Genomic DNA, 121,896 nt, shown 5'->3' with positions numbered 1-121,896 from the left:
AGCAGATCAATGGGCCAAATGGTCTACTTCTGCTCCTATGTCTTATTCGTACACCCAATGCATTTATTTAGGTACAACTTCCCAGAAACTATACAGCTAGTCCTAAATTTGAATGGTTTTGCATTGTCCTCTGCACTGCAATTCTCCTACTGGCACAATGGGTTTTCAGCAGTCACACTAGCTCTGCACTCAGCATTGGACCAACAATATATGTCAGTTATAGCTTGTTGTTCAACACCATCCCCTCAATTCTAACCATAAACCTTCAACACCTGGGTCTCTTCCTCTGCAATAAAAATATACCTTTTCAGATCTTAACTGGTGCCTCACCAGTGACCAGCAAAGATTCAGAAATCTTTCACAGGGCTCCAACAACCTCCTCCAATACCTCCCATTGCAGCAGGGAAACATTTCATGAACCCTTCTGTGTATCTATTAAGAAAAATATTTTAAAAGGCAACCTCCTTCTCATGTGGGAATATACTGTGGGTGAGAAGTATTTATTTAAGAACTCACCAATGTCTTCTGTAACTTTTGGTACCCAATTATGCACAAGTTTGCACTGGCTCCTTACATAATATTTTCCACCACCATGTAGAAAGCTTTAGGATCGTGGTACTATTGTGCGTTTTGATCATCTTGTTCTTTCTGGGATATTCATCTTTGTTTTTTTTTGTATGGATTTGGAGAAATCAGAGGTAGGACATCTGGCCCCTTCGACCTGCTCTGACATTCAACACTGTGACCAAGGTGACTTTGGTATCAATTTGACTTTCCCTATGGTCCTTTTAAAACTCAATTCCCCTGCAGTTCTAAAATTATCCCCTTCAATAGCATTTTTTTATTTAAAAGGTTAGAGGATTGAAAGGCTGCACAATCCTGAGGAAAGATATTCCAACTCTCCATTTTAAAAGGATGATCCCACATTCTAAAATAAACTGCCCAGGCAAGAAGTACTGAAACATTATCTCAGCATCAAACCTGCAAAATCCCTTCAATCTTGTTTCAGTAGGAACATCCCCCCCCCCACCAAGCTTTAAAGAATACTGGTCTAACCTACTCAATTTTAAAGTGCTGTAATAGTCTTAAAGTTCTAGGCAATACGACTACATTATTTTAATTTCATTCAAGACTCTCAACTGATGAAGGACTGCCACTTTTCAAGGGCACCACCATAGTGTAGCAGAGAGTTCGGAGTTCAGTCCCAGTGCCCTCAGTAAGGAGTCTGTACATCCTCCTCATGATCTGTGTGGGTTTCCTCCAGGTGCTCCAATTTCCTCCAGCAGTCAAAAGGCATACTGGGTAGTTTAATTGGTCATTGTAAATTGTCCATTGATTAGGTTAGGATTAAACCATGGTTTGCTGGGGTAGTGCTGCTTGAAGGGGGCAGAAGAGCTTACTCTGCACTGTATCACTAAATATTGAATTGCAACCTTATAAAGAAAACTGGGAAAGACACAATCAAAAAATAAACTTATAGAGACACAAAGAAAGTCACTTTCACTTTAATGGCAAATGATTTTTTTTGCAAGGTTAAAAAAAGTACAAAGGCTGGGGTGAAATAACAAGTAGTTTACATTTTTTGATAAATCCTGCTAAAGGGAAGCTTCTGAACCAAATCCCAGTTGTTTATAAAAACCTGCTGGGAATCTCAGTCTGTTGTACGGTATCTATGTAGGGGGGAGGGATGGGTGATGTGGGGAGGGGAGAGTTTACATTTCAGGTCAAGACCCTGCATCAGGACGGAGAATGAAGAGCGAAGGTATCCAGTTTAAAGAGAGGGAGTTGGGGGGGGGGGGGGGGGGCAGAGAGAGTAGGTGAAAGATGCTGAGGAGTGTTGAGACTAAATGGGCCAATGGAACCAAGTAGGGGAGAGGTGGAGCTGAGAAACAAAGGCTAGGGTGATGAGTGGAAAGAAACAAGGAAAATAAAAAGGCAGATGAAGCCAGGACAGCAGAGGGAAACAGATGTTGTAGAGTGATAAGCAGGACACCAAAGAAGTGCTGGAAACATAAGCAGGTTGCCTTTGTGTTTTTATTGCCCCCCCTTCCCTTTCTTCCCCCTCCCCTCGTCTACTTTCACCCAGCATATCCAGCTTGTCTCCCAATTCTACCTTTCCTCTTTATGGCTTAATCTGCTCATTATCCCTCGTTCCTTCTCTGTTCAACCCCTCAGGACTTACAATCTTCCATCCACTCTCAGCCCTGATGTTTGTTCTGAACACAAAGCAGTGACAATTTGCCCCTCAGCACTTCCTTTTCATCCACTCCCTGCTCAACCCGCTGAGTTCCCGTTTAGTTTTATGATCTGCAGTCATGTTCCCAATTAATTAAATCCAGAATACATGACCAGAATTCTGGATTCTAATCAAACAATGTCAAACCTATAATTACTGAACTGCATAAATCAACTAGGCATTGCTGGCATTTTAAAGATGAATTAATACTACATTTCCGACAGTTTTTGCAGTAGGAATTATTTTAAATTAGATGAATTTAGTTTGGATCCCTATTCAAGATTAACGTTTACAGATTCTAATAAACTCAACTTTCGTATGTTACATCTATACATAAAGCTATACAAAAAGATCTATACAATACTTTACATGAAACACCATCTGCTGGTAAACAGAATTTCCTACTTCACAAACAAGAACAGTTAACTGGATTAGATATATGGTCAAAGATAAGTGCAATTAACCTTATGCTAGAACAAGATCTGCTGTATCGCTTATTCTAATGGTTGTCCAACTGCAGATATCAAAAGTGCGTCATGGTCAACAGATTTTTTTTCCTCCGAGTTGCACTTGTGCCATTGGTCCCTATTAAAACATTATTAGTTGTTCCACTCCATTATCTGAGAAAGGATCCAGGGTGACAGAAGATGGTTCTGATTTGGCAAGACATGTCCTTTGAGATGGTTCATCTGAAAATTAGACAAGGAATTAAAATACATACAGGAACAAAAACCATGTTTCTTTTCAGAAAGCTAAGCTTAAAAAGCAGCATTACTAGGGGCAAAAAAATGCAACCAGACACAATTACATTGTGAGTTTAATTTAATGAACAGTGTTGCAACTTAATAACATCACTAATCCTTGCACAACCTGTATGAACATATTAAAGTGATTCATCTGTAGATGATCTGTAACACAAGGTTTAAGTTTCCTTATTAGTCTTGCTGTGACATGGATCAATACTAAAGGGACGCACTCCACTGTGCATCAGAATGGCCTCTTCAGTGGAAAGACAATAGTTATTCTACTTATTTAAAAGGTTAATACCTTAGAAATACCCGTTTCATTTCTGCATTTGCTACAGAGAAAATAAAATGTATTCAAGTGCTGTTTGTAATTTATATCTGCACAGCGGAATTGGGTATATACTGCATAATTCCTTTGAAAGGTAATCGTTTCAAAATACTCTTTGTATGCTTACTCCACGTAAGACAAAAATCGACAATGAAAAGCACCTAAAGTACATAGCTTGACACACACAGTTCAGTTGAAGATAAACAACGTACAGAAATTGCAGGCATGATTCATACAGCCTTTCAAATTAAAAATACCCTAAGACTACATACAGAAAGGAGCTTGCTACAATATTACAGAGAGGATGATGAATTAGAATATATCAAATGCGAGAAAGATGTTAGAAATCCAAAGCAACACATACAAAATGCTGAAAGAACTCAGCAGGCCAAGCAGCATTTGTGGAAAAGAGCAAACAATTGACACTTCGGGCTGAGACCCTTCATCAGGATGGGTCTGAGATTAGACTGTGCCAACATGCCTGGTTTCAGCACGCTGACAGCTTCTCCTGCACTAGAAAATGATACAAGTACATCAGCAATATAGAGATGCCTTATTATATACTGCCATACTTCAGCCTCGAATTCCTTCTCTCCCTCAATAGCCGTCCTCTTAAAGCCATAGATTGCTACAGCTGGTAAGGGACAGTTACCAAATGCAAGAATCTCAAGCAATACTCCAAAATCTCGTTGTCCAGTTTGTGGTCTTGAAATCACAAGAACAATGATCTTCTCTCACTACAAAGCTGTGGAACATTTGTTCGATGTCTGCGATCACTGTAATAGACTCAATCTGAAATGCACGAGGACCCCAAGCACACTCTTATTGAGTTATACCCCCACAAAAGCACATTGTGCAGTGGTATACCTTTGAATTGGACACTTGAATCAGAGACAATTTTGATTTCCTTTTTAACATGAGACTGAGGGACACGAGTCGACCAAGGGCCTGTCAGCTGTTGTTCGGTAGGAGTTTATGTTACAAGTGGAAAGGAAGGGGAACTATCCAACTGTCTGACTCACCTGTGCTAAACTCTGTTTATGATTCGAAGGAAGACCTCATCTTGGATGGATGCTGCCAGCTTATGATCATCCTATGAGCTACAGAAGAAAAGCTTGCCTAAATCTGGTTGAGCAGAGGCAAGTATGTCAGGGTGCTTGGCTTGCTTACCTACAATCTTGTCTTTCATACAGATTCTACTCTCACAGGGTCTAAAATGAATTGGACACCTGTTCTCCAGGACATTAGTCTTGAATGTGCTGACAGTGGGCTGATAAGCACCAACAAGGTGGTCTTCACCCACTGTGAACCACCCCAGATCTAGTCGTTGGGTATAAGGTGCTTTGTCACATACCTTATATTAATGGATGGTGCTTTTGCCAAGCAATAGGAGAACTTGTTTATTTAGCAACACAATACAGAACAGGCCCTCCCTGGCCCTTCGAGCCGCACTGCCCCTGCAACCCCAGTTTAACCCTAACCCGAACAAGAGACAACTTATAATAACCTATTAACCTAACCAGCACGCATGCTGAGCTCACTGACTTCATTAACTTTGCCTCCAACTTTCACCCTGCCCTCAAATTTACCTGGTCCATTTCTGACACCTCCCTCCCCTTTCTTGATCTTTCTGTCTCCATCTCTGGAGACGGCTTATCTACTGATATTTACTATAAGCCTACAGACTCTCACAGCTACCTGGACTATTCCTCTTCCCACCCCGTCTCTTGCAAAGATGCCATCCCCTTCTCGCAATCCTCCATCTCCGCCGTATCTGCTCTCAGGATGAGACTTTTCATTCCAGGACGAAGGAGATGTCTTTCTTTTTTAAACAAAAGGGGCTTCCCTTCCTCCACCATCAACTCTGCTCTCAAACGCATCTCCCCCATTTCCCGCACATCTGCTCTCACCCCATCCGCCCGCCACCCCACTTGGGATAGGGTTCCCCTTGTCCTCACCTACCACCCCACCAGCCTCCGGGTCCAACATATAATTCTCCGAAACTTTTGCCACCTCGAACGGGTTCCCACTACCAAGCACATCTTTCCCTCCCCCACTGTTCTGCTTTCCGCAGGGATCGCTCTTTACACGACTCCCCTTCCATTCGTCCCCCCCATCCCTTCCCACCGATCTCCCTCCTGGTACTTATCCTGGTAAGTGGAACAAGTGCTACACCTGCCCTTACACTTCCTCCCTCACCACCATTCAGTCCTTCCAGGTGAGGCGACACTTCACCTGTGAGTCGGCTGGTGTGGTATGCTGCGCCCAGTGCTCCCGGTGCGGCCTTTTATATATTGGTGAAACCAGATGCAGATTGGGAGACCATTTCGCTGAACACCTACGCTCGGTCCGCCAGAGAAAGCAGGATCTCCCAGTGGCCACACATTTTAATTCCACGTCCCATTCCCATTCTGATATGTCTATCCATGGCCTCCTCTGCTGTCAAAATAAAGCCACACTCAGGTTGGCGGAACAACAGCTTATATTCCTGACGAAGGGTCTCGGCCTGAAACGTTGACAGCGCTTCTCCTTAAAGATGCTGCCTAGCCTGCTGTGTTCTACCAGCATTTTGTGTGTGTTGTTGTTTGAATTTCCAGCATCTGTAGATTTCCTCGTGTAGCTTATATTCCATCTGGGTAGCCTCCAATCTGATGGCACGAACATTGATTTCTCTAAATTTTGTTAATGCCCCTCCTCCCCTTCTTACCCCAATCCCTTATTTATTTATCCCCCCCCTTTTTGTTCTCCATCTCCCTCTGGTGCTCCCCTCCCCCTTTCTTTCTCCCTAGGCCTCCCGTCCCATGATCCTTTCTCTTCTCCAGCTCTGTATCCCTTTTGCCAATCACCTTTCCAGCTCTTAGGTTCACCCCACCCACTCCTGTCTTCTCCTATCATTTCGGATTTCCCCCTCCCCTTCCTACTTTCAAATCTCTTACTATCTTTTCTTTTAGTTAGTCCTGACGAAGGGTCTCAGCCCAAAATGTCGATTGAGATTCTTCCTATAGATGCTGCTTGGCCTGCTGCGTTCCACCAGCATTTTGTGTGTGTAACCTAACCAGCAAGTCTTTGGACTGTGGGAGGAAACTGCAGCACTCAGGGGAAAACCATACGTTCCACAGGGAGGATGCACAGGCTCCTTACAGGTGATTCCACTATTGCATTCCAACATCCTGAGCTGTAATAGTGTTGTGTTACACTATCACAGCACCCAGAATCTCAGCAGAAGAGTCAATTAGGGGATCTTGTCAGGTATGCAGATTTAGGAGTTGGGCTTTTGCCCCTGTTGGTGAGAATCTGGTCATACTTAATGAGGGTTGGAAAAGTGAGCAGACCTCGCCTTCTAATGACACCACAACAAACCCACTGGCTCTTCTTCTGGAAACTTCTGATGCTCCCCATTGTGTTTTTAGAGAGTACAGGGAAACATAACTTTGAATACAGAATATGCAAAAGAATGTTGATTTTGACAATGGCATGTTGCTCTAATCATCTAATATATATGTTTTTTTTTGTTCAGGATGTCTTTTTGGGGAGATGTTGACTAGATACATTTTAAAGCAGGATTTGCCTTTCCGCCATACTTCTGTGTACCTGGAAATGGATACAACCGATGGGTGCCCCGCTGGCTCCCTGCTGGAACCAGTAGTAGCCCAAGGTACTGGTTCAGAGTGAAGTGTTAAAGTGTGCTGGCCACTGTAGTCCTGCTGCTGTAGACCTTGACTGTCAATAACTGGACTATGCGAAAGACATGCTGGCTGTGCGGTGTGGACAGCTTCTCCTTGTAGAGCTAGAGCACTCTTTGTTATAGCCGAAAAGAATTTGGATATATCCTTCCATAAGATGCATTGGCTGTTGTGAGGGCAAAACAGGAATGATTCTGGTCATAGACCCACCCCTGTCCAAGTCACCTGCTGCTTCATACGCCTATGCTTCTGTTGCGGCAACCTCACAATCACGCTCCTCCTTGAGTGCACTTAAAGTAGCCTCTATACATGCTCTCCTCATGTCAATATGAGCTTCTCTATTTGCATTTCAACTTGGGGTTTAGCGCATTCTGCTCTCATTCTTGCTGCCTCAGCTCCTCATGCTGTAGCTATGTTAATTATGGCTTCACTCAAGTGTTACAAAGATGTAATCAATGAGCCGTACTTCTGACCTGACTTCCAGGTCTTGGCAATCGATGTACCTCTGGTTGGAAGCTGGCATTATCATCTATGGTGTTCAGATGCATTTCCAGTCCATAGGCAATGCACCTGGAGACGAGTTACCTTCTCACTCTATTGCCCTTGCAGTGCATCTCTACATAGTTAAACAACTTCCCAAATATCATCCAAGACAGAAGTTTTGCTCAGGGTTTTTAAAAAAGAGATTTCTAACTTGTGAAAATATATTGTTGTTTCAAAGACAAATAAAGAGATAATGAAGATGAATGGCTTTCTACTGTATGCTTCAAATAGAATCTGAATTAACCTGTACAGGAAGTAATGACCACGTAAAATTAACTACACCTCTAGAGGCCATAACAATATCTCCAGCAGATACTTAGTTGCTTATTCAATTTCAAACTTTGGAAGCTGGGGAAACCTTACCTACCAGCAGCATTTTAAGACACAAGAAGAATAGAAATTCTGAAATCTCGGATAAGACAACCTGGAGGAGCAGTGTTTGTCAGTGGGGGAGGTGGAAAGTGGGGAATCCTGATGTGTTGCCATTCAAAACTTCAACAAATTCCTCCCCTCCCCACCAACACACACACACTGCTTGACCCACTGAATTTGTCCAACTAATTACTTGTTGCACTAGCATCATGTCTTCCAATTCTCATTAATGCATAAGCCAAGTTACTCAAATAACCTAGAGTAAAATAAGCAGCAATCACCATGAGTTTTGGATATTGAAGACTGGCAAAAGATCAATCTATTTCTTTTACTTCCATTCCCACCCCCCACTTCAGTACCATTGTTAAATTAACCCCCATAGATTGCCAGCTTCAATATCATCACACATCATATCCCAAGAAAGACGCAATTTTAGGAATTGTCTTAAGTCATGTCTTGTAGATGGCGAAAAATCTGGTCAAAATATGTAATAGGTGATTATATATAGTATGAAACCAAGAACTTTAAATATGGAAATTAAAATTTAAATCTCCAATAGAAACCACCATTGGTGACAGTTATTATTAATGTTACAGGAGTAAATCACCAAGAGCAGGGCACCTAAATATATCCAAAATACAGTACACTTTTTAGTGCAAAATATTTAGCATTTGATCAGAGTGGAAATTTGATGTACAAGGATGATGTTACTTTTTTGAATTAAAAATTCAAAAAAGTAACATCAGGAATGATAGGGTTACTGTATGAGGAATCTCTGGCAGCTCTTGGGCTCTATTCCCTGGAGTTCAGGAGAATGGGGGAGGGGGGAGAATCTCATAGAAACATTCCGAATGTTAAAAATCCTCAACAGATTAGATATGGCAAAGTATTTCCCATGGTAGGGGATTCTAGGACAAGAGGACACGACTTAAGGATTGAAGGACGTCCCTTTAGAACTGAGGTGCAGAGAAATTACTTTAGTCAGAGGGTGGTAAATCTGTGGAATTTATTGCCATGAGCGGCTGTAGAGGCCAAGTCATTGGGTGTATTTAAAGGCAGAGATAGATTTAGGATCTTGATTAGCCAGGGCATCAAAGCAGGGGAGTAGGGATGACTGAAAGAATTAAATCATCCCATGACTGAATGGCAGAGCAGACTCGATGTGCTGAATGACTACTTCTGCTCCTATATCTTATGGTTTAAAAATACCTTTCACATTTAGTGTTGCTTGCGTAAGCTTGTATTGTTTCAAATAGTCTCGTGTTTCAGCTCAAAGAAAACCCTGCAAGGGGACACTGGCAGGGATGGCAGCAGAACAGCAATGGGGGCAATTCAGAAAATGTCGGGTAGATATATCTCAAGGATGAAGAATTATTCTAAAGGGAGAATGAGACCACTGTGAGTGACAAAGGAAATCAAAAACAGCACAAAAGCAAATGAGAGGGCATATAATCTGGCAAAAATTTGTGGGAAGTTAGAGGATTGGGAAGTTCTTAAAAACAAACAGAAGGCAACTAAAAACAAGAAAGGAAAAAAATGAAATATAAAGGTAAACTAGCCAAAAATATCAGAGGAAACCAATTTCCCCCCCAGGGATACCGTTAAAAGAGAAGCAAGGATATTAGACCTCTAGAGAGATCACTTGGTGCTGGTATAAATCCGTTATTTCAGATACCTCAAACTGTGGCTTCTGTACTTCTACTTCATTTGGTCTGCTTCAGCCATTTTCATTATGGATTAACAACCAGGGTCAATAGCCTACCGTAAAGAGTAAAAGAAAGACCAGAGTGGATATTGGACTGCTTGAAAGTGACACTAGAGAGGTAGTAATGAGGGCAAAGGAATGGCAGACAAATTTAATAGGTATATTGCGCCAGTCCTCACCTTGGAAAACGCCAACAGGATGCCAGAAATTAAAGAGGGGATCAAGTTGCAATTATTAAGATGCTTGAGAAGCTAAAAGATTTGAAGATAGATAATTTACCTGGACCAGAATGACTATGTCCCAGGGTTTTGAAAGAGGTAGTTCAAGAGACTGTGGTGGCATTTGTTATGATTATTCACGATTCACCAGCTTCTGGAATAGCTGCAGAGGACTGGAAAATTGTAAATGTCACTCCACTCTTCAAGAAGGAAGAGACAAACAGAAGAAAAGAAATTATATGGCAGTTAGCTTGACTTCAGTGGTTGGGAAGAAGTCCATTAAGGGTGAGGTTTTGGAGTACTTGGAGGTGCATGATAAAGTAAGCCAAAGATTCATGGTTTCCTTAAGGGGAAATCTTGCCCGACAGATCTGTTGGAATTCTGAGGAAATAACAGGCAGGATAGAAAAAGGAGTTGTTTACTTGAATTTTCAGGCGGCCTTTGAAAAGGTGCCGCACATGAGGCTGTTTAACAAGATAATAGCCAATGATATCACAGGAAAGATACTAGCATGGATGGAAGAATGACTGATTGGCAGGGGGGGGGGCAAACAAAGAGGGCTTAGTCTGATTGGCTGCCAGTGACAAGGGGTGATCTGCAGGGGTTCATATTGGGACTGCCTCTTTTCACGGTAAGTCAACAATTCGGATGACATAAATGATGGCTTTGTGGCCAAGTTTGCAGACGATACACGGAGGGTCAGGTAGGCTTGAGGAAACGGAGTCTGCAGAAGCACTTGGAGAGACTGGGAGAATGGGCAAAGAAGTGGCAGATGGAATATGGTGTAGGGAAATGCATTGTCATGTCATTTGGTGGAAGGAATAAAGATGTAAACTACTTTCTAAACAGGGAAAAATCCTCGTGCAGGATTCCCTAAAGGTTAACTTGCATGTTGAATCAGTGGTAAGGAAGGTAAATGCAATGCTAGCATTCATTTTGACAGAACGTGAATACAAGAGCAAGGATGTGATGCTAAAGTTTAATAAAGCATTGGTCAATCTGCACTTGGAGTATCGTGAGCAGTTGTGGGCCTCTTATCTAAAAAAAAGAATGTGCTAGCACTGGAGAGGGTCCAGAGGAGGTTCACAAGAATGCTTCTGAGAATGAAAGGGTTAATAATGAGGAGCACTTGATGGCCCTGGTTACTGAGCTGGTTTAGTAGAACGAGAGGGCACGTGAAAGGTTATTTTTAAATTCAAAAAAGTGTACTGTATTTTGGATATACTTTAGGTGCCCTGCTGTTGGTGATTTACTCCTGTAACATTAACAATGGCTGTTATCAATGGTGGTTTCTATTAGTGACTTTAATTTTATTTTCCATTTTTAAAGTTCTTGGTTTCATTCTATATATAATCACCCATTGCATATTCTGACCAGATTCTTCTCCATCTACAAGACAGAACTTGACAATTCTTGAAATTGCTTCTATCTTGCAATGTGATGTTATTGCCATGGACAGCTGTGGAAGCCAAGTGATTGAATATATTTAAAGCAGAGGTTGACAGGTCCTTGGTTAGTCAGGGCATCAAAAGGTATGGGGAGAAGGAAGGAGAATGTGGTTGAGAGGGATAATAAATTAGCCATGATAGAATGAATGGTGGAACAGACTCAATGGACCAAGTAGCCCAATTCTGCTCCTATGTGTTATGGTCTTAATATAAATTATAGGGATGTTGTTACGAGCAGGTTACATTCAGAATACAGGTTATCACCAACAAATGTTTCTACCACCAATCTTTCCAGCTCAGTCATTAGGTAGGACATTGGAATGAAAGATAAAATCGAGGTGCAAGATCAGAACGCTAATATTATGACTGACACTACATGCAAATAGAGAGTGGAAACAATGCTCAAAATTGATACTATTCACAATTGCAAAGTAGTTACTGACATTATGAAGGACAAGATTTTCAGGAATCTTATCAAAACATTTTTGCCAAAAGTGTTGGAGAGCATAGATAAATCATAGGGGATTCAAAAACAAAGGGACAGCCAACATCTTTAGTATGGGCAAAGTTCCTATCACTGTTCACAACAGGCAAGTATAGTACAAGGAGAATTAGATAATGACCTCTACAGTTGCAATTTTGTTATCATTCCCTCAGTTACACACAAATTTGTGTAGGAATAGCAGTTGAAGGTATTGAGGAGGGAGTAGGAGCAGAAATAGGTGGCAGAGAAGTTCTGTCAATTTTATTCTTTTGGAGATAATTAAATGTTCAACTCAACTCATTCAGGGGAATAATTCTCTTCTGTCAAGGTGTTGACAGTTGTTTCTTAATATTATTTTTGGAGACAATTATAAGCCATGTTAAGGGATTAGAAACAAAAGCAAAATAAATTATCAAGCCTTTTTAAAAATTAAAATTGACATTTGACAATTATCAATACCAGTAAGATCAGAACTACTTATCTGCGGCCATTAAAAACTTATATTACACATACTTACCCTGAAAAGGATTAAGTGGAGAAGGATCAATAAGGTCATCTTGAAGCTCCAAGATATTAAATGAAGAGCTGCCCAAAGAAAAACCAGGTTTTTGAGATCCAAAAGAAACTGGTGAAAGAGCTTTCAAAGATGTTGATTCCCGAGTAAGCAGTTTGCCAGCATTGTCAGCTTCCTCACTTACATAGTCTACTTCACAAGGAAGTTCAGACTTGCACTGATCTTTACTATCAGTGTAATTCTGGAAATTAAAAGCTCCCATATTTTCAGCTAAGTTTATCTTTTCACTTGCATCAGATGCAATAACAGCCAAAGTCCTCTGATGAAGCTGCTCCCATCTATTCTGCAATTTTTTCATATCCAAATGAGGCTCATCCAGCCGATCAACATTGGGACTCATAGTGCTGTTCAGACTGTCATTATTACCAAGGACATCAGGAATCGTCTCCTGCAGAATTCCAAATGTTAGAGAATTCAATGAATCGCGTGGAGTAGTGTTTACATTCTGTGATTGATTCCAAGGTAATGTACTATCCAATTCACATTCAGTATCTAGAGAATTATAGGATTTGGAAGTCTCCGAAGTTTCATTGGTTTTGTACATTTCCATAATGAAACTTTTCGATAATTTCTCCTTTTTAATTGGTGATTTGGAATTTAATTTATCAAGAGACAAAAATCGTTGAGAATGACCAAGATTAATCTCGTCATTGTTTATGAGATTTCCAGAATGTTTATTGGCACCTTCACTAGAACAGAAATCCTGGGAAGCAGAAAATGGAGACAGAAGTTTACCAATCAGCACACCATCTTTATCATTACTTGCAGTTTCACTATTGGAGTTATGCCGCTCATTTTCAGATCCCATATTTGAATAGTCCATTCCTGGGTCTCTGTAATCAAACTGTGCCATACCCAGAGCCCACTTTTCATTTCTGGTGGAAAGATGGTTTGAATTAGCTGTCACTACATCAGGATTGCATGGAATCCTACCCCAGCTTCCTGTTTTATCAATGTCAGTACAGTGAAGTTCAGTCACAGCTGAGGGAGTAGTCTCCTGAAAAGATCCAACCTTTCTATACGCTGCAGATGATGATTCATCAAGTTCCAGCTGAACTGGGTCATTTGCATAGTTAGTCCATTTTGTATGCGTAGACACAGACTCCTGGTGTTTCATTCGCTCAAGTTCAGATTCTTGAACTGCACATCGCCAGCTGTTTCTAATATCTGAAACTATAAAAATAGATTCTTTTTTAAAGAGCTGGAACAGGCAAAAGAAAACAATCAAGCTTGAAAAATTTAAAGATTCTTGCAATGGCAAAGATGGGATTGCAACAGATTAATAACATCAATGCAAAATATTCTTTCTAAGTAATAGTGCTTTGTTATACCAAAAAGCCGCAACTTTCCCCTTAATTCTGTGTAATTCTATTATTTTCAAGTATTTACTTGGCTGCAAAGTTCCAATTTCATTTGACAAACTGTATACGTCACTTAATAGAATTCTAGTTCTGCATACAAATGTAACAAATTAATTGTAGGAAGAGGCAAACAACAAAGTCCATCATTAACAAGTTGGTCTGAATCACCTACTGTATATCTGTTTGTTGCATGTAAATCACACTACACTACAGTGAGAAGTAGCAAAGGACAAAGAATAATCCAATATAATGAGCAGACATTTGTCTCATTTTCTCCATGAATAGATGAAGAAACCTATCCCATCTTTTGATAACAAAGCTTCCTCATCAGGTTTCAAAGTAACTGAAAATGTGACATCTGAAGTACTATTGCATTTCCGCAACTGCATTGCAGTAATAAAATATTTGAAGAATAATTATAGAAAAGAAATGCTGTCAACATTGTTGTAGGCATGTTTGATAAATCAGACTTAAAGTGAACTTACAGAGAACAAAGATGTTGCCTTGTCTAGAATGTTTCCAAAATGAGGATATTAGTAATTTGCTCATGAATGAGGGGTAAGTGAAATAAATTTCTATAATTTTAATGAATGACACAATGGGCTCAAAAGAGCTGCATGATCAACTCTTACTCCAATGTCTTGAATTCTTCCCCTCAACACCACATGGAACGATGAGGAAATGTTGCATTTACAGAGGACACGGAAATTTACACAGTCATAGCTATGTGTGCAAATTTGAATTTCACAGGTACTTTGATAATTTTAATGATTACTGCAATCTTATACTGTAGCTGTAAGTCTACTGACATATAAAAACTTATTACAATTTTTATAACTCAGCAGTAAATGGGAGAGTTACATTTTAAAATGAAACTATTAAGACATACAGAAAACTTACTCAAATTTTCAGGTGTTCTTGGTAGCTCGCTTTGTGTAATGAAGGGACTATTAGACAATGAGAAAATAATACTTTCTTGGACTAGATCTTCCTTTTGAAATACTCCAGATGAATCTTTTGTTACAGTATCTACTACCTGAAGAACAAAACAAAAAACAATCATAATTAAAGTTTAAAGTAAATTTTGTTATCCAAGTACATATAATCACCATATATAACCCTGAAATTCAATTTCTTGTGGGCATAGTCAATAAATCTATAGAATAACCATAACAATCAATGAAAGACCAGACAACTAAACTGGAGTGCAGAAGACAACAAACTGTGCAAATACAAAGAGAATTAATAACAATACAGTAAATAAGCAATAAATATCAAGAGCACGAGATCAAGAGTCCTGAAAGGGAGTCCATTAGTTGTGGGAACATTTCAATGAAGGGGTAAGTGAAGTTATCCTCTTTGGTTCAAGAGCCTGATGGTTGAGGGGCAGTAACTGTTCCTGAATCTGACAGTGTAAAACCTGAGGCTCTTGTATCTTTTTCCTGATGGCAGGAGCATATCCTCCATAGTGGGGGTTCCTATGATGGATGTGACATTTCTTGTAGATGTGCTCAATGGTCGGGAGGGCTTTATCCATGATTCACAGGGCTATATCCACTACTTTTTGTAGGATTTTCCATTCAAGGGCCTTGGTGTTTCCACAGCAGGCTGTGATGCAGCCAGTCAATATATTCTCCAGTACACAGCAAAAGAAGTTTGTCAAAGTTTTAGATGTGCCAAACTTCTAAGGAAGTTGAAGCCCTACCATGTTTCCTTATGTGCTGGGCCCAAGACAGGTCCTCTGAAATAATAACACCTAGGAATTTAAAGTTGCTAACGTTCTCCACCTCTGATCCTCTAAGGACTGGCTCACGGACCTCTGGATTCCTAATTAATATGCAATTCATGTTCATTATTAGGACAAAGCATTAGCAGCCTCTTACATGTAGAAAAACTAATTAAGGGGGTATAGATGAGCATAACTGAGAGAAAGAAAAACAATCACTTTAAGTATTCCAATGGTAACTAGTGAAATAGATATTTTTGATTATGTTCTAAAAAAATTGAACCGTGCATGGAGCTAGAGGACGATGATGAGGTCTTAAATGAGTATTTCCAAAGATTAGTTATTTAGACCTTTGCTTTATTGATATTTTGATGACTATTTAGTAATGAACATGAATTTACTTTGTACTTTTGAACTTTCAGAATCTGCTAGTGCCACAAAATTTTGATTTATATTAAACAGTAAGAAATATGCATAAACTTAATGAAGTTTTATTTGCAACTTTGCAGGGTTTTAACAAGTCTATACACATGTATAGCTTTCGTTTACCTACTGTAAAAGATATACAACAGATTCACTGGATAGATTCTTGGGATGAAGGAATTAGTCCAAATAATGTGAGTAGTGAGCTGGGTCTAAACTCTAGAATAAATTTACAAAAATGAAATGTGATCCTACTCTAAGATTTTGAAAGGTACAAACAGGCTACTTTGTCAAGAATTCAGAAGTGTCTACAACTAGGAAGCATGTTCTCAGGGGTAAGGGATTAACTAATAAAACTGATGCCATTAGAACAATTTAATGTACAAGGCTGTGAATCTCTGCACTGTAGATACTTAATTGTTGGGTATAATCAAAATCAAGATCAACTGGTTTTAAGGCACCAACTGGGGTATCAAAAGATGGGGTAAAAATAAGCACATGAGGATAAAGAAGGAGATCAGCATGTTGAATGTGAAGAAAACATAAGGTACTACATGCCTTATTCTTGCTTGTTAGGCAGATAGCAAATGTTCAGAACTAGCAGAATAAACAAAGTAAATACAAAATAAAGCATTGTGGAAAGAACTAGGAGAAAAAAATACATTAAATAGAACAGAAATGTAGAATTACACATAAACCTTTGAAGATGGTGGCACAAATTCATAATATAAAAGTCTATCAAAATGAAACGTGTATTATCATTAGATTTATCAAAAGTGACAGAATCCAGAAGGAGGTTATGGAAATTTGTATTAAAAACTACTGGTTGAACTGTAGCCATATTCAATTCCAGTTAGCATGATTTAGGATCAATGCCCAGAAGATGTGTTATTACTCCAGGCACAAAGAGATTCATCGATAGAAAGGCAAAATTACTGACTACTCCATCAGTATAAGTTAAGGCTCTGTGTAATAAGACATTTCTTTAGTGATCTTAAATAGAAATTATTTCAATTAACAGTAAAAATTACAAATAAAAGGCATTAATTTAAGCAAAAAGAAACAATGTACCCATGATTATGCTTTTAATGTAAAGAAGGGTCAAATAACCCAGTTTTAATAGCAATAATCTAAAAGAAGATGGTCACATTCCTGAAAAAGGAAAAAAAATGTACAGATATAGTACAGGACTGCAGATACTGGAATGTAAAGATCTGTTTTTAAAAAAGAAAAAATGTCTAATGGATAAGAACAAGGGTATACTTTTAATTATAGTTCTTGAATGAACCAACACAAGTACAAAAATCAAAATAAAAATTTGTTCTGCTGTGCAGCTTGCATAAGAAAGCATTACATACCTCTTCAGCCAACTGGTCAACATTCTTTTGATATGGTTCATTTCCTTTAAAAATACTCCCTTTAGGCTTATTCAAAAGTGGTGGACTTTGATCTTTGTCCTTATGCCATGTTTCCATTTTATCAACGTATGAACTCTCCAATCTACTTTCAAGAGGCTGCCCCATTGCCAATGGTACTTCAATTGATTCCTGAGGAAAAAGCACTTTTTTAATTGAGTTAAATAGTAGCAGTAAAAAAAAAGACAATTTGTATGGCTTGCAAAATAGCATTTTATAAAAGAATTTGTCATATCTCATTTGCAAATATAACAAAGGTATCTTACCTCTGTAAAACATGAAGAACTAACTTGCTCATTTAGTTTTCTGATAGAAGGGGTGAAGCTGCAAAATCAAAAGCTTGAATTAAAAGAATGAATTAACAATTTCAATTAAATTATAAGATTAAAATGTGCACAGATGCATAATGTTCAAGCTAAGACACTTTGATTAACAACATTTCCATGAATGGTACCAAATTTTCAATCCACCTCCAGTCCACCTCACTCAATTCCAGCTCAGATGTCTTTGCTTGCTTTATAAATGCTAATTAACACTGATTGGTAGCCTTGCAACATGGAGGTCACAATTAGTGCAGCTTTGTGCAAAGCATTAAATTCTCTTCCATACCAGTGATTCAATTAATTATGCAGCTATCCTAATCCTCAGTTTCATATTTTCCATTCCAATGTTTAGTTAGCAAAACAAAACAAGTAACACTCACAACTCTGATCAAAATCAACCTTCCACTACTTCATTCCATTACTAAGTTAGCAACCATACTTCTCACAGCTGGATTTTCACTATTCATCCGAACTGAATAAATGACCTTCATTTGACCCTTATCTACATAAACTGGATTGTATCAATTCTGAGCCCAAAACAAAGCACATTATTCTTGTCATTTTTTCCCCTTCCATCAACATCTCCTGGTGCACCAGTACAATTTTTGAACTGAATTGACTATATCCTTCACATACACAAGTAATAATCCTATGTTAAGTCTCTATCTAAATTTGCCATCATAGTTATTTATAATAAATAGAACAGTCAATGTAACATACAAAAACACTCAAATCAGTGAGAGTTAATCAGTCTGATGGCCTGGTGGAAGAAGTTGTCCCGGACCCTGTTGCTCCTGGCTTTTATGCTGTGGTACCGTTTCCCAGATGGTAGCAGATGGAAGAGACTGTGGTTGGGATGACTCAGGTCCAAAATGATCCTTCAGGCCCTTTTATCACAATTGTCTTTGTAAATGTTCTGAATTATGGGAAGTTCACAACTACAGATGTCCTGGGCTATCTGTAAAACTCCCTGCAGAATCCTGCGATTCAGGGAGGTACTGTTCCCATACCAGGCTTGATGCAGCCAGTCAGGATGCTCTCAACTGTGCCCCTGTAGAAAGTTCTTATGATTTGGGGGCCCTTACTAAACTTCCTCAACTGTCTGAGGTGAAAGAGGAGCTGTTGTGCCTTTTTCACCACACAGCCGGTGTGTACAGACCACGTGAGGTCCTCGGTGATGTGGATACCAAGGAACTTAAGCTGTTTACCCTCTCAACCCCAGATCCATTGACGTCAATAGGAGTTAGCCTGTCTCCATTCCTGTTACTACCAACCACTTAACCTGCACTTCCTCCCCCACTACTCCCGGCTTGCTGCTTTTACTCAATACTTCATTAAAATCAGCAACTAAGATGAAAAATACTATCCCTCTCTGCCACCACATGCTAAGTAAAACCTTCCTTTGTGAATAATCTAAATAGCGATGGGCAACAGAACACACTTGTAACAGAAGTTTGACATCAATTTTTTGTTTGCCCCGTATCTGTCCACTCCGATTTCTCTCAAGTCGACTTGGTCATCAAAAGGCTCATTTTATTCTAGGGAGATATTAGTGACAACTAGAGTAAATTTGGCTCTAGCCGTGTATCAGTCTCCCAAGCATTAAAAACAATAAATGGTAGAAAATCATTCAGCTCAAGTCAGTTGCCCATGTTACACTATCAAAAAACATAGTGAGATGCACTTTGCAACTTGTAGTGAAATTTCCTTTGTGTCAAAAAAATATCAAATTACTTTCTAATGTGTCACAGTTAACGTGCAACAAAAATCAAGCCATATTTTCTGCCTCCCACCGCAATCTGGTTTAAAAGTAGTTACATTCAGTTGCTAAGATAGTTTCAATTTAGTTAGAGAAAGACAATAACTTACATTCTATAGCTAAGTAATCCCATGGTTAATTTGGTTGGAATCTGCGATGCTGTCAATATCTGGTTCCAAGGTTTAAACTTTCCAAACCCATTTCTATATAATACAATACTCCCCTGTGTGCTCTTTTGTCCTTCATTCAATACAAACTAACGGTAGCTTGTTTTCCCTTCTTTCCCCAAAATAGTATTTAGACTGAATTGTTTCTGTTTCCACAAAGGCTCCAGTCCCTCTGTGCTGCAACTCCACCCTCTTGAACTCCTGTGATTTTCATCAGACCACCATTACCTACACACCCATACTTGGAGCAACTCATCACATCACAGATAGAAGAGCCCCTCTTCAACTTCTGGACTACATTAAACAGTACTGACTCAGCAGCTAGACATGCCATCAATTAAAAGGATGGTCAATACAAATATGGTATCTTTGACAAAACAACTGTGTGACTCCACCACATAAAGAAAAAGGGGAACTAACCATACATCAGTCCAAAAAAAAAGACAAATGCCTTCTTTGCCAAGATACTTTTTGAAATGTACCTCAATAATAGATTGAATACTTTGAGAAAATGACAGACAAAATTGGCAAGATAAAAATAGATTCAAATTGTTTGAGCTAGTTTTTAAAATCCAAATAATTATTTTCAATTGAGTAAAAAAAGTCAAAAACCTAACTCAAGGAGCAATAATGTAATCTACTAACATTAACACATAGCCAATGCAGAAATTTGTTCAAAATGCTTAACCAGTATAAACAAAATTCTTATTGCTCAAAAAATGTAAGTTCTAGCACTGTACAATAAAAATGTTCCAAGATGAAAGCTACAACTAGAACAATCAAGATCTCCACACTTCAATAGATTCAAATAAAAATCTCAAATTTAAATGCAATTGAGTATACCTACCATTCTGAACACTGAAGTTTTGACGTGCTTAGATCATTGGCGTCATTTGAAATGCTCAAGATACCAGCATCATCTCTTTCAGAAGATTTTGTACAGGATTCTTCAAGCCCTGCCCAAAATACAGAAGTATTAGGCTGTTCTTTTTGATTTTTATAAGTGACTTAGTTAATGAAGTAGAAGAGTGGGTTAGCAAACTTGCAGATGACGAAGGTTAAAGGAGCTATGGATAGTATAGAAGAAAAAATTAATAAAGAGCTTTGCTTTAAAATCAATTTTAAGGAGCAAGACATTTCTTTTTAGCATTGTCTGAACTCACCTGAAAGTGTTGCAGAGTGTGAATAAAATATACTGCTTTTATAAGCTTCTTCTGAAGCAGGCTCAAATGATAAAGTTGGCATGGTCGGTAGAAGATCAAGGACCTTTTAAAAAAAACATTAATTATGAAGCTGATGGAATGCTACTTCTACACCTCAAACTAAATCAAGGCACACAAAGGATATTTGAAGGCAATATGATCAGAACGATTTTTTAAATTCATTTGACATTACTGACAATTTTACTATTTAACACCAGCTGCATCAAAATTTGAGGCTGCTAAATGTCAACCATATTAGTCACATGTGACTCCTGAGACTCCTGTACCTTCTACCTGATGGCAGTGGCAAGGGAAGAACGTGACCTGGTGGCAGAGATCCCTGATGATGGATGATGGTTTCTGAGACAATGCTCCATGCAGATGTGCTTAACGGTGGTGAGTGTTTGACTCATGATGGACTGGGCCATATCCACTACTATTTATACGATTTTTCAATTCAAGGGCACTGGTGTATTCATACCAAGCCATGATGCATCCAGCCAATATGTTCTCCACCACACAGCTACAAAAGTTTGTCAAAGCTTTAGATTCAGCATGGCATCTTCACAAACTCCTAAGGAAGTAGACGTGATGCCGTGCTTTATTCATAATTACACTTGCATGCTGGGCCCAAGAATGGTCCTCCAAAATGTTATAATGTTATCACTGAGGAAATTAAATTTGATGACCTTCTCCACCTTAGATCCCTGATGAAGACTGGCTCACTGAGCTCTTGTCTTCTTCCTCCTCCTGAAGTCAATAATCAGCCCTTGGTCTTGCTGACATTTGAGTAAAAGGTTGTTGTTTTAGTACCACTCAGTCAAGATTTTCAGTTTCCCTTCTGCATGCTGATTCATCACCACATTTGATTCGTCATTATAGTGGTGTCATCAGCAAACTTAAATATGGCACTGGAGCTGTGATTAGCCACACTATAAGTGTAAAGTGAGTAGAGCAGGGGGCTAAGTATACAGCCTTGTGGCGCACATGTGCTGATGGAGATTGTGGAAGAAATGTTGTTGCCAATCTGAACTAACTGGGGTCTGCAAGTAAGGAAATCAGGGATCCAATGCATGAGGTGGTATTGGCCTCATAGTGTTAAATGCCAAGCAGTAGTCAATAAAGAACATTTTGATGTATGCATCTTTGCCGTCCAGAAGTTCCAGGGCTAAGTGAAGAGCCAATGAAATGGCATGTTCTGTGGACCAGCTGTGCTGGAGTGGATCCAAATCCTCTCAGGAAGGAGTTGATATGTTTCATCACCAGCATCTCAAAACACTTCAATACTGTGGATGCAAGACATACTGGACGACTGCCATTGAAGCGGGTTACCACATTCTTCTGAGGCATCGGTATTATTGAAACCTGCTTGAAGTGGGTACCTCAGACTGCTGAAGCGAGAAGTTAAAGATCCCAGCGAATACTCCAGCTAGTTGATCAGTGCAGGTCTTTAACTCCAAAGTTTTCCCATACAAAGTGATTTTCTCTCGTAAATAACTTTCCTGTACAGGATCAGGTTTGATTTTTTTCTACTCCTGTGAGACCCACACAATTACGTCTACCGATTAGGGTTCATCAGTGAAATTTATTATTGTGTTAATTAATCAAAACTGAAGTCTTAACTTTCCCAGAATGGCAAATATTTAGCGAAAGAGTCTACTCACAGGATATTTTTTCCTCATTGGGGAAAATCCTGTTCTATGCAAATACTGCTCCCATTTCTTGTCCCATGTGCTTTCCATTTTGGCTATTGATTGTTTCACAGAGGGAACTACTTCTTGTGTTATCTTCTGGCTGTGAAAAGAATTATACAAAACTAAGGAAAATCTAGCAGTTAAGTAAAATAGAGAAATAATATTTTCTATCGCATGCTGAAGTCTTTCAAGAATTCTTATATACATGAAATCAATGATTCTAATGCTTGGATTTGCAAATGTGAACCAGCTGTAAAAAAAAAGTAGAAAGAAAAACCTTAATGACCACCTCTAAATAATAAAATATTAAAATATCCCAAACCAGGAATTTTTCCATTTACTATGCAACAAAAATCACTCAAATTACATTAAGAAACTGTTACAGAAGTAGTACAATTTGAAGGCAATGTAATATAGTAATGATTTTAGTAAATACCAGAATGACAATTTCAATGTTAACAACATGAAGATGGACAGACATGCTTAACAGATCTGGGGGAAAACAAACTGCCGGGGGGGGGGGGGGGGGGGGAAGAAGAGGAGTAATTGTTTGTTTTATTGTTGCAATTCAAGAAACATTTACTTTCAGTAATAATTTTCTAACTAAACTCAGGGAAGTTGTACAAGAGGTGATTGAAATGCTCGTGGCCCAAGGCATAAGAAGTCAATTTTAGAAAAACTACTGCGTCCGGTGCGGCCTTTTATATATTGGAGAGACCTGACGCAGACTGGGAGACCGTTTCGCTGAACACCTACGCTCAGTCCGCCAGAAAAAGCAGGATCTCCCAGTGGCCACACATTTTAATTCCACGTCCCATTCCCATTCTGATATGTCTATCCATGGCCTCCTCTATTGTCAAAATGAATCCAAACTCAGGTTGGAGGAACACCACCTTATATACCGGCTGGGTAGCCTCCAACCTGATGGCATGAACATTGACTTCTCTAACTTCCGTTAATGCCCCTCCTCCCCTTCTTACGCCATCCCTGACATTTTTAGTTGTTTGCCTGTTCTCCATCTCCCTCTGGTGTTACCCCCCTCCTTTCTTTCTCCCGAGGCCTCCCGTCCCATGATCCTTTCCCTTCTCCAGCTCTGTATCACTTTCACCAATCACCTTTCCAGCTCTTAGCTTCATCCCACCCCCTCCGGTCTTCTCCTATCATTTCGCATTTCACCCTCTCCCCACTACTTTCAAATCTCTTACTATCTTTCCTTTCGGTTAGTCCTGACGAAGGGTTTCAGCCCGAAACGTCGACAGCGCTTCTCCCTATAGATGCTGCCTGGCCTGCTGTGTTCCACCAGCATTTTGTGTGTGTTGTTGTTTGAATTTCCAGCATCTGCAGATTTCCTCTTGTTTAGAAAGCCTAGCACGTTTATTTTTCAACATAGTCCCTTCCTGGGGGGCGTCACGTGATGACGTAGGGTCGAGACTTTGGGAATCCAGCTCCCTCGTAAAAAGTAATGAAATAGGGTTTAAATGAAGAAGAGTTAACAAATATCTACTAGAAACTATTTATAAGTAACTCAGGATTATCTTTTGATATGGTTCCTAAACCGAAACAGAAGAAAGCTACTACTTCCAAAACTGCGCAAATCGGCGGGAAAAAAGACCTAACCGTCTCGGCGAAGCCTCGGACTCAAGTTGGATCTCCTCCCGGCGAAGTGCATGGCACTTCTGATGATGCGGGACAGGAAGTTGCAGCAATGTCGGTGGTCTCTAAGAAGAAACAGCAAGAACAACGCATGCGCGAAAGTATGCATGAACAGATATTAACAAAACTACAAATCCCAATTACGGCTGGAAGTGAAACTGGAAGTGAATCGGAAGTGGAATCAGACTCTTTGGGAAATTCAGAGGAAGAAGAAGAGGAAAAGAAGGAAGAGATTAAAGGAGACATAAAAGATATCCTAATATATATTATGAATGAATTAAAAGCTATAAGAAGGATGCAGAATAAACTCAATAATGTGGTGGAAAAACAAAAGAAGATGGATAATAAAGTTAAAGAGATGGAAGTAAAATTGGAAGAAAACACTGAAAGAATAGATAAGATAGAAGAGAATAATCTTGCCTGGACAATAGAAAGAAAACGGATGTTGGAAAAAATAGATGCGCTTGAAAACTCTAGTAGACGAAATAATATCAAAATTCTTGGTCTTATGGAAGGTACAGAGGGAGAAAATCCAATAAAATTCTTTCAAGAATGGATTCCGAAAATGTTGGAAATGAAAGAAGGAAGCCAAGTAATTGAAATTGAAAGAGCACACAGAGCTTTAAGACCAATACCTCAACAAGATCAATTTTGATAAAATGTTTAAGGTACCAAGATAAAGAAATGATCTTGAAGGCAGCTATTCAAGGTGCTAAAAAGAGAAATGGGCCATTGATAATAGGAGGGAAAAGAGTTTTTTTTTATCCAGACATAAATTACGATCTTCTGAAGAGGCGGAAGGAATTTAATCCAGTGAAAAAATCTTTATGGGAAAAGGGCTATAAATTTTTATTGAGCTATCCAGCAAAATTGATAATTTTCCTGGATAACGAAGAAAGATTTTTCGTTGACTACCGGAAAGCAGAGAAATTTGTACAAGAATTACCTGATGTCCACGAAGAAGTAAAGAATTATAGAAATGAAATGGACTAATGATGAAGACTGAAACAAGGTTGGACTTGACTGACATTTATAAAAAAAATAGTTGAGGAGTATTAATTGGGAGTAGAGACATTAATTATTTTCTTTTTTTTCCTTCACTAATGTATTTTTTTTTGTGGGGGAGCTGGAAGAGCTCCTGATCGATGGCTGCGAGTTTCACGTGTACAATCATGGCGATTGCCATGGGGGGGGGTAATGTTGTGTTCTTTTTATTCGCAACATTAGTGGGGGGGTACTTTGTTTTTTTTTCTTATATATTAGTTATCTTTCTTCTATTTTTCTTCTTTTTTGCCTGGATGGTTGGGGAGAAACTCACAGCAACATGGAGAATTTTAAAGAGTTCCCAAGGTATTATGAATGATTACTTTACTTAATTTTTTAAGTTTTAATGTTAATGGAATTAATGGACCTGTGAAAAAAAGTTTTAACATATATTAAGAAAATGAAAGTAGATATAGCTTTTTTTTTTACAAGAAACACATTTAACAGAAACAGAACATAAGAAATTAAAGAGGGATTGAGTTGGAAATGTCATTGCAGCTTCATTTAATTCAAAATCGAGAGGAGTTGCAATTTTGGTTAATAAATCTTTACCAATTAAAATACAAAATGTAATAATTGATTCTGGGGGGAGATATGTGATTATACATTGTCAATTTTTTTCAGAATTATGGACTTTTATGAACATTTATGCACCAAATGAAAATGATGCAAAATTCATACAAGAAGTTTTTTTGAACTTGGCTGATGCACATGATAAAATATTAATAGTGGAGATATTAATTTTTGTTTAGATCCAGTTTTGGATAGGTCAACTAAAATTGCTACAAAATCAAAAGTAATAAAACTAACTTTATCATTAATGAAAGATTTAAACCTGATTGATATATGGAGGAAAATTAATCCAAGAGAAAGAGATTATTCATTTTATTCAAATAGACATAAAACTTACTCAAGGATTGATTTTTTTTATTATCAAAAAATATTCAAGATAGAGTGAAAAGTGTGGAATATAAAGCAAGAATACTGTCAGATCATTCCCCCTTGATAATGACAATGATAATGATGGATAAGGAGGAATCGATTTATAGATGGAGATTTAATTCAATTTTATTAAAACATCAAGATTTTTGTGATTTTATGAAAAAACAGATTCAATTTTTTTTGGATACAAATTTACATTCAGTTGAGGATAAAATTGTATTATGGGAAGCGATGAAAGCATATTTAAGGGGTCAGATTATAAGTTATACATCTAAAATTAAGAAGGAATACATGGCAGAAATAGATCAATTGGAAAAAGATATCATAAAATTAGAAAAAGAATCTCAAAGATATATGACAGAAGAAAAATGAAGACAACTTGTTAATAAAAAACTACAATACACTCCAGACATATCGTACAGAAAAAGTAATTATGAGAACTAAACAGAAATATTACGAATTAGGTGAAAGATCACATAAAATTCTTGCTTGGCAGTTGAAAACAGAACAGGCTTCTAAAACAATAAATGCAATTAGAACAAGTATAAATAAGGTTACTTATAAACCTTTAGAAATTAATGAAACTTTAAAAATTTTTTATACTGAACTATATCAATCAGAATCACAAAATAAGATTGCTGAGATAGATAAATTTTTATCACAAATAACCCTTCCAAAATTAAATTTGGAAGAACAGAAAGGATTAGATATGCCCTTTACATTAAGAGAGGTTGAAGAAGCTTTAGGATCACTTCAGAGCAATAAATCCCCAGGAGAAGATGGTTTTCCTCCTGAATTTTATAAAAAAATTAAAGATTTATTAATTCCTCCTTTTATGGAATTAATATACCAAGTGGAAAGAATGCATAAACTCCCACAATCTTTTTTAACAGCGATCATAACTGTATTGCCAAAAAAAGATAAAAACCAACATCATATAGACCTATTTCTTTGTTGAATACAGATCATAAAATAGCAAAAATTTTATCTAATAGAATATCTAAATATTTACCAAAATTAATACATATAGATCAAACAGGTTTTATTAAAAACAGACAATCAATGGATAATATAACCCGGTTACTTAGTATAATTCATTTGGCACAAAAAAGAGAGGAAATGAGTGTGGCAATTGCTTTGGATGCAGAAAAAGCATTTGATAGATTGGAATGGGATTTTTTTATTTAAGGTATTGGAAAAATATGAGATAGGAAAATCTTTTATACAATGGATTAAAACCTTAAATACTAATCCTCAAGCTAAAGTAGTTACAAATGGTCAGATTTCAACACCATTTTGCTTAACGAGGTCAACTAGACAAGGCTGCCCATTATCACCTGCTTTATTTGTATTGGCAATAGAACCATTAGCTGAAATAATTAGAACAGATTCAGACATTGGGGGCTTTAGAGTTAATCAAGAATAATATAAGATTAATTTATTTGCTGATGATGTTTTGATTTATTTAACAAACCCATTGCAATCTTTGCAAAGATTATCTTTTAGATTGGAAGAATATGGGAAAGTATCAGGGTATAAAGTAAATTGGGATAAAAGTGAAATTTTACCCCTTACCAAAGGAAATTATAATCAATGTCGATTAGTAACTCAATTTCGATGGTCAATAAACGGGATAAAATATTTAGGTATTAGAGTTGATAATGATGTAAAAAATTTATATAAACAAAATTATTTGCCATTATTAAAAAAATAAAAGAGGATCTTGATAAATGGATGATGTTACCAATAACATTAATAGGTAATGCTGTAAAAATGAATATATTTCCTAGATTGCAATATTTTTTTCAAACTTTACCAATACAATTACCTCAGAAGTTTTTTCAAGAACTGAATAAATATGTAAGGAAATTTCTTTGGAAAGGAAAGATGTCAAGAATATCATTGGAAAAATTGACATGTAAATTTGATTTAGGAGGGTTACAACTTCCAAATTTTAAGAATTATTATAAAGCAAATCAACTTATAGATTTATTGCGTCTTTTTTTGATGAAGAAAAACCGGCATGGATTAGAATAGAATTAGATTAGACAGGAGAAAACATACCAGAAGATTTTATATATAAAATCTTCCTTAGAAGGTTGGCGTCATTCAATGTTTGTAGTGAGATGCTGAAGATGTTCTATAGGTCAGTTGTGGAGAGCGCCCTCTTCTTTGTGGTGGCGTGTTGGGGAGGCAGCACTAAGAAGAGGGACGCATCACGTCTTAATAAGCTGGTAAGGAAGGCGGGCTCTGTCGTGGGCACAGAACTGGAGAGTATGACATCGGTAGCAGAGCGAAGGGCGCTGAGTAGGCTACGGTCAATCATGGAAAACCCTGAACATCCTCTGCATAGCACCATCCAGAGACAGAGAAGCAGCTTCAGCGGCAGGTTGCTATCGATGCAATGCTCCTCAGACAGGATGAAGAGATCATTACTCCCCAATGCCATTCGGCTTTACAATTCAACCGCCAGGGGTAAGATATGTTAAAGTGCCGGGGTTAGGACTGAGCTTTAAGTTACCATTCAATGTATTTTAGTAAACTATTTAAGAACTTTTTAAAAGCTATTTATTAATGCTTTTTGAGAGGGTGATTTTAGATGCATATCATATTATACTGTTAAGTATTGTATGTAATTAGTTTTGCTACAATAAGTGTATGGGACATTGGAAAAAATGTTGAATTTCCCCATGGGGATGAATAAAGTATCTATCTATCTATCTATAAATGGGAATCCAAATGGATACAGGGAAAAAAAGAATCTCCTATATTAAGACACTTGATTGATTTATGGAATAAGGTAAATATGGACGATGAGATAAAGAAATTTTTATTAGCAAAAAGAACTTTAATTCAAAATAGGCTTATTCCTTTTACAATGGATAATAAACTTTTACATAATTGGTTCCAAAAGGGGATTAAATATATAGGTGATTGTTTTGAAGGAGGTATATTGATGGCGTTTGATCAATTAAAAAATAAATATAAAATATCAAACAACACTCTTTTCTGTTATTTTCAATTAAAGGCTTATTTACGAGAAAAGCTGGGTCAAACAATGTTGATGCCAAAATGTAGTGAAATAGAAATATTAATTCAAAAAGGAAAAATTAAAAAATTTACATCTTGTATGTATAATTTGATTCAAAAACAATTAAATCAGGAATTCATAAATCAAGACAAAAATGGGAATCTGATTTGAATGTTAAAATTGATGGAAAAAACTGGTCAAGATTATGTTATGATAGTATGAGAAATACAATAAATGTTCGACTTAGATTAATACAATATAATTTTTTTACATCAATTATATATAACACCACAGAAAATAAATAGATTAAATTCAAATATGTCTGACCAAAGTTTTCGATGTAATCAAGAAATTGGTACTTTTTTACATTCTACTTAGTCTTGTTTTAAAATTCAACCATTTTGGATAAATCTAAGACTTTTATTGGAACAAATTACTGGAGTACAACTCCCACATAGTCCAGTATTATTTTTATTAGGAGACATTGAAGGGACAATACCGAAACTTAAATTGAACAAGTATCAGAAAAAATTTATAAAAATTGCATTGGCAGTAGCCAAAAAAGTTATCGCAGTTACTTGGAAATCTGATTTATATTTAACTATGGATCGTTGGAATAATGAAATACATAGTTGTATTCCACTTGAAATAATTACATACAATCTAAGAAATGAATATGATATATTTTTGAAAATTTGGCTCCCATACCTACAAAAGATAGGATTAAATACATAGGTCCTTTGAAGATAAAATTATAAAGTAATTGGGGAAAGTAAAAATAAATATTAAAATTATTTTGAACTCCATGGAGCATGTGGAGATCCTCCGATATCCAGGCAATCTTTCTCTCTTTTTTTCTTTCTTTAGATAAGGGTTAAGGGGAGGGGGGGGGGGGAAGGGGGAGGGTTAATATTATTTTTCTCACTATTTTATCATCACATTTATTCTTTGTAATTTTCTAAAATCTAATAAATAAATAAATATAAAAAACATAGTCCTTTCCTACATTTACACACTTAGTCCAGCAGTCATGGAATATACAGATCTTGGACCTCCAGAAAGTGTCCACAACAGGGGTGATTGATAAGTTCGTGGCCTCAGGTAGAAGGAGATGAGTTATACAGCTTTCATTACATGCACATGCAGTTCAACTCTGAGTGATTATGCAAAAAGTTAATAACTCATCTCCTTCTACCTTAGGCCACGAACTTATCAATCACCCCAATGAGTTACTAACTTCAATCAAACTTATCAATCACACCTGCTGTGGACACTTCCTGGATGTCCAAGATCTGTATGCTCCATGACTGCTGGACCAAGTGTGTAAATGTAGGAGGGGCAATATTGAAAGATAAATGTGCTAGGTTTTTTAAAATTGACTCCTCCTACCTTAGACAGTGAACATAACAATCACCCCTCATAATTTCAGTTAAGTACACTACAAATTATTGTATGTTATTTAGACTTCCTCTTAACAAAGTTTAAATTTATCCCAAGCTAGTAAGCTAATCAGTAAATTTTCAGAGATTAACATTCCCTACTATTTTCTCAAAGTAACTGAACTAACGTAGAAACTTCACATTGGAAAGCTGTGAAGTTTGGAAAGCTTTCACATTGGAAAGCAATTGGAATTAAAATAGGACATTAAAATATTTAGGTTACATTGAGGCCACTGCACAATAACACACGAAACCAGTCAGAACAACCCAAAACAGCACTTGGATAAAACCCCAGTCCAATGTTCCTGGCTGCGGAGGGAGAAATGCTATCATTACTAAAAGAAGTCGAAGTTACACCATACATGTAAAAAAATGTTTTGTGTGAAATCTTCTTTGATAATTAAATGGTAAATACACTAAGCAAAGAAGAATTTCCTTCTAAACTATGACTGAAAAAAGCAAGCAAAATTTAGAGAGCACAATTGACATACAGTTGGCCCTCCTTATCCGTGGGTTCCGCATGCACAGATTCAACCAACTGCGTTTCGGGAAAACCCGGAAGTTCTCTCTCCAGCACTTATTGTTTGAGCATGTACAGACATTTTTTCCTTGTCATTATTCCCTAAAACAATACAGTATAACAACTATTTACATAGCATTTACATTGTATTAGGTACTAAAAGTAATTACAGATGATTTAAAGTACAGGCAGTCTTTAAGTTAGATTGTACGGAAGTCAGAACAGGTACATACAGTATTATTTAGCGTCATTTAGTCAAACGTTTGTCTTAATATATAGCATATATTTTACCTTTCTATGCATATAAAACACTTAAGAAACATATGTATTTCAATAATTAAACCACTGCGTTGCTTAGTAATAATTGTAGCTTTCACATGTTCCATTATATTCACTTTATCCTTTAAAATTGTTCCAATTGTTGACCGACTGTAGCCTAAACGCTTTTCCAATAACCAATTGTGTTTCACCTCTTTCCGATTGCTTTATTATTTCCACTTTATTTTCAATTGTGATCGTTTCCCGTCAACGGAACAGAAACACTGCAGATTCAGCAGCAGCCACAGGCAGTGGGTCTGAGCTCCCCCGGGTCCTTAAGTCCACCCGCAATGAGACAGCTTAAATAAGGTTTAGAGCTCCCTCGGGTCCTAAAGTCTACCCGCACTGGGACAGGTTAAATAAGGGTCTTGAGCATCTGTGTTTTTTTTGGTATCCGCAGGGGGTCCCAGAACAAATTCCCCGCAGATAAGGACTGTATTAAAAGATTGGAGATGGGATAAAAGATAGTTTTTGATAATTTCCCCATGAACAAAAATAGCACAATACAAATTGCATTTCAAGGCCAATTTCATTCCTTGCCTCTTACCCAAATTTCCAATTAAGCTATTAAAAGATTTACCTTTTTTCCTTCATTTCAATTAGCTCATTTTTCAGAAATTCTGCTAAATTCTCCAAGGAAGGACGACGTTCTAATTCCGCTGAGCCTACTTGGTCACGCTGGTCACCAAGAAGTCTGAGAGACCAATTGCACAGCTGAGTTACGGCTGAAAGATTCAGTTTACCAGCTTTGTACAGATCATCAATCTGCAAACAGAATCAAATGTTTAAAGCACTAGACAAACATGAAATTTTAAACACTGGAACAGGTCAGATTCATTTAAACAAATGTCTATTTGCCGACATACTAACAACAAAAAAGTAGTATCCTCCTGTTCTATTTAGTTTATTGATTTATTGACTAATTTATTGATTAGAATTTGTTGTGTCAACATTGGTGATGAAAGTACTCAGTTCAATCTTTTCTCTACCTTACAACTGTAAGATTCAAGATTCAAAAACTTTATTGTCATTCTAACCATACATCAGCTCTGCAGGGCAGAATGAGACAGTGTTTCCCAGGTGCAAGTGCAATCATAACATAACAAACGCAACACTAAATAATATATAGTATATGTTGCCAATACTTCAACGGTGTTCTTATCAATTCATGCCCCTTAAAAAATATTTGGGCCAGACTTTAAACCAAATCATAATGATGAGAGGTGTATCAATGCATAGCTCTTTCTGCTGCCAATCCAACCAAAGGGTGAACATCAGTCAGTGAAGGACAGTCTATTTTAAACTTGCTTACTGAGGAGAGTCCAAAGGAGGTTCACGAAGATGATTCTGGAATTGAAAGGCTTGTCATATGAGGAGTGTTTGATGGTTCTGGGCCTGTACTCACTGGAATTCAGAGGAACGTGGGGTGACCTAATTGAAGCCTACTGAAAGGCCTCAATAGAGTGGATATGGAGAGGGTGTTTCCTATAGTGGGAGAGTCTAAGACCAGAGAACAAAGCCTCAGAATAGAGGGGCATCCTTTTAGAATGGAGATGAGGAGGAATTTCTTTAGACAGAGTGGTGAATCTGTGGAATTTGTTGCCACAGGCAGTTGTGAAGGCCAGGTCACTGGGTATGTTTAAGACAGAAGCTGACAGATTCTTGAGAAGTTGGGGTGTGAAAGGTTACAGGAAGAAGGCAAGAGAATGGGATTTGAGAGGGAAATTGGATCAGCCATGATGAAATGGCAGAGCAGACTTGATAGGCCAAATGGCCCAATTCTGCTCCTCTATCTTCTGGTCTTCAACTTTAATTTTTCCCTTCATCACATCCCCAAAAACTGTACTAGGACAATACAACAAAAAAAACCTTTGTTATAAACTGCATTTTCTTCCAGCTGAAATATCATTATTTGATGAGATTTTGAATCCTACTTTGAAAGGATGCTGGTACTTTATTATCGAGCCATAACTCTTCAAAAAATTGCAGATGCTGCAAATGCAAATTTGAAACAGAAAATTCTAGAAACTTGTCCCAAAACATTAACCATATCTATTTCCACAGATCCTGCTTGACTTGCCAATTACTTCCAGCATTTTGTATTTTTAACATTTTAAAACAAGGCCGCAACTGACTAGAACCCTACTGGGAATTGCAATGATCAGCTCCAGAGAAAATTGAAACCAAACCATCCACCTTGGTGGCAGTTAACAGGAAGAAAAGCCATCTGAATAGATAATATGATAGACAAGAGAAAATCTGCAGCTGCAGAATATCCAACACACACAAAATGCTAGAGGAACTCAGCAGGCTGGGCAGCATCTACGGAAAAGAGTAGTTGATGATTTGCGCCGCGACCCTTCTTCAGGACTGGGCAGCGGAGGAAGAACCACAAGGTGATGGCTGAAACCAGGAGTGGGGAGAGGGGTGAAGTAAAGAGCTGGGAAGTTGATTAGTGAAAGAGATACAGGGCTAGAGCAGGGGAAATCTGATAGAGAGCACAGAAGGTCAAGGAAGAATGAACAGGAGGAGGAGTACCAGAGGTAAGGAGATAAGGTGAGAGAGTGTAATAGTAATGGGGAATGGTGAATGGAAGTATGAGAAATCAATGTTCATGCCATCTGATTGGAGGCTACCCGGCCTCCAATACAAGATACAAGAATACAAAATATTGCTCCTCCAACATGAGTGTGGCCTCATCAAGACAGTAGAAGAGGCCATAGACTGACATGTTGGAATTGGAATGGGAAGTGAAATTAAAATGGGTGGCTACGGGGAGATCCCCTTTTTCTTGAGGACGGAACGTAGGTGCTTGGTGGAGTGGTCTCCCAATCGGTGTTGGATCTCCCTGATATACAGGCCACACTGGGAGCACTAAATACAGTAGATAACCCCAACAGGCTCACAGGTGAAGGGTTGCCTCACCTGGAAGGACTGTTTGGGGCCCTGAATGGTAGTGAATGAGGATGGGTAAGGGCAGGTGTAGCACTTGTTTCACTTGGAAGGATAAGTGCCAGGAGGGAGATCAGTGGGGAGGCATGAATGGATAAGGGAGTCATGCAGGGAGCAATCCCTACAGAAAACAGAAAGTGGAAGGGGGAAGATGTGCCTGGTGATGGGATCCTGCTGTAGATGGCAGAAGTTCTGGAGAATTATGTACTGGACATGGAGACTGGTGGGGTGGTGGTAGGTGAGAAAAAGAGGTGGGGTGGCAGGAGGATGGGATGAGAGCAGAGGAGCTCAAAATGGAAGGGATGTGCTTGACAGCAGCATTGATAATATATTAGATTGGGAAAATGGATGGGGTGCAGCAATGAGACCCAAATGTCTATGTGTACCAATTGCTAAAAGCATGCAGGTATAATAGGGGATTAAAGCAGCAAATATGTTTGCCTTTATAGCAAGAGGATTATATATTAGAAGCAGGTATGTCTTGCTGTAACTGTAAAGGGCCTTAGTGAGAAAGCATGTTCAAGCATTGTGCCCGGTGCTTTAGTTTCCTTATCAGAGGAAGGATGTTTATGACACGGAAGAGAATTCTGCTAAAACTCACCAAACCAAATATTGGGATAGTGGGACTGATGTACAAAGAGAGATTTGGTAAATTAAGCCTACATTCACTAGACTTTGGAAGAACAATAGGGGATCTCAGAATTAAATACTAACAGGAGTAAATAGATTATCATCGGGAAGATCATTCCGATATTGAGAAAGCAAAGATCAAATAGGGCTTAAGAGCTTAACAACGGACTTAAGGATAGAAAGAAGGGGTCATGAGCAGGCCTTAACAAGCAGAATTAAGGAAAACCCCAAGGTGTTCTAAATGGACATGAAGAACAGGAGGATGCCTAGAGTGAGGATAGGACCAAATCTAGGATAAAAGACGAAATATGTGCCTGGATTCAGATGAGTTAGAGTGGTGCTAGAAAATTTGTGAACCCTGTAGAATTTTCTCAATTTCTGCATAAATATTACCTAAAATGTGATCAGATCTTCACGCAAGCCCTAAAACTATATAAAGAGAACCAATTAAATAACTAACACCAACACCATTATACTGGTTCACTTACTTATTGAGAAAATGATCCACTATGACATGTATTTGTTGGAAAAGGTATGTGAAACTTTGCTTTCAATAACTGGTGTGACCCCCTTCAACAGTAAAACTTCAACCAAATGTTTCCAGTAACTGTGGAACAGTCCTGCATATCTGCTTGGAGGAACTTCAGGCCATTCCTGCTCACTAAACGATTTCAACCCTGGGATGTTGATGAGCTTCCTTTCATGAACTGCTTCCTTCAGGGTTTCCACAACCTTTCCATATGATTAAGGTCAGGACTTTGACTCAGCCATTTTTAAAACCATTCTGTTTTGATTTACTCTCATCTTTCAGATCATTGTTTAGTTGCATTATTAAGCTTCAGGTGAAGATCTGCTACTCTGACATTCTCCTGTAAAATGTCTTGATACAATTTTGAATTCATTATTCCCTCAATGATTGCAATGAGGCATGGTGCACATAAACAGATCTTTCTTGAGAAGAGCAGGCTCTGTCAGTAACCTGACTTTGTGCATTTTTTTAATATAGAGGGTAGAGCAGCTCTACAACCCACACCTTCTATCTCATCTCATTGATTGGAACACACAATTCCAAATAGCTTTTGTAGAAGACATTACCCCAGAGGTTCACATACTTTTTCCATCAAATACATGTAACATTGGATCATTTTCCTCAATAAATGAACAAGTATAATATTATATTATTTATTAATCTGGTTTTCTTTATCTAGATTTAGGAATTATGAACTAAAATGTGATTAGAACTTCACATTTATGCAGAAAAAGAGGAAATTCTACAGGGTTCACAAACTTTCTAGCACCACTGTAGGACAAGTACTCAATACTTTGCTTAGAATTCACCAATGAGAGGGACCTTGACGAATACAAGATCAGCACAGAACAGGATGATATGCTGCAACACGTTGACATTAAGAGGAAGGATGTGCTAGAACTTTTGAAAGACATTAGGATAAACAAGTCACTGGTACTAGGTGGGATATAACCCAGGTTACTAAGAGAACTGACCAAAGAGATTGTTCTGCCTCTGGCAATGACTTTTGCATCCTCACTGGCTGAACAGAGGTGAGGAGAATACTGGAAGGTGGCAAATATTATTGCTTTGTTCAAGAAAGGTAACAGGGATAACCCTGGGAATTACAGAGCATGGCTCTATAAAGTATAGATTATGCCTCACAGATTGAAGTCTTCAAGGAAATGACAAAACATCTCAATGAAGGCAGGGCAGTAGACCTGGCGTATATGAATTTTAGTAAGGCACTCTTTAGTAAGACAAGATTCCCCCATGGTAGGATCATGCAGAAAGTCAAGTGCCATGGGATCCGGAGATCCCATTTCCTTGCCCACTGTAGGCAAAGGGTGGTAGTAGATAGATTGTATTCTGTCTAGAGGTCAGTGGCCAGTGGTGTTCTGCAGTGAACTCCTCTGGGACTCCTGTTCTTTGTGATTTTTATAAATGACTTGGATGAGGGTGGTCTCAAGGTGGAGAGCAATAAGGAGAGAAAAGTTGAAATATGAATGTAAGCTAGTTAATAACATGAAAAAGGATACCTTTTTTGTCTTACAGATAACATAAAATAGAAATGAGAGTGGATATGGGACTACTGGAAAATTATGCTGGAGAGGTAATAATGGGGGACAAATAATTGGCAGACAAACTCAGCATTTTGTGTCAGTCTTTACCGTGGAAGACACCAGCAATATGCCAGAAATTCGAGTGCCAGTAGGCAGAAGATAGCGTAGTTGCAATTACTAATGAGAATTTGCTTGGGAAGCTGAAATGTCTTAAGGTGGTAAATCCCTAGACCAGATGACGACACCCCAGGGTGTTGGAAGAGGAAGCTGATGAGATTGTGGAGGAATTAGTGATGATCTTTCAAGATTCACTAGATTCTGGAATGATTCCAGAGGACTGGAATATTGCAAATGTCACTCCACTCTTGAATTCTACTTTCACAAAGTTTATTCGATTTGATGTAACATTACTGCAAGACAGGGGGAGAAATAGGTAAAATATTGATGTAGACTAACTTTGCATAAAAATACTTGCTTCACTGATAGCAGCTGTATGCTTTAGTGAGCATCATGGATTTCATGCCATCATGAAGCAGATACAAGATGGCGATGAATTTCTTTCAGCAGATGAACTGCAGGATATTGCACAATCTAGGTGACTGAATAGAGTCAGAAAAATTGCTGATGCTTATTGCATATTTCTTGGAGTGGTTGCAGGTGATACATGTTCACTGTATCTCAAGAATGGATGAAGTTCACACTGAGGAACAGCTCTTTGGCCATGGGGAACAAGTGGCTGAGACGAACCTTGCCACTGACATTTTTTAAGCAAACAACACAAACACCTGTAGTTAGCGGATGGATTTTTCATTGGACAGATAATCATAGTTACAAAACCCAAGGGCACCTGTGATAGCCCCTTTCCAGATACAGATGAGGAGGTTGTGGATTTGACACTGAAGCCCTTAATTGCTTCATTATAGGATTTGAGTTTAATATTGTCTGGTCCTGAAGCTTTCTGTGTAAAAGGGTTGGGAAGTTGGTTAGATGTGCACATAGAACCAGGAGACAGCAGCATGTATTGGCATCAGGGATGATACACAGCTGGAATTAGTAGCATGAGAAAGGTGTACGTGGTAAATGGGAGGCCTTCAAAAGTGAAATTTCGGAAGTGCAAAGGTTGTTATGTGCCAGTCAGAATTAAAGGTAAAGATAATAGGTTTAGGGAACCTTGGTTTACAATAGATATTGAGGCCCTGGTTAAGAAAAACAAAAGGTGCGTGGCAGGTAGAATCAAATGAGGTACTTATGGAGTACAAGAAATGTGAGAGAATACTTGAGAAATAAATCGAGAGGGCTAAAAGAAGCCATGAGGTTGCCCTAGCAAACAAGGTGAAGAAAAATCCTAAGGAATTCTATAGATACATTAAGAGCACAAGGGATAACGTTGGTCCTCTGGAAAAGCAGAATGGTAATTTATGCATGGAGCCAAAAGAGATTGGGGGGGGGGGGGTGGAAAGAAGGATTTTAAATAGATTTTATGCAACTGTATTTATGGGAGACAGACAGAGTCTATAGAACTAAGGCAAAGCAGCAGTGACTTCATGGACCCTATACAGAATAGAGAAGAGGAAGTGTTTGCTGTCCTGAAACAAATTAGGGTGGATAAATCACCAGAGCCTGACTGTCAAGGTGTTCTCTCAGACCTTGTGGGAGACAAATGCACAAATTGTAGTGGCCCTATCAGAGATATTTAAATCATCCTTAGTGACAGGTGAAGTACCAGAGGATTAGAGTATAACTAATGTTGTTCCACTGTTTAAGAAAGGCTCTAAAAATAACTAGGAAACTATAGGCCAGTGAGCCTTACGTCAGCAGTAATAAAGGTATTGGAAGGTATTCTAAGGAACCAGATGTGAGTGTATTTGGACAGACATGGACTGATTTGGGATTGTCCGCAGGGCTTCGTGCATGGTAGGTCATATCTAACCAATCTTACTGAGTTTTTCCAAGGAAGTTACTAGAAAAGTTGATGAAGCCAAGGCAGTGTATGTTCTCTATATGGATTTTAGCAAGGCACTTTTCAAGGTCCCACATGGAGGTTAGGTTGGTCAAAAAGGTTCAGTTGCTCAATATGCAAGATGAGGTAGTAAATTGTATTTGACATTGGCCTTGTGGGTGAAGCCAGAGAGTAGTATTAGATGGCTGTCTCTCTGACTGGAGACCTGTGAATAGTGGAGTGCCACAAGGATCAGAACTGGGCCTGCTGGTGTGTGTCATCTATATCAATGATAAGGTGGTTAACTGGATCAGCAAATTTGCGATGACACCAAGATCAGGGGTGTAGTGAACAGTGAGGAGGACTATCAGAGCTTGCAGGTGGATCTGGACCACCCGGAAAAATGGCAGATGGAATTTAATGCAGACAAGTGCGAGGTGTTGCATTTCAGTAGGACCAACCAGCCTAGCTTACACAGTGAACAGTAGGACACTGAGGTGTGCTGTAGAACAAAGGGGTCTAGGAATACAGGTCTGCAATTAATTGAAAGTGGGGTCACAGGTAGATAGGGTCGTAAAGAAAACTTTTGGCACATTGGCCTTCACAAATCAAAGTACTGAGTACAAGAAATGGGATGTCATGTTAAAGTAGTATAAGACGTTAGTGAAGCCTAATTTGGAGTACTGTAAGGTTAAAAGAGTACAGCGAAAATTTACAATGTTATAATCTGGACTGGAGAACTCAAGTTATAAGGAAAGATTGAACAAGCTAAGATTTTACTTCTTGGAATGTAGGAGATTGAAGGGAGATTTGATAAAGGTATACAATATTATTAGGGGTATAGGTAGAACAAATGCAATCAGGCTTTTTCCACAGAGGTTGGGTGGGACTACAACTAAAGGTCATGGATTAAGGGTGAAAGGTGAAAATTTTAAGGGGAATATGAGGAGAAACTTCTTCAATCAGAGGGTTGAGAGAGCTTGGAATGAGCTACCAGCACAACTGGTGCATGCAAGCTCAAATTCAACATTTAAGAGAGGTTCAGATAGATACATGGATAGTAGGGATATGGAGGGCTATTGTACCAGTATGGCTCGATGGCTCGATATACTCGATGGCTGTAGGCAGTTTAAATGATTCAGCATAGACTAGATGGTCAAACGGCCTGTTTCTCTGTTGTACTTTTCCATGACAGTACGACTCCATGACACTGGGCACAATTAAACATTGACATTTAATTTGCTCACGTACAATCCTTTGATTCCTGTTCCAATAAATACTGCTCTACTACAGACAAATCTCCTTATCTATAAAACAAGGAAGTCTGTTAGATTGAAGGTCCAATCATGCAATCTCACAATACCTAACTCCATACTCAAAGATTATTAACTGCCTTCTTAATTCAGAAAAAAATTAGAAATAGACAAATGTTGCCTTTGCCAGCAGTGTTCATATTCTGCAAATTAACAATTTTATATTTAAGTTTAACATGTAGTGTGCTAAGGTTTAACTAATTAATACAATAATAATCTTAACCAGGATGCCAGATAAGGCAATACAATTCTCCATGAGATCTTATTCAATGGATGAGACATTAGAATAGTATTTTTCTAAAGAACTGCATCAAATCCTGTAAGACATTAACAAAAATATGATGTGTGTGGTGTGCCAAAGGGAATTACCCACAACAAAGTAGCCACCCGTGGGGGGGGGGGGGGGGGGTGGAGGAATGGCTTTCAAAAACAATTATCAAATTCTCATAACTGTATTCATAGAATTTTACAAACTATACAAGCAATGAGAGACACATGAGCTTTGCTTTTTTAAAAAAATGACTTTGCCCAATAATTAACCTTTATGCAACAGAAACTTTTGAACAGCATTGATTATTATGAAGTATACTCACTTGATCTGCTTCTTGTTCAATCTTAATTATTAATGGTCTTGGAACTTTTAATACAACATCAGTCCCATCAAGAATACCCATGTCTACACGACCCTCCATTATGGAATCAATAACTTCCTTTTCTTTCTCCAACTCCAACAACGTGTCCATTACTGTGTTCCACATCTCACGTGGCTAAATGAAAGTAGTTTTAGTGCAACAAATTACACAAAGTAGTTCAATGAAATAGTGCAAAGTATACACAATTCTTACTCAATACTACCGGTAATTTTATCTCACTCCATATAGACTGATTACTATAATTTTAGGCAAGATGACATTCCATAAGTCAGTTTTAAGAATGAACCAGTAACCAAAATACTGAACAACAAACTTACAGATTTCAAGTCTTCTTAGAAATTTTTAATAAGGTTGCAGATGCTGGATTCTAGAGCAAAAAAGCAAACTGCTGAAGTAGTCTCAATGCAGAGTCTCAACCAGAAGCACTGAGATTGCTTTCCGTCCCCATAGAAGCTGCATGACTCACTGTGTTCCTCAAGCAGTTTGTTTTTTCCTCAAACAAGTGGTGACAAGGCTTCCTCACTTCTAGAACATCTCTGCCATAGTTCAAAATTCATTCTTAGATACAATTTACAAAAAAAAAAATCACTAAGGATGCTTAGCAGGAAGATGTTTGCAATCAGACCCTCCACATGAACATGTAATAGCAATATTTATAAATTTTCATTTTCTATAAAAAGAAAATTCACAAAACTGGGTGGGTCTATAGCCAAAAAAACTAACGTGTTAGAAAGTACCGTAGATTCCGGATTTTAAGCCGCTACTTTTTTCCCACATTTTGAACAGCTTTGAACTTTGCGGCCAATAATCCGAAGCGGCTAATGCATGGTTTTTTTCATGCCGCCTCGTAAACATTTTGCCTGGTAACAGTAGACCAATAAAATTGATGAGTAGTTCACAGAGGTCCAATGAAATTGTACGATAAATCAAGCGCACTTTCACAATTAAATTATTGTAAACCAGTCATTTGTACTCACCCTCATCAACATGGAAAACACTCGAAGCATTGTGCTACCTACCCTACTTAGTTTAAACTATATTTGTTTTCTGTACTACATCGCGGGATGCTATGACGACACACCCGGTTTCGCGGTGTCTTGTGGGAAAATGCCGTTTGCGATGTAACGGAAAGGAGGGGGGGAGCGCATTACGCGAGCGGCTTTGGATCCGAGCGAACTCTGCTTTTAAATGCCGTTTGCGATGAAACGGAAAGGAGGGGGGAGCGCATTACGCGAGCGGCTTTGGATCCGAGCGAACTCTGCTTTTAAATGCCGTTTGCGATGAAACGGAAAGGAGGGGGGAGCGCATTACTCGAGCGGCTTTGGATCCGAGCGAACTCTGCTTTTAAATGCCGTTTGCGATGAAACGGAAAGGAGGGGGGAGCGCATTACGCGAGCGGCTTTGGATCCGAGCGAACTCTGCTTTTAAATGCCGTTTGCGATGAAACGGAAAGGAGGGGGGAGCGCATTACGCGAGCGGCTTTGGATCCGAGCGAACTCTGCTTTTAAATGCCGTTTGCGATGAAACGGAAAGGAGGGGGGAGCGCATTACGCGAGCGGCTTTGGATCCGAGCGAACTCTGCTTTTAAATGCCGTTTGCGATGAAACGGAAAGGAGGGGGGGAGCGCATTACGCGAGCGGCTTTGGATCTGAGCGAACTCTGCTTTTAAGTAAAAGGTATCAATAACTTTTCCTGGTAGGCTGCAGTATATATATTTTTTACCAGTCGTTAGGAGATATTGGAATGTTGTTCAGTAAAGAAGTATACGCAACGTATCTTTAAAAGTAGCCGCGTACGGGCACGGTTCGAAAAAAAGCATTTGCAATATGTATTTGTTTTTGTTACCATATGGATTTAATTAAAAGTTTAAAAAATCCTCACGTGTAATATCTTTCTGTGTAAATATCTCATATTACAACGTGGGACACCTGCGGCCGAAAATCCGGTGCGGCCTAAAATCCGGTGCGGCCTTTACATTTAAAAAAATGATTTTATTTCTAAAATTAGAGCCAGCGGCTTAAAATCAGGTGCGCTCTGTAGTCCGGAATCTACGGTAGTAAAAATAAACAGCGACCTTGTCTAAAACTTGTATCCCATTATACAAGCAATCAGTTTTACCAAGCAACTAGTTCAGCACAGAAATGTAAAAAGGTAGAGACAATTTTGCTATCGATCAATTAAAAATTAAAGGAAATTAAATTATTTTGATACAAACCTCATTCAGTTCTGGAAAACTTTCTTCTGTGAAGCCACTGGCAGCTCTAGCAAAAAGTTTAAAAATTTTTTAACAGTTTATACACTGTAGATCTTTATATGGAGCACATACAAAAAAAACCCCAAGCAATTTAGGATGCAAGCATGCATGATTTTAAAAGGAAAAAATTATTTCACATCAGATCAACTATCATCAATTGTCTCTAATCTCCTACAGCAAAACAAGTTATTTTGGACTTTATGCTGTGATTGACAAGAACAAATTGAGGGGAAATTTTTTTTTTACATTTTAAGCAAGTAACTGACTAACCAAGCTAAGCAATACATCAATAATAAGAGAAAAAAGTGTTAAGAATACGTTTTTGAAAAAGAAAAAGAAAAAAAAAGGAACCACAACTAAAAAAAACCCTACTAACTGAAAAAAAGCAAAAAAAAAACCATTGGGAGCACAACCCCGGAGCTATACATCATACAAGTTTCCATTTTAAAAAAATCAATCCGTCAACTCAAATCCACTTAAAGAAAAACTGGAAGGAAACCATATTAATTAACCCAAATCAAATGATAGTAGCGGCCTAATGAACCCCACCTGTTCTCAAAAATCAAATCGAGGATTGAAAGTTCGACTTCTGATTTTCTCCAAACTAAGACATAACATCACCTGAGAACCATTGTAATATTATGGGGAAAATATTTAACTTTCTGCCTCTTTACACAGTACATCAAGCTCAAGGTGATGAACGCATGAAGCTCATTCATCACCATTGCATAACAAGTACTGCAATTGGCTTTATCTTCTTCCAGAGCATAAATGAGAACATTCACATTTGACAATAATTTCATTCCAGGTATGGACACAGGACAATTTATTCTTATGATAATAAACTAGATAATAATGATCAATTGTCTGAAACTCTGGCTGTAGTCCAATAGTTTACTCTAACTGGTAAACTGGCTGTGGTCCAATGATTTACACTAACTGGTACCCATCTATAACTTCCTGCACAATATTATAATTATATAACTCCATACAGTTCCATTATATAGCTCCATACAGTGCAGTCAACTCACTTTGTCCATGCCAATCATGATTCCTATCCACACTAATCCCACTAGATCTTTATCCCTCCAGCACTATCTAAACGCCTTTTAAATGGTGTAAATGTATCTACCTCTTCCACTACCTATGGCAACTCATTCCATATATATCTACAACTATGTGGAAAAACTTGCCCCTTAGCTCTCCTTTAAGGATTCACTTTGAAAACACACATCAGATCTTGTGATCCCTTTTGTATCAGCCTACCAATGGAACCTCATCAAAAGACTTAAAGACCATGCAAACTCTGCCCACAGTCTGCTTGCAATTTCTAGTTACCCTCTCAAAAAACTGATTATGCAGCATGATCTCCCCTACGCATAACACATCATCGCTCATTTCACTGCCCAGCCATAAACTGACAACCGATTTGATTCCATCTCTCAGAAGGGACAAAAATACCAATCTTTGTCTCTTCTACATCCTGCCCTTCAATACAATTAACTTAATTTACATCTAGTCCTCACAAAGTGTATCAGCAACCCACATCCCATGGTTGAGTCAGAATTCAACAACACAACCATCACCAAATGAAGAATATTAAAATTTGAGATCATAAGGCACATTCAGATGAAATAATGTTTTCTCAAATTAAAGTAATGATTTTCACCGGATGTTTATCCTGTAAACTAATAGCATTACCCGTTAACCATCTACCAATGTTGATATTATGAACCAGAGAGCTAAACGAATCTTACTTTTCTAGTAGGACCTTCATTTCTTTATGCTGTTTCTCCAAGGCTTGATTTTCTTTAACCAGTAATCTAGAGATAAATATAAAAGTTTGCTTGTTATACAGGTCATTTATCACAAATAACCCAGCTAAGCCCATTTCATGTGAAAACTGTCTACAGAAAAACATGTACATCTTTAAAATCACACAAGTGATTTTTTTTTACAAATAAAAAAGGCATGACCCAGGAAAACTTAACAAGAGCTTAGATGAAGTAGTGTATTTTAAGAGGAAGTTCCAAACAGCACAAAAAGGTCAGAATGTAGGGATAATATTCAAGAGACAAGTAAAGGAAGGAGTGGTGGCATATACAAGATGAGCTTTCTCTTCAAAATAAAAGACAAGACTTTTAACCTCAAATGGTGAATAATCTTCACCATTAAACTTCCTCAAAATGCATACCTTTGTGCATACAATATCTGATGTTGGATGCTGCCACTTGATGCCCAATTCTGATTGTTCCTGACACAAGGACGCAATTAAGAGCCAACAACCTTAATGGATCCAAAGTCATTTATAGGAGGCCCCAGCTTACAGATGATCTGATGTACAAAAAACTGACTTATGCAAATTCTGCCAGACTCTGCTGTCAGGTAGAGTTCTTGAATCTTTTCACCAGAAAATAACGCAGAGCTAACCCACAGAGAAAGACAATATCTTATCCAAACTCTTCCAGTGGAGATCAAGTAATACGAACTTCAAGTGATCTCGTTAGTGTACACTTACTTTTAATGAACTGCTAATCGTTTTCCTTGCTAATAGCAAATCAACTCTGCCATCACTCCTGCCGAACTGCAAACATTTGCCACAGTGCTCCCGGTGCGGCCTTCTATATATTGATGAGACCCGACGCAGACTGGGGGACTGTTTCGCTGAACACCTACGCTCTGTCCGCCAGAGAAAGCAGGATCTCCCAGTGGCCACACATTTTAATTCCATGTCCCATTCCCATTCTGATATGTCTATCCATGGTCTTCTCTACTGTCAACACCTTAAACTCCGTCTGGGTAGCCTCCAAACTAATGGCATGAATATTGATTTCTCTAACTTCTGTTAATGCCCCTCCTCCCCTTCTTACCCATCCTTTATTTATTATTCCCCCTTCCCCTTTTTTCTCTCTCTGCCCCTCTCACAATCACTCCTTGCCTGTACTCCATCTCCCTCTGGTGCTCCCCTCTCCCTTTCTTTCTCCCTAGGCCTCCCATCCCATGATTCTTTCTCTTCTCCACCTGTGTATCCCTTTGGCCAATCACCTTTCCAGCTCTTAGCTTCATCCCTCCCCCTCCTGTCTTCTATAATTTCAGATCTCCCTCTCCCCCCCACTTTCAAATCTCTTATTATCTTTTCTTTCAGTTAGTCCTGGTGAAGGGTCTCGGCCCGAAATATTGACTGTACTTCTCCCTATAGATGCTGCCTGGCCTGCTGCGTTCCACTAGCATTTTGTGTGTGTCACAGTTCATTTGTTGGTAGCAATTCATATCAGTTTTGCAGACCAGACCTCCAGGTCCATCAAGGATAAAGATTTCACGTGACTTGGGAGGAAAAGTTTCATTTCCAACGTATGGAAAATTCAGTTTTTGAACAGATCACAGGAACAGAACTTTTACTTAAGCAGTGCACTCCTTGTATAAAGCTGGACTGAGTGATGACAGCATTCCCTCCCTGGGGAGCATTAGCAAACTGGATGAGATTTCATGAAAGTCTGGCAGTTTGTTTTTTTTGTTACTAGAGATCTGAACTTGCATCTCCAGATCAATAGTCTGGAACTCTGGCTGTAGTCCAATAGTTTACTCTAACTGGTACCCATCTTTCTTCCTGCACAATATTATAATTACACAACTCCCATTTTTGTAACTTTTTTCCCTCTTAACAAAATTAATTTCTATATGGTCTCCAATGAAGATGGCAATCAAAATAACTAGATTTCAATTATATCTTGTTTCTAAAAACGACTGCCAGGGATTAAGATCAGTAGGTATTGAAATGCTGATTAACCATTAAAGTGATCACTATATTATGGTTTACAGGGCATTTCAACAGTATAGCTGAACCAACAACCGCCTCCAGCAACTCAGACCTCTCATGCTGTCCATGTGGAAAAGCACACTGCCTGAGCATTTCCTCCAGATGCTCTGTTTCCTCCCATATCCCAAATAAGTGTAGGTTGGTAGGTTGGCCATTGTACAGTAGCCCTGGTGTAGGAGGGTAGTAGAATTAGGGCGGAGCTAACAGAAACGTAGGGAGAATAACAAGACTAAACTAGTACATGACAGTTGGTGTAGACGTAATTGGCTTGAGGGCTTATACAACTTTACAACTATTTTGCATGACCTTAACATAGAAACAAAATCTTGAAGTTAATATTTCTATAATATCTAAAATCAGAGAACATAGGGTTAAGGTGAGAGTAACAGGACTGAAAATAATAACTTTATCTCTCCCACTCAGTGTGTGGTTGCAATTTGAAACACTACCCAAGGGCACAATGGAGGCAGGGACTTGCATAACATTAAAAATATCTAGATCAGAACTGGAATCACCAAGGCTTAGTTGCTTGGGGGCTAAGTGTTGGTAAATAGAATTAATGTTCATATATCTGTTGGGCTCATGGCCGTTTCGGTGCTGTACAACTCTGTTGTAGTATAGCATTACATCATAACATTTTATTAGCCACACAGCATTTCAAAACCAAAAAGATGGCTTTGAAACACTATCACATAATAAATATTTAACCATAATGGAAATGAGGCAGGCATTGTCTGACATTTTCAAGTCTTCTTTTAGTTTATCGGATAAGTGCCGGTTGTCCAAAAGGTGCCGAGGGAATACACTGGTTCAGTACCTACTAAATTCACTTAATCCCCTATAGGGTGCCGAAGGATTTTCCCTGAAGCCTCTGGCCATCTCTTGCCACCCAAAATGCATTATACAATTACAAGCAGCAAAGCCCAAAAGAGAAAAAAAAAAGATTGCTGAGGCTCTGATAGAAATTTTTGCACCTTCATTGGGGATGAGTGAAGTACCAGAAGACCTATGGACAGTCAATGTTGTCGCATGTTCAAAAATAAGCCTGGATACTATAGGCTGGATTCATCAGTTGTAAGGTGTTGAGAAAGATTTGAGGGGCAGGGCTTAACTTCACTTGGAAAGAAATAGTGCTTATAATATCACAAAGTTCAAACCAGCTAAAAAAAAAAAGTACATCAGCCCCACCCCCCAAAAATGGATTTGGAGAGAGTTAATTTCAATGGGATAAGAACAAATTTGGCCCACAAACTGAAAACAGAGCAATACAACTGTAATTCACCCATGAGTGGTCTTTATTGACTAACGAGTTAATCAGTAAAGGACAGCTTAATTCTTCTTCACTCAAGAAAAGCCACAGTGTAATTGTGACCATTTTATCTGCAATCGCTCTTTTATCAGCAGTCCTTGCAGTCGCAATGGTGTCAAGCATAGAATTCCATTCCTTCAAATATAGGAATGGTGATATATTAAGGCATTGCTGCATTCAACTTTTAGAGGTGATTTTATTATCTTGGTTGTAGTAACCACAGGCAGCTCAGAGACATTAATACAATTCAGTTTGCCACAACTCATTTGGACATATTAAACCCATCGATAGAGATATCAACTACTGCAATTCAAAGAATAGTGAGAGACTGGGCTATAGTCTCCTTGTTTCATAAAAAAAATGTTACAGCTGCTCTGAATCTACTAAGACTGGGCTATAGTCTTGTTTCATAAAAAAACATTACAGCTGATGGGTAGGTGGCAAATCTTTTTGCAATATCAGTATAAATACAAAACACCAGACTATATTAAAAAAATGCATTTATCTAAATATACTCACGCTTCCCTTCTTTTATATTCTTCAACGACAAAAGCTTCTTTCTGAATTCCTTCTATAAACTGGCTACGTGCAACACAACATTTCATTGCTGCTATATGAAGGTCTTGTGATCTTCCCCTCACTCTCTTGTTGCGCCAGTTGTTCTCTATTTTAAGTGTAGGAGGATAAAACATAGAATTAAAAAACACTTGAAAATCATTTAATGAGAATCTTGCCTTCTAATTTGATAGAATAAAATTCCCCTTAAACACTGCATCCTGGGTTCTGAACTTTCAAAACAGATAGTGTATATACTCTCAGTGCAAGTGTTATTTGAGGAACTTCTAATGGGAGGCCGTAAATTGGCGACCTTTAAAGCTGCAATTTTAATATCAATGTGAAGTTTATCAAAGGAGCAAGAAAATTCCAAATACGTTGAACTTTAAATTATGTTTCCCTTTTCTAAAAAATTTACTTCAGCTGCATTACAAAGTTTCAATGGACCTTTTGACTTGGGGAAAAGAAATGTAAAATACCCTTGACTTCAGACAGATAACAGCAGAAGGTAATAATCTACCGCTGCTGGTGAAAGGGATCTGCCAGTATCTGTGCAAAACTAAACTAGCAAGATGAGTAGCTTCAAGAAAGTTCAAAGTAAGTAAAAAAAACCTGACCGAGTGGTAAACTGAAAGCTAACTTCAAATTGTGCTGGCGTTGGTAACATACTTTCACAAACCTAGCTAAAGTCAAGTGAAGTAATGAGGTAAGCATCTAATGTACACCCAATCAACACTGTAGAAACCAAAATCAACACCCAAATCACAACTTTGAAAATTTCTTTACTGTAAAATGGTTTGATCTAAGAACCTGAAAACGTCGCAACACAATAAAAAAAAAGGTACAGAAAGCAGGCATGGTCAATTAACACAAGAACAAGCCCTTCTAGATTAACTGTAAATATTTATGAGTAGATTGTCAATCTAAATGTGAACAAAATAGATTTTTCTAAATATTTCTGATAGTTGTAAAGCACATAGAGATGTTACACAACTTCCAATCTAGTGAGAAAATTTAAAAATTTATGACTAAAAGTTTAAATATTGAGTATATTTCAATTTAACCCAAAAATATTCACTTACTTTCAATTTGTATATTTAACTTGTGCATGAGTACATATTTTGCAAAAGCGTACATAAGATTAATAAATTTAGGACCTCCAGGAGAAAGAAATAAAGAAGCCACAACTTGAGGAAAACCATTTCCAACTTCTTCCTTTATGGGTTTAAAAAAAACTGTTTTAAAACATGAAGGCACATTATTTCAAATATACAGTTCAATTTTATGAAATACAACCAAGTGCTATCTGCAAAAGCATCAAACTGGTACCAGTGGTTTTCTTCTATGACAGGCATTACCGCTACCCAACCCTGACCAGAAAAATATATTAGATGTATCAAGGATAGACCACCTTTTTCCTACTAGCTCTCTCCTTTTATCCCACCCTCAGTGTAAAGCTCTCCATGCCCAATAAAGCAATGAGATATTACTGGTATAGTTACACACACAAAATGTTAGAGGAACTCAAAACAGATCAGGTAACTTCTAAGAGGAAAGAACAGTCGACATTTTCGGGTCCAAGACCCTTCATCAGGACTGGGAAGGAAGGAGCCAGAATAAAAGGTGGGGAAGGGGAAGGAGTACAAGGTAGCAAATGTTAGGCGAAACCATTACTGCTCAGGGCAACAGAGCTTAGAGTTCAATTCTGATGTCATCCCCATGGAATAGATTGGTTTTCTCCAGCTGCTCCGGTTTCCTCCCACAGTCCACAGACCTACCAGTTAGTAGCTTAATCGGTCATTGTTAATGTGTCCCATGATTACGCTTGGGTTAAATCGAGGATTGCTGAGCAGCATTGTTTAAAGGGCCTATTCTGTGCTGTATCTCAATCAATCAACAAAATAAATAAACGACAGTGATAAATATATTTATCAACAACCATCTTTAAAAAATTCAGGCCCTGCTTTTAAGGACTGTCTGAGAGGAAAATGGATAAAGAGGCAGAAAAAACATCTGGTCTTGACCTTAGCAACTGAGTGAAACTATCATAAGTTTCTAAACAGGGATGAAGACCTAAATGGAGAAGATTTAGGAAGTGGGCAAAGTTTATGATGCCAAGGACAGTTGAACAATGAAGTATCAGCTACAAAAAGACCGAGGTTTGGTGGTGGTGTTGGTAGAGATGTTGGTGTCAGATTAAAATGCATTAGGACAGCTGCTGGCGCAGTGACATCAGTGCCGGACACCGGAACGAAGGTTCCTGGGTTCGAATCCAGTCGGGCCGTTCCTGAGTACACTTTCCATCCATGCGGGTTGAGTGTTGAGCTCGCAACTCGACCTTGTAAAATAAAGAAAATATACTGCGAAATGTCTGCGAGAGGAGTGGGGCGCCACGCAGTCTTTTGTTCCGTGCCTTGTAAGGCATGAGAATGCCTGATGCCGGCCTCTCAGGCCTGAGTCAATGTCATCATCATCATCAGATGGAAATAGTCTTAAGTTATGGAGAGGTGGTAACTAAGAGGTGAAATTTGTCAGAGTGGCTTTTTAGCATTAAGATGAGGAAGTTTTTGAAAAGCAGAAAAAAAATCTAAAAGTATACCAATATAGGAAAATGATGAACATCAGACAGCTTCCTGTTGAATATAATAGAACCATAGAACATTACAGCACAGAACAGGCCTTTTGGCCCTTCTTGGCTGTGCCGAACCATTTTTCTGCCTAGTCCCACTGACCTGCACCCAGACCATATCCCTCCATACATCTCTCATCCATGTACCTGTCCAAGTTTTTCTTAAATGTTAAAAGTGAGCCTGCATTCACCACTTCAACTGGCAGCTCATTCCACACTCCCACCACTCTCTGTGTGAAGAAGCCTGCCCTAATGTTCCCTTTAAACTTTTCCCCCTTCACCCTTAACCCATGTCCCCTGGTTTTTTTTCTCCCCTAACCTCAGTGGAAATAGCCTGCTTGCATTCACTCTATATATACCCATTATAATTTTATATACCTCTATCAAATCTCCCCTCATTCTTCTACGCTCCAGGGAATACAGTCCTAACCTATTCAACCTTTCTCTGTAACTCAGTTTCTCAAGTCCCGGCAACATCCTTGTAAACCTTCTCTGCACTCTTTCAACCTTATTAATATCCTTCCTGTAATTCGGTGACCAAAACTGCACACAATATTCCAAATTTGGCCTCATCAATGTCTTATACAACCTCACCATAACTTTCCAACTCTTATACTCAATACTTTGATTTATAAAGGCCAATGTACCAAAAGTTCTCTTTATGACCCTATCTACCTTATGACCCTATGACACCATGCTTAGGGAATTAGGTATCTATGTTCCCAGATCCCTCTGTTCTACTGCACTCCTCAGTGTCCTACCATTTACCTTGTATGTTCTGCCTAAGTGCAATACCTCACACTTGTCTGCATTAAACACCATCTGCCCTATCCTGATGAAGGGTCTTGGCCCGAAACGTTGGCTGCTCTTTTCTCACGGATGCTGCCTGACCTGCTGAGTTCTTCCAGCATTGTGTACGTATTCTTTGATCCACAGCATCTGCAGTTGTGTTTTTGTGATCTGCCATTTGTCAGCCCATTTTTGCAGCTGGTCCAGATCCCTCTGCAAGCTTTGAAAACCTTCCTCACTGTCCACTACACCTCCAATTTTTGTCATCAGCAAATTTGCTGATCCAATTTACCACATTATCATCCAGATCATTGATATAGATGACAAATAACAATGGACCCAGCACTGATCCTTGTGGCACACCACTAGTCACAGGCCTCCACTCAGAGAAGCAATCCTCCACTACCACTCCCTGGCTTCTCCCAATGAGCCAATGTCTAATCCAATTTACTACCTCAACATGTATATACCTAGTGACTGAATCTTCCTAACTAAGCTCCCACGTGGGACCTTGTCAAAGGCCTTACTGAAATCCATGTAGACAACATCCATTGCCTTCCCTTCATCCACTTTCCTGGTAACCTCCTCAAAAAACTCTAATAGATTTGTTAAACATGACCTACCATGCACAAAGCCATGTTGATTCTCCCTAATAAGTCCCTGACTATCTAAATACTTGTAGATCCTATCTCTTAGTACTCCTTCCAATAATTTACCTACTACTGATGTCAAACTTACCGGTTTATAATTTCCCGAATTACCTTTAGAGCCTTTTTTAAACAACAGAACAACATGAGCTATCCCCCAATCCTCTGGCACCTCACCCGTAGATACCAACATTTTAAATACATCTGCCAGGGCCCCTGCAATTTCAACACTAGTCTCCTTCAAGGTCCAAGGGAATACCCTGTCAGGTCCTGGGGATTTATCTACTCTGATTTGCCTCAAGACAGCAAGCGCTTCCTCCTCTTTAATCTGTATAGGTTCCATGACCTCACTACTTGTTTGCCTTATTTCCATTGACTCCATGCCAGTTTCCTTAGTAAATACAGATGAAAAACCCATTTAAGATCTCCCCCATTTCTTTTGGCTCCATACATAGCTGACCACTCTGATCTTCAACAGGACCAATTTTATCCCTTACTATCCTTTTGCTCTTAAAATACCTGTAGAAGTTCTTACACCTGTAGAATCCTTCACCTTGACTGCCAAAGCAACCACATGTCTTCTTTTAGCCCTCCTGATTTCTGATTAAGTATTTTCTTGCACTTTTTATACTCCTCAAGCACCTTATTTGCTCCTTGTTGCCTATACCTGTCATACATCTCTCTCTTCTTCTTTATCAGATTTCCAATATCCCTCGAAAACCAAGGTTCCTTATTCTTATTCACTTTGCCTTTAATCCTGACAGGAACATACAAACTCTGCACTCTCAAAATTTCTCCTTTGAAGGCCTCGCACTTACCAATCACATCCTTGCCAGAGAACAACCTGTCCCAATCCACGCTTTTTAGATTCTTTCTCATTTCTTCAAATTTGGCCTTTTTCCAGTTTAGTACCTCAACCTGAGGACCAGATCTATCTTTATCCATGACCAAGTTGAAACTAATGGCATTATGATTACTAGACCCAAAGAGTTCCCCTACACACACTTCCATCACTTGTCCCAACTCGTTTCCTAATAGGAGATCTAATATTGCATTCTCTCTAGTTAGTACCTCTATATATTAATTTAGAAAACTTCCCTGAACACATTTTATGAACTCTAACCCATCTAAACCTTTAACAGTATGGGAGTCCCAATCAATATGTGGAAAATTAAAATGCTCTACTATCACAACTTTATGCTTTCTGCAGTTGTCTGCTATCTCTCTGCAGATTTGCTCCTCCAATTCTCACTGACTATTGGGTGGTCTATAATACAACCCCATTAATGTGGTCATACCTTTCCTGTTTCTGAGCTCCACCCATATGGCCTCGGTAGACAAGCCCTCTAATCTGTCCTGCCTGAGCACTGCTGTAACATTTTCCCTGACTAGCAATGCCAGCCCCCCACCCTTCATCCCTCTGCCTCTATCACGTCTGAAACATTGGAACCCTGGAACATTAAGCTGCCAGTCCTGCTCCTCCTGTAGCCAAGTTTCACTAATGGCTATAATGTCATAATTCCATGTGTCAATCCATGCCCTCAGCTTCTCCTTGCACTGAAATAGACACACCTCAGAAGATTATTACCACCACACACAACTCTTCTATTTGTGACTTTGCATGAACTTTTAACATCATTTATTTTCACCCCCCCCGTTCCACTATCTGCTCTGACACTCTGGTTCCCATCCCCCTGCAAATCTAGCTTAGACCCTCTCCAACAGCACTAGCAAACCTCCCTGCAAGGATAACGGGCCCCCTGTAGTTCAGGTGTAACTTGTCTCTCTTGTACAGGTCCCACCTGCCCCAGAAGCGGTGCCAATGATCCAAAAATCTGAAACCCTGCCCCCTACTCCTGTTCCTCAGCCACATGTTCATCCTCTAGAGCATCCTACACTTACCCTCACTGGCACATGGCACAGGCAGTAATCCTGAGATTAATACCCTCGAGGTCCTGCTTTTTAACTTCCTACCAAGCTCTCTATACTCATTCTTCAGGACCTCCTCACTTTCTTCCTATGTCATTGGTACCGATGTGTACCACAGCATTTGGCTGCTCACCCTCCCACTTCAGAATGCTGTGCACGCGATCAGAGACATCCTCGACCCTGACACCCGGGAGGCAACAAACCATCCGGGAGTCTCTATCACGACCACAGAACCTCCTGTCTGTACCTCTAACTATCAAGACCCCTATCACTACCACTCTCCTCTTCTGCACTGCAGAGCCAGACTCAGTACCAGAAATCCGGCTTCTGCAGCTTGTCCCAGGTAGGTCATCCCCCTCAACAGTATCCAAATCGGTATACTTGTTGTTGAGAGGAATGGCCACAGGGGAGCCCTGCTCTGCCTGCCCTTTCCCCTCCCCTCGCCTAACGGTAACCCAATTACCTGTGCGCTGCTCCTTTGGCATAGCTACCTCCCTGAAACTACTATCTATAAACTCCTCTAACATCTTCATGTTCAACAAAGGCAACCAATTCTATTAAACAATAGTAATATGCATTCAACCAGGTATTTAATTACTTACAGCAATCTTTTTCATCCACTCATAACACGCTTTTCTGAAGCATGCAGCACTTTTCTTATCATAAATAGGCCAACAATCCCTTTAAGAAAAAAAATACTTGTGCATAAAACACTTCTCAAAAGAAACAATTTAAATGAACAGTAAACACTTCAAATATAAAACAGTTCTGGCAGTACTTGGAAGGGAAAATGTTTCAATTAACTGGAAAACATTGGAAACCTACGATGCTTTAATCAAACTGCTTGATACTCCAGGGTTCAGATGCTTCAAGAGAGGTAAATGAGCCAAGGGGAGCAGCATTGCTAATCAGGGATAGTATCATAGTTGCTGAAAGGAAGGATGATGTGGAGGAATCATCCACTGAAACTAAGGCAGAAACAAAGAGGGAACAATCACTCTATTTATTGAGAGTATTGTAGAGGACCTCAATAGCCATTCTTTGGAAAAGTGCAAAAATAACGGGGTGATTTCAACTTCCCTAATATTGACTGGCACCTCCTTGGTGCAAAAGGTTTAGATTGGACAGAATTTGTTGTGTACATTCAGGAACGATTCACGATAGTTTGTGGACTGACCAACTAGAGGATAGGCCATACTGGATTTAGTACTGGGAACTGAACCTGGTCAGCTGACAGACCTCTGTACTACAGCATTTCAGAGATAGCAACCCTAGTACCAGAGCAGTTCGAAGATAGTGACCGCAACTCCCTGATCTTTAGCACGACCATGGGCAAGAGTAGAAGCAGATGATATTGGAAAGCTTTTTTATTGAGGGAAGATAATTACAATTGTATTAAATTAAACTCGAGTATAAATTGGTACAGATGTTCTCTGGGGAAATGCACAATGGAGATGGGGAGGCTGCTTAGGAACCACTTCCAATGAGGCAGGGAAAGCATGTTAGGGTAAAGGAACGACAGAAACAGGAAAGGTGGAAGAATTCTTCAAGACGAAAAGCAATCATACTTAAGGATTAGGGTGCAAAACTCAGGCAGGGTGCTTAAGAATTATAAGATAGCCAGGAAGGAGCTTAATATGGGACGCAGGTGCTAGGAGACACGAGAATGGCTTCGAGATGGATTAAGGACCACTTCAAGGCATTCTAAACAAGTGAAGCAAAGGAGAATGTATAATGATAGTAAAACTGCTTGGTGATGAAGAGGAGAAGTATGTGGCAGGATGTAGAAGAGAGGTCCTTAATTAATAACAACACACACAAAATGCTGGTAGGACACAGCAGGCCAGGCAGCATCGATAGGGAGAAGCGATGGCGACGTTTCGGGCTGAGACCCTTCGGACCAGCATTTTGTTGTTTGAATTTCCAGCATCTGCAGATTTCCTCATATTTGCTCCTTAATTAATACTTTGCTTCAGTGTTTACCAGGGACAAGGACTTGGATGTAGATGAGATCAGCATAGGACTTTATGAAAAACATTAGGCTAGACAAGTCCTGGGGCCAGTCAGGGTATCTCTTAGGCTACTACAGAAAATGAGGGAACATTGTTAAGGTATTGACAATGATCTTCACATCTTCCCTTTCCACTGGAATGGTACAAAAGGATTGGAGGATGACATATGTCAGTTGTTCAAGAATGACAATGGGGATAATCCTGGGAATTAAAGACCAGTGGGTCTTACATCAATGGAAGGCAAACTATTGTAGATAATTCTTAGAGACAGGATTTACCAGCATTTAGAATAGAGATGGTCAGCATGGCTTTGTGAAGGCCAGGTCATGCCTCTTCGAGCCTGATTGAGTTTTCGGGAGTTGAGAAATCAAACTGTTGAAAATAAGAGCATGAACATGGTGCTTATGGATTTTAATAAGATGTTTTGATAATGGGAGGCTCATCCAGCAAGCCGAGACACGGGACCCATGGAAACCTGTTTGCATGGATTCGGAACTGGCTTGCTCACAGAAGGTAGGAGGTGGTAGTATTCTTCCTGGAAGTCTATGATTAAAGATAATCTGCAGGGATCTGATAAATGTCTTGGAAGTAGAGGGGTGGATTAGTAAATTTGCAAATGTCATGAAGTGTCATGAAAGTCAGAGGAGTCGTAGACAGTGTAAAAGTTAGGTTACGACAGGATATAAATGCAGAGTAGGGAAGAGAGTGGCAAAAGGAACTTAATCCAGTAAAGTGTGAAGTGATAGATTTTGGAAGATCGAATTTGAAAGTGCAAGTTGAAAGGGTGGTTAAGAAGAGATTTGGTGTGCTGGCCTTCATTAGTTGGGCAACTAAGTTCAAGAGCCACAAGGTAATGTTCCCTTTACTTAGACCACAATTGGGAGTATTATGTTCAGGTCTGGTTACCTCCTTATGAGAAGGACGTGGAAGCTTTAGAGTCAGTTTTACTTTTAATAAAACTTTAATCAAGTACAATACAAAAATGCTAAGTTAACATTAAGCAACGTTTGTATCGATTAACAAACATAACTCCTCATCTTACCTGAAGACAACATTGGCACGCGTTTGGTCCAGTTGCAAGAACAAGTAGTATACAACAATATGGAATGCTTCCACATTTGGCTTGTCAAACATGTCCCTGTTTGAAGAAATATACTATTATCTTTAATATTAGTTGTACAAAGAATTAAGCCACGTGCTGCAGCAGATTTGACACTGTAGTTCTATATAATGCATTCTTATTAGCATAGAACCCTTTAAAGCATCAAGGTTTAACACTTTCCTCAATAACCAATTTCTTTTTATCTGTTCCTGACCAATTTGAGCAACAGAACAGTTATGTGATCCATTGATTTATTTGAACGATAGTTTTTCATGCTATAAGAAAGGGAACCGTCCTGTGTGGCACAATAGTAAAAAAGGCCTGATTGACTCCAGATTCCAAATCTGGGATTTGGATCAAGATCCTGAAATCTCTGGCATGCCTTTAGGCAGCTCACCCAGGTGGATACAGTATACTTGAAGATTGCTATTTGGTACTTTTTCTTTTTCCTCCAACTCAGAGGCTCAGAAATTGGAAAAAATGGCAACAGCCAATGCTGTACTTAAATAGGGTTAACTTACACAGAAATGTGGAGACGGCTAATTTGACATTCACACAAGTTCCTTGCAACTGAAGATTGATCTCATTAAAACTTTCAAATAATTCTAACAAAAAACAGCGCTCATGCCTAATGCTCGAGTTGATTACTGAATGAAGCACGAGTCTTCAAATAATTTTAATTAGTTTCAAAAAATATGTAAAAGCTGTAGGAGCCATGCATCTGTTTTCTATCTGTGTTGTATTCTGTGTTGCACGTTTATTATAGTAGCTAGTTACACGGGTGGGGACATGGTAAATGTTAAGGGCTTTGTTTCTGCAGTTTACAGCTGGGGACTTTTGGGTGTCATATCTTTGTTGACTTCTAATTACATTGAAATCACTTAAGTCTGCTTAAGTACATTAATATCGCTTCAAGATTGTATACTTTTGCTAGATGCTAATAAAGGATCAAATACACTTCTTCGACTTTTGGAACATTATTATTGGATTGGTCAGAGGGCACATTATACAAGCTAACTCCCCTTGTGGTCGCTAGCAGCAGCGTTGATTTGTTCGAGCTGCTACTACAAAAGAGCCTGTTTCCTTTTGAGAGGCATCTGACTTCCGTGTGCAACAGCAAGCTTTCAAACTGTTCAATACTTTCAATGCAAAGCTCTTGAAATAGTCGTGAATGACAGCATGGAACTTGATTTTAATTACCACAGTGATAACAGTAGTTAATAATTTGTGCAGCCCATCACTTCAGTCTTCAGACTTTAAGTCTGTGTGTGTTCTGGCCCCAGTTATTTTTTTCTCTGTAATGACAGAATGTCCATCTCTGAAAAATTGCTCAACAACCTGAAATATTGACTCCCCTTTATAAATGTTTCTAGTCACCTTGCAAATAACTCAAGTCATGCTTTTCTCTTCTATGAAATGAGCATAACAAAGAAGCAATGTTGACTCATCCGACTGAAGAACAAAATCTGTTGTCCTCAGTGTATGTTACACAATGTGGCTTCCACATTCTCAGACATTTCATCTATTTGTCTTAGAACAGAGTTGTTGCTGAGAGGAACTGCTTTAATTATTTGGTCTGGTGAATTATGCAAAACCATACTCAGAACCTCGCTTACTGCTAGCAAAATCAGTTAATCTCCAATTGTATGGTGCTTTCCATATTTAACAATGAAATTTTGTATGAAGCACACAAACCATCACTGTTTTGTCATGGTGCTGACAAACATGTTTAAAGTTGCTTTCTGCTTCTTGACTGAAAAGCCAAGTTCTTGTTTGCTTTATTAGAGTTTATTCTCTTCAAATATTCAAGGAGCCTGGCCAGTTTCATTGCCTCATTTGGAAATTCTTTTTCATACAATAGACAGATTACTGCCACTGGTTGTTTGGTGCAATATAAATTCATATTTCAGATATTCCATACTATACTGTCTACATTTCTTTTTCATCTGGTCTGCTTCTACCATTTTCGTCATGGATTAACAACCAGGAACAATTACCTATTGTTTAAAGAGTAAAAGAGGGGTGAGAGTGGATATTGGATTGCTGCAAAATGACACTGGAGAAGTAGTAATGGGGGACAACAAAAAAAGGGAAACTTAACAAGCAGTTTGTGTCAGTCTTCATTGTGGAAGACACCAGCAGTAGGCCAGAAATTCAAGATTGTCAGGGAGAAAAGTGTCTGCTTCTGCCATTTTCATTATGGATTAACAACCACAATCAATCAGCTATTGTTTTAAGTCAAACCTCACGCATTGTGATCAATAAAGGTGAAAGTTAATATTACATCATCATAACTCAGGTGAAAACTGGTTCTGAATGAAGGTACATAAAGAGGGGCAGTGATATCCTGGCTGGCCAGCGGACTACAGAAATGTAGTCAGCACCATTCTAAAGAGCAGATTCTGAACTTAATCCCATTGAATGCCATACCCCAATTCACCAGAATGACATCACTGCATGATTAGTGTATGGGAATCATACTAGCAAACGCTGTACAACAGTAGCGAATGGCAATAATGCACAGGCCGGGCCCAGAAAGAGCACAATTTATTCAGCCCAGATTTCCCATGATATGTCAAATATATATGTCAGTATCTTTCACCAATTATAATGTGCTTTCAGCAAAGTCTAAGACGGGTTCCCAACCTGAGGTAAACAAACCCCTCAATTAATGGTAAGGGTTAATGGCATAAAAAAGGTTGGGAACCCCGATCTAAGAGAACAGTAGTTTAATTATGATCCCTCCTTGATACATGCCAAAATAAAGTGGAAGTTCGAAGACAAAATGGTGTTAGGTTGGAATGTGGTAATGACCTGTTTTTCCTCATTGACAAACAAGAGAAAATCTGCAGATGCTGGAAATCCAAGAAACACACGCAAAATGCTGAAGGAACTCAGTAGGCTAGGCTACATCTATGGAAAAGAACATAATCAACGTTTCAGTCCGAGATCATTCAGCAAGAGTTTCTCCAGCATTTTGTGTGCGTTGCTTCCCTCTTTTTGACCAATGCTTTGTCTCCATTTTGAATGGACATCTTGAGATGAGATACCGGTGAAGAATGCCATCCTTCTTACAGATTGTCATCTCCTCTTTTCCTAAATTATGTGTCTAGGCTGAAAGTCATAAGAAATAAGGGGGTGCAGCTGATACAATCAAGGGATGAAAATGTACTTAGGTAATAATTATGTTATGCTTTAAAGGAACCTTAAAATCTTAAAGGAGCACTTTCTATGTGCAGTGGAGGAACTTTGACTTGGGCTGGATCATGATCATTGCTAGTGCTAAGCAACAGACAGGGAGCCAGAGAAGGTATGGAAGATTGTTGGATCTGTGGCTCCACCTTCGAAATTGCAGAGATCAGTTTGTTTAGTGGACGGTAAGAATTATTGTGATTTCTGTGCTGCAAATACTGTAGACATTTTTTTTCTGTATTACATTTGTGCTAGTTCTAATAAAGTGCTTTCTTGTGGCCTTCAACACAAATGCATTGTCTCCTGTTTGTGAATGCATAAGTGAACACCCTGAGCTGAATCAGAAAAGAACACAGAGCAAATTCTAAACGATTTGTGTTACACAAGAGATGATGTGTTCATTAGAATCAATAATAAGGCACTGAGGATCAAATGTTTATAACAAGTAATTCTCATCTTAAATTAATCCATCAGCTGCCCTCTTGCTACTGAGCTTTTCACCCACTTTGTGAACCACTGCTCTAAACAATATACAAATTCTGGATTAGTTCCTGCAGCTTGGAAGATAACCAATGCAACCCCACTACTTAAGAAACAGAAAAGGAAGAAGGAACTATCAGTTTGTTAGTCTGATATCAATAGAAAGCAAAATGTTACAATCTATTTTAAGTGTCTTCATATCATGTCCTTCAACAAAAATAGGGTAGAGCAGAGTGAATCTTGATCAAAACAAAATGCATGTCTGACCAATTTACTGGAGATCTTTGAGGAGGTGTCTATTAGACAGGAAACTAGTAAATGTTGAGTATTTGGATCTTCATAAGGCGTATGCCCGCATCTCAGGTTTGTATATGATGATGCATATGGGTAAAAGCCTAGACACTGACTGCATTTGAAATTTAGATCTATATAGTCACACAACTTAACAGAATTTTAAAATAACATAATAGATGTGCAAAATACAGTTGGACTTTCAAAAGGTTCATCAAGACCGAAGGCAGTTGCAGTAAGAATAAAAACATATTAACAGCAACAATAAAGGGCTGCTTTTGGATGTGGGAGATTGGAAAGGAGCATACAATATACAAGATGCTGTAGAAAATCAACAGGTCTGGCAACATCTACGCAGGGAAGTGGATAGTCAATGTTTTGGGCTCAGACCCTTCATGTGGACTGAATGAGGCATTCCACTATCTGCCCGTCAGAGCGGGGCTCACTAGAGGCCGAGGTACGATAAAGGGGCTTCGATTCACTTACACGTTAAAGACAATGCGGTTTGCCGTTCGCTGCTCGTCGCCGATCGGCGGGAAGCCGAGGGCCAGCAGCGTCTTCCACAGGTATTCCTTCCGCCAGTCCCCCGCCATCCGCTCGGCCCTACCTGAAGCCACCGAGCTAGGCCACTACACTCCACCAAGCTCCAGTTTATCCCGCGCCGAGCACCGGTCCGATATTTGGCCGGCTCCCGCTACACCGTGCCGGTACTGGCCCAAACAAAGCTCGCTCTTTCCAAATCCCGCTCACTCGCACTCCCTCCGCCGTTTCCGCTTGAATCCTCCAGACGTCAGCCAATCAGAGAGTGGCGCTACCCCACCGCGGGAGACAACGCGCAGCTCTGATTGGTGGGAGACGGAGAGCGTGCGCGCAGTCGCAGTCCCTACAATTGCGTTTTTTTTTGTTTTGATGTAAGAATGGTGACCGATTAGTGAGTCCCAATGCGTCCGCTAAAGGTTAGTACGCAGTTACACACTTAATTCAGAAAAATCATCAGAGGCCAACACCACAGCACAGAAACAGGGCCTTCGGCCTATCTAGCTTGTGCCGAACTCAGACATCCCACCCTGCAAAAAATCATTTCTGGGAGGTACCACCTCCCCCCCCCCCCCCCCCTGTCGACCTCCAAAGGTGTATATATACAGGACATTTGATTAGGAAAGAATACAACAATTTATTTGATCACATATTGAAACTGTTCACACACACACATATATATTCCTTGTTGAGAATTTTGCTGGCAGTCTCAATGCTAATAACTAAATACTGATGCAAATAGCTTTTCTATTTCTTTTTCAAACTTTCCTTGTACTGGGATGTGGCTTGCTTGGCAGATTTGAGCATTTTGCTGGAAGTCTCAACCTCACAGCAGTCTGTGTCAATGAATTTGTTAATTCAGGTTCACAAGTGTTCGTGTTTTGTGAGACAGCTGACTTCTGAATTCTGTCTTAATGTGACGCACCATGCTGAATGCTCTTTCTGATGGATAATGAAAGAGAGAGAGAAAGAGGTCGACTGTAAAGGCTGCCTACAGAGAAAATTGACAGGTCTACTTACCACAAAGAGAGACCAATCAGGATGATTCTCATCTCTCTCTCTCCCTCTCTCCCCCTCCCTCTCTCCCCTCTCCCCCCACTCCCCCCTCTCTGTCTCCCCCTCCCCCCCAGATTTCCAGGATATTGTATATAATTTGCAGGCATCAGGATACCACTATCAGTACTGTATGCAGGAGACTACCATAATTTCCAGGAGAGGTGGGATGTTTGCGAACTCTTTATCTGCCTAGTCCCATTGACCTGCACGGGACCATACCCCTCCCATCCATATACCTATCGAAATTTCTCAAAAATGTTGAGATTAAACCCACATCCACCGCTTCTGCTGGCAGCTAATTCTACACTCGTGCCACCCTCTGAGTGAAGAAGACCCTCACTTATGTTTCCCTCAAACATTTTGCCTTTCGCCCTTAATCCATCACTTCCAGTTCCAGTCTCACCCAACCTCAGTGCAAAAAGCCTGCTTGTATTTACCCTATCTATACAGACAGACAGACATACTTCATTGATCCCGAGGGAAATTGGGTTTCGTTACAGTCGCACTAACCAAAAATAGTGTAGAAATACAGCAATATAAAACCATAAATAATTAAATAATAATAAGTAAATAATGCCAAGTGGAAATAAGTCCAGGACCAGCCTTTTGGCTCAGGGTGTCTGACAGTCCGAGGGAGTAGTTGTAAAGTTTGATGGCCACAGGCAGGAATGACTTCCTATGATGCTCAGTGTTGCATCTCGGTGGAATGAGTCTCTGGCTGAACGTACTCCTGTGCCTAACCAATACATTATGGAGTGGATGGAGACATTGTCCAAGATGGCATGCAACTTGGACAGCATCCTCTTTTCAGACACCACCGTCAGAGAGTCCAGTTCCACCCCCACAAAATCACTGGCCTTAAAAATGAGTTTGTTGATTCTGTTGGTGTCCACTACCCTCAGCCTGCTGCCCCGGAACACAACAGCAAACATGATAGCACTGGCCACCACAGACTCGTAGAACATCCTCAGCATCGTCCAGCAGATGTTAAAGGACCTCAGTCTCCTCAGGAAGTAGAGACGGCTCTGATCCTTCTTGTAGACAGCCTCAGCGTTCTTTGACCAGTCCAGTTTATTGTCAATTCATATCCCCAAGTATTTGTAATCCTCCACCATGTCCACACTGACCCCTTGGATGGAAACAGGGGTCACCGGTGCCTTAACCCTCCTCAGGTCCACCACCAGCTCCTTAGTCTTTTTCACATTAAGCTACAGATGATTCTGCTCGCACAATGTGACAAAGTTTCCCACTGTAGCCCTGTACTCAGCCTCATCTCCCTTGCTGATGCATCCAACTATGGCAGAGTCATCAGAAAACTCTGATAATTTGCATAATTTGTATACCTGTGTCAAATCTCCCCTCATTATCCTATGGTCTCGAGAATTAAGTCCTAAACTATTCAACCTTTCCCTATAACACAGGTCCTCAAGACCTGGCAATATCCTTGTAATTTTTTTTCTGCATTTTCTCAATCCTATTGACATCTTTCTTGTAGATACTCTAGGTGACCAAAACTGCACACAATTCTTCAAATTTAGTCCTCACTAATACAACTTCAATAAAACATCCCTATACTTGGATTTATGAAGGCCACTGTGCCAAAAACTTTATTTAACACCTTAACTATCTGTGACACCATTTTCAGAAAAAATTATGGACATCATTTTCAGAAAAATTCCCGATCCCTCTGTTTTACTGCATTCCTCAGTGCCCTACATCTCACTGTGTAAGGCTTTTTCAAGCAGCTTGTGCTTGAGCCTATAGGGGAAAGACGATCTTACATTGGGTGCTGTGTAATAACCCTGATTTTATTAGTCAGCTTAACATAAAGATAACCTTAGAAGGCAGAGATCATAGTATGATTGAATTCATACTGCAGTTTGAGAGGGAGAAACATAAGTCACATGTATCAATATCACATAGAATAAAGGGAATTACAGAGGCATGAAAGAGGAGCTTGCCCAGGTGGATTGGAGGGGGATACTGGTGGAGGTGACAGCAGAACAGAGGTGGTTAACATTTCTGGGAATAGTTCACAAGGCACAGGATAGATATGTCACACAGAAGAAGTTGTTCTCCAATAGGAGAGTGAGATAACTTTGACTGACAAGGGAAGTTAAGACCTGTATAAAAGCCAAGAAAAGAGCATATAAGGCAGCAAAAGTGAGTGGGAAGTTGTATGATTGAGAAGCTTTTAAAATCCAACAAAAGACAACGAGAAAAGCTGTAAGAAGGGAAAGGATGAAATATGAGGACAAACTAGCCGATAATATAAAGCAGGATACTAAAAGTTTTTTCAGTTATATAAAGAATAAAAGGGAGATGAGAGTTGATATTGGACCACTGAAGAATGATGCTGGCAAGGTAGTATTTGGGGACAGAGAAATTACAGACAAACTTAATAAGTACTTTGATTCAGTCTTTACTGTGGAAGACACTAGCTGTATGTTAGAGGTCCATGAGTGTAAGGTAGCAGGAGTGAGTGCCATTGCTATTACAAAGAAAAGAGTGCTAGGCAAGCTGAAAGGTCTTAAGGACCAGATGGACTACATCCGAGAGTCCTGATTGAGGTTGCTGAAGAGATAACAGATGCATTGGTCATGATCTTTCAAGGATCACTTGATTCTGGCATAGTCTCGGAGGACTGGAAAATTGCAAATGTCACTCCACTCTCTAAGAAGGGAAGAAGACAAAAGAGAGGAAATTGCAGGACAGTTAGCCTAGTCTCAGTGGTTGGGACAGTGTTGGAGTCCATAATTAGGGACGAAGTTTTGGGGTACTTGGAGACTAATGATAACATAAGTCCAGGTCGGCATGATTTCTTTAAAGAGAAATCTTGCCAGACAGATCTGTTAGAATTCTTTGAGGAAGTAACAAGGGTGGACAAAGGGGAGGTAGTAGATGTCATTTACTTAGATTTTCAGAAGGCATTTGAAAGGTGGCTCACATGAGTCTGCTAAACAAGATAAAATCCTATGGTGTTGCAGGATATATACTAGAATGGGTAGATGAATGGCTGACAGGCAGGAGGCAGCGGGTGGGAATAAAGATGGCCTTTTCTGGTTCGCAGTGTTCCTCAGCGGTCACTATTGGGACTGCTACTTTTCACATTGTCGAAGATTTAGATAGTGGAATTGATGGCTTTGTGGCAAAGATTGCGGATGGTACGAAGATAAGTGGAGGGGTAGGTAGTGCTGAGGAAGCAATGTGATTGCAGAGGACTTAGACATATTGGAAGAATGGGCAAAAAAGTAGCAGATGGAACACAGTGTTGGGAAATGTATGATAATGCTTTTTGGAAAATGGAACAATAGTACAGACTATTATCTACATGGAGAGAAAATTCAAACATCAGAGGTGCAGTACCTACATCTACTTATGTAATAAAGCCCCTCACCCTCCCCTGGAGGCATTTGATTTTTCTAAACCAGTGCACTTTGAGAAGTGGTTCAGGCACTTTGAGAGATTTAGGGTTGCAAGCAATCTCATTCAGGCTTCAGAAGAGCATCAAGTAAGCATACTACATGGGTGACAAAGCAGGTGACATCATGGGTGGATTAGGACTGACAGTTGCTCTGGTAAAGGAGTATTAAAAAATGCAGGACAAATTGAAAGGACATTTCACAGGAAAGTGAAATGTAATATATGAGAGGGTGAAGTTCAGTTCCAGAAAACAGGAGCCAAATGAAAGTATAAAGGACTTCATCACAGCATTGTAAGCCCTGTCAGACAACTGTCCATATGGAATTCTGAGAGTTGAGCTCATTAGAGACAGGATTGCTGTTGGGCCTCTAGAAACCAAATTGTCAGGGAGACTTCAGTTGCAGTCAAACCTCACACTAGAGAAAGCTATTACTATGGTCAGACAGTGTGTGAATGTTCGTCAGCAGGCAGAACTCGGGCACGAAAATGATGCTGAGGTAAAGCTAGAAGCTGTACAAAAGGAACGGTACAAACAATTGCTGTCAGAAAGAGGTGACAGGTCAAACTAAACAGAGGAGCAAAAGAAAGAGCAGTTCAAATATTCAACTACTGGAGTTGCAGCAAGTCTCCATTCCATTTCAAAGAGCTCCGTTCAGCAAAAGAAGTGAAATGCTACCAATGCAATAAAGAGAGAACCATAGAACATTACAGCACAGAAACAGGCCTTTTGGCCCTTCTTGGCTGTGCCGAACCATTTTTCTGCCTAGTCCCACTGACCTGCACCTGGACCATATCCCTCCATACACCTCTCATCCATGTACCTGTCCAAGTTTTTCTTAAATGTTAAAAGTGAGCCCGCATTTACCACTTCATCTGGCAGTTCATTCCACACTCCCACCACTCTCTGTGTGAAGAAGCCCCCCCCCCCCCCACCAATGTTCCCTTTAAACTTTTCCCCCTTCACCCTTAACCCATGTCCCCTGGGGTTTTTTTCTCCCCTAACCTCAGTGGAAAAAGCCTGCTTGCATTCACTATATATATACCCATCATAATTTTATATACCTCTATCAAGTCTCCCCTCATTCTTCTACACTCCAGGGAATGAAGTCCTAACCTATTCAACCTTTCTCTGTAATTCAGTTTCTCAAGTCCCGGCAACATACTTGTAAACCTTCTCTGCACTCTTTCAACCTTATTAATAACTTTCCTGTAATTTTTTGACCAAAACTGCACACAATACTCCAAATGCAGCCTCACCAATGCCTTATACAACCTCACCATAACATTCCAACTCTTATACTGAAAGAAGAGTACCCAAGGAGCTTTCCTTGGGGCTCCAGATTCAAATAGGCAGGACGTGTACTACAGTTCCACGGTATAATGAGGTGGTGACGTTCAAAATGGACACTGGGGCAGATGTTACAGTCATCCCCAAATGCCTGTTCACAAAACTGGCATAATACCTCTTTCACAAAAGAGGTATTATGTTAAACCCAATGAAGAAAGCTCCCATGGGGCCAGGGAAACAAGCTCAGTGTGAAAGAAATGTTTACTATTTCCATCTGTAAAAATGAGAAACAGTCAAAAGGGGATGTCTGATGTTCAGAATCTTTTTTCACTATGAATGGGATGACATACCATCAAGAAACTGAACCTCAATACAAGGTTGGATTCACTAAATAATGTTCAGTAGCAGGAGAAGTACCCAGAGTTGTTCACAGGCCTGGGGTACTGAAAGAAGAGTATCTTTTCCAACAGAGGCCAGGAGTGACACCCTACTCTTTGATCACAGCGAGGTATGTTTCAGTCCTATTGATGAATAAAGTCAAAGCTGAACTTGAGATAATGGAGGAGCTTGACATTATAAATAGAGTGAATGGACCTACTGACTGGTGTGCGGGTATTGTCCCTGTTGCCAAGCCAGATGCACAGTGAGGATCTGTGTTGATCTAACAAAACTGAATAATGAAGTGAGGAGGCAGAAGTTTATTCTGCCTTCTGCTAAGCACACATTGGGTATGCCGGGTGGAGCAGAGTTCTTCACCAAACTAGATGCAAACTCAGGGTTCTACTTAGCTCCTGACTCACAGAAATTCACAACCTTTACCACACCATATGTAGACTTTGCCTTCAGGAGACTCCCTTTTGCCATCTCATCAGTCTCTAAACTCTTTCAGATGAATATGTATCAAATTTTGGAGGGACTGCCACATGGATAATATGTTCTTCCTTGGAGACTCAAGTGAGGAATATGACAAAAGAGTGGAAACTGTCTTGGAGAAATGGAAACAGGCTGGAATCACCCTGAAGAAAATGAAATGCAAATTTGCAAAGTTAGAGGTGTAGTTCTTAGGCCACCATCTGTCCTCAGAGGAGTGCAACTAGATTCAGGCAAACTGGCAGTGGTTTGTAACATGAAACAGCCTACAAAAATATCAGAGGTCCACAGTTTCCTTGGAATGGTAAACCAGCTGGGAAAGTTCATTCCAGACTTGGCAAAGCAAACAAAACCACTATGTGATCTGCTCTCTCAGAGAAATGTTTGGACCTGGGATGCACCACAGGAGAAGTCATTGTCATCGCTTAAAGCAGAGCTGACCTCTCCACCAACATTGGTGTTCTTTGATCTGAACAAAGCAACCAAGGTCTCTGCAGGTCCTGCTTCCTTTGGCCTAGGGAGAATGCTCGTGCTATTCTGCAGTTATGAATGCATCAAGAGCACAGACTCCTACTGAACAGCGTGATGCCCAAATCAAAAAGGAGATGCTGGCTTGTGAACGCTTTAGCTGCTCCTTGATAGGTGCTAAATTCCTGCCTGAAACAAGTCTCTTCAGTCTCTTCAGCTTGAAACATTCAGATGACTTAACTCCACGTCTGCAATGATACAGAATGAAGTGTATGTGATACTGTTATGACATTGAACATTTTCCTGGCAAATCTTTCACAAAACCAGACACGCTGTCAAGGATGCCAGAAAAATCAGTTGATAGAAGTTGGCTCTGCCCTCATGGAAGATATCAATATCTACTTAGCTCAGGTACATGCATCACAGAGTAAATTGGATGAAATTCGTTGTTAAGTGTCCACAGTTTTGATGTCACGTGATATTAGCTTCGTTTACTAAGTGTGATGTATCTATGGTCTTGTTTTGCTGGAAGCTTGTAATTTTGATTCCTGGGGACATCACGTGGTTTACTGGGAATCCATGACTTTGTTTCTGTGAGTCACGTGATGACATATCCCTGATGGTATAAAAAGAGACGCAGTCACTCATTAGGGGGATTGCAGGCTTCGAACGGACCCAAAGGGTTGGGTTAGCCGGCAGCACTCTGTGCATTTCGAATGTGACTGACATTTCGTATAATCACAGCATGAGAAAACGAAGAGCTTGCATGATCTCTGACACAAATCACCAAAGAAACAATAGTCCAGCAGCATGCACCATGATCACTTGATAAAGCGGGGCGTCAGGGTGATGAGCTTTCAAAGTCGGTGGGCATCTCCTGCCCAGATAACTTGTCTTTGAAGTGCTCAGAGAGGCCATGATGGTAATGGGCCCGCAGTGCTTCTGCATTCCAGCTGCACTCTACCATGAAGGTCCTTAATTCCACCTTGACATAGGTGAAGTACCTGATCTCCTGCCTTCCTTCACTTCCTGGATAGCTGAGCTCACCCAGTTAAGAGAGAATTGACAAAAGCAATTTTGGCTTGTTCAATAACATACAGAGGTGGGCTGGAGCACTAAGTGTATGATGCACTGGAACAGGAGTTGCAGTATCGACCTTATCCATCTTTCCTAAAATACTTCTTACATTGAAATAAACATAACTCGAAGCATTAGTCCCACCATGCTCAATCTTTTGAACCCCGACTTTGTATGTAAGCTTAACAACATCGTTCCCTACAACCACTCCTCTATTTGCTCTAGCTAGCGTCTGGTTCTCATCCCCCTACAACTCCAGTTTAAACCCCCTCCCCAATGTAGCATCAGCAAACCTTCCAATAAGGATAGTAGTTCCCCTCCAGTTCAGGTACAAACTGTCCCTTCTGTAGAGGTATCACTTTCCCTGCAAGATAGCCCAATGACACAGAAATCTGAAGCCCTCCTTCCTGCACCATCTCCTTAGCCACGTGTTAAACTGTATGATCTTCCTATTTCTGGTCTCACTAGCACATGGCACAAGTAGCAATCCTGAGATCATAACCCTGGAGGTTCTGTCCTTTAACTTAGGACCTAAATTCCTGACCTCACTTTGCATGACCTTGTCACCCATGTCACTGATACCAACGTGAACCATGATCTTTGGCTGCTCACCGTCACACTTAAGAATTCTGTGGATCGCATCCAAGATGTCCCTGACCTGGCACCTGGGAAGCAACATACCATCCAGGGATCTCAGTCTCGTGCACAGAACCTCCACCCTGTTTCCCTAATGAATGAATCCCCTGACCCCTATCGCTGTGGCTTTCCTCTGCTGGGTCATCCCTCTCCCTAATGGTATCCAAAGCGGTATACTTGTTGTTGAGGGGAACAGCCAAGGGATACTCTGTACTGGCTGCCTATCCCATTTCCCCTTCCTGACAGTCAACCTGTGTCCTGCACCTTGGGTGTAACAACCTCCCTGCATTCCCTGTAGATCAACCCTTCAGGTCCTGAATTATCCAAACTTCATTCAGCTCTGATTCAGTTCCTTAACACACTCTGAAATAAGCTGCAGCTGGATGCACTTATTGCAAGTGTAGTTATCAGGGGCAGTGAAGGACTCCCTGCCTTCCCACATCTTGCAAGAGAAGCATTCCACTAGGCCTGGCTCAGTCTGTGTAATAAGAAAGAAAGAAAGAAAAATTAAATGAAAAATCTATCTACAGTCTCTGCCTCTCCTGCCGAAGCCTCTGTGAGCCAAAGTCTAAACTCCACACACTAAACATTGGCCCACTCTCAATGGCTGCTCCCACAATCACCTGCAGGTTCCCTTCCAAATCACATCCTGTTCACTGATTTGGAAATACACCCCAATTGTTCATTGTAGTGGGTTGAAACTATGGAAGTGCTGTGGTAATACATTAACCAGAAGAATTGCAACAATTCAAGTAGGTTTCCAGGGGCAGTTTTAAGGACATACGTACAAAGACTTTACCAACCTTATGTAAAAGTAATGTTAAAGTCTGTCCCGAGCTCATTCAGCCCAGTGCTTATGTCGGTTTCCGTGGCATGAAGTGACTGAGAGTACGAGACTCACCCCTGGATAGGACGAGGTTAACCACCAGCATTTTGCCGGCACTCATTTTCAGCTGGGTGAACTGGATGTGTAGTTAAGTGCCTTGCTCAAGCTGCCTTGGCTGGGGCCCAAACTCATGACCTTCAGGTCGCTAGTCCAACATCTTAACCACTTGGCCACTCGCCACAATGTAAAAGTAATATAACAAGTTAATTCTTCAATGATACGGTTATGTTCACAGTTAATGGCAGGATCCTTACCAGCACTGATATGCCTAAGGGTTATTTATTTATTTTTATTGAGAGACTGTGCAGAGTAGGCCCTTCTGGCTCTTCAAGCCTTGCCACCCACCAACCCCCAATTTTAACCCTTAACCTAATCACAGGACAATTTCTAATGACCAATGATCCTACCAACCAGTACATCTTTGGACTGTGAGATGAAACCAGAGCACCCATGCAGTTACGGGAAGAATGCACAAACTCCTTATAGGCAGCAGTGGGAATTGAGCACAGGTTGCTGGTACCGTAAAGCATTGTGCTAACCACTACGCTACTGTACCACCCCTATAAGCTCACGGAAAGTGGCAATGTGAGTAGGTAGAGTGGTAAAGAAGGCAGTGACACACTTTCTGTCATTGGTTAGGTTAATGACTATGAGTGAGTAAACCATGTTATAGAGAGTTATATGGCCCAGAAATAGGCTCTTCAGTCCAACTGATCCATGCTGACCAAAATGTCCCATTCAGACTAGTCCCATTTACCACCATTTAGCCTGTAATCTTCTAAACTAGTAGTTCTAAAAGTGGACTTAGTTACTTCTCTTGGGGTGATGTGAGTTTGAAAGGTGCCAATGAAGTTAAAGTGGGTGCTGGGGATGGCACGCAGTAGCAAAGGGGACAGCTGAGAGACTACAAGGTTAATTTGAGAAATGAATTACTTAGTATAAACATTTGATCCTCAGTGCCTCATAATTGATTACAAAGATCATCGAAAATTACAGCATCGAAAATTAATTAAAATTCATTTTGTGTTTTTTTCTGATTCAGCTCAGGGTATTCACATATACATCAACAAACAAAGGCAATGCCTCACACGTGTTGAAGGCTACAAGACAACACTTTATTAGAACGAGCACAAACGTAATAGAGAAAAGAAACAGATTTCTGCAGTATTTGCAGTACAGAAATCAAAATAGCACCTACCATCCACTAAACAATCCAACCTCTGCAATTTTGGGTGGCTGGGGGAAACACAGATCCAACAATCTTACAAGCAAACATACAAATGCTGGAGGAACTCAGCAGGACAGAGAGCATTGATGGAAAAGCGTGAACAGTCAGTTCAGATTCTTCATCAGGACTGATGAAGGGTTTCAACCCAAAACGTTGACTCTAACCTTTTCCATAGATGTTTCCAGGCCTGCTGAGTTCCTCCAGCATTTTGCTTTGGATTTCCAGCATCTTCAGATTTTCTCATGTTTGTGAACCTTACAAACAGCTTTTTTTCTCTCTCTGCCTCACTCTATTTCGCTCTCTCTCTCACACAAGTGCTCTCTCACTCCCACTCTCTCTCTCACTCTAACTCTGACTCTTAGCACTAGCAATGATCGTGACCTAGCCTAAGAAAAAGCTCTCACACTGCACATAGAAAATCCCCCCCTTTTATACCCTTTAAGACTCCTTCAAAGCATAACATAATTATCACTCCAGTACCTTTCCATCCCTTGTGTACCAGCTGCACTCCCTTTATCTCTGTGACTTCCAGACCAGCCACATTATTTATTTATTTAATAATTGACAATACAGCACAGAGTAGGCCCTTTTGGCCCTTCGAGACATGCCACCCAGCATTCCATCAATTGCCTAATCACGGGTCAATTTACAATGACCAATTTACCTTGCAACCAGTCCATCTTTGCAATGTGGGAGGAAATCAGAGTGCCCAGAGAAAACCCACATGGTCATGGGAAAAATGGACAAACTCCTTACAGGCAGTAGCGGAAATGAACCTGGGTTGCCTATACTGTAAAGCATTGTGCTAACCACTACACTAATGTGTCACCCCAATTTAGGAAAAAGGAGACAACAGGTCTGTAAGGAAGATGACATTCTTCACCGGTACCTCATCTTAATGATGTCCATTCAAGAGAGAGACAAAACATTGGTCAATAAGAGGGAAAACAGATCATTACCACAGTACAACATGACACCATTTTGTCTTCAAACTTCTGCTTTATTTTGGCATTTACCAAGGAGGAATGACAATGAGCTCAGTCCTTACATCTTCCTAACCTACCATTCTCTTAGACTTTGATCGAAGATTAATGTTCAAGTTCAAAGTAAACTGTAGTTTAACATACTACATATATGTCACCATATACAACCCTGATATTCATTTTCTTGCGGGCATACTCAATAAATCCATGATAGAATAATAACCATAATAGAATCAATGAAAGACTTCACCACTTGGAAGTTCAATCAGTGGGCAAATGACAACAAACTGTGCAAATACACATATATAGAAATAATAATAATAAAGCAAGCAATAACTACTGAGAACATGAGAAGAAGAATCCTTGAAAGAGAGTCCATAGGTTGTGTGAACATTTCAATGAAGGGACAAGTGAAATTGAGTGAAGTTGTCCCCTTTGGTTCAAGAGCCTGATGATTGAAGGGTAATAACTGTTCCTGAACCTGGTATTGTGAGTCCTGGGGCTCTTGTACTTTCTTTAGAAGAAAGTACAGAGAGAAGAAAGCGTTATCTGGGTGGTGAGGGTCCATGATGATGGCTTCTGCTTTTCTGTGACAATGCTTCATGTAGATGTGCTCAGTGGTGTGGAGGGATTTACCCTGATGGACTGGGCTGTATCCATTACAGTTTGTAGGATTTTTTTGTTCAAGGGAATTGGCGTTTCCTTACCAGGCTGTGATGCATCCAGTCAATATCCAATACTCTCCACTACACATCTACAGAAGTTTGTCAAAGTTTTAGATGTCATGCTGAATCTACACAAACTCCTAAGGAAATAGAGGCTTTCTTTGTAATTGCAGTTAACATGCTGGGCACAGTACAGGTCCTCTGAAATAATAACAGCAGGGAATTTAAAGTTGCTAACCCTCTCCACCTCTGATCCTCTGAAGATAATTGGCTCATGGACCTCTGGTTTCCTTCTCCTCAATTCTATAAGCATTTCCTTGATCTTGCTGACATTGAGCAAGAGGTTGTTGTTATGACACCACTCAACCAAATTTTCAATCTCCACTCTATATACTGATTCATCACCACCGGGCCTGTGACAGTAGGTGGAAACCACTGTCCTAAATCTTTCTAATCCATGTACCTGTCTAATATGAATAAAGATTCATATTGTACCTGTCTCAACCACTTCCTCTAGCAGCTGATTTCACATAGATACCACTTTTGTGTAAAAACCTGTTGCCCTTCAATTTGCTATTAAGTTTGTCCTGTTGAAGGGTTTCAGCCCGAATCATCAACTGTACTTTTTCCCATAGATGCTGCCAGGCCTGCTGAGTTCCTCCAGCATTGTGTGTGTGTTGCTCAGATTTCCAGCATCTGCAGATTTTCTCTTGTTTGCTATTATACCTTTCCACTTTCATCTTAAACCTGTGCCCTCTAGTTCTTGATTCCTCAACTCTGGGAAAAAGACTGAATGCATTCTCCCTAACTATTTTCCTTCATAATTTTATAAGATCACCTCTCGGCTTTCAATACTGTAATGCCTATCCAGCCTCTCTCTATTCCACATTTGGAATATTTTGTTCAGTTTGACCACCTGCTTTCCTATACCAAAACTGAACATATCAACATCCTGTACAACTAGATCGTAAGCTCCCAACTTTAATACTCAGAGCTCTGACCTATGAAAGCCAGCATGCCAAAAGCCTTCCTCACCACTCTGTCTCCATTTTCAATGAACCACGTATTTGTACTCCAAGGCTCCTCTGTCGACAACACTCCCTGTGGCATTCCTATACAGCGAAAATCCTACCTGGATTTGACTTTTCAAAATGGAACACCTCTGTTATGGTACAAATCCAACCACACTGGTCTCTGCATGGGTTTTAGGTACTACAATTCTCCAGTGTGTAGACAGATGGTGCGATCCTTTTAAAATTCTGGCCCACTTCACTAATTGGAGGCCACGTTTTGGTACCCAGATTTGGCTATTTAAAGAGCACCTGAACTCAGGCTTGGTGCTCAATCGTTAGTTCAACTTTGGTTCAGTTTGTGATTGTGTTTAAGACTTCTGTCTCATTTGGATTCTCATCTACTCTCATTAGGTACTCATCTAGAATCTAGTCAAGAGCCCTATTCTTGTTTCAGTCTTAGAATCATGTCTCAATTCTTGTCTTAGATACTCCAGCACTTGGGTCTTTACCATCCTTGCCTAGACCGCTTGTCACGACCTCACACTTACCCAAATTAAAATTAATTTCCTTACTCACTCATCTGATCAAGATGCCCCTGTAATTTTTGATATCCTTCATTGTCCACTATGCCACCTGTTTTAGTGTCATTTGCAAACTTACAAACCTTGCCCTGTACGTTCTTATCCAAATCTTAGATATACAGTAGATGACTTTTTTCCCCTCCTAAATTCCTGCTTGAGTACATCCCTACATCCCCTATACACCTTCGGAATTCACTTGATCCCAGCTGCCTATACCTACCCTTTTCTTCTTTCTGGCCGTGTGCTCACTATTCCTTGTCATCCAGGATTCCCTGCTCCTACCAGCCTTGCCCTTCACTCTATGAGAACATGCAGACCTTGAGCTCTTCTGATATCACCCCCCATTTGCCTGTGATTCTTTTGCCTGCAAACAACCTACACTAGTCAATCTTTGCAAGCTCCTGCCTTGTGTCATCAAAATCTGTCCTGCCTTAATTTAGAACTCGAAATCTGTGGACCAGTTCCGTCCATTCTATGACTGTTTTAAAACTAATAGAAGTAAGGTCATTCATCCCAAAATGCTCCCCCATTCTCACTTCAGTCAACTACCCCACCCTATACCCAGACCTTATCCAACGTGAATGGAAATGCGCGACTTTGCTCTACATCAGTGGTTCCCAACCTTTTCTATGCCCCACACCCCTAGGAAATGTTTGATTAATGTTTGCACCCCCTACAAAAGTAATATCACATTTGAAGATGAAGAAGTCTAATTTCTAATTTTTGAACCACATACAATACTACGGGTGAACAAATTGAACTTAAAAAAATAAGCTTTTAACTCAGTGCATAAAATGCAAATATAAATTGAGTAATTAGATTCTAATTTATTCAGAAAAAATTGTAAACTGTAAATTGATGAGACTCCTCAACTCTGAGGTGTAACTCCCAGGTAACACTGATGAGAATCCTCAACACTGACTCGGGCAGCAGGAGTCTGGAGTGAGTTGACGTCTCTCTCGACTCGGGCAGCGGGAGACTGGAGTGTGCTTGGGCCAAACGTTACTACCACTTCTCAAGGCACACTGGCAGCTGGCTGAGTGATGACTCATGACTTCTTACTCAAGCACACAAGCCACTCTTTGTTGCAACCCCTGAAATTCCATCTTGCTCCCCCTGGGGGTGCGGGCACCTCAGGTTGGGAACCCCTGCTCTACATCGAGAATATTTCAGAAATGACAGCTTGACTCTCACGTATCGCAGTCACTCACAACCAAAAGTGACTTTAAGGAAGCTTGTTTCAAGAACCAAGGTACCAGTAAAGACAACCAACAAAAGCAATGTGGTGTATAGGATCACCTGTGGAGGCTGCAACAAGAACTTCATTGGCCTAGACATTTACTCTTAACTCATTTACGGGAACACAAACTGGTGATACAGAGACACTGCTGCTAATCTTGGTTCATGAAAACCAAGAAGAACATTATTTTAACTAGGACACCACAGAGGTTCTGGTGCAGGCAAACACGAAGCAGGCTTGAGAATTTTCAGAGGCATGGTTCTCTCCTTATAACTCCCTAAACAAGCATATCGAAATAGACACCATCTACAAACCACGAAGAGCCAACAAAACCAAGCCAATAGAATTCAAAGATCACCTGAAGGGGTAGCCAATCAGGACTGAGGCAAGCAAACCAGGGGCTATATAAGTGCGAGCACTACCAGAGAGAAATACCAGCTGTGCACTGACGGTGTCACCTCAATTTGTGATAAAACGTCTACAAGCTAATTCCCAAGCTTGCGAACACCACAACATCAAATATACACGTGTATCTGTTTACACAATGTATGAACATGCCAATTGTCATTATTGTGTTTTGAAGCTGCCTGCCTGAAAGGATGGTGGAACTAATTACAATTATAGCTGTCAGCAGAGAAATGCATTTCTCCTTAAAAGAGCAAAAAAAAATGCAGACTTACAGGAAAATGAGCCATGTAAATAGGATTTACTGGGTAAGTTTTTCAGAAAGCAAATACTGTGTTGAATGAGTTAAATGGCCAACTTTCACTGCAACAATTCTATGATTACTTTTTAAAATGAAAATTAATTTCTGTTCATTTTGCTAATAGGCAGTATAGTAGTGTGGAATAGTGTAATAAAATCAGTTTTGTCATATCTGATAGAAAAATATGTGTTTAAAATGAAAAGTGTTTAAAATGACATTGAGGTTATTGCTGCATGGTGTCTTTGTGTGTCTGTGTCCATGTTTTCTCTGAAAAGTAGTTAAAATGCTTATAAAAAGAATTCACCCCTCCCCCTCGGAAGTTTTCATGTTTTATTGTTTTACAACAGTGAATCACAGTGCATTTAATATGGCTATTTTTGACACTGCTATTTCACGACACCAGAAATTCACTACCTTTGAACATGAACAGAATAGAAGTGGAACAGTGAGCTTCAGCTGTTGTTATGGGGGAAGAAATGAGAATATTTGAGTTGTACTCACCCAGACAAGAGGAAAGTGTACCATTATGCTTCTGAGTTTGTGTCTTGGAAATTATGGTAAGACTTCTGCATTGCCAGGAGGTGAACTGGTCATTACAAGATACCCAACCTCTGACCTGGTCTTTTAGCTATGGTAGTTATATGACTGGTCCAGAGGAGTTTCCAGTCAATGGCGTGAGATTCTGTAGTAATATCACTGAATGTCAAGGATATGTGGTTAGACTTTTTGGAGGTGGTTATTGACTAGTATTATTGTGGCATGAATGTTTCTTTCCATTCGTCATTACATATCCCTTGAAATGTTTTGCAATTAATACCTGTTGAATGTAGTTCTACCAGCATACCTTGATGCTATACTCGGTCAAAAGTTGACCTTGATGTCAAGGGCAACCACTCTTATTCCAGAATTTCAGCTCTTTGGTGCTCTTAAACTAACAAGGCTGCGATGAGGTCAGAAGCCAAGTGAGCCTAATAAGCCCCAAATTGGACTTTGATCAGTTGATGATTGGTGAGTAAGTATTGCTTTAGAGCACCACAAGAATTTACACCCAGATTTTTATCAACCAAATGCTGTTCTGATGGCTTCATCACAGATGAGCTTATTGACTTCTGCTGAAACTTATAGAACATGGAAGTTTCTTCACAAGAACAATTCCAGATTGACTAATTACTGCCTGATCAGTTTAAGTCTTGGACAACATGTGTTCTAAAGCAACTAGGGATTGTGCTCTAAAGCAATATTTACTCACTAATCATCTAAACAGATGTAGATGGGAATTTTATTTCAGGAAGAATTTATGCGTTGGGGTTGTTGAGCATCTTACAATTGTGGAATAAATCAAACCTATTTTGCAGATGTTAAGTAGTCATCCTGAAGCTCTTTAAACTAAAGGTTTTAACACAATTTCTCATTATGTTTTCTGTAAGTGGGTATCGATGTCACCTCTAACCAGATGACTTATGCGCACAATTAAGTATACACATACCACAGTAATAATGACCAAATAATCAGCATTAATGTTACTGAATAGGATAAATGTTGGTCAGAAAACTGGAGTTACATTTCTGAGAAAGGTTAAACATGTTGTTTGAGGTTGTGGATAAGGCTGGGAGAGAATTGGTCTGATGAATGGTCATTGACCTGAAATCTTAATAGTATAATTTTTCTTGTATTTTCTTATGGCATTTAGTTTGTAGAGTCTATGCTGCTCTTGGAGCAGTCCCATCTAAAGAAGACTTTTGTTGGGACTTCAACACTTTTATTTTGTTGCTGTGTTTTTTTTTACATATTATAGTCATTGCTAGATCTGCAGGTTTATTTATGAATTATCAAATTAGTAAGAGGCAGAATGATAGACCCTGGATATTGGTTCATGCTGTAAAAGTAGATGAGTTTACAATAAATACAAGGCCATGAGATATAGGAGCACATTGAGGCAATTTGGCATCGAAGTCCTCCTGATTTGCTGATTTATTATCCCCCTCAACCCCATTCTTCTACCTTCTTTCTATAACTTTTGATGCCCTTATTAATCAAGAACTTATCAACCTCTGCTTTTAATATAACCAATGATGTGACCTCCAATCAATTAATATCCATTCTCAGAAATTATTATGTGAAGAATTAAAGGGTGAAGTTACAAACAAATTAATTTATCTGCTCTACTTAAAGTTTTAGCATTGGCGAACGTATCTTTTATTTCTTCCCTAATTTATGCAGCTTACATGATGTTGGATGTGTACTCCTTTAGGAATTGTAGTAGCTTCATTGAGCTCACCTGCAGAAAAAGCCTAATTTCTCTTTTCTTTTTCCTTTTCAATGTGGATGGGGTTCTGTTAATGCCCTCGACCTGCAACTGGCACTCAAACTGTGGCTCTTTACAACAATGGGACCCACTCCCAGTGCTCACTGACCGGCTGTTTTTCGATATCCCAAGGGCATGGCCCAGAAGACAAGCATGCCTTTGGGGTACCTAGGCTTCGCAGCTCTGTGGACTTGCCGAATCTTGGTCAGTGTCACTGACTGAAGCATTGTGGGTGGAACCAGAGTATTGGAAACAGCTGTCAGAGGTCTTGGTACTTCGTGAATCCCTATCTCTCTGTCTTTTTCTCTTGTTGGTGGGGGAGAGTTTGCTGCTGATTCTCTAGTCAGAGAACTTGAAAACAGTGATGCAACAGATCTTAACACCCTAATCAGTGAGTTGTTTTGTCTCCCCACTCACTGAGTGTCACCTCGCTGCCCCTTTATTAGGGGGAGATAGAGAGGGAGGGAGAGAGAAAGGGAGAGAGAGAGACACGGTGGCATGTTGAATTATTGGGCGAATGATTATTTTTTGTTGTACCACATATCATGGCCTTTCTTGGGGGCTTTGCTATTGGGTGCAGGCTGGTGATGCTTTTTTGCTGAAATAAGTGGGAGGGTCAGGGTTGATGCTTTGCTGCTGCCTGTGTAGGAGGGGGAAAAAGGAGCTTTGGGGTTCTACTGTTTTCACTGTCACTCATTCTTTGGAATAGAAGAAGAAGAAGAAAGCCCTTAACTCTGAGTGGAGTCATCAGGACACAGTCATGACAGCGTTTTTTTTAGCAGGCTTTCTTGTTTATACGAGGCTGAGTTGCTAGTTCGATGCTCAACCCAGCATGGATGGAAAGCATGCAAGGGAACTGGCTGGATTCAAACTCGAGAGCCTTCACTCCGAAGTCCAGCGCTGATGCCACTACGCCACCAGCCGGCAATTCTTTGGAATACTCTTCTGTTTTTGCGAATGTCTGTGAGGAATAAAAATTTCAAGTTGTATTTTGTATATGTCTCCAATATTAAATGGAACTATTGAATTATTGAACTATCTGGCTGTAGTAAGACAATTAAATAGTCCCCTAGTATGATGAGATAGACTCTTAACCTCATAGTCCTTGCATGTTAATTGTCTGCCTGCACTGCACTTTTTCTGTAGTACTTTGTTCTGCATTCAGTTATTGTTTTCCTTCGTGAACTTCAATATACTGATGTAATGAAATGATGTCTATGGATGAAATGCAAAACAAGTTCTTTCCTGGATCTGGGTACATGTGACAATAACAAATCAGTTCACCACTTACCATAGAACGTAGGACAGTACAGCACAGTACAGGCCATTCAGCGCATGATGTGTCAACCTTTTAACCTAATCCAAGATCAATCTAATCCTTCCCTCTAACATAGCTCTCCAGTTTTCTTTCATCCACGTGCCTATCTAAGAGTCTCTTAAGTGTCTCTAATGTATCTGCCTCTATCACCAACCCCGGCTATTACCACTCTCATTTAAAACAACTACATCTGAGCTCCTACTTAAACTTTGCTCCAGTCATATTAAAAGTTTGTCCTTCTTTATTAGCCGTTGCCACCATGGGACAAAGGCACTGTCTATCCACACTATGTTTCTGATTATCTTATAAACCTCTGTCGAGTAACCTCTCATCGTTTGCTCCAAAGAGAAAAGTGCCAGCTTGTTCAACTTTTCCTCATAAATTATGCTCTGTAATGGTTTTGTTTATTATCAGAAAATGTATACAGTATATAACCTGAATCTTTGTAGACATACACAAAAAACAAAAGAACCCCAAAAAATGAAAGACAGAAAAAACATTAGAACCTCAAAGCCCACTCTCCCCCTCCTCCACATAAGCATCAATGCATCAACCTCACTTCTCTCCCTTCCCATTACAGCAAAAAAGCATCGGTGACCACCACCCACCAAGCAATAGCAAAGCACCCAAAGAAACCGTGATCTGCAGTCAACAAAAATTATTGTTTCCCCAACAGTTCAACAAGTCACAGGCTCTTTCTCTCACTAACAAAGGACAGAGGAATGTCACCCATTTCACAGCGAAAGGGGTGACTAACAGTCACTGTTACCATGTTAGTCTGCTGCGTCGCTTTTTATTCCAAGATTCTCCAACTCGAGAATCGGCAACAAACTCTCCTCACCATCGAGAGAGAGAGAGAGAGAGAGAGTGCTATCGCTCCACTACGAAGACCTCCACCCGTACATCCGCTACAGCGAAATCCTGATGTTCCTTCTCCTGCGATGCTTCAGTCAGCAACCCTGGTCTGGAATCAGTCATCCACAGGGCTGCACCCCGAAAGCACCATTTTCCAAGCCACACCTGGAGAATGTCGGAAAACGGTCAGCTGGTGAGCTCCAGGAGCCGGAACTTATCCACCATAAAAATCAAGGAGTGGGAGTTTGTTCAGCTTGTTTCCCACAATGACGTAGAAAAGAGGATGAGGTCTTGGAATGTGAATTTAGGTAGAAGATAAAAAAGTAGGACCTCTATTTTCAATGGCATATGCTCCTGAATATAGACTTGGGAAGCTACATCAGGTGAATATACGGCTGAAGGAATTGTGAAGGGAAGGCTTTAGACTTCCGGATCATTGGAAGTGCATCTGTGGTAGCTGGGACCTACACACACACACACACACACACACACACACACACACACACACACACACACACACACACACACACACACACACACACACACACACACACACACACACACACACACACACACACACACACCTCCCCCCCCCCAGTAATTCTGCTGTGGTTATGCTGAGTGTGCACACTTCAGTGTCTTCCCCCCAGTTTATTCTAATAATGAGACCTAAAGCATTTGGCTTTCTGGTGCCTTTCCTGCCATTCATGGTGGAATATTCCATTTCTTTCATAATGGGGATGTTTAAATGTGTATATATTGTTTGTATACTGTATTTACTTCTGTTTATTTTGTAATAAGATTGTAACTAGACTGTGGGGTGCATCTTATTCTGATTCGTGTGCAGAATTAAGTTAACTTCATGGATAATTCATATAGGTATCATCTGAAGAAGAATCAGACTGATACAACTTAAAGTAAAAGTCTTTAAATACATTGTTAATTTCAGAATGGTCAGATATCTTAGTAACATTATCTTTAAAAATTTCTGTGATTTGACAATTAACTGTAAAAGATTTTAAGCGATTGAGTAATAAACTACCTGTTCTATCCCTGTGAATGTAAAATTGAGTTTTATCTCTCAACAGCTGTTGTTCAATTGGGTAAGTCAGCAGAAGATTATACTTGGATTGGATTTCAATCCGCTTATTATATATACTTGGATCTGGAGATAGGGCATACTTTCGATCAAGATCTTTTAATATCACTGCTAGGTCAGACCTTGCTTTGTCGGCTTTTTTCTTTATATAGGTAGAGTAAGAGATAATTTCTCCACGAATATATGCTTTAAAAGTATCCCAGACCATAGTACCAGCAATATCTCCTTTAAAATTTTCTTTAAAGATGATACCTATATGAATGCTTTTTTCAGTAATATCAATATTCCTATATTGTCTACTGATAGCCTAATACAGTTAGATCAGCCTATTTCCAATGAAGAAGTGGCTGAGGCTATACGTGCTTTACATTCTGGTAAGACCCCAGGACCTGATGGCTTTCCTGGAGAGTTTTATAAAACTTTCACTATGTTACTTACACCTTATTTATCCTCTGTTTTATCAGAGTCCTTTAAATCAGGTAAACTCCCCCAATCTTTTTATGAAGCTTTTATTTCTCTTATTCTTAAAAAAAAAAAAAAAATCCAGCTGAATGTTCTTCATATAGACCGATTTCTTTATTAAATGTTGATGCAAAAATTTTATCCAAAATCTTAGCTCGAAGACTTGAAAATATTTTACCATCTATTATATCACATGACCAGACAGGATTTATTAAAAATCGTTACTCACATTTTAATATACATCGGTTATTGAATGTGATATATTCACCATCCAAAAAAAAATCAGAGTGTATATTATCCTTAGATGCAGAAAAAGCCTTAGATAGGATTGGGTGGAATTATCTTTTTAAGACCTCAGAAAAGTTTAATTTTGGGCCTAATTTTATTCGTTGGGGTAAATTAATTTACTTGTCTCCTACCGCTCAGGTTATTACTAACTCTCAAATTTCTAAGCCCTTTAAATTACAGTGGGGAACTAGACAAGGTTGCCCTCTTAGTCCTTTACTTTTTGCTTTAGCTATAGAATCCTTAGCAATAGCATTTCGAGAATCTAAGGACATTTCTGGTATACTAAGGGAAGGTATGTCTCATAAAATTTCGTTATACGCTGATGATATTTTACTTTTTATCTCTAACACTGAAACTTCTTTACCTTCGGTTCTTTCTTTAATTTCCCAGTTTAGTTTTTTTTTCAGGATATAAGCTGAACTTACATAAAAGTGAGCTATTTCCTTTAAATGACCTAATGTCATTAAATGCCAAATTTCCATTCCAAGTTGTTACAAGTCAATTTACATATCTAGGTGTAACAATTACTAAAAACTTCAAGAATTTATTTAAAGAAAACTTAAACCCCTTATTGAATTATGTGAAAAAGACACTTTCTAAGTGGTCTCTTTCTTTATCCCTAATTGGCCGAATTAATTTGATTAAAATGAAGGTTCTTGCTAAATTTTTATATCTTTTTCAGGCTTTACCTATTTTTATTCCTAAGACCTACTTTGATTCATTAGATTTAATTTTAACATCTTATATTTGGAATAATAAACAAGCTCGTTTAACTAAAGTTTACCTACAAAGAAATAAAGAGATGGGTGGAATAGTCTTACTCAATTTTAGGTTTTACTATTGGGCTGCCAATATAAGGAATATTACTTTTTGGTCCTATTATATTTATCGTAAAGATTTCCCATCATGGGTCTCCTTAGAATTTAATTCTGTAAAAAATTCCTCTATTGTCTCTCTTCTTGGATCATACTCTTCTTTTTCAGCAAGTAAAACAACAGATAACATAATTGTTAAGCAAAGTTTAAGGATCTGGTCTCAATTTAGAAAATTTTTTGGTTTAGCGAATTTTTCATTATCATCTCCCATTCTCCTTAATTATTTTTTTCATCCCTTCCATGACTGACAAAGTCTTTAAGGATTGGGATGAACCAGGTATTAAGTGTTTTTGGGATCTGTTTATCTCAGGATCTCTTGCTTCATTTGACCAATTGTCAACTAAATTTGCACTGCCAAAAACACATTTTTACAGATACCTTCATATTAGAGATTTCTTACGTTCCCAATTAACTACTTTTCCTATAGGTCCTGATAAAAATTTACTGGACGATCTTTTAAATTTAAAACCTTTTGTTAATGATTCTATTACTGGTATCTATAACTTGTTGATTGATTCTAGACAAGACTTTTTAGATAAAATAAAGCTTGGGAGGATGACCTAAATTGTCAGATTTCTGATGAAAGATGGAATAAAATTCTTAAACGGGTTAATAAATAATCTTTCTGTGCCCATCATTCTCTTCTACAATTTAAAGTGGTTCATAGAGCTTACATTTCTAAACAGAAGCTGTCCAGTTTTTATCCGAATGTTTCTCCACTTTGTAATAAATGCAACTCTGCTGATGCCTCTTTAATTCATATGTTTTGGTTTTGCCCTAAAATTGAAAAGTTTTGGTGGGTAGTATTCCATACCTTCTCACAACTTTTTAGGGTCCAATTTGACCCAAATCCCCTTACTGCCTTGTTTGGTATTATTGCAAATGAAGATATAACTTTAAATACTCCTAACCTACAGGTTTTTGTTTTTACCTCTCTTTTAGCAAGGAGAGCAATCTTGCTTAAATGGAAGGCGTCTACTCCTCCTATACATCTTGAATGGCTATGTGATATTATGTTTTAGTTAAATTTAGAGAAGATCCGCTGCTCAGTCTTAAATTCGAAACAATCTTTTTATGATATCTGGGGACCTTTCCTAAATTACTTTTCCAATTTATAAAGTTTAACAGTGCACAGACTTTTATGTATATTTCTATCTTCCCTTCTTAAGCGAATATGGTTTTTTTTCTAATTATCCATTGTCATCCATCAGCTTTTTTCTTTGGTAGTTGGTAGGGGGTTGACTTTTTTATATAAAAAATTTCTTTTATGATGTATGACCTATCTTTAAATTTTTGATTACAGAGTGGTATACCTTTATGTGATACGCTATAACATTTTGATCAATTTTATTACAATATATGAATGTACACAATTTATGTTGAGATGTATCTATGTGCTGCACTCTGTAAATCTTGTTTTTTCTTCTGAATAAAAATATTATAAAAAGAAAGAACTTCATGGGTAAATAAGGATAGTTTGGCCTGGTGCCTAAAATAACAGGACAGATCACTTTCAGTGGCAGAGAGAGATTGAGCTGCCAGGAATTCCCACCAGAAATAATATGGAGCTATAATGCTTTCTGGTAGATATTGTTTTGTAAATATTGGCAGTTTTCTTTTGCTATTTTCACTATTTTTTGTAAGTTTGATTTTTGATGTACCTAAAAAACAGACTTATGCAAAAGTACTAAGTGACTCCAGCCATTTTTGTCTTTTGGTCGTAGTGCATGTATAGTAACATATGGCCCCAGTGGTGGGATAGCCCATCACAAAGGATGTTTAGGTCAAAGAATTATAGGATACTGGTCCCAAGTCAGGAAGCTCTCTGAGGCAAAAATTGAAGCAGTTGCTTGGGAAACAGCAGAGCCTCAGAGGAGAAAGAACTTCAACTCAGATCCAAACTCTCTGAACCCTTTGCTGGAAAATCTGTCCTGAGGCTTTTTGTTTACCCAGCAAAGGAGAGATGACTGTTTTAGGAAGGAACTCCATAGCCTGTGGAAGAGTCCCAGGTTGCTGTCTAATCAACAAGTTGACGATATTGCGAACTATCTCCTCAGGTTCAAGGGGATGGCCCAGATATAGCAATGGTCAGAGGAAGAGTGGACCTACAAGCTAATGCCACTACTGACAGGTAAAGCTCTCAAAGCCTACACTGTAATGGATGAAGAGAGGTCCAACAGCTATGCTGACCTGAAGGAGGTGCTGCTGGCTAAATCTGATATCTCGGCAGAATCCTATTGTTGTCGCTTCTGTTCCGTATTCAGCCACTAGGGTAGTCACCCATGGAGATGTATTATTGCCTGAGGAGTCTCTAGCAGTGATGGATTTGACCAGAGCAGAAGTCCAAGGATGAGATTGGTGAGGCCATTGTTTTGGAGCAGGATGGTAGGAAGAACCAGGAGCTGGCTGAAACAAAAGGCCTATCTAGACAGCCTGCTTGTGAATCTTGGGCAAAAGGTAGAAGCAGATATTGCAGGGTTGACACTGTACTAGGTCCTGTGATGGAGATCTCCTGAGAAAAAGAACTCAACGGATGTGTAAGAGGCACTGGTGGGGCACTGACCCAGACTTAGAGTAATTTGTCACTATTGCCACATGCTTGATCCAGGGGGCTCCATGCTCTTGAATGGACAAAGAAAGAATATCAAATCCTGCCTATAAAAAGGCAGCTCTGGTAGTCAGCAGACAGTTAATTCTCCTCACTCAGTGCCAATATTGTTTCCCTGGACTATTCCCTTTGTGTCCACCAGAGTGTATGTTTCTCCTTCTCTAATCCTGTGTGGCCCTACCCACCATGTATGGAGTGCAGCTCATTCTGAGGGAACTGCAGTTGTTACCTCATTTCTGTCCTTTGGCATTTCTGCATTAATATTTTCCTCTTTTCCCAGCCCTCAAGCCTACACACCATCCCAACTCATCTGGAGAAGAGGGATGCATATGTTAGAATGCTGTTCCTGGACTACAGTTCAACATTCAATACCATAATTCCCTCCAGACTTGACAGGAAGCTCAGAGACCTTGGCCTGCACCCTGCCTTGGGCAGCTGGATCCTAGACTTCCTATCGGATCACCGACAGGATGGGCTCCCTTGCCTCTGCCCTTCTGACCCTCAACACAGGTGACCCTAGGGTTGTGTCCTGAGCACCCTCCTCTACTCCCTTTACACCCACGACAGTGCTGCCACACACAGCTCTAATCTGCTGATCAAATTCATAGATGATAGGATTTTGATTGGTCTTATTTCTAGCAGTGATGAGACAGCCTACTGTGGAGAGTTTGACACCCTGATGCCAGTGGTGCAAATATAACAAATTCTCCCTCAATGTCCAAAAAACAAAAGAGCTGATTGTGGATTACAGCTTGCACCGAAAAACATCAATGCGACAGTAGTTGAGAGGGTGTAGTTTCAAGTTCCCCAGTACACACATCACCGAAGATCTCACCTGGCCTGTACACACTGGCTGTGTGACAAAAGCAGCACAACAGTGTCTCTTCCACCTTAGGCGACCGAAGTCCAGCATGAGCCGCCAGATCCTCAAAACCTTCGACTGGGGCGCCATTGAGAGCATCCTGACTGGCTGCATCACTGCCTTGATTGCTGGGCACTGCACAGAGCGGTATGGACAGCCCAGCGCATCTGTGGACATAAACTTCCCTCCATTAATGACATTTATAGCAGCAAGTGCAGAAAGAAGGTCTGGAAAGTCATTAGGGAAACCAGTCAGCCCGACCATAAACTGTTTCAACTGCTTCTGTCTGGCAAGCGGTACCGCAGTGTTAAAGCCAGGACCAACAGGCTACGGGACAGCTTCTTTCTACAAGCCACTAGACTTTTAAATTCACATGTCTGTACATTGCAACAGAATCATAACACAAAGATTTTTATGCCCTCATGTGGGATAGATGTGTGATTTAAATAAATATGTAAATATTTGCTGATGAAATATCCCATTGTTAATGTAATCATTTTGTAATTTCTTGGATGTACCCTCCATTACAAATCTCCGCTGCTCCACTTATCACACCTGCCAGCTGGTTGATGGGTCATCCTGTCATCAGCTCCATTTCCTGCTACTCTTGCAGGAGAGCCTTTCATCAAAATGGCAGGCAGGACCTTAACTCTTCCTTGTCTGGTCTTGATCAAGGCTATATTCAGCCTCACAAACCAAGTGCTAGTGGAACTCAGCTGGCCAGGAAGCATTTATGAAGGGAAATGGATAGTTGAGGTTTCGATTCAATAGCCTCCATATGGATGTTCATCAGGGTCCAGTTTGTTTGGTCTATTAACATAGAACTCTGGGTTGTAGGGGATGTGGAATCACTGTTTTATTCCCAGTAAGGCAGAAGCCTCATTCATCACTTTCCTCAAGAAATGTTTCTGATCTAAGTTATTCATAGAGGGGAATCCCTCCCTCCACTGGAGTATTATTGGAGTACTACAATCCATGCCACAGTTCCAGGCAAAGAATCAATGGAGTTGGAGAATGCCTCTACCCACCAAGTAAAAGTAGTCAGTCAGTAATAAACGGTCATTTGATTTTGTGACTGGGGTAAGGGTCTTGTGAAATCTTTATATACATATTCCCATGGAGCCCTTGGCCTTGGGTGATGCTCCATTTGTATTTTTGGTGCTTTCCCAGGTTCACACCACACACAAACTAAGCACCATTGGCAATGTACCTCTTCCCATCTCTCTCCATCGCCAATAATGACTAACTTAAATTTGCATCTTGTCTCTCCTGATAGTTGTAAGTACATGGTAAACCTTCAGCAAAGGCTGCTGGATTCAGGCTGGGGTTATAATCTTCAAGTCCTTTCACCACAGTCTATTGTAATCTTGGATTCACCCATGTTGCTTTCATTTTTGCTTCTCTTCCCCTACTGGTGAACTCCTAGGCATCTCTTATATTCTCTGGCACCTGGGTTATTCAGTTTATGGGAGTAAATGGACTCAGTCAGAATCATGTGGGATGCTGAGCCCATCATAATTTGGAGTTTTAGTGAGGCTATGGAGTGGTTAGATGACCTTGGGAAAAGAGGTGGGCAAACAGTGAGTGTCCCCCTGTGGCCAGTCCTCCTAGTAACTGCTTTACCTCTTTTGATACTGTAGTGGGGGAGGGAGGGAGTTGGAAACAACTGTTCAGTGGGTTGCAGCAGCCAAGTGTCCAGCACAGTAACAGGTTCTGAGGCTCAGCAGGAAAGGATGGACCCTGAGCGATAATGAAATGAGACTCAATAGTTAGGGGGACAGAAAAGAGATTTTGTTGCTACAAATAAGATGCCAGAATGGCATCTGGCCTCCCAGGTCAAAGATTGCAGAGCAATTGCAGAACGTTCTCAAGAAAAAGCATTAGCGCCCAGAAATCGTTGTGCTCAATGATCCCAATAAGATTAGGTGCCATGGTAGCACAGCAGTTAGCAGAACACTATTACAGCTTGGGGCATTTGGAGCTTGGAGAGCAGACAAAATGGCTGCAGCTTGAAATTTCCCTTTTAAGAATGAACTTGTGAACTGACAAAATGATCTGGCACTTCTGCGGTCTCTTGGGGTATTCAGTGAACTACACTCTCAAAAGTGCAGGTATGGCTGGGGACCGGAGACAGACCCATGGTCGGCTCTGTTGCTTCATGCCGCTTAAAGCTTTGAGTAAGATTAAAATTGTTGACTAGAGCAGAAAACATACGGGTGTTCAGTTCCAACCGCCTGCATTTGACTGGTCTCCCTTTGAGCTCACTACTACCACCTGGCAGAAGGTACAGACAGACAGACATATTTTATTGATCCCGAGGGAAATTGGGTTTCGTTACAGCCACACCAACCAAGAATAGTGTAGAAATATAGCAATATAAAACCATAAATAATTAAATAATAATGTTAATTTTGCCAAGTGGAAATAAGTCCACAGGGGTCTTGTGTCCCAGGCTCCTGGACGTGTTTTGTTCTCCTTAGTGCTGAATGGACTCCACAGCTGTGGACTTGCTTTCGGGGACTCTGCAGTTCATGTCCCATGCTTCTGTTTACTTTTTAAAAAAAACTATTTGCACAATTTGTCCTCTTTTGTACATTGGATATGTGGTGGTCTTGTGCGCGTGTTTAAGTAATTTTTTTTCAATCTCTTTATTAGTATTAATAATATTATGAACAAAATACAATTGATATATTAATAAAGGGATTACAAACATACAAATTCCCATTACACATGAAAGAATACATAAGCAATGATTACAGTATAAATGAGTTTTCCCAAAACATGGACCATACAGTATATGTATGAACAAGGTAAATCTAGGTATTTCATAATATATGATATAAAAAAACAGAAAAAAGAAAAAGAAAAAAAAATTGCAAAATTGACTAAACTACTAATCTAATAGCTAATGAAGAAGAAAAAAAAGCAAAAAAAGAAAAACTAGAAAAAGAAAAAAAAGGGCTGTTTATAATATCTCACAAGAATACATAATCATCAGTGTCATCAACTCCGATCCTCTCAACATAAATAAGATTAAAGCTGGAAAATCCAATAAGCTTGGAACAGGGTCATATTACATCATATGAAAATATTGAATAAATGGTCTCCATATCTTTTCAAATTTAATAGAAGTATCGAATATACCACTTCTAATTTTTTCTAAATTTAAACATAACATAGTTTGAGAAAGCCAATGAAATACAGTGGGAGGATTGATTTCCTTCCAATTCAACAAAATAGATCTTCTAGCCATCAAAGTTAGAAATGCAATCATTCGATAGGCGGAAGAAGATAAATGAAGTGAGTCCATCATTGGTAAACCAAAAATTGTGGTAATAGGATGGGATTGTAAATCGATGTTCAATACCGCAGAGATAATATCAAAAATATCTTTCCAATATTTTTTCAAAAGCGGACATGACCAAAACATATGAGTTAAAGACGCGATTTCAAATTGACATCTATCACAAATAGGGTTTATATAAGAATAAAAATGAGCTAATTTATCCTTGGACATATGTACGACCTTAAATTGTATTAATGAATGTTTGGCACATATAGATGATGTATTAACTAATTGAAGAATTCTATCCCAATTCTCAATAGGAATAATAAGATTAAGCTCTCTTTCCCAATCATTTTTTGTCTTATAAAGGGGCTCTGAATGTATCTTCATAATTATATTATAAAGTTTTGATATAAGCCCTTTTTGAAAAGGGTTTAATTGAAACAAACTCTCCAAAATATCTGAAGACACAAAATTTGGAAATGTAGGAAGTATCATACTTAAAAAATGCCTAACCTGTAAATATCTAAAAAAATGAAATCTAGGCAAATTATATTTATTAGATAATTGCTCAAAAGACATAAAACAATTGTCCAAAAATAAATCAGAAAATCTTAGTAATCCCTTAGTTTTCCAAGCCAAAAAAGCTTGATCTATAATTGAAGGGTGGAAAAAGCAATTAGATACAATAGGAATATTTAAAACGAATTGAGTCAACCCGAAAAATTTCCGAAATTGAAACCATATACGTAAGGTATATTTAACTATCGGGTTGTCAATTCGTTTCGGCAATTTAGAAAGAGCAAAAGGGAGAGAAGTCCCTAAAATAGAACCCAAAGCATAACCTGGTACCGATTTAATTTCCAAACTCACCCAATGAGGGCCAAAAGAACCATCCCAGTCTTTCAACCAACATAACAAATATCTAATATTAACTGCCCAATAATAAAATCTGAAATTAGGTAATGCCAACCCACCTTCCTTCTTTGTCTTCTGTAAGTATGTTTTACCTAACCTGGGATTTTTATTCTGCCATATATATGAGGAAATTTTTGAATCAACATTAGTAAAAAAAGATTTCGGAATAAAAGTTGGTACCGCTTGAAAAATATATAAAAACTTAGGTAAAATAACCATCTTAATAGCATTAATCCTACCTAACAGAGATGAAGATAATGGTGACCACTTAGTAAACAAGCCTTTAATCTGATCAATTAAGGGTAAAAAATTAAACCTAAATAATTATTTATGGTTTTTTGTGATTTTAATCCCTAAGTAAATAAAAGAGTCATTAACTAATTTAAAAGGTAAATTTCCATAACTTGGGACCTGTCTATTCAAAGGAAACAATTCACTCTTATTAAGATTTAACTTATACCCAGAAAACTCACAAAATTGAGCCAACAATGATAGAACTGCTGGAATAGATTTCTCAGGGTTAGAAATGAATAATAAAAAATCATCTGCATACAAAGATACCTTATGAATATCTGTCCCACGATTAATACCCGAAATATCCTGTGATTCTCTGATGGCAATTGCCAAAGGTTCTAAAGCAATGTTAAATAGTAATGGGCTAAGAGGACAACCTTGTCTAGTGCCCCAAAATAAACGAAAAAAGGGAGATCTTTGATTATTAGTAAACACCGAGGCTACTGGAGTGTGATAAATCAGTTTAATCCAAGAAATGAATGTCGAACTAAAATTAAACTTCTCCAACACATAAGATAAGTAAGGCCATTCAACTCTATCAAATGCTTTCTCCGCATCTAATGAAATAACACATTCTGAAATGTTATGTGAAGGAGTATAAACAATATTCAGTAATCTCCTAACATTGAAAAAAGAATAGCGATTTTTAATAAAACCGGTTTGATCTTCCGAAATAATTTGGGGTAATACCTTCTCCAGCCTGGAAGCCAGTAACTTGGAAAAGATCTTGGAGTCCACATTCAATAAAGATATTGGTCTATAGGATGCACAGTCAGTAGGGTCTTTATCTTTCTTCAGTATTAAAGAAATGGAAGCTTTACAAAAAGATTGTGGCAAATTCCCCAATCTAATTGCTTCTTCAAAAACCCTGCATAACCAAGGAGAAAGAGTAGCAGAAAAACATTTAAAACATTCTACTGTATACCCATCTGGACCTGGTGCTTTCCCAGAATTCATTGAGGAAATAACCCCTTTAATTTCTGCATCCGTAATCGGAGTATCTAATATTGAAAGATCATCGGATGATAATTTTGGAAAATTCAATTTCCCAAGAAAATCACACATGGTATTATGATCCTGAGGGAATTCAGATTGATACAGGGAGGTATAAAAGTCTTGAAATGACTTATTTATCTCATCATGGTTAACTGTCAAATCCCCATTCTGCTGACGAATCTTAGTGATTTGACGTTTAACCAAAACATTCAACTGACTAACTAACAGTTTACCCGATTTATCACTATGTATATAAAAAACAGATCTGGTTTTCATTAATTGATTTTCAATCGGAGATGTAAGTAATAAATTATGTTCCATTTGAAGTTCAACCCTTTGTTTGTAAAGCTCCTTACTAGGAGTGATCGAATATTTTTTGTCAATCTCTTTAATTTTATCAACCAATAAAAGAGTTTCCTTCTTAATGCATTTTCTCAGACCAACAGAGTAAGAGATAATCTGTCCACATATATACGCTTTAAAAGTGTCCCAAAGTGTTCCGCAAGAAATATCATCCGTGGAATTAGTTGAAAAGAAGAAATCGATCTGCTCCTTCATAAATTTAATAAAGTCCGGATCTTGCAATAAGGTAGAGTCAAATCGCCATTGTCTAACATTAGAAGCTGTATCCGTAAATTTAATAGAAAGTTTTAATGGAGCATGGTCAGAGATAGCTATAATATCATAATTACAACCAATTACCGATGGAATAAAACAAGAGTCAATAAAAAAATAATCAATTCTCGAATAGGAATGATAAACGTGAGAAAAAAGAAAACTCTTTGTCGTTAGGATGCCGAAATCTTCAAATATCAAAAACTCCATTATCAGTCAAAAAGGAGTTAATACAAGTGGCCGACTTATTGGGTAAAGTCTGAATAGATATAGATTTGTCCATCAAAGGATTTAAACAACAATTAAAGTCACCACCCATTATTAACTTATATTCATTTAGATTAGGTAAAGAAGTAAATAAGGACTTAAAAAAATCAGGACAATCCACATTTGGAGCATAAACATTAACCATAGCAACCTTTTTATTACAAAGTAAACCCGTAATTAACAAAAATCCACCATTCGGATCCGAAAGAATATTGTGTTGAACAAATGCAATAGAGGAGTCAATAAAAATTGAAACTCCCTTAACTTTGGCATTCGAATTCGAATGATACTGTTGACCCCGCCAAGACCTAAAAAAGCGATATTTGTCCTCCTTCCTCACATGAGTTTCTTGTACAAAAATGATATGAGCATTAAGTCTTTGGAATACTTTGAAAATCATCTTTTGTTTAATCGGATGGTTTAAACCATTAGTATTCCAAGACACAAAATTAATGGACTGAGCCATGCTTCTAAAGTCAACCCTTTGGTATAGAAAGGGTTAACCAAATTATAAACTCATGCACCCGGAAGAGGAACAAAAATAAAGAGTGGACCTGGAAGTGACGACATCGTAGACATATTTGTAGTTCAAAAACAGCCCAAATGAAAAAACTAAAACAAACTGGTAAAAGAAAAATAAAATTAGAAAACAGACCATCCCCCACCCCCACAAGAAAAAGAAAAAAAGCCAAAATATGGCTAGAAAAAGGAAAAAATGAGACTAATTCTACCCCCATATCAGCGGAAGACCACTCCGTATATAAAGGATATATATTTAAAAAAACCACCCCAACTTTAAAAATTATAATCACTATACTAAAAACCACGCTTCTTAATATACTTAGTTGTAAAAAAATATATAATCACTAAAAGTATATAAATCGGGTTATAACCCAAACAAATCAAGAAATATTTAAACTATGATAAGCGATGCCTTATAGGAAGAAGACGAGAAAAGAAAAAATAACGCCATCTTAAACAGAACCAAGAATATTTTTCCAAAAAACCACCATCTTAATAAAAAAGAATTCACCTTCAAAGGGTTAAAAATACACTTTCGAGGGAACAAAAATAATAGTCAAAAATATAGTATAATGGTTAAAGTGTATAAAACAGAGCGATTAATATAACGAAAACACACTTTAACTTATATATAAAGTATAGGATAAACCTACACCAATAACCAGAAACTAACTCTGGTTTGAGGAATCGAAAACCATCTTACATGATCAGAATCACTCATTTATTAGAGATTAGTGTCTATGGCAGTAGGGAAATTCTCCTCCAGATACTTTCTCGCTTCAGATGTAGAAAGGAAAACCTGGCGTGGAGCATTCGACGGAGAGATTCTAAGCTTCGCAGGGTATAAGAGTGCAGGTTTTAGATTTTTCTCATAACATTCAGACATCAGAGGTTTAAAAAGAAGCCTTTTCTTCATAACTTCAGGACTAAAATCTTCAACCAAATGGAAATGGTAATCTTGAAATTTAACCATTCCAACCCGCCGAGCCACACGAATAAGTTGTTCTTTGTCGTGTACATAGTGAAACCGGACAATTACAACCGAGGGTTTAGCTGGAGCACTCGATGAACGACGCCAAATTCTATGTGCTTGATCAAGTAACGGGGGGTTATCTGGGAAAGCCAATGGGAACGCATCTTTTAAAAGCTGAGCAAAATATTTCGAAGGATCGTCTTTTTCTATGCCGTCTGGGAGACCAAGTATACGTAGGTTCTGTCTTCTGGACCGATTCTCAAAGTCGACACTCTTGGCTTTAAGTGTTTCCACCAATTTAATGGTTGAAATTAAATCCTGTTGCAATTTTTCAATTGTCAAATCTCATTTCCGAGCTTCTTCTTGCAGAGACGCGATAAGAATTTGCTGCTGGTTAATTACTGAATCCGTCTTAACCATATAATCTTGAAAAGCCTTTATATCTTGTTTAAAAATTTGTTGTAGTTCATCGAATTTTTTATCCAAAACCTCCATAAACAGTTCATAAGTTAATTCAGTGCGTTGCGGATGAGCTTGCTTCTTTCCATTACCGTTCGGGTTGCGCCCAGGTTCTCGTCCTTTAGATCTAAGAGCCATTTCTGTTTGCATATCTTCAAAAATTCACAATAAACTCTTAACGATAAGCCCCAGAAAATAGCAAGAATCTTTTGGTGTAGGTAAAAATAAGTTGGATAAGGGTGATCAAAGGTTAAAAAAAGTAAAGGTTATGGAGCAAATCTAAAACAATACTCACTCCATGAGTGTCTCCCGCTGACTCCTTAAGTAAATTTTTAGTGAGGATGAAGCCAGAACATGGATTGACTTGGAGGACTGGGATACAACAACCATAACTGAAACATGGCTGTGATAGGCCACTTAATGTTTCAGGTTACAGTTGCCACAGGTTTAACAGAGGGATGGGTCAGAGAAGAGGGGGGGTATTGCCTTTTTGAGAGAGGAATTGTTGGGAGATTCAGTATGAGTGAAATTTAGAAACCAGGAGGAGATGAGCATTTTGATAAGGCTGTACTAAAGGCGCCAGAGTAGTCAGCAGGAATTAGAGAAGCAAGTGGGTGGGAAGATTACAGATATTTGTATGAATAGTGAGGTGGCATTCATGGGAGATTTTAAATTCCATAATATTGGCCTGCTCACTCACAGTGCAAAAGGCATAGACAGTATGGAATTTGTTAAATGTGTTGAAGGAATCTTCCTTAGTCAATAAATAGAGGGCCCTATGGAAGAAGGTGCAACACTGGTCCTCCTCTAAGGTGAACAAGGCAGGGGTGACTGTTGTCACTGTGAGAGCACTTTGTAATCAGTGAGCATGGTTTTATTAGCTTTAACATACACTCAGTGGCCACTTTATTAGGTACACTTGTCCACCTGCTGGTTAATGCATATAGCGAAGCAGCCAATCATATAGCAATAACCCAATGCATAAAAGCAAACAGACATGGTCAAGAGGTTTAGTTCATTTTCAGACCAAACACAAGAATGGGGAGGAAATGTGATCTAGGTGACATTGACCATGGAATGAATCTTAGTGCCAGCCAGAATGGTTTGAATATCTCAGAAACGGATTAATCTCCTGAGATTTTCATGCACACTAGTTTCTACTTTCAGACATGGCTCAAGTGTGGAGTGAGAGGCACTGAAGCAGGTCGATAGATCAGACTTTAATGGGAACAGTATTAAAGGGAAAGAAAATAAATGCTAGGCCAAACAGAGTCATTGACTAAAACACTCAAATAGAAAACAAAGTCTACACCGCGGCTGAAAAGAACAACTAAGAATTAAACAAATATCGCTAGTCCAGATTCAGTTGACTCAAGAGTCCAATTCCTCAGGCAAGGTGGAATGTAGGCAGAGAAATGTTTCGGTGTTGTGTCCTGGTTCAAGTCTCGACAAACACCACAACGGAACGAAAGGAGTTAAATACTATCACAATAAAATAATTAGCAGGAATGTGCATATTCACAGGCGCAGTGGCCGAATGTGCTGTGCTGCTGAATCCATGGTTGTGACGGGGTCCCCCTCTCTAGGCGCAGCAGACCTGTGTCCACTGGAAGTCACAGATGAGAGACTTGTCCAAGATGTCCTTCAGTGTGCACTGCCAACAGAATCCCTCAGCCTATCAAAGTAAACTTAAACACAAAGCACCAGGAAACCACATTACGAAGAGCGAATCGCTCGAGAAAAACACAAGGAACTTTAAACAATTAATAATGTATTAAGCAACAATTAGCCAATTCAGGTGCTCTAAAAACCTCAGAACCAATGCTCTGATGCCCTGCACAGGCCTGAAGTAGACACTGCAGGATCCCCCCCCACCCCCACCCCTTCCTATAGCTGGCACCTGATGGCTCAGAAGACCTGAAAATTCAAGAGACCTGGGGAACTTGAGGGAGGGGCCTGGGAACCCCAACAGACCAGGGGAATCCTCAGGGGCCTGGAACCTCAACAGACTGAGATCAAGAAACCTCGGGCGGGACCGAGAGGGAGGCTTGGGAGTCCGGGATGGGGAAGACATTGAAAAACCTTAAACAATTAAGCCTTGGAAACAAATGGAAAAAGAAAACCCTGGGAACATAGAGAAAAGTCCTTGGGAAATCTTGAAACCATGAAACTTAAAACCTAGAGAAGGAACCCTTTCAAATCTTGTTCACGGTGTTTTGTCTTTCACAATTTTTTCCAGAGACAACGAGGATATACTCAATTTTACAGGTCAAGTTAGCACAGACAGGTTTCTTTCAACACCAAGCTAGCTGGTTGTCTGTAGATCTGTTTAATTTGCTACATGAAAGTTCAATTTTCCCAGCCTGTACCATGACTTTCATCAAGGGTTAAAAATACTCTTGATAGGGTTACTCTACTTGTGTATGTGCACACACCAGCCAGGGATCAGCTTTTGGAGTAGGGCTCTTCCAGAATTTACACTATTGATTTAAATGATGATTTGCTGAATCAATTGATAAGTTTGATTGAAGTGCTCATTTGTTACACAGACCTGAGTCAGGGGATCACAAAGCTGGGAACCTGGGTACTTGTGACTCGAAACGAATACGCTAGTCTTCAGATTCAGTTGACTTGAGTCCAATTTCTCAGGGAAGGCAGAATGCAGGCTGAGAAGTGCTTCTGTGTCCTGTCCTGGATTCAAGTCTCGACAAACACTACGATGGAATGAGTGGAGTTAAAAACCATCACAATGAAATTATAATTAGCTGGCACGTGCATATTCACGAGCGCAATGGCTGAATCCGCTGTGCAGCTGAATTTGTGGTTGTGACATCTACAGAGAATGGTGCAAAAAACAACAAAAAAATCCAGTGAGTGGCAGTTCTGAGGGCAAAAAAATGCCCTGTTAATGAGAGTGGTCAGAGGAAAATGGCCAAACTGATTTAAGCTGACAAGAAGGTGACAGTAACTCAAGTAACCATGTGTTACAATAGCGGTGTGCAGAAGAGCATCTCCGAACACCAGCATATCGAACCTTGAAGTCAATGAGCTATATTAACAGGAGGTACTTAATAAAGTGGCTACTGAGTGTAGTTATGGAGAAAGATGGGATTGAGCCACAGGTTAAGTTCTGAATTATGAGCAGGGCCAATTGTGGAAGCGTTAGACAGGTACTTTACAGGTTGATAAGGTGAAACTGTTTCCTGGTAAACGGATGATTGACAAGTTGAAGGCTTTTAAAAGTGCAACGTCAAGAAGTCAGAGCCAGCAGTGGTCTTGCAGGATGAAGGGAGTGTCTGGTAAGATTTTGGAAACTTGATTGATGAGAGGTATGGAAGTTCTGGTCAGGAAAATGGTGGAAAACATCAGGGTTAGGCAATTAGGAGCAAGTGAATTCATCAGTCCATCCATACATGATCTGTAGGAATGAACTAAAGAGACAAATTAGGAATGGAAATTGGACTAGGATACATCCTTACCTCCAACGTTTTCACTTCTTGACCAGTTTAGCCAGCTCTCTGGATATAAACTTAATTTACATAAGAGAGAACTTTTCCCAATTAACAAAGAAGCACAAGAATTAACATTTCGTGATCTCCCTTTTAAAGTAGTTCATAATCAATTTACTTATCTTGGGATTACAGTCACAAGGAAGTTTAAAGATCTCTTTTGTGAAAATTTTGCCAATCTTCCATATACTATTAAACAGAGTCTGTTACAATGGTCACCTCTTTCTATGTCTTTGGTAGGTCGTATTAATGTTGTTAAAATGTATGTTCTCCCTAAACGTTTATATCTATTTCAATCAATCCCAATTTTTATTCCTAAATCTTTTTTTGATTCCTTAGACTCTATTATTTTGTCATATCTGTGGAAGAATAAGCGCTCTAGAATTAATAAAGGTTATCTCCAAAAATCTAAAAAGGAGGGTGGCATGGCTTTACCTAACTTTCATTTATATTATTGGGCAGGCAAAATACGTTGTGCTACCTTTTGGTCTTTTTTTCATGGCCAACCCGAGTGCCCTAATTGGGTGGCAATAGAGTTGAGCTCCACTAAAGAATTATCTATCTCTGCACTTCTTGGCTCTGTACTCCCTAGTAGTTTGTCCAGATTAATAGTTAATCCTCTTGTTAGACACACTCTGCGTATATGGGCTCAGTTTAGGAAATTTTATGGTTTCCATGGTTTTTCCTTTTCTTATCTTACATAATCACCTTTTTCTACCTACTACGTATGACTCAGCATTCCATGATTGGTATAGGAAGGGCATTAGACATTTTGAAGATCTTTTTATTGATAATCGCTTCGCTTCTTTTCAACAGCTCTCTGCTAAGTTCAATCTGCCCAATGCTCATTTTTTAGATATCTCCAAATTAGACACTTTATTACTCCTTTAATTCCTAACTTCCCTGAAATGCCTGAGAAAAATGTTATGGACTTATTTCTTTCTATTAACCCACTAGGTAAAGGTTTAATATCATTTATTCGTGATAAATTAGCAGCCTTACGACGTGCCCCTGTGGATAAAATTAAAATGGCATGGGAGCATGATTTAAATACCTCCTTATCTGATGAGACTTGGGGCTCGACTCTCAAATCGGTTAATTCAACCTCTCTTTGTGCTCGCCATTGCCTTTTACAGCTTAAGATTGTTCATAGAGCCCATATGTCTAAATCTAAACTATCTCGATTTTACCCTAACATCAGTCCGCTTTGTGATAAATGCAAAAGGGGCGAGGCCTCTCTCATTCATATGTACTGGATTTGTCATAGCTTGGAGAAATTTTGGAAAGATGTCTTCATAACGTTATCGCATATTCTGAATCACCACCTAGAACCTAACCCTTTAATTGCTTTGTTCGGTTTCTGGGGTGAGACAGGTTTACCTCTGAGTTCGACTAAGTGTCGAATATTATCTTTTGCCTCTCTCCTGGCTAGACGTTTAATCCTCCTTAGATGGAGAGATGTTGCCCCGCCCACGCATGCTCAATGGCTTAACGATATTATGGCCTGCTTAGACCTTGAAAAAATTCATTATTCAGTTCTTAATTTGGATTTAAAGTTCCATAAGGTCTGGGGACCTTTTATTGAGTACTTTCATAAACTTCCTCTTGACTAAGGTTTTTTTTCGGTCCCTTGCTTTCAGCTCCTTTTTTTTGTTGGTAGTAGGCATTAATATCTTCTGTTGCTAAGTGTATTTACAATTTTGGGGGTTTGATTGTCCTGATTTATATTCTCTATATTGTGTTGTGGTTGGTCTGGAGTTTTTTTTGTTGCGGGGCTTGGGGAGGATACTAATTTTACATGTCTTCAATTTGGGTGCTTTCTCAATTATCTTTCTTTGTATCATATTATCATTGTATGTTTATATTTGCACTGTATTAATGTTCATTTTGATCTGGGGATTTTTTTATCTGTAGCTATGTAGAAAATGTATTAAAAAACTAATTAAAAAAAAGAAATTGGACTAGGATTAGGAATTGAGATGAATCTGGCAGGAAACTTCTGAGAGATTTTGTAGGTACCCGGTATTTGCAGCCCTGAAGCACTTTAATTCTCAGGACCCATTCAAGTGCATCCTCGGCATAAACATGAGATTCTGGAGATGCTGGAAGTCTTGAGCAATGTACACAAAATGCTGGAGGAACTCAACAGGTCAGGCAGCATCTATGGAGGAATACAAAGTTGATATTTTGGGTTGAGACCTTCATCAAGACTGTAAAAAAAAAGGAAAAGGAGCCAAAATAAGGTGGGGGAGGAGAAGGAGTACAAGTTGGAAGGTGATAGGTGAAAGCAGGTGAGGAGGAGGGCAGGTGGCTGAAGGAGGAGGGGGTGAAGTGAGAAGCTGAAAGGTGATAGGTGGAAAAGGTAAAGGGCTGAAAAAGAAGGAATCTGTTCGGATAAAAGAGTGGATGATGAGAGAAAGGGAAGGAGCACTGTTATGATTTGAAACTCCGACTGTAAAACAAATCAGAAGAAAAACATGAAGCCAGGGATAATTGGTCTACTTCGTTTTACTTCTTCTGTGAGGCACACACTTATGACATGGTTAGAAATGACATAGGCCATTCACGTACTTTTACATATAACCTGCAATGAATTTTTTAAACAAGCAAAGAATGATTAATCAAACAATATATTTCTGATATTACTCAGATATTAGTGAAATATTAAATACACAATAGGCACCAGAGGGAGGAGAGAGGCAGGGGAGGAGTGGAGAAGGGGTAAGAGGAAGAATGAATGGGGAATGTAAAAGAAGAGAAAGAGATGGGGGAATAAATTACTGTAAGTTAGAGAAATAGATGTTGGTGCCATCAGGTTGGAAGATACCCTTTCATGCCATTAGGTTGAAGGCTATCCGTTCATAACATCAGGTTAGGGCTACCCAAACTGACAACATACTTTTTGGATGCATCCTTGGATTTTGTGGGAAACAAGCAAATAAATTACCGAGTTCTATTTAGATATAATAAAATGCAGGATCATAATGAAGTAGATTGTGGGAGAAAGAGTCCATCATATCTTAAGAGCATTACTAGGGCCATTAGGGCTTTAAACTCAATAGTCAGGGGAGGGGTGGCTTTAACAGCCTGAAAAACTACGGATAAACTAGAAGGAGAGTGCAGGAGAGGTTACTGAAGTCTCCAGAAAAAGAATAGGGCTATCTTTAGAGAAGGATAAGAAATTAACATAAAGCAGCCTGGAGACAAAATTGAAAAGAAGGTTGGTGAATAGAGGACTGAAGTCACGCTGAACCCAAGTAAGGTAGATGACCTTGTGCTGCAGTTAGAACTTGGTAGGTATGACATTGTGAACAGCACAGAATCATGATTGAAAGAAGATTGCAGCTGGGTGCTCAATATCCAAGGGTATACATCGTATCAAAAGGATGGACAGGTGGACAGAGTGGGTGAAGTAGCTTTGTTGCTTTAAAACAATGAAATCAAATCCTTAGAAAGAAGTGACTAATCAAAAGATATAGTATCACTGTGGGTAGAATTAAGGAACAAGGGTATGAGATCCAGTTGGGAGTCACATACAGGCCTCTGAACTGTAACCATGCATTAGGGTTTTGGCTCAAAACGTTGACTGTATTCTCTTCCGAGATGCTGCCTGGCCTGCTGAGTTCCTCCAGCATTTTGTGTGTGCTGCTGTGATTAAGGAGTAGCTTCTTCCCCTCTGCCATCCAATTTCTAAATGGGCACGGAACCCTTGAACACAACCTCACTACTTTTTTAAAATGTATTTCTTTTTCTGCACTGCTTCTTTTAACCTAACTATTTAAAATGTACATATATAATTACTGTAATTCAGTTTTTTAGTATAGTTATCATGTACTGCATTGTACTGCTGCCATAAATTTAACAAATTTCATGACTTATGCCAATGATATTAAACATGATTCTGATTCTGACATTAAAGTGAAGCTTGATAGCTTCTTGATTAGTAAGGTTGTTGAAGGTTACGGGGAGTAGATAAGAGAATGGGGTTGAGGGGGAAAATAAATCTATCATGATCAAGTGGTGTAGCAGACTCAATGGGCTAATTGGCATAATTTTGCTCCTATTCTTATGATCTTATTGTACCAGGGATTTATTTAATAGCCTTATAACAGAGGGATGGAAGCTGTCCTTGAGCCTTACAGTACATACTTTCAGGCTTTTGTTTGTTTGTTTATTTATTGACATACAGCATGGAGTAGTCCCTTCGGACACTTTGAGCCACCTGCCCATCAATCCCTCAATTTAATCCTAGCCTAATCATGGGGCAACTTACAATGACCAATTAACCAACCAACCAGAACATTTTTGGAATGTGGGAGGAAACCAGAGCACCAGGATAAAACCCACGCGGTCATGGGGAGAACGTACACATTCCTTATAGACAGTAAAGGGGATTGAACCTGGATTGCCTGTACTGTGAAGTGTTGTGTTAACAACTACACTACCATGTTGTCCCTTTTGTATTTTCTTCTCTATAGGAAAGGGGAAAAGAGAATGTCTTTGGTGTGTGGGGTGTTTGATTATGTTGGCTGCTTAACTTAGGTATTGGGAAGTGTAGCCAGAATCCATGGGAGGGAGGCTGGTTTTCATGATGTACAGAGAAAATAATGCACTTTTTTCCCTAATTTTTCTAATATTTGTACCTCTACTTTCTTAGAAGTGTGCAAAGATTTGACATGCAATATAAAACTTTGACAGACGTTATAGATGCACGGTAGAGTATACTGACTGGTTACATAAATGGAAAAATCTACAAAAAGTAGTGAATACATGATGTTCATTATGGGCAAAGCCCTCCAAGCCATTGAGCACATCTACATGGAATGCTGTTGCAGGAAAGCAGCATCCATCATCAAGGACCCCCACCACCCAGGCCAAGATCCCTTCTCACTGCTGCCATCAGGAAGGAGAAACAGAAGCCTCAGTACCCATACCAGCAGCTTCAGGAACAGTTGCTATCCCTCAATCATCCCTGAACCAGAGGGAATAACTTCACTCAACTTTGCTGGCCCCATCACTGAACTGTTCCCAGAACCTATGAACTCACTTTCAAGGACTCACCATCTCGTGTTCTCAATTGATTATTTACTTATTATTATTATTTGTTATTTTTTCTTTTGTATTTGCACAGATTGTTGTCTTTAATACATTGGTTTTCTGTCTGTCCTGTTAGGTGCGGTCTTTCATTGATTCTATTGTGTTGTATTTAATATGAATGCTCACAAGAAAGTGAATGGCATTACTGTATATGGTGACATATATGTATATTGATAATACATTGACTGTTATCTTTGGACTTTGTACTTACATTTCATACTGCTTTGTCTCATATTTCACTGCTTTTCCATTACACCCTTTAACTTTAGGTTTTCTTCTAGATTGCCTCTGTTTCAGGTAATGTGCTGCTTTTTCTGTTAGACCGTTTGAGTACTATGGTGCAGAAAAGGACACTATGGTTACTGAGTCTTCAGCAGAAAGCAACACACTTAAAAATGCTCTTGCTGTCATAGCACCATAGACAATCTAAAGCACAACAACATTATTCAGCCCACTGTATCCATATGGGTCAAAAGGAGCTCCCCAGTTTAACACTCACCCACCATCTTCCAAATGGTCTGTGGGCCTGCAGATTATAAGGCCATAAGATATACGAACAGAATTAGGTCATTTGGCCCATCGAGTCTGCTCCACCATTTTGTCATGGCTGATTCAATTTTCCTCTCAGCCCCAATCTCCTGCATTCTCCCAGTATCTTTTCATGCCCTGATCAGTCAAGAATCTATCAACCTCTACCTTGAATATACATAAAGACTTGTGGGTGAAGAATTCTACTGATTCACCACTGTCTGTCTAAAGAGTTCCTCCTTATCTTCATTCTGAGACTGTGTCCTCTGCTCTTAGACTTTCCCACCAGAGGAAACATCCTCTCCACATCCACTCTATCAAAGCCTTTCTTCACCTTTCGATAGGTTTCAATGAGGTTATTCCTCATTCTTCTGAATTCTAGTGAATACAGGCCCAGAGCCATCAAATGCTCTTCAGATGACAAGCCATTCAATCCCAGAATCATTTTGTTGAACTTCCTTTGAACCCTCTCCAGTTTCAGCAGACCTTTTTGAAGGTAAGTGGCCCAAAACTGCTCACAAAGTGAGGCTTCACCAGAGCTTTGTAAAGTCTCAGCATTATATTCTAGTCCTCTTGAATTGAATGCTAACATTCTATTTCCCTTCTTCACCACAGATTCAACCTGCAAATTAAAATCTAGGGAATCCTTTTCAGGATTCTCAAGTCCTTTTGACCCTTAGTTTTTTATATATTTTCTCTCCATTTAGAAAATAGTCAAACTTTTCATTTCTTCTACCAAAGTGCATGACGATACACTTACCAACATTGTATTCTATCTGCCATTTCCTTGCCCATTCTCCTAATCTGTCTGTCCTTCTGTAGCCTTTCTACTTCCTTAAAACTACCTGCCTCTCCTCCTATCTTCATATCATCTGCAAACTTTGCAACAAAGCCATCAATTCCATCATCCAAATCATTGACATATAACCTAAAAGAATTGGTCCCAACACATATCCCTGTGGAACACCACTAGTCACTGGCAGACAACCAGAAAAAGTTCCCTTTATTCCCACTCTTTGCCTCCTGTCAATCAGCCACTGCTTTATCCATGCTAGAAACTTTCCTGCAGTACCAGGGGCTTGTAGCTTGTTAAGCAGCCTCATGTGTGGCACCTTGTCAAAGGCCTTCTGAAAATCTAAGTGCACAACATCAAACAATTCTCCTTTCTCTATCCTGCTTGTAATTTCTTCAAGGAATTCCAACAGCTTTGTCAGACAAAAATTTTCCCTTGAGGAAACCATGCTGACTACAGGCTATTTTATCATCTGCCTGCAAGTATCCAGAGACCTCATCCCTAATATTCAACTCCAACATCTTCCCAACCACTGAGGTCAGACTAACTGACCAATAGTTTCCTTTCTTCAGCTTCTCCCCCTTCTTCAAGTGCATATCTAGATACCCTTTAAATGACGTGATAGCTTTTGTCTTTCCCACAGGCCCTTCAGCCCTCCACGTTGTGCCGACTCATATAATCCTTAAAAAAAAGTACTAAACCCACACTACCCTATAACCCTCTATTTTTCATTCATCCATGTGCCTGTCCAAGAGGCTCTTAAATACCCCTAATGCTTTAGCCTCCACCACCATCCCTGGCAAGTCATTCCAGGCACTCATAACCCTCTGTGTAAAAAACTTACCCCTGATGTCTCCCCTGAACTTCCCTCCCTTAATTTTGTACATATGCCCTCTGGTGTTTACCTGGTGCCCTGGGAAACAGCTACAGATTATCCACCCTATCTATGCCTCTCATAATCTTGTAAACCTCTATCAAGTCCCCCCTCATTCTTCTATGCTCCAAAGAGAAAAGTCCCAGCTCTGCTAACCTGTTGCCTGGATTGTTCTCCAAACCAGGCAACATCCTGATAAAACTCCTCTGCAACCTCTCCATAGCTTCCACATCCTTCCTATAATGAGGTGACCAGAATTGAACACAGTACTCTAAGTGCCGTCTCACTAGAGATTTGTAGAGTTGCAACATGACCTCTCTACTGTTGAACTCAATCCCCCTGTTAATCAAGCCTAGCATCCCATAGGCCTTCTTAACTACCCTATCAACCTGCGCGGCGACCTTGAGGGATGTATGGATTTGAACCCCAAGGTCCCTTTGTTCATCCACACTCTTAAGTTAATGACCCTTCGACAACCTGCAGCTCCATCCAAAACTCCTCCAATCTTCATGTCATCCACAAACTTACTCACCCATCCTCTGCTTCTACATCCAGGTCATTTATAAAAATCACAAATTGCAGGGGTCCCAGGACAGATCCCTGCGGCACTCCACTAGTCACCAACCTCCAGGCAGAATATTTTCCTTAGACAACTACCCTCTGCTTTCTTCCTATAAGCCAATTTTTTATCCAAACAGCCAAGGTTCCACTTATCCCATGCCTCATGACTTTCTGGATGAGTCTCTCGTGAGGGACCTTGTCAAATGCCTTGCTAAATTCCATGTAGACCACATCCACTGCCCTACCCTCATCAATTTCTTTTGTAACCTCTTCAAAAAACTCAATCAGGCTCGTGAGGCATGATCTCCCTTCATAAAGCCATGTTGACTATCCATGAGTAGACTGTACTTCTCCAAATGCTCCTAGATCCTATCCTTAAGAATCCTTTCCAGTAGTTTTCAGACCACCGACGTAAGACTTACCTGTCTATTACAAACGTTTGTACATTTGCCATTCTCCAGTCCTCCGGCACTTCCCCTGTAGCCAAAGAGGATTCAAAGATCATAGCTAATGCTCCAGCGATCTCTGCTCTCAATTCCCACAACAACCTGGGGTGTATCATATCCAGCCCTGGGGATTTATCAATCTTGATGTTTTTAAGAAGATCCAGCACTTCTTCTTCCGTAATCTCCACATTGTCCAGCACGCAGGCCTGCTCTATTTTAACCTCACCCTGATCAAGATCCTTTTCACTTGTGAATACTGAAACAAAGTATTCATTTAGGACCTCCCCAACCTCCTCCGCCTCCAGGCACATGTTGCCCTCTTTACCTTTAGAGGTCCCACCTTCGTTCTCGTCATCCTCCTGTTCTTCACATACACACAGAATGCCTTGGGGTTCTCCTTAATCCTACATGCCAAGGCCTTCTCATGCCCCGTTTGAGCTCTCCTAAGTCCTTTCTTTAGCTCCTTCCTGGCTACCCTATATTTCTCATGAGCCCCTCCTACTTCCTGCTTCTTATATCTAACATATGCTTCCTTTCTCCTCTTGCCGAGTTGCCTCACATGTTTCATCAGCCACGGTTTCCTTTTCCTACCATTTTTTCCTTGCCTCAGTGGGACAAACCTATCCTGAACCCAGCTCAAGTGGTCCCTAAACTTCTCCCACATTACTTCTGTGCTTTCCCCTTTGAACATCTGTTTCCAATTTACTCTCGCTACTTCCTGCCTCATCCCTTCAACGTTAGCCCTTCCCCAGTTAAGCACTTTACCATTTCATCTGATTTTATCCCTTTCCATAGCTATGCTGAAGCTAAGGGAGTTGTGGTCGCTCTTACCAAAATGCTCCCCCATCAAGAGGTCTGTCACTTGACCAGGTTCATTACCCAGAACTAGATCCAATATAGCCTCTCCTCTCGTCGGCCTGTCCACATACTGTGTCAGGAATCCTTCTTGAACACACCTGACAAATTCAGCCCTATCTATCCCCCTTGCAAGCTGGAGGTGCCAGTCAGTATGAGGGAAGTTGAAATCACCCATAAATTCTACCCTGTATTTTGTGCACCATTTTAAAATCTGCCTGCTTATCGGCTCCTCGGTGTCCTGAGGGCTATTTGGGGGCCTATAGACTACTCCCAGCACAGTGATTGATCTCTTCTTATTTCTGACTTCCACCCAGACTGACTCCGTGGACACTCCCTCTGCAGTATCCTCCCTTTCTATAGCCGTGATACTATCCCTGACCAGCAATGCCAGTCCCCCCCCCCCCCCTTTCCTACCTCCCATCCTATTCCTTTTAAAACACCTGAACTCCGGGACCTGCATCATCCAATCCTGCCCTTCCTCCAACCAAGTTTCAGTAATGGCCACATCGTAGTTCCACGTACTAATCCACGCTCTAAGTTCATCCTCCTTGTTCCTAATACTCCTAGCATTGAAATAGACATACTTCAACCCCTTTAACTGGCTACAATTATGTTTCGTCCCGCTTGTCCTTTCTCATCAACTCAGAACTCTTGGCATCATGCCCTTGTCCTTCTACCTTAATCCCTGCACTCACATTCTGATTCCTACCCCCCTGCTGAACTAGTTTAAACCCTCCACAACAGCTCTATCAAACCTGCTCGCCAGGACACTGGTGTCCCTGGGATTCAAGTGCAACCCGTCCTTTTTGTACAGGTCACACCCGCCCCAAAAGGGGTCCCAATGATCCAGAAATCTGAATCCCTGCCCCCGCTGCAATCCCTCAGCCACACATTTATCCTCCACCTCATTCTATTCCTGTTCTCACTGTCGCATGGCACAAGCAGTAATCCCGAGATTACTACTTTTGAGGTCCTGCTTTTCAACTTCCTTCCTAACTCCCTGTAGTCTTCTTTCAGGACCTCTTCCCTTTTCCTACCTATGTCATTGGTACCAATATGTACCAATATGTTGTGGGAGAAATACTTCATTCATTATGGCTTCCTGAGAAGGACGCACAGTGATCAGGGGATGGATTTTGAGAGCCGTCTCATACATAAGTTACTGAGCAGATTTGGAGTCAGGAAGACAAGGACCTTGCCATATCATCTTCCGCTCAGCTATTTAAATGGCCATTGTCAGAGAAGCGGGGAACGCTTGGTGCCAACTGTACTTGGAATGAAGCTCCTGGCTACTCGCCATAATATTCAGACACAAAGTGAGGTTACCTGCGGATCTTTGGTTTGGAACCTCTAGTGAGAACTTGCCACAGAAAACCCATCTCAGGTGTGTGACCAATGTGAAGAAACTGCAAAAAGCTTATGAATTAGCAGCAATTTCAGCTAGAATACAGAACCCAGAAAACAAGATGAAATACGGTCAAAAGATTAAATTTTCACAATTTATGCCTGGAGATTGAGTTCTAATAAGAAATTTAGGGCTACAAGGGAAACATAAGTTGGCCGACTGCTGGGTACCTACTCCTTATGTAGTGGAGAGTCAAGCGCCAAACTTGCCATTTTTTTAGTTGAAACCAGAAGATGGAAATGGTCTTGTAAAAATTCCCCATTGGAACCATCTTTTACCTCTAGGGCAGGGAGTACATATTGGCCCAAAGTCTGAAGTACAGTCTAAACCCAGGAAGAAAGCTTCGCAAAGGAGAAGAGCCATCGAACAATCCTCATACATTAACCCTTCATTCCCAGGACCATTCTCATAAACCTCCATTGCACCCTCTCCAATGGCAGCACATCCTTTGTTAGTTATGGGAGCCCAAACTACCTACAATACCAATTGTGTCCCGACCAATGTCATTTGAACAGCATGTGTGTGCATTTGTCAAAGCATTGAAATTAATATCTGCAAAACATTGTCAGGAGAACACAAGTGCTGAAAAAGCTTCAGAGCTTGATTTTATTTCTTTTAAAGCTTCAGGATGCCAAGACAGACAAAAAGATAATAACAGATAATGCAAGCAATATATCTTTGCTTTTTCCATGATAGCAAGATCCTTCATAAACTACAACGTTAAAGATTTTATTGAAACAGAGTTACCATCTGTGTTTTATTCTAATTGTAGCAGTACCCTCGAAAATCTTCTCTATTGCAACCAACAGAACAGCATTTTTTTGATAATGGCGGTCGGTAAGTCACCCTTCTGATTCTTTGGGATCTGGACCAGGGTATTTTATGTTTCTTTTTCAAATTGCTGCTTATGTCATTATGTTGGAGGTATTCATCAATAGCATTTACAATCTCATCATCAGCCAACTGCTCACGTAGGTTATTCCTTTTAATACCATTTCTCTTCCTGTTGTACATCGCCAGAAATTCAGGCGGCGGCACGATCGGACCTAGGAAAGAAAATAATTTGTCAGTAATCACCATCATATCATTCAGATTGCTTTACTTTTCCATCCATCAGGACAAATGATAATTTGTGTCATTGTGCTTTCCGATATTGACCTCTATGTTCTGCGATGATGAGCTTGCATGTTATTGGGTTAGGGGACTCTCCCGACTTCCTCTTTTGTGTGCACTTAAGGTTTTCTCTGGAGAAACTGAAGCATGCTGGAAAGATGGTGGAGTCAATTGTTAAGGATGTGATTTGTTAGCACTTGGAGGCAGGTGATAAGGTCATAGTCAGCCTGGTTTCCTTCAGGGAAAATCTTGCCTGACAAATCTGTTAGAACTCTTTGAGGAAATAACAAGCAGGATAGAAAAAGGAGAATCGGTGGATATTGTGTACTTGGATTTTCAGAAGGTCTTTGACAAGGTGCTGCACATGAGACTGCTTCTGAGCTCCTGGTATTAGAGGAAAGATACTAACATGGATAGAACATTGGCTGATTAGTAGGTGGCTAAGAGTGGGAATAAGGGAGTCCTTTCTGATTGGCTGCCAGTGACTAATGCAGGGGTCAGTATGGGGACCATTTATTTTATGTTGGACGTCAGTGATTTGGATGACACAATTAATGGTTTGTGTCCACGTTGGTGGATGATACAGAAACAGGTGGAATGGCAGGCTGTGTTGAGGAGGCAGGCCGGCTACAGAAGGACTTGGACAGATTAAGAGAATCAGAAAAGAGTTGGAAATGGAATACAGTGCCGGGAAGGGTATGGTCATGTACATTGGTAGATGGAATAAAAATCAGACTATTTTCAAAATGGGCAAAAAATTCAAAAATCTGAGTTACAAAGAGACTTGGGAGTCCTTGTGCAGGATTCCTTAAAGGTTCATTTGCAGATTGAGTCAGAGGTGACGATTGTTAGCATTCATTTTGAAAGGACTAGAATATAAAAGCAAGAATGTAATGCCGAGGCTTTATAAAGCAGTGCTCCCCAACCACGTTATGATTTGGCGGTATGAAGTGATATGAATGTACCACAGCTCTGAGGGGCCGAAGGGTGCGGGACCAGCCCCCTCCTTCCGGAGAATCGCAAGATCGCTATTAATTCAGGTCTTGGACCCAGGAAATGAGAGACAATGCAACGGATTTGACCATTGTTCTTAGAGGCAACTGTGTGAATTGCAACTCTATAGTACGTGCCAGCTATCAGGGACATGGACACCCTCGGGCAATGTGGGGTGGGGATTGTATCACCCTACCTTGACTGACATTTTCAAATCTGCCAGTCATGATAAAAAGGAGACTGCAGGAGGCAGTATCCCAGCGACGCACCAGACGGAGACACCATCGCTCATCGCTCCCGTAAGGACGGGAAGCTGTTCGGGAGCCACGTGTGATTCAGTTCCCCCAGCTTGGGACACGCGTGGCTGATAACCCCGAAAAGCATTCCGAACTGACAACGGGGAACTCACATTCCCGATTCAACGCATTGAGTCCAAAAGGCTGGCAAGTTTATTTTCTCTCTCCAACCTGTGAACACCCAGCGGTCCCTCAAACGGCTAAAAGCCTTCATGAACTGGCCAGACTTTTATATTTCCATCGGACAATAGTTTTACCCCTAGACAAACGATAGAGCTACTTCTTATTGTTGATTACTACTATACCCGCGCTTTAGATTGAGTATTGACGACGTATATTATCTGAATGTTTGTATTAACCTTACTTTTGTGCCCCTTTATAAATAAAAACGTTTAAAAATAGTACCATCAGACTTCAGCGGACCTCTCTATCTTTGCTGGTAAGTGACCCAGTTATGGGTTCATAACAGTATGAAGCGATATGAATCAGCTGCATTTCCCAGACTCATATCGCTTCATACCGCCAAATCATATCATTTCATTGTGGCCCGGTAGCACATGCTTTGCAGCCCCGTACTGGTCCGTGGCCCAGTGGTTGGGGACCACTGTTATAAAGCACTGTTGAGGCCTCACTTTGGAGTATTGTGAGCACTTTTGGGCTCCTTATCTAAGAAAGATGTGCTGACATTGGAGAGGGTTCAGAGGAGGTTCACAAGAATGATTCCAGCAATGAAAGGGTTATCATATGAGGAGCATGTAACGGCTCTGGTCCTTCACTTGCTGGAATTTAGAAGAATGAGGCGGGATCTCATTGAAACCTATCGAATGTTGAAAGGCCTAAATAGAGTGGACATGGAGAGGATGTTTCCTATGATGGGGGAACAGAGAACACAGCCTCAGAAAAGAGGGCCATCCATTTAGAATGGAGATGAGGAGGCAATTCTTTAGCTGGGGCAGCGGGGGTGAATATGTGAAATTCATTATCACAGGCAGTTGTAGAGGCCTGGTCACTGGGTGTATCTAAGGCAGAGGTTGATAACTTCTTGATTAGTTGAGGTGTGAAAGGTTACGGGAATGTGGTGAACTACATATACCTGTCTGGACTGCTCCTGAGGCTCCTCCCACAGACCCCTGCTGACTGCTGTGGGCTCCTGCCACAGACCCCTGTATAAAGGTGATTGAGGCCTGAGCCCGGCCTCATTCTCCAGGATGTAGTGTTGTTCATTCTTCCAGTCAATAAAAGCCGATATCTCGCTTCTTACGTCTCAGAGTGAGTTATTGATGGTGCATCAGGGAAGAAGGCAAGAGAATGGGGTTAAGAGGAAAATGGATTGGCCATGATAAAATGGTGGAGCAAATTCAATGGGCTAATTCTGCTCCTGTGTCTTATGGTGATATGACTGTTAATCTGCCATTTTCCTTCTTGTCACTGATGTTGCTTTAAATTTGGCGTTAGAATCTATTGCACAGATTATCTATAAGGTTTGGAACCCCTAATGGTTTTAATCTGGAAATTCAAGTCAAGAGAGGTCAGAAGCCCATCAGTTCTCTAGTATGCTAGAAGTAAAAAGAAAGAATTGATGAAGCAAAAGGCATGCTGATGCAACATCAATAACTCTTGGAGACTGGAAGTGAACGATAGGCTTTTATTAACAGCAAAAGGGAGAACGGCATCTTGAAGACTGAGGGAGGAGCAGTGCCCCAATCGCCTTAATACAGGGGTCTGTGGGAGGAGCCACAGGAGCAGTCAGCAGCAGTCAGCAGAGGGGTGTCTCCAGACAGGTATACATGGTTTACCACACAAGCCAAAGGCAAATTTCCTCTTTAAGGTTCTTTAACATTTTGCCCTGAGCTCAGAACTGAGAGTACTTCTTTATTGAGGCCAGACCTGATCTTCAGCCTGACATCGTTACTTATTTACAATATTCCTGATTGAAAAAGTACACTAGACATGTGAACTTTAACTTGTTCTGTCTTCATCTTTTTGTTTATTCTCTTCGTTTAAAATTCACTCTGTATAACTCAATCCAAGCTACAAACAGGTTCAAGAGAACCAGTGGACTTCTCCCTACCCTTGTATAATGCTGAAGGAATTTTAGAACTTTTTGACAATAAATATATCAAACGGATTTTTGAACCTACTTTTCTGCAGCAGATTAAAGAATGTTTGTTCCTTACAAATAAAGCTAAAATAAATATTTTACCTTTTGCAAGCTTTATTCTTGTAGTGACTTTCAAAACTGATTGCAAACATGTACATATTAAGATGAATATTCCCATTCGGATTACCCTTGCAATAGATGGCTACATCCTTGCCTCATTAAAAGTGTCTATGATTAACATTTTAAGATTACAACTTTTGCTTTTTTGTGTTATGTTTTGTAACTTCAAAACATTAAACTAATTCAAGGGAAGACAGCAAAGATCGAAATGTGAGTCCAACTTCGAGTTTACTTTAAGCAAGGTCTGCACCTATCATGTGGTAGCAGGATGTCGTAAACAATAAATGTATCCATGCACAATACATTATTTAAACAAACAAAATGCTTAATCAACCCATATATAAACAAAATTTCTCAAATGTTACTTAAATATCACATACACAACAGTAATGATGTTTACTCAGGCTCAGAATAGGGAATAACGCTCACACTAAATGCTGGGGGAGCTCAACATGTTAGACAACAGCTTCTGTGGAGCGGAAGAAACAGTCGATGTTTTGGGCTGAGACCCTTCATCGAGATTGGAAAGGGAGGAGGAAAATGCCCCCACTGGATTTCCATCATTTACAGAATCTCTTGTGCTCAGAACAAAGAAAATTTGAATACTCACCGCTTCCATTTCTTGGTTTCATTGTCCACATATGAGGACCATAGATACTGATAACAGCTCAGATATAGACCAACCCACACAGTATCCTCCTCTCTGTATAATCTGTCTGGGGCCAGGGTGAGGCAACAGTAGGGTGGGAATGAAGTAACATGCCAAAGACCAGAATGGTGGGGGTGGGCCATGTTTCCATGAAGCAAAGCAGACAGCAGTCCCTAATCTCCCTCTAATACTGCAATCTTGCTCTGAGGTCTTCTATTTTATTATCCAGAGACTGTAGATTTCCCAGTAGGAGAGCAGAAAGTAGGTGTCTAAGGGATTTATGTTTCAGTCTTACTTGCAGGCCAGCACGCTTTCCACATTTCCTTGCTAATAAAGGGAAACTGCACTTGTGACCCAAGTCTGCAGTCAACAGTCTGCCGATTTTGAGGATCAATAAATTTGCTAAATGTCTTAAAACTATATTGCTTACTGAAGTCCCCATGGGTGTGACTAAGCACTTGAGCTGTAGTATTTATTTTATTTAGAGATACAGCTTGGAATAGGTCCAAGCTGTATTGACTATCCACGCTGAATTCAGGTCCAAGCTGAACTGACTATCCACGCCTCCAGCAACCCCTCATTTAACCCTAATCTAATCACAGGACAATTTGCAAGAACATATTAACCTACTAACCGGTCCATCCTTAGACTGTGGGAGAAAACAGAGCATCTGGAGAAAGCCCATGCACTCCACATGGAGGATGTATAAACTCCTTACAGAGGACACCACAATTGAACTCTGAACTCTGAACTCCGATGCCCTGAGCTGCAACAACATTGCACTAACCACTATGCTACGGTGGTGCCCAAGTAGTCCGAAACGAGAATATTTGACAATTCCTTGCAGAGCTGCACACAAAGATTCATCACTTTCTGGCACCAACTTGGTGCTCCAAGCACTACAATGAGTTTATCATGAAGGAAACACTGTCACCTCTACCTGTTCCCGATGCTGCAGTCTGGTCCATCCAGTGGATTGAGATCCCCTTAGGCTCAACCATTTCCCTCCTCCTGGATCCATGCACTTCTCACCTTTGTCCATAAAGTTAATCTTACAACTTTCTAAACCCAAGATCGTGCAGATACTGGAAACACAGAAAACGTTGGAGTCTCTTTTTCCTCAGAAAGACCAGTTAGCTTTGAATACTGTTCCAAGGTCAGCATTTCTATTGTTGGGATTATAAAAAAGAAATTTTTAAAAATGTTTAACAGATTACAAAAAGACTTCAAGGATTATTTTGAAATGTGAATATGATTATCCTAATATTGCCAAACAGTCTTTTGCTTTCACTCTACTGTGTACAGAGGTACTGAAAGAATAGATTTCACCCATTTTATGCACAGTAAATGAGCGGAACACAGTGGATGAAAGGGAACCATATACAACTCAAAGCTGACATTGCTTTCCTTCAAGAAACTCATATTCGTAGTTTTGATAATTCTCGGCTTTTGTCAAAGTGGGCGGGTCAGCTTTTTCATTCATCCTTTGCCGCCAAAGCTAGGGGGGTTTCCATACTTATTAATTCAAATATTCCTTTTGAACTCCATAATAAGATATCTGATACAAATGGCCATTTTATTATTGTTTCTGGTAAATTATATACTAAAGTTGTACTAGCAAACCTGTATGCTCCCAATTTTGATGATGTTAATTTTTTTGAACGTTTTTTCTCCTCACTACCAGATTTAAACTCATATTCTCTTATACTGGGTGGCAATTTTAATTGTTGGTTAGATCCTAATTTGGATCGATCGTCCTCTGTTACTAGATCACCTACTAAATCTGCCTTAGCTATTCACTCTTTTCTTTCTAATTATGGTATCTCAGATATATGGCGTTTCCTTCATCCTACTGAGAGAGATTATTCTTTTTTTTCACATGTTCACCATACCTTTACTAGAATTGACTATTTTTTACTTGATAATCAACTTATTCCATTTGTCTATTCTTATGATTATCAGAGTATACTGATTTCTGACCATGCTCCAATTACTTTGTCTTTAAATTTTCCTGGTCTCCCTCAGAGGAATAAACACTGGCATCTTAACTCGACTTTATTATCGGATGATGATTTTCTAAAATTTATTAAGGATCAGATAACTTTTTATTTTAACACCAATACGTCATCTGAAATGTCATCCCAGATTGTCTGGGATGCCATGAAAGCATATTTGAGAGGTCAAATAATCTCCTATACAGCAAATCTTAATAGAAAGTCCTGTATAGATCGATTAGATCTCATTAATCAGATTAAAGAATTAGATCAACTGTATGCTCAAACTAAGAATCCTGAATTATACAAGAAGCTTGTAGAACTTCAAACTAAATTTAATCTTCTGTCTACTCAACCTGTTGAATGCCAACTTCTTGAAAGTAAGAGTTGTTTTTATATTCATGGTGACAAATCTGGTAAATTTCTAGTTAATCAGCTGAGGCGTTCTAAAGCTAAACAACATATTACAAAGATCCGGAAGGAAAATGGAGATTGTACATCGGATCACTTAGAAATCAATGACGTATTTAAAATTTTTTACTCTCGACTTTATTCCTCTGAATCTCTGAATGAGAATATTTCTGGTGATCTTTTTTTAAATAATCTGAATGTTCCTTTGCTTTCATCTGATTTTTAAGCCAAAATTGATGCGCCTATATCATCAGAAGAAATAACTTTTGCAATTTCTGCATTGTCTTCAGGGAAATCTCCTGGACCTGATGGGTTCCCCGTAGAATTTTATAAATCATTCTCTTCACTTCTTTCTCCTCAGTTACTCTCAGTACTATCTGACTCGTTTAATTATGGTAAATTTCCACCCTCTTTTAATGAGGCATCTATTATTCTTTTATTAAAAAAGGGTAAAGAACCAACAGAGTGTTCTTCGTACAGGCCGATTTCTTTGCTTAATGTTGATGTTAAAATCTTGGCCAAAGTTTTGGCTTATAGATTAGAAACTGTTATCCCCTCTATTATTTCTGATGATCAAACTGGTTTTATTAAAAACCGTCTTCCTTTTTTTAATATTCGGCGTTTACTGACATTTTATATTCACCTTCAACTGGGATTCCTGAATGTGTTATTTCCCTTGATGCGGAGAAAGCATTTGATCGTATAGAGTGGAACTACCTTTTTGCAGTTTTAGAAAAATTTGACTTCGGTCAAAGTTTTATCTCTTGGATCACATTGCTGTATCTGTGTCCTGCTGCCTCTGTTTTGACTAATTTTCAGAAATCCCAGTTATTTAACCTCAAACGTGGCACCCATCAAGGATGCCCTGTAAGTCCCTTTCTCTTTGATTTGGCTATAGAACCTCTGGCGATAGCATTCTAAAGCTGTCCTGAGTTGACCGGGATTTGAAGGGGGAGGGGGGTGGTGTTGAGCATAAAGTTTCTCTTTATGCTGATGACTTATTATTTTTTCTTTCAAATCCTTCTACATCCTTACCTCCAATGTTTTCACTTCTTGACCAGTTTAGCCAGCTCTCTGGATATAAACTTAATTTACATAAGAGAGAACTTTTCCCAATTAATAAAGAAGCACAAGAATTAACATTTCGTGATCTCCCTTTTAAAGTAGTTCATAATCAATTTACTTATCTTGGGATTACAGTCACAAGGAAGTTTAAAGATCTCTTTCGTGAAAATTTTGCCAATCTTCCATATACTATTAAACAGAGTCTGTTACAATGGTCACCTCTTTCTATGTCTTTGGTAGGTCGTATTAATGTTGTTAAAATGTATGTTCTCCCTAAATGTTTATATCTATTTCAATCAATCCCAAATTTTATTCCTAAATCTTTTTTTGATTCCTTAGACTCTATTATTTTGTCATATCTGTGGAAGAATAAGCGCTCTAGAATTAATAAAGGTTATCTCCAAAAATCTAAAAAGGAGGGTGGCATGGCTTTACCTAACTTTCATTTATATTATTGGGCAGGCAAAATACGTTGTGCTACCTTTTGGTCTTTTTTTCATGGCCAACCCGAGTGCCCTAATTGGGTGGCAATAGAGTTGAGCTCCACTAAAGAATTATCTATCTCTGCACTTCTTGGCTCTGTACTCCCTAGTAGTTTGTCCAGATTAATAGTTAATCCTCTTGTTAGACACACTCTGCGTATATGGGCTCAGTTTAGGAAATTTTATGGTTTCCATGGTTTTTCCTTTTCTTATCTTACATAATCACCTTTTTCTACCTACTACGTATGACTCAGCATTCCATGATTGGTATAGGAAGGGCATTAGACATTTTGAAGATCTTTTTATTGATAATCGCTTCGCTTCTTTTCAACAGCTCTCTGCTAAGTTCAATCTGCCCAATGCTCATTTTTTTAGATATCTCCAAATTAGACACTTGATTACTCCTTTAATTCCTAACTTCCCTGAAATGCCTGAGAAAAATGTTATGGACTTATTTCTTTCTATTAACCCACTAGGTAAAGGTTTAATATCATTTATTCGTGATAAATTAGCAGCCTTACGACGTGCCCCTGTGGATAAAATTAAAATGGCATGGGAGCATGATTTAAATACCTCCTTATCTGATGAGACTTGGGGCTCGACTCTCAAATCGGTTAATTCAACCTCTCTTTGTGCTCGCCATTGCCTTTTACAGCTTAAGATTGTTCATAGAGCCCATATGTCTAAATCTAAACTATCTCGATTTTACCCTAACATCAGTCCGCTTTGTGATAAATGCAAAAGGGGCGAGGCCTCTCTCATTCATATGTACTGGCTTTGTCCTAGCTTGGAGAAATTTTGGAAAGATGTTTTCATAACGTTATCGCATATTCTGAATCACCACCTAGAACCTAACCCTTTAATTGCTTTGTTCGGTTTCTGGGGTGAGACAGGTTTACCTCTGAGTTCGACTAAGTGTCGAATATTATCTTTTGCCTCTCTCCTGGCTAGACGTTTAATCCTCCTTAGATGGAGAGATGTTGCCCCGCCCACGCATGCTCAATGGCTTAACGATATTATGGCCT

At 39.5% G+C, this 121,896-nt stretch overlaps 1 protein-coding gene, 1 long non-coding RNA gene and 1 other non-coding gene across 3 annotated transcripts; all 3 read right to left on the bottom strand.

Annotated features, from left to right (window-relative positions):
• Positions 1 to 1,488: 1,488 nt before the first annotated feature.
• haus6 (HAUS augmin-like complex, subunit 6) lies at positions 1,489 to 62,698 on the bottom strand. The gene is made up of 17 exons (XM_073048662.1): positions 62,404 to 62,698; positions 57,895 to 57,990; positions 55,443 to 55,521; positions 49,929 to 50,061; positions 48,811 to 48,955; positions 44,923 to 44,988; positions 43,127 to 43,172; positions 40,852 to 41,025; positions 31,935 to 32,119; positions 22,378 to 22,507; positions 20,675 to 20,777; positions 20,359 to 20,467; positions 17,529 to 17,586; positions 17,206 to 17,394; positions 14,599 to 14,734; positions 12,281 to 13,510; positions 1,489 to 2,925 (listed from the first exon to the last, which is right to left on the bottom strand). Exons 1-17 carry the CDS (start codon positions 62,508 to 62,510, stop codon positions 2,825 to 2,827), a joined length of 3,087 nt encoding a protein of 1,028 aa, XP_072904763.1. The 5' UTR covers positions 62,511 to 62,698; the 3' UTR covers positions 1,489 to 2,824.
• Positions 19,052 to 19,183, bottom strand: LOC140729881 (small Cajal body-specific RNA 8). The gene has a single exon (XR_012099424.1).
• Positions 62,699 to 78,890: 16,192 nt separating the features above from the next.
• On the bottom strand, positions 78,891 to 83,056 carry LOC140729182 (uncharacterized). Its single transcript, XR_012099282.1, has 2 exons — positions 82,967 to 83,056; positions 78,891 to 81,840 (listed from the first exon to the last, which is right to left on the bottom strand). It is a non-coding gene; the product is annotated as an uncharacterized lncRNA (long non-coding RNA).
• Positions 83,057 to 121,896: the final 38,840 nt, after the last annotated feature.

This window comes from Hemitrygon akajei, chromosome 6, assembly GCF_048418815.1.
Source record: "Hemitrygon akajei chromosome 6, sHemAka1.3, whole genome shotgun sequence".
In the NCBI taxonomy this organism is placed as follows: domain Eukaryota; kingdom Metazoa; phylum Chordata; class Chondrichthyes; order Myliobatiformes; family Dasyatidae; genus Hemitrygon; species Hemitrygon akajei.
The sequence above is the reverse complement of the archived record's forward strand: the minus strand, read 5'-3'. Positions and strand labels throughout refer to the sequence as shown.

What these genes read in the sequence shown, in the direction of transcription:
- haus6 (XM_073048662.1), bottom strand. Translation starts at nt 62,510, where the DNA reads ATGGCGGGGGACTGGCGGAAGGAATACCTGTGGAAGACGCTGCTGGCC. An exon ending in CGTGCCAATGTTGTCTTCAG is followed by an intron (nt 55,522 to 57,894) that starts GTAAGATGAGGA and finishes TTTTTCTTAAAG; the next exon opens with GGATTGTTGGCCTATTTATG. An exon ending in AAACTTCAGTGTTCAGAATG is followed by an intron (nt 17,587 to 20,358) that starts GTAGGTATACTC and finishes TTGATTTTGCAG; the next exon opens with CTTCACCCCTTCTATCAGAA.